Consider the following 121,896-nt stretch of genomic DNA (forward strand, 5'->3'; position numbering starts at 1 on the left):
ACAAATGTGATTCCCCCCCCCCATTTTTAACATTTTGTGCATGTGCAGACCTGTTTACGTGCAAATGCGCATGCACAAGCAAAGCAAGTGCGCGCACACAAAACTTTTGCACGCACCGAACCGGCAGTAATGCCGGAAGCAACTCTCACCCCTGAAGGCTATCAATTAGGCACCATGTGAAAGAGTCAAGGAACTGATGAAAGTTGGATGATGGATTCCTGTCAGAACCGATCCTTATATCCCACCACCTGTTGTGGCCCGCCAGTGGCCAATGGAGCGGGCATCAGAGTCAGACAGTGAGGAGGTTGGGGAGGAACAATGGCCAGTCCTGGAGGCTGGGGAAGGCTCGGATGAGGGCTCTGTGTCAGAGGCAGAGATGGGGCCAAGGCTGTCTGGCGGTTCTCAGCTGTGGTCGGAGCTAGATAGCAGTGAGGCAGAGGAACAGCTGGAGCCTGTTCCCAGTGTGCGCATGAGCAGAGCTGTCAGAAGAAAAGAACAGCTAAGACATCAGGGTCAACTTGGGAGTAAAGCCACAGGTGGATGGTGAATCTCCCCTCCAATAGGAAATAAAAGAGGAGCGAAAGGGGAGGGGACTTTTGCAAGAAACAATTTGTTTGTTCATTCATTCATTTCAGGAATATGAAGATCTGTCCGTGAATCTCAGAGACTCTGTGCCATGTCTTTCCTTGCACAGCACTGCATTTGGAAAATATTTACATGGCAGTTTCCTGAGCTAGATAAGGTCTGTGGTCATAACTTCACCTTTGAAAGACTGTTTGCTAGGCCTTTGCTGATTGTGAATGGGAGGAATTCACATTCGTCTAAGAAAAGGGGTTTTCTCGGGACCAGGAATCTGCTTCGTGCTTTTTTGGGGAAGCCTAGGTCAGAACCCCATCACAACTGATGAAGCAAAACATCTTTTTCTTCTTCCTGAAAGGAAAAAAAAAACCCCAGTCTGGTTGCCTTTTGAAAAAGCACCTTTGAGACAACGATGATTTGGATGATTGAGAATCTCCACAGACATCAGATGAAGGAGTACATCTTTAAATTCGCTGGAGAAAGATAGGGTGTGTTTTCTCTCCTGGAAACGGTTCCTTCTTTCAACTGTCATTTTTGGTTTCCTGTTGGACAAAAGCAGAAATAGAATTACACGCACACAATGCCTGCCCACAGAATTTGCAACCAAAATCTGCGCTGTACACCACTGAGTCATGTCCTCTCTCTGGAATATCCTATTTTCATTCCATTACTCCAATTTCTCCACTGACCTCTCTCCTAGGCACAGCCAATATATTGCGGACACTAAAAATATTTTAAACTTCCAGCTTTCCTTCTATCCGTTCTCTTGATTCCTCCATCTGTCCTTTTATTCTGCGAATAATATTGTTGGCTTTTCGGACTCCGTAAAGATCAGCGTTAAGACAGAGTTAGTTACAACGTATGCAGAAACATCCCTTGGAAATAAGTAAACAGAGGCTGTTTTTTTTTAAAAAAAAATTCAGATAAAAATTTGTCTACTTTTTTTCTTATTTTTGTATACATAAAAGATTGGTTGATGCTTCTTCAGAGACATGCTTGTATGATTGCAATTCTGCCTACAATGCACTATTTTTGCAACCTCGTTCCTTGATGATCCCAAAGGATCTTTTTCAAGAGGCAACTGTACTTTCTGTTTTTTTTTCTTTGAAAACGTTTCACTTCTCCTCCAAGAAGCTTCTTCACCTCTGACTGGATAATGGGGAATGGAAGGGTTTATATACCATGCAAAGGCTTGGCCATTTGCATCCTTCTAGAGAGTCTTTGAGGCCACTTGGAGGTCATTTTTTGACATAAACCACTTCTGGACAGACTTTTTTCACTATTATAGGTTTTAATTATTATTGGCAAACTGCAGGGTAGTATTTGAGAGACATGAAGAGGTCAAACACTTTTCAGCATTTTGCTTTGCAATGGTTCCAAAATCCCAAATTAGATAAGGCTGAATTCAAATTCAAACAATGCAATTTCTTCATTCTTTCTTCCTTTTTTGGATTGATGATTTGATTGATTGATTGCCATGCAGGTAGTCCTCGATCTATGACCATTGAGCCACAGTGGGGCAGTGGTTAGAGAGAAGTACTGCAGACTACTTCTGCTGCCTGCTGGCTTGCCTGCAAGTTGGCAGTTCAAATCTCACCAGGCTCAAGTTTGACTCAGTCTTCCATCCTTCCAAGGTGGGCAAAATGAGGACCCAAATTGTTGGGGGCAATAGGCTGACTCTGTAAACAGAGATGGCTATAAAGCAGTGTAAAGTGTATATAAGTCTAAGTGCTATTGCTATTGCTATTATGGTGTGTATTATAAGGATTGTAAATGATCCAATTTTAGGATAATTTCTGTTGCAGTCATTAAGCACATGTCCCAGTTGTAAAGCAAACACCACGGTCATTAAGCAAAACGATGGGTTGCGATGGGCACGATTTGGATGAAAATAAAAAAAAATGCAGGATTTTTAAAGCAAAACCATCATAAAACACAGTCAAATGATGGCAGTGATCACTCCTCTTTTATTTCCTCTGGGAGGGCCATTCATCGTCCACTTGTGGCCTTACTCCCAAGTCGACCCCTGTTCTTTAGCTGCTCCCTTCGTCTGGCAACTCTGTGCATGCGCACACTGGGAACAGGCTCCAGCTGTTCATCTGCCTCACTGATGTCTGACTCTGAAGGCAGCTGAGAACTGGCATACGGCCCTGGCCCCCTCTCTGCCTCCGACACAGAGCCCTCATCAGAGCCTTCCCCAGACTCCAGGACTGGCCCATCTTCCTCCCCAACCTCCCCACTGTCCGAATCTGCTGCCAGCTCTGCTGGCCACTGGCAGGCCACAACAATGACTTTGAATGGTCCCTAGATGAATATTTGTAATTCAAGAACCATCTGTACTAGGAAGAACTTTCAAAACGTTTGTCCCACCACCAGCGTTTTCTTGAAAAATCTAGTTTTCTTCCTAGCTGCAGGCTTGGCTCCTCCAAGAGGAATTCAGCTAAAAACTCTTTTGTTTTAAAGTGCTGTAGGTAGAAAAACAGGAGTTGTTTACAGCGAATTTCTTCCGTGTTCTTTCCCCAGGCTCTGTTTTTGTGTCCAATGATCCTCTCCTGTAGGTCAGAAACTTTCACTGTGGTAGAAATGAGTCGGTTGAATTTCCCTTCTTTGCAAAGGTCGGCCCCGCTGTAAACGGACTCCAGATTTGCTGAAGAGTTCTGGATGCCATTCACGAGCTCCTGAAAAGACAGTTCTCCTCAATGATTTTGAGAGCTATTTATTTTTAGAGGAGAGGGCACCCTTTCATCGATTTGACTATTGCCAAACAACTGTATAAAAAAGAGGGAGAAAAAAAAGTATCTTCTAGATTTAGACTTAGAATGACTTTATTGCAGAGGTGAAATCAACTTACCTTCGCTACTGGTTTGCAAAGGTGACCACGCTAACTGTGCTTGCATGCACCAGCTCCACGCATACGTAGGACCATCTGCGCATGCTCAGAGCATCCAAAACGGGATGTGAAAATGTCTGGGCTGGTGGGTGGAGCCTCCCACCGCCACAGCTACCGGTTCGCCCGAACCAGATAGAACCGGCTGAATTTCACCACTGCTTTGTCATCACTTTGAATGTGCACTAATTGACATACATCAAAATGAAATTTCTGGGTAACAGTAAGAAGCTGAGTTCAATGTAGAGATATTTTAGACTGTGATTGTCCAAAAGTTATACCATGTATGGGCTCTGGGAAGCCAGGGGGAGGGAAGGGAGGTGGGGATCTAGGGGGAGGGGGGAGGGGGGAAATATAATATGTGTTAAATTCTAAAGTATATGACTGCACCTGTATACTGTGGCTTTTTAATGTTAGTGTTAAAACAGAACAAACCGAATATATTGGAGGGTAATAGAAGTATACCGAAGGGAGGAGCTGAGTGAAAGAAGAAGGAGGGTGGAGAGGGTGAGAGAGAGGAGGAGGAGAAGGAAGGGAGGGAATGGATTAAGAGAGGGAGTGATAGGGTTAGGGTTAGATAGAGGGGGAGGGGAAGTAGGTGTAGAGGGGTATGTGAGAAGGAAGAATGAAAGTTGGAGGGGGTTGAAAGAGGGTGTATGGTGGGTCAAGGTAGTATATTGGGTTTGTATTGTAGGGGGCATTTTCTATATAAGTGAGGGCTGTGTTTATTACTCAATGTTATATGCCCCAGTTATGCACAGTAAACATGTGATTGTATAGAATGAAATGGAAATAAAAATATTATGCAGAAAAAAAATGAAATTTCGTTGCATGCAGCTCTCAAAGGGTCACCATCTGCAATATACACTTTATTAAAACAACATAAATAAATACATACAAAATTATGCATATACCCACATATATTACGTACATGGCACGGAGAAGCAACAGTCTAAGGTGCAATCAAGGATCTATAGGAGAATATGTTTTGTGGGTGACTCTGAATGGGGGGTGGTGGTATCTCTCGTTTGGTTGTTTGGTGTCATCAGAAATAGAACTGTGGGATGACGGGGCTGCCCCAAATTGGTGAGAATGTGGTTAAATATCATTTATTTATTTTGTTTTTAAAGCTACTTAGTGACCCAGCTTATAAAGAGGATAATGAACATGCTCTAGCAACAAAATGAAGAGAAATAGTAAACCACCACACTAAGGGAATGCAAAAGCTTAACATTCTTGTGGATTCTGAATAACAGAGTTGGAAGGGACTTTGGAGGTCTTCTAGTCCAACCCACTGCTCAAGCATTTGAGACAAATAGCTGCCCAATCTGTGCCTCCTTGTGATGGAGGGCCCACAACTTCTGGAGGCAAGCTGTTCCACTGGTTAATTGCTCTCACCGTTAGGAAATTCCATCTTAGTTCTAGGTTGATTCTCTCCTTGATTAGTTTCCATCCATTGTTTCTTGCCTTGCCTTGGAGAATAGGTTGACCCCCTCTTCTTTGTGGCAGCCCTTCAAATATTAGAACATTGCTATCATGTCTCCCCTAGTCCTTCTTTTCATTAAACTAGATATATCCAATTCCAGCAACTGTTCTGCATGTTTTAGCCTCCAGTCCCCTAATCATCTTTGTTGCTCTTCTCTGCACTCTTTCCAGAGTCTCCACATCTTTTTTATAATATGGTGACCAAAATTGGATGCAGTATTCCAAGCGTGATCTCACTAACTCTTTACAAAGCGGTATTACTACTTCACAAACCATCCCAGTGAAGGGTCTGCGGGAAGAGCCTTCCCCCCCTCCCCTCTCGGCAATCCCACAGACAAATCACATTGGCGGGTTTTCCTCTCTGACCAGATTTATTCTTTACAATGAGTTGAAATGTGGTTTATTTAATCCATTCCTTGACATAAATATTTGCAACCAGCTTCTTGGTTTTCAAGAGTCCATTGCTCTCTAAGAACCCTGTAAACCATATAAACAACTGGAAAGATATACACAAAAAATGGTTTAAAAATAGAGAAGCGTGATTTCAGGATAATTCATATGGGATACTTGGTGGTCCTAGCTTCGGGGTGGGAAGGGGAAAGATAGGAAAAAGAAGATGTCCATAAATTTAAGTCACAGAACTGCTAGCAAGTTTGGGTGGATGATTCCTTGTTCCTTGTGTTGGCTTAACAAGATCTACAATTCTAAGAGTGTGGTTTATATCGTAGTTCATGATTTAATGTGAGAGTCTCCAAACTTGACAATTTTAAGACTTCTGGACTGCAAGTCCCGGAATGCCACAGCTTTTCATTTCTGGAAGTTAAAATCCATTAAGTGTTAAAAGTTGCCAAGTTTGGAGAATCCTGGTTTAATGAATTGTGCAAACCCAAATCTAGTCAATTGTTTAACAAACCATGATTGAATAGATCATGATTTGACATGATAGATAACGCCTGCCTCTCTCACCCCAGCTTATTAAATAAAGCAGTACTGAAGACAGTAAGGAAAAGGGAAGGGATCTACTTCTTTCATTTTATTATTTATGGTTTCAATTTATAGGGTAACCCATCTTGGTTTCATGACTCTAGGCAGCTAACAATGTTTTAAAAAGCACAAAAGCATTTAAAGAATGAGGGGAAAACACACAAAGCCATGTAGATAAAACTCTGCCAGGGTATACAAGTCACAAGTTAATATAACTAACGCATGGTCTCATTAAGCCCAGATTGGGTGACAAAGTCAAGGCCGCGAACCGCCTGAAACCCACCCCTGGTATAGGGTCTCCTGCTTGAGCACAGGGTTGGACTAGAAGACCTTGAAGATCTTTTCCAACTTTGTTATTCTATTCTATTCTATTCTATTCTATTCTATTCTATTCTATTCTATTCTAGTCTAGTCTAGTCTAGTCTAGTCTATTCCAGTCCAGTCCAGTCCAGTCTAGTCTTTATTCTATTCTATTCTATCCCATCCCATCCCATCCCATCCTAATCTAATCCTATCCCATCCCACTCAGATTTTCTTCCAACTCTGTTATTCTGTGCTTGTTCTGGGGTAGTTGGATAATGAAATGTCTGCAAGAAAACAACCAAGATCAGATTTTAAAAAAAATGAAGACTCAATCATCCAGCCCCAAAGCATCTAAAAAGGTTAAATCACAGCAACCAAACCAAAATTTATTAAACGGAGATGTTTCGTTACCCATCCAAACATTTTAACATCTACATTTTTTTAAAAAAAATATAGATGTTTTTGGCCTGGATGATTGAGTCTTCATTTACATTTGCAATACATTTTGGGGAGAAACTTCTGCAATTGGTAGGGCAAGAGTTAGTACATTCCGATGACTCTCTGCCTAACCTATTTTATTTTTGTTTTGACGGAAGAAGTTACTTGGATGAGTAACGAAACGTCTCAGCTTAATAAAATCTGGTGCAGTCGCCCTGATTTTTACCTTTTTAAACCAAGATCAGAGAACACGAAGAACCTCACAAAAGATGCTAATCCCTTATCAAACAGCCAGAGGTTGGTTTAATGCCCTAAACACTTGGGAGCCATTTTTGCTGTGTGTGGATGTGAAACTCATCATTATATCACACGTCTATTTGTACCACACTTGAAAATTGTTGTTAGTTGCGAAGTCATGTCTAACCCATCGTGACTCCACGGACAACGTTCCTCCAGACCTCTCTGTCCTCTACCATCCTCTGGAGTCCATTTAAGCTCATGCCTACTGCTTCAGTGACTCCATCCAGCCACCTCATTCTCTGTTGTCCCCTTCTTCTTTTGCCCTCCATCATTCCCAGCATTAGGCTCTTCTCCAGGGAGTCCTTCCTTCTCATTAGGTGGCCAAAGTCTTGGAGTTTCCTCTTCAGGATCTGGCCTTCTAAAGAGCAGTCAGGGTTGATCTCCTCTAGGACTGACTGGTTTGATCGCCTTGCAATCCAAGGGACTCACAGGAGTCTTCTCCAGCACCAGAGTTCAAAGCAGAGGTGGGCTGCACTTATCTTCACTATTGGTTCGCTGATCGTGTGCATGCATTCCATTCGTGCGCACGCCTGACTCACGCTACGCATGCAATCCACCACCTCTGCGACAACCAGCTGATTGTCAGAGCTGCATGCTGTTTGCGCATGTGCAATTTGCCTTTTGCCATAAAAACAGGTATAATGCGTGGGCGGACGGATGGACCAAAAGAGCCGCCGTACCGATTTGCTCTCCGCTGCTCTGGGCCACTAATGGTTCGGCCGAACCGGCAGCAATCCACCTCTGGTTCAAAGGCCTCCATTCTTTGGCGCTCAGCCTTTCTTATGGTCCAACTTTCACAGCCGTCCATTGCAACTGGGAAAGCCATCGCCTTGACTATACGCACTTTTGTTGGCAGGGTGATGTCTCTGCTTTTTAGTATGCTGTCTGGATTTGCCATAGCTTTCCTCCCCAGGAGCATTTGCCTGGATCATAAATGATTCTCCCAGATTGAATCCACGACTACAATCACGACAGCAAGTTTTATATATGTCTGGTGAGTTGTTGTTTTTTCAAGCGTATGCTTCATTCTTAAATTGGTACGCTTCGGCAGTATTTCCTAAGGAGGCATAAATAAAATACACTCTGCCTTACGAGCCAAGACGCATCTCCTCAATGTCTCAGCTTTGAAGCATTTCTTCAGCTTGTCCTTTTTCCTCCTCCTTGCTAGGAATCACCAGTGAATCACTGGAGCCTGCAAGTCTTAACGTTGCCGTCTGCAACACAGGCACTCCTTTAAAGCTGAGGCAATTTGGTGCAATTGCTGTGAAAATCCTGTTTAATGGGATGATGACTCAAAACCCCATGACTGCTTTTGAAATGGCAAAAGTAAGGTGTGAACTAGAGTGACCTCAGCATAAGTAAGTCAAAAGCTTTTCTGCACCTACAAGGGTGGCCCCCTGGACAAAAAGTAAAGCTTACTTTATTGGAAGAAATATCCTTTTGGGTTCAGTTCCAAGTGGGGGGGGGGAAGATACTGGATTCATGGATGCTGCTTGGAAAGAAGGTTTAATGGTGGACAGGACCACATGGTTTGAGGTCCTGGGCAAAAAGGGAAGAGATGCTGAGAGTGCCCCAATTTTATGCCCTTTCTGAGCTTTTGAATTTGAGCTTGTATTCTGATTGGTTGTCAGACCCCCATGGGACCATGCAGGGGTTAACTTTGTAGGTTGGATGTGTTCAAGGTTTTGGTTGAGCCTTGCTGGGTGATGATGTACCGAAGAGGCTTTGGGCAATTCCTCCTATGGCTCTGCTTAAAGGAAGTAGGTCTTTGTTATGTAGAATAGACCAGCTGAGGCCTTAATGGTCCATTAATAAAGGTGAGGGCAGGGGCTGAGTTTCTGCCTTCTTTTAGGGGAAATATTCTGTCTTTCTAATATTTCCTAAAATCATCATCATCATCATCATCATCTTCTTCTTCTTCTTCTTCTTCTTCTTCTTCTTCTTCTTCTTCTTCTTCTTCTTCTTCCTCTTCCTCTTCCTCTTCCTCTTCCTCCTCTTCTTCTTCTTCTTCCTCTTCCTCCTCTTCTCCTCCTCCTCCTCCTCCTCCTCCTCTTTAAAACCCTTCATTGGAAATAATTTCCAGATAGCCTTCTCTATACCTCCTTTTTGAAAAAAACTGTATTTGTGATGAACTTTTGAGTTCTCTTTTTCACTCAGGCCCAAATTGGTGTGTTAAACTGTGGTTTGGCTTGCTGCCCGATGTGGTTGTGGGTAAAATTGGTGTGTTAAGTATGAGTAGCTTTTCCATAATCTCAAAAATTGCCTTGGGTTTTGTTGACTGATCCACGCTATTAAAAAATCTATTTTAAGTCTGTAAAGCACAAGACAGGGTGTAAATGTAGCTCCAACATTAACTGAGGAGTGCTTTGTTATGCTTTCTGTGATAAAAACCACAGCTACAGTTTTTCATTCAAGCTAATCTTGATTTTTGCGATGTTTCTCAATCTGGATTAGTAATTTTCAGTCAAGAGTCATGGCTGGAGAATTCTGGTCACGGAAGAAGAGCACAAAGTTGGAAAGACAGTATCTGATTCAGATCTGTTGGGAGAAATGTCCTTCTGGGTTCAGTTCCAAGTGGGGAAAGAAAGATTGGAAAACATGGAGGCTGCTTGGAAAGATGGTTTAATGGTGGACAGGATCGCAAGGCTTGAGGTCCTGAACAGAAAAGGGGGATCCCAGGATTCCAGATGTTGGGTGAAGAAGAAAAAGAGACCGAGATGCTCTGGTTTTATGCCCCCTCTGGACTTTGATCTTGATCTTGTATTCTGATTGGTTGTTCAGACTCCCATGGGGCCATGCAGGGACAACTCTCTAGGCTGCGTTTTGAGTCCAAGTTTGGTTGAGCATTGCTTCTTCCCAGGTACCCTGTGGTGAGATGGGTAAAAGGCTAATACTATCATGCCTTAATCCCATCACCCTGTAGCTGGGGATCTTTGTTATGTAGAATAGACTGGCCCAGGTATTTTTTAAAATGGCCCATTGACAAAGGTGTGGGCTATTAAGAGTGAGTCTGCTTCCTGCCTAAAAACATGTTTCTCCATTTCTGATCCAGGAAAATATAATATTCTGCCTTTTCAGTATTTCCCAGGATATTTCATTTTTCCAGGAGATGGGTGGGTGCTAACTTCCTACAGATCGATGAACACTTCTGGTGTTTTACGATAAATGACTGGACAGCCATTTCTTTCTGGAATGGTACAGGGTTTCCTGCCTGAGCAGGAAGTTGGGCTGGATGTCCTCCCAAGGTCCCTTCCAACTCTGTTAACGTTCTGTTATTCCGTTCAGGATTGCCTGTAATTGTAATCCTCCATTGGCACAACTGCATATTTCCTGAACATTTTAGCTATCTGATTTCGGAAGATGTCCTCAATTACGTAGCTATCTGAGTGAGCCTTTCAATGATTCCATTTCATTTTAGGTTCAGAGGCCCTCATTTATCCAAGCCAAGAGGGGCTCCCAAAGTTAAAGGGTTTGCACTGTGGGAAGTTATCATCCAGCCCTCTCCCAGGAAAATGAAATATCCTAGGAAATATTGAAAAGGCAAAATATTGCTCTGGATGTGAAAAGAAAGAAACATGTTTTAAAAGACAGAATAGCAGCCTGTAGCTTCCTGCCCATCCCCACTTTGTCAATGGGCCATTAAGAAGGCCAAGGTAGTCCCTTTACATAATAAAGGCTTCTCCACTTCAGCTGCAGGGGGATGGGATTAAAGCATGATAATATTGGCCCCAACTCACCACATGGCATCTGAGAACTCAACCAAACCTGGATTCAAAACACAGCCTAGAGAGTTGCCCCTGCATGGCCCCATGGGAATCTGACAACCAATCAGAATACATTTCTTACACAGGAACAGGAAACAGAGAAGTGGGACTAAACAGGTTATAAAAAGCCTAGCAAGCCCCTCCCTCAGCCCTTCTCTTCTTCTCCACCTACATTGAAGCATGTGATCACCTTTTCTGTACAGGGCTCAAGCCATGTGGTCCTGTCCAACAATAAACCATCTTTCCAAGCAGCCTCCATGTCTCCAGTGACTTTTTCCCCACTTGGAGCTGAACCCAGAAGGACATTTCTTCCAACAGTACTTCTGAAGAATCATCACCCTCACCCCAATTTTTCTTTTCTTTTCTAAACTAAATGTGAGTCCGTATGGAAGCAGGGAGCCCTTTCTTCCTATTAGTTAATTATTCCTTAAATGTCTTTAGAAAACCTACTACAAGGCCAGGTAGGTTTCTATAGCGTAGGTGGGTTTGGGAATGTCTTGAGGAACGTGAGTAGAAGCAGGTGAGCCTCTGACTCGGAGCTGGCATGCAATCACTGCCAGTACAAAGGTACTTATTTGACTTAAGCCTTTCCCACTGAACACGGAAAGTTGTGCATTGCAAACCTGCTAATATTGTTTGCCAAAAAGACAACTCATCGAGGGAATGTATGCCAACTTCCCTAAAGCAACATCTGGTTCAGAGAGTTTGCATCTAAATAGCTCTCTCTCTCGTGCACATATACCCTCTCTCTCCCCCTCCTCTCTTTTCCTCCATCTGTCTCCGCCTCTCCCTCTCTCTTTCTCTCTCCCTCCCTCTTTCTCCCTCTCTCTTTCTCTCTCCATCTTTCTTTCACTCTCCCTCTCTTTCTCTCCCTCCCTCTCTCTTTCTCTCTTCCTCTCTCTCTCTTTCTCTCTCCCTCTCTTTCTCCCTTCCACTCTCTCCCTCATGCTCTCTTTCGCTCTCCCTCTTTCTCTCCCTCCCTCTCTTTCTCTCTCCCACTCTCTCCCTCATACTCTCTTTCGCCCTCTTTCTTTCTCTCCCTCACTCTCTTTCGCTCTCACTCTTTCTCTCTCCCATTCTCTCCCTCATGCTCTCTTTCTCTCTCCCTCTTTCTCTCCCTCACTCTTTCTCTCTCCCTTGCTCTCTCTTTCTCCCCCTCTCTGCGTGTGTTTGTATACACAGAATATGTATATCTATATGTCTATATATCTATATACTATATATCTATATCTATCTATCTATCTATCTATCTATCTATCTATCTATCTATCTATCTATACACACACACATAGACAGTATATATGCAGTACACACACACACACACATTATATATGTGTGTGTGTGTGTGTGTGTGTGTGTGTGTGTGTGTGTGTTTATTATTTGTGCTGATAAATAAATAAATAATATCATACCACTTTGGGGAGAACTGGTTGTTAACTTTCTCAGCAGTTTGGCAACTGGTTGTTGGAAGAAATCATTAGGGCAGAGAACCGGTTGTTAAATTACTTGAATCCCACAACTGCATATATGTGGAAGGATGCAATACTTCTTTTATTTAATAAATTTGATACTCAGGGCTATAATAAAGAAGTCTGAATTTGAACTGAATTTCAAGCCAACAGAAGGGGAAAAAACATATTTACTCTTTGCAAATCATACAATAGGACTCTAATTCAACACTAATATGTTTGCTGCTCAAAAGATCTCACATTCAATTCCTACCCAGATGGGGGAGAAAGCCTCCCGAAGCCTTAAAGGGGATCTTTGATCAGTGACTGTGCTAAGCTTATTAACCTATAAGTTTATTAACCTGTAACCTAGAAGCTTATTAACTATAGACTTATGGTGCCCAGCAAGAAAATGTACTCCAAGTATCTTGGTAAATCAGTATAGTTTGTCTATCATGGCCTAGTTATTACTTCCGACATGTTAGGAGTAGCTGGGGAATTTTTGGAGCGTGACCCGTCAAAACCGTGCTCGACTAAGCTGCGCCCGATTAAACCATGTTGCTGATGTCATCAACAGGGCGACAACAGCCAGCGCGGAGAAAGAAGGGTGCTTTAAATAGCGCTTTGAAAGCAAGCCGATTCAACTTAAGGTAAGGGTTAGGTTTAGGGTTAGGTTTAGGGTTAGGTTTAGGGTTAGGGTTAGGTTTAGGGTTAGGTTTAGGGTTAGGTTTAGGGTTAGGGTTAGGATTAGGGTTAGGGTTAGGGTTAGGGTTAGGTTTAGGGTTAGGTTAAGGGTTAGGATTAGGGTTAGTTAGGTTTAGGGTTAGGTTAAGGGTTAGGATTAGATTTAGGGTTAGGGTTAGGTTAAGGGTTAGGTTTAGGGTTAGGGTTAGGTTTAGGGTTAGGTTAAGGGTTAGGATTATAATTAGGCTTAGGGGGGTTAGGTTTAGGTTTAGGGGTTAATTTTAGGTTTAGCGTTTACAGTGTGCTTCTGTCTCCACGCTGTTGTCGCCCTCTTGATGACATCAGCTACGCGGTTTCATCGAGCGCGGTTTAGCCGAACGCGGTTTTGTGGTGGAACCCCCCCCCCCCCGTCAAGGCCAAAGACCTCCAGCACTTGGTTTCTCACATTGGTCAAATTGATGGCCCCTGAGGTTTGTCAGAATAGAGCTGGAAGGGGCCTTGAAGGTCTTTTAGTCCAACACCCTGCTCAAGCAGAAGACCCAGAGGTGGTATTCAGCCAGTTCAGACCGGTTCAGGCGAACCGCTAGCGGAAATTTTGAGTAGTTCAGAGAACTGGCAAATATGACCTCTGGTTGGCCCCGCCCTCCTGCCCCCGGCGTTTCCTGTGCGATATTCCCTTGTTTTTTAGCTCAGCTGATTCACACGGCAGAGCCAGTGATGGGTTGCAGGCGGTACGCCCCGGTACAGGCATACCGGAGCCTACCCAGAGCACCAGATACCGTTCCGGTACATAGGTTCACCTGCATGGTTTAGTTTATAACTAAAGGAAATGTTTGCTAAGACACATGACTTTGGAAATGTGTGAGGAGTGTACATATATGTCTTGGTGGAATAAAATGGCCAATTTGCAAGCAGTAGCTTCTAGAACTTTCTATGTCCCATCACCCATCAGTCTCTAAAAACAGCAATGTATTACAGGTAGCCCTTGAGTTATGACCACAATGGAGGCCAGAACTTCTGTTGCTAAGCAAGGCGGAGGCAACAAAAGTCACACCCGACTTTATGACCTATTTGCCATGGTTCTTAATCAAATCGCTGCAGTTATTAAGTGAATCATATGGTCGTTAAGTGAATCCCTCTTCTCCTTGTGGGAAGGTCACAAATGGGAATCGCCTGGATGCTGCAGCTGTTGAAAATACCTGCTGGTTAATAAGCATCCAAATTTTGATCACATCTCTGTGGGCACGCCAGCCGTCACCCCAGCCTAGCTCTAGGGTGCATGTGCACAGCAATAGCAGTAGCAATAGCAATAGCAATAGCAGTAGACTTATATACCGCTTCATAGGGCTTTCAGGCCTCTCTAAGCGGTTTACAGAGAGTCAGCATATTGCCCCCAACAATCTGGGTCCTCATTTTACCCACCTCGGAAGGATGGAAGGCTGAGTCAACCCTGAGCCGGTGGGATTTGAACCGCTGAACTGCTGATCTAGCAGTAGCTTGCAGTGCTGCATTTAACCACTGCGCCACCTTGGCTCCACAGGCCTCTCCCTGGCCAGCTGGATTTCGGGTCTCCGCCACGCATGTGGGCGCATGTGGGGAACGTGCGCACACATGTGCAGGGTGCGCGCTCGCATGTGCAGGTGTGCTTGCATTGCATTTTGGTGGTTCAATCACATGCACACACCCCTTCATGCCCTGTTTTGAGCCTGGAAGTCCTCCTGCAGCAACCTGGAAGCCAAAATGGGGCACAGGGGTTTAGGTTTAGGTTTCATTTTATTTATATGCCACCCTATTCCCTGCGGGACTCAGGGCGGCGCACAAACCCAAGGAGGGAAAGGGAAACACAAAAACTACAAATACAAGGCATTTAAAAACAACCAACAGCCACACGAATCGAGAGGGGAAGGGAACTCATCGACCCCAGGCCTGCCGACACAGCCAGGTTTTAACGGCTTTTCGGAAGGCCTGGAGAGAGGTGAGGGTCCGAATCTCTGCGGGGAGTTCGTTCCAAAGGGCCGGAGCTGCCACAGAGAAGGCCCTCCCCCGGGTAGTAGCCAGATGGCATTGGCTGGTGGACGGAACCCGGTGGAGGTCTAATCTGTGTGATCTAATGGGTCTTTGGGAGGTAATTGGCAGCAGGCGGTCTCTCAAGTACCCAGGTCCAATACCATGAAGAGCTTTATAAGTGACGACTAGCACCTTGAAGCGTATCCGGAGACCAATCGGTAACCAGTGCAGCTCGCGGAGGATAGGTGTAACGTGGGTGTACCGAGGTGCACCCACGATCGCTCGCACGGCTGCATTCTGGACGAGCTGAAGTCTCCGAATGCTCTTCAAGGGCTGCCCCACGTAGAGCGCATTGCAGGGGGGCGCATTGCCATGCACACCCCCACGTTCCTTGTTTTGGGCTTGGAAAACCTCCTGCAGCAGCCTGGAAACCAAAAATGGGTGAAGCAGGGGTGGGGCGCAGGCAAGGGGGATGCACAGGCAGGGGGGATGCACAGGCAGTGAGGCTGGGCACATGCACGGGGGGCGTTTGCATTGCATTTTGGGGTTGCACACGGTTGCCACTTTCGACACTTGGCACCAAAAAGGTTATCCATCATTGGTTTATAAAATGCCACATAAGGTTGTTGTTTTTGTTTTTGTTTTTTAAAGAAAAAAAGCAATTACATTAAGAATACGCAGAAAGCTTCAAAATTACTTGGTCCAAGGCAGATCATACCGTCAAGATTTGGAACAATGTGACTGCTTTTAAAAAGTATTGTTGCAGCTGGGGAAATGTTTTTTTTAATGAAATGATCTCTGCAGATTATAGATAGTAACATGTTTTGCCGGACATATGAAAGGTCTTATGTAGAACACATTTGCTTAAAGTTGTCCATCATGTTTATCATTATTATTTTGAAAATTGTCTCCTTTTTTTTGTTGCTGTTGCTACTTTTTGTGGCAGAAAACTTAGAAAAGCTGACAACATAATTTATTTCAGGAAACTGTAGAGGTCAGTGAGTTTTTTTTTTTTAAATCCAACATGAAGGGGAGGAAATTTGGGGAGCTCGACAGCAACTGCCCAAGGAGGAACCGAGAAATGGGGTCTTAACAACCATAATTGATAAAATAAAATAAATATTCATGCAACGCAGCAGGCTTGAAACGAACTAGCAATTGAGGTCAAAGCTGTTAATGATTAAGGAAATATTGCATTGCAACAGACTGTCTCGAGATAGGAGATTTGAACCAGCGTTGCTCAACTTTAGCAACTTGAAGAAGTGTGGAGAACTCCCATATTTCCCCCACCTGTTATATGGGGAAAGATGGTTCTTCTAATCAAAACAAAAGGAACAAAGGTTTCCACCCAATCAAGATTAAGACGGTCTAAATTAGAGCTGGAAACTTGCCAGTAGCCAGAGCAGCTGACATAAAATTGAAGGTTGTGTGGTTGGATTTCCTGCTGGGCCACCAAGCACTACTGTATTCAGTAGCATCTGAAAAAAACCTAGTTTCTATAACCCTTACTATCTCTTGAGCTTGGAGTAAAAGCTAATTCAGCCATCTCTGAATAGGGCTGAATAGTGAAGAGTTTGTAAACAGACTCCTAATTGTATTCGTTACCTACCAGTTATGAATTCAGAAGTCTCTACAGGTTGGATAGCAATCCTTTAAAACAGGCCTTTTCCACCTTAGGAATTTCTTAAGATATGTGGACTTCAACTCCCAGAATTCCTCAGCCACCAAAGCAGTGGTGGGATTCAGTTTTTTTAAAACTAACGGTTCCATGGGCGTGGCTTGGTGGGCGTGGTGGGGGAAGGATACTGCAAAATCCCCATTCCCTCCTCACACCTGGGGGAAGAATACTGCAAAATCCCCTTTCCCTCCACACCTCACCAGCTCTGTTCTCCTATGCAGAACAACAAAAGAAGACCCAGCCGATCAGCTGGGACTTGGAACAGCGAATCGATAGGGGGCAGGGCCAGCCAGAGGTGGTATTTGCTGGTTCTCTGAACTACTCAAATTTTCTGCTACCGGTTCCCCAGAACTGGCTGAATGCCACCTCTGCACCATATGCTTTCCCTCTCTGTCTCTCTCTCGCTCATTCTCTTTTTTCTCTCTCTCTCTTATATGAGCCGAGGTGGCGCAGTGGTTAGAGTGCAGTACTGCAGCCACTTCAGCTGACTGCTAACTGCAGTTCGGTGGTTCAAATCTCACCGGCTCAGGGTTGACTCAGCCTTCCATCCTTCCGAGGTGGGTAAAATGAGGACCCGGATTGTTGTTGGGGGCAATATGTTGACTCTGTAAACCGCTTAGAGAGGGCTGAAAGCCCTATGAAGCGGTATATAAGTCTAACTGCTATTGCTATATAGCCACCCACCTTATACAAAATTCTAAGCGATATCCAATGAAGGATGGTCTTCCATGGTCACATGGCATAAAAAGCTTGGACGCTGAATAATGGGAGTTGGGACCTTAGAGGTCTTCTAGACCAACCTCCTGCCCAAGCAGGAGACTCTATCCCGGTGATGGCTAACCTTTTTGGCACAACGTGCCCAAACTGGAAGGCATGTGCACCAGTGCACCGAAAACAAGATGACCAGCTGGGCCACAGGTTCATCATCATGGGCCTATTCCAGTGTTTCTCAACCTTAGCAACTTGAAGATGTCTGGACTTCAACTCCCAGAATTCCCCAGCCAGCGAATGCTGGCTGGGGAATTCTGGGAGTTGAAGTCCGGACATCTTCAAGTTGCCAAGGTTGAGAAACACTGCTCTATTCCATTCCAAACAAATGGCTATCCGATCTCTTCTTAAAAATTTCCAGTGATGATGAACCGACAATCTTAGAGACTCTTTGGTGTTCTTCTACAATCTGGGCCTCTAGAAATATTTCTGAAATCCCATTAATTTTGATTGCCGGATGAGAATTGATGGTTAACTCATCTGTAGGGGCCCAGCTACTGAGAATGCTGCTAACCAGGATTCTGATAACTTCTTGCAAGAACATTTTGTTTTCATGTAGATTTTGGTTTTGAGATATTTTTTTCCCTCTCTCTCCCTTGACTTCAGTTTCAGTTTCTCTCTACTGTTATTGTTTTTAAGATTAAAAACAGAAAGCAGTTGGTGTTTGTTGTGGCTCCTTACAACTTCTTGTAAGGAAAGTAACCAAGTAAAATTTGAATATCTCCTATTGCATCAACATTTTGAGCTTTTCTACCGTCCATTGCCAATACTGTGGTTTGTTTGCATAGCAAAAATCTGGGCCTCTGTATAACTCCTAAGGATTATGAATCTACACCCAATTGTGGATTATGCAGAATCGCACACTAAACTCTGGCAAAAGTTTTGTGCATTTTCTTCCTCCCACTTAACGGCATTTGAAACTAGAGTTGCCAGCATTTAGTGGAGGATATTCAGAAACTTCACCCCAGCTTTTTTTGACAAATGGTGCGTTCTGCTGAAAATCAGGTAAATACGATGGAGGTCTATCTCCTCTATTCTTGCCAAAGTTTAAACAGCAATTACAGGATTTTAATGAGGGGCGTGGAGCATTAGAGTATCTCTTCTGTGTTTGCCAGTTGTGTTTTTAAAGTATTGTAGCAATATTTTTGCAACACTGATGACACCTCCCTGTAAAGAAAAGGGTGTTTGATCCTTGAAGGATGAGTTACTTGCTGAAATCCATGTATTTCAAAATGAGAAAATTTGGTTCTCAATTCTGACTTTGTCATTACCTTCTAGAATGCTTTTTTTTTTAACTTCTTGGACCAGCCTGCTGACCTGGGATCACCAAATGGCCTCCCATCCCAGGGCACACATATAATACACAGAGATTCTGATAGACATGTGTGTATATATACAGTATGTGTGTATAGAACAATATGTGTATACAGGGTGTGCGTACATATAGAAACACAAACACACAAACATATCCATATATACAAGAATACAAGAGCAGAGTTGGAAGGGACCTTGGAGGTCTTCTAGTCCAACCCCCTGCCTAGGCAGGAAACCCTATACCGTTTCAGACAAATGGCTATCCAACATCTTCTTAAAGAGTTCCAGTGTTGGGGCATTCACAACTTCTGGAGGCAAGCTGTTCCACTGATTAATTGTTTTAATTGTCAGGAAATTTCTCCTCGGTTCTAAGCTTCTTCTCTCCTTGATTAGTTTCCACCCATTGCTTCTTGTTCTACCCTCAGATACCTTGGAGAATAGCTTGACTCCCTCGTCTTTGTGGCAACCCCTGAGATATTGGAACTCTGCTGTCATGTCTCCCCTAGTCCTTCTTTCTATTAAACTAGACATACCCAGTTCCTGCAACGGTTCTTCATATGTTTTAGCCTCCAGTTCCCTAATCATCTTTGTTGCTCTTCTCTGCACTCTTTCTAGAGTCTCCATGGCAACTAAAATTGAATGCAGTATATGTCTATAAGAGACATAGAATGTATTTATGATATTTGTGTTATAGAGCAGTGTTTTTCAACCACTGTGCCGCGGCACACTAGTCTGCCGTGACATAGTGTAAGGTGTGCCGTGGGAAAATTACTTTATATATAGTCAATATAGGCACAGAGTTAATTTTTTTTAACATTTTCTAATGGTGGTGTGCCTCGTGATTTTTTTCATGAAAAAAGGGTGCCTTTGCACAAAAAAGGTTGAAAAACACTGTTATAGAGTATGCTTGTGTGTGTGTATACACACAAACACATAAACAATGTATATGTCTATCAGAATGTCTATCTATCCAATAGATGGGTGTGTATATATGGAGCATATGTTTGTGTGTACACTATACATGCAAATATATCTATATATGTCAATCAGAGATAGAAATAGATTATCTATGATAGACATGTATTTGTGTACACACACACACACACACACACACACACACACACACACACACACACGAGATGATTATCCTATATCTATCCATCCTATCCATTTATCCATTCTAACAATTATCGCCTTGTTTAGCGTTTCTGAGCCTTAAGGGAATCTTCCCCTTCATTTCCAGCCAGCCAGCCCATAATGATGGACGTTCGCCTTCCTGTATCCGGAGGGCGCTAAATGTTGGGGAAAGTCGCCAGTCCGGTAAAGCCGGCCCTGCACTGCGTTACGCCGTTTCTTGCTCCGGTCGAACAACGCTCCTTTCCCGCCCCACCGACTTTCGCCTGGCTCCCCCACTTGGCCGTCTCCCCGGGACCCAGCGCCTTCCCCTCGGGCTCCCTTTTCGGTGGGGGGGCGGGTGGGGTGGGAGGAGCCCGAATTGGGCGGGGAGCGGCGCGCGGGTGGTCCAGCCTGTTCGGCTGGGCAGAGGCGGAGGGGGGGCGTGGCCGAGGGAAACGCCCCCCTCGGAGGGCCAGGGCGTGGCCCGCCGGACCCTGCCTATAAATACTCCTCCCGCGGCGCCGGGCTGCGGAGAGGCGTGCGGGGTCGCGTGGGTCCAGGTGGTTTGTTGCGCTTCGACAGCGTCCGTTGTTCCAGACCGTTTGCGAGAACGAGGCGCTGAGGGGGTCTCCGTGCTTCAAAGCAGACTTTGCTCTCTCTCTCTTCCTTCCCAGCTCCGTGGGGTCCTCGACTCCGGGCAGCGTCTGAAAGGGCTTTTCTGTCCGCCCCGCCCCAGGTGAGAGCCGTCGCACTTTTTTACGCCCACTCCGTCGGTCTTTGAGCGAGCGGCTGCTCCCGTCGTCTGCGACCGGCTGGTGGGGAGAGGTGGGGAAAGCTCTGGGCTGGGGGGGGGGGGGAGGAAACGGGGGCGGTCGGACTGGCTGGGGAGGATGTGAAAGGGTGTCGAGCGCTGGGTCCGGTGCGCGTTTTGTTGAGTCGACCTCGCCGGGTTGTTGTGAGGGCGGGGGGGGGGAGAACCAAGTAGACGGAATTGGGGGGGGGGAGATACGAGGCCAAACAAACCTGATCCGTCCCCGCCTCCCACTCTGCCCCATTCTTTCAAAAAGAGAAGTTTGGAAAAACTTTCAAAAGTTTTGCCCCCCCCCCCCAACTCTTCTCATCTACTGGACTTGAACTTCTGACCCACTTCACTCCCCTCCCAAAGATGACTTTCTTTTGCAGTTGGGCTTTTTTTTTTTTTTGCTCCCCTCATTGTTCTGCCAATGTGGACACTTGGATACCCCGAGAAGTTTGCTTGCTTTCCTTGCTTAGCGGTTAAATTTCCCGTTCATTGGAAATTTGGCGATATAGGAAGAAATGGACTAATTCAGGCTTTCCTTTTAAAAAAAAAGAAAAGTAAATGGGGTGGGGGAGTGCCTTCTCTGGTCAGCTAGGTTTTGAGGACCACCAATTTCCCAGGATGGATTATGGGGGACCCCAGATGCTTGTTTTGATGGGCTGGCAGACTTTATACTGAATGGATTCTCTGTTCCCAAAACCTGAATTCATATCCCAGATTGCTTTGTAGTTTGAGACTCTCTCTCTCTCTCTCTTTCTCTCTCTCTCTCTCTCCCTCCCTCCCTCCCCCTCCCTCTCTCTCTCCTCTCTCTCTCTGGAGAGAGAGAGAGAGGGAGAGAGAGAGAGAGAGAGAGAGAGAGAGAGAGAGAGAGAGAGAGAGAGAGAGAGAGAGAGAGAGAGAGAGAGAGAGAGAGAGAGAGAGAGAGAGATCATCTATTTATCATCTATCATCTATCTAAAATTGTCTTTTTGAAAGACTGGCTTTCAAAAGTTCATTCTAAGTCTTAAGTCTGCTCCCCCCCCCCTCCGGAGTTGCAGAATGTTCAAGCAAATTCACCTGCTTCCGAAACAATATGATGGTTTTATTTTGGATTGTCCGATTTTTGAAATGGTGGGAGTTTAGGTCAGTGTTTGGGGCAATTTAAGATGTGGCTAAGATTCCTTAATTCTGGGAGTTGAATCCATACATCCAGGTGGAGAACCCCTGATTTTAAATGACTCTTGCCTTAACTTTGAAAAGTGCAGCTGAGCTGACTTATATCAATCTGTTCACCCTGTTGAATGACAGCATAGGAGAGGAGTAGCAACAGAAGTGAATATTTGTAGCTCAGGATTGAACTGTGGGGTCCTTGGTGCTCTCTGTGCTTGTTGGTTTTCCTGCAGACGTTTCATTACCCAACTAAATAACATCATCAGTGCTAGAAGGAAGTGGGATTTGCTCTTTGCATATATATTTAGAGAGCAAACTCCACTTCCCTTCTAGCACTGATGATGTTACTAAGTTGGGAAATGAGATGTCTGCAAGAAAACAACCTAGCACAGAGAGCACCAAGGACTCCACAAGTTGATTTTCTGAAAAATCAAAGTGAAAATTCTAGGCATTAGAGTTAAGATGACTAGGTTTTCTTGTGGTATTTGGCCATCTTTATCTGTTTAATAGGGTAGGAGATAGGGAGGGAAGGCTGAAAATATTCCCAGAAACACGCTAAACTTGAATTAGCAAAAATGTGGTAGGTTTACATGGCATTGCTATGGACTAGCTGCTTGCTGTCTTAAAACTGTGAGTCTGTTCACACAAGGCATTGTCAATGGCTGAGTCTCTAACTACCCAGCACTGTTCAAGTTTAGCATCTTCTATAAAAAGACAATTAAAAAGTCAGTAGGATTCTATTGCTTTCCAAACACCAGCATGCAAATATCAAGTTTCCCTTGAGTTTGTATTCGGTTTCGATCTCTGTAGTTTTCTTGGCAACAAATAGGGAATGATTTGCTGTTATTTTCTTCCAGAGTTTTTCATCTTCCCCATATAGCCTGTACCTGTAGCATTTCTTGGTGGTGTCCCGTCCAACTTGCATCTGTCTGGATCCTATTAGCTTTTCCAAGATCGGCTAAGACGGTGTGCACTTTCTGCCAACAATCTTTTAGCGTTTGGAGTCCGTCATGTGGAAATTCTTTTAACACGGCAGAATTTAAAAGTACACATTTGAGAGGAATAAACTGTTAACCTGTTAGGCTTTGCGGACAGAGGTTTTTGCATGGATTGTAACCCATTGCATCAGCTGAATAGAGTTTGAAGACAAAGCAGGGCAGATTCAAGGTTGAATCTCATAGCCTGGAACATGATTTTAAATATCCCGAACTTTTGTAAAAAAATCAGATTAGAAAGTCTTTCTTTCTAACTGTTTTTGTTTTTGTTTTGGTCAGAGGAAACTTTTAATTGCAGCTGAATTGATTCCTCTGGGATCTCGCTAGCTAGCCAGAGGGTGTAGTTGGATTTTTCAAACTGGTGTGGTTACAATTTATTTCCTTGAGTTGCCAGGAGGTAGCTGTTGCTTAGATAATACAGGCAAAGAATCATCAGATGAGAAGATAATCCTCAACTTATGACCACAATCGAGCCCAAAATGTATGTTGCTAAGTAAGGAATTTGTTAAGTGAGTTTTGCCTCATTTGAAGTTTTCTTGCCACAGCTGTTAAGTGAATCACTGCAATTAAGTCAGCAACCCGGTTGTTAAGTGAAACTGGCTTCCCCATTGACTCTGCTAGTCAGAATGTCACAAATGGTGATCGTGTGACTCGGGGACATTGCAACTGTCATAAATATGAGTCAGTTGTCACCAGAGGTGGGTTCCTACCAGTTCGCACCTATTCGGTAGAACCGGTTCGTCCAATCTACCGAACCGGTTAGAAGAGGTTCCACCAGTGGACCCGGAAAGCAGGCCACACCTACAGAAGAGGTTCCAACATTTTTTGAAACCCACCACTGGTCCTTGGATATGATTATTCTACACTATCATGCTCATATTTATAAAACTCAGTGCCTCTGTGAAAGGTAAGGATGACTACTGCGTTTGTGGTGCAATCAGAACATTGCGTGTGTTGAAGTTGTTTTAACGCAAACCAAAGATGCCTTTTAACAAACAAGTTTACATCATATTCTTATGCATGCCAGTGCTGTGTGTGAGGTAATTTAAGGTGGTTCTGACAAGTGTCGTCGGCATCTTCATATCCGGTCACATGGGCAACAAGCCACTCCCATCCGGTCACATGGGCCACTCCCACAAAGGAGGCCACACCCACAGAGTAGGTTCGAACAATTTTTGAAACCCACCACTGGTTGTCACGCATCCGAATGTAAATCACGTGGCTGAGGATGCATCAACAGCCCCAAGTCAGAAAAATGGTCCCTTCCCTCCCCCAGTTATGTTGGAACTTTGAATGGTCACTAAGTGATCTGTTGTAAGTCAAGGACTATCTATACAGGGTGACTATGATTGGGAGGGAAGTTAAGCTGTAGCAGAGCTCTCAAGACGAAGCATGTGGGAACTTTCAACTGCATGAATTTAAGCTGCCTGGAAACCCTCCCACCACACTATGAAAAAGATGTGGAGGCTCTGGAAAGAGTGCAGAGAAGAGCAACCCGGATGATTAGGGGACTGGAGGTTAAAACATATCAAGAACGGTTGCAGGAACTGGGCATGGCTAGTCCAGTGAAGAGAAAGACCAGGGGAGACATGATAGCAGCCTTCCAATATTTGGGGGGCTGCCACACAGAGGAAGTGGGGTCACACTATTCTCCAAGGCACCCGAAGGCCAGACAAGGAATAATGGATGGAACCTGAACAAGGAGAGATTCAACCTAGAAATAAAGAGAAATTTCCTGACAGTGATAACAATCAATCAATCAACGGAACAGAAGTTGCCTTCGGAAGTTGTGGGAGCTTCGTCACTGGAAGCTTTCAAGAAGAGACTGGACTGCCACTTGCCAGGAACGGTGTAGGGTCTCTTGCTTGGGAGTGCGGGACAGGACTAGATGACCTACAAGGTCCCTTCCAACTCTGTTAATGTGGACTTCAACTCAGGGTGATCATGGTGGATCAGGGATTCTGGGAGTTGAAGGACTTACTTCTGGAAGGTCCCCAGCTGCGTTTGCATTCCCAGGTGCAGCACTAATCCCTGCCCTTGTAGGTGGCACCGGATTCTCTTGGGGTTGCATGTTCTGAATATGCGAAGAAGAATTTGCTTTTGGGTTTGGTGAATCCTTCAAGGGAGAATTCCTGGAGAGCCATACATCCGTGTCCCTCAACCTTTGTAAGAAAAGGGTCCTGCAAAGCTCCTCACTGATTTTCTGACTTGGGAAGGATGGCCACGAGAGAGTCAGTGCTCACCATTCCCATTTCGACAGCAAAAGGTCTCCTTTGCCCTTCTTGGATAAACACATGAAACAGCTGGATTCCTCTGGCAAGTTGGGCTGGCCTTGGAAGAGGGCTAGATCTCTGTGGGAGGTTCTTCCTGCGATTGCAACAAGTTGTGGCAACGGGCTGTTCCTTGGCCCGGTTCCGTTGCTTTTGTGATGAGCTGCCTTAGGAGTTGTGCCCAGATCGTTTCTTGTTAAAACAAAAGAAACAAGTGTGCCTTAATTCCATTTCTGGAATTGGTTGAATTATCCGTGTGTTGCTCTGCTCTGCAAAAACCAGTGTGCGGAACAAAAATATTTTTATGCCTACCAAATGAGAGAAGGCGGCTTTCTATGTGCTTAAAGTTGAGCCTTTCGTATCCTGTTACTCTCAGTCCTCAAATCTCATAGATCCATGATGGCGAACCTATGGCGCAGAGCCCTGTCTGTGGGCACACGTGCCATCACCAGCTGCTCTTCCGGTTTATGGCACACATGAACGTGCCAGCCAGCTGGTCTTCACGGGTGCTGGAGCACCAGAAAATGGCCAAAACCCAGGCTGTTTCCGGGCATTTTTCGGGGCGTTTTCAGGCTGTTTTTGTGAAAAACGGCCCACAAAATGCCCCCAAAGCAGGCATGCATGTGGTGGCCAGCTGGTCTTTGTGGCTCCGGTGCATGCACATGCACATGTGTTCTGGTTTGGGCCAAAAAGATTTCCCATCGCTGCCATTGATCCTAGTTACTACATCTTGTGGACCTGAGAGTTGTAGTTCTTACAATTTTTTTTTGCTAGTCAAATGTGTAGACTACCCATATCTAGAACTGTTTTGAGTAACTTCCTAAAATTAAAACTCAGTTATATACCAAAACTAACCCACCAAATAGCACAAAACACAACTGGTGTATGGAGAGAGACCCCCCAAAAGCTCCAAACTATGTACTATGCCCACTATAAAAGGGGACCTGGCCCAGGTTTGGGTAAAGAACCAGATTTTCAAAGATCTCCAGAAGGTAGACAAGATGCAACCTTCTTGATTCCCAAGGAGACTGTTGGAAGGCAATGACCAAAGAGAAGGCCATCTCCTGGGTCTCGTAAGGTGGCATTGGGTAATTGGAGGGACCCAGGATAAGTCCCAGGAAAGCGCCTGAAGTCAGAACCAGAAGCAATGGGTGGAAACTAATCAAGGAGAGAAGCAACCTAGAACTAAGGGGAAATTTCCCAACAGAACAATTAAGCCGTGGAAAAGACTCTCCTCCAGAAGTTGTGGGATGTTTCAACACTGGAAGTTTTTCAGAAAAGATTTTGTCTGAAATGGTTAAAAGATTCCCTGCTTGACCAGAGGATTGGACTAAGAAGACCTCCAAAATCGCTTCCAGCTCTGTTCTGTTAAGTGCAGTTTGTTGGAGGGAATTGGGCGGGCAGATATTATGGGAGATAGCCCATTTCCCCGAAAATAAGACCTCCCTGGATAACAAGCCCAATCGGGCTTTTGAGCACATGCACTAAAATAAGCCCTTCCCGAAAATATTGCAACGCAGCAGCAGCAACGAAGTGACCATGCTCACCACCTCCTGCACCCCAAAAATAATAAGACCTCCCTGAAAATAAGACCAAATGCTTATTTTGGGGGGGGGTCAAAAGAAAATAAGACCCTGTCTTATTTTTGGGGAAACACGATAGGTAGTCCTCAATTATCAACACCCCCTGCCATGGAGGCCTTTATAAGTGACAGCAAGCATCTTGAATTGCACCCAGAAGCCAATATCTACCTTTGCATAAATGTATTTTTGATGACATTTCATTGGATCAGACCACTTTTAGTTTTGCTTATCCTTTGTGAAGGAATTCCAAAAGGGAAATTCCATGAGTGATAGATGGCTTGTTCCTCTTCAAAAATTAAATCTTTAGGTTTAAGCAATCTAAGTTGAGAAGCAAAAGCTGGGGATAAATAGGCACACATACGTGGTTTGATACCTTGACTATCAACTTTTCTTTTTCTTGTTAGGCTAGCAGACTAATTAAGCATTATTTTTCCAGCAAGCAAAAAGCTCTTTATTTAAGTTGTGTTGTTCATACCCATAGATGAAAAGAAAGCCAAACTATGAAGAAATTTTAGGTGGAGTAAAACAGTTCAACGAAGAGAATTCTTTGGAATAGCGCTGAATTTCTCAGGAGCTTCATATGAGCAGATATGACTTCTGGGATATGACTTCATGTTCTGTATGTAACTTGAAGAAACCTGAAGCATGACGTTTCCAGGTGTGTGATATAGATTCTGTTCCCATAATTCTTGGTCAGAAAGGAGATTCTTGGCATTGTAACAAAGGATTCTGGGAATTAGGAGAGACCAGAGAAGGAGATTGTTTTGGTGAAACAACAACAAAAGTTTCCCTTTGTGATTTCAGAAAGAAGCCTTTATTCTACATATAGGGGCCTCTCATTTCACCAGAGTGAGTCTAGAAATTGCCACAGCACATATAAAAGCAAGTTACCAAAACAGCAAAAACAATTTATAAAGATATCCCAGATGAAAAATCAATCTTCAGGAAACTCGGAACCACCACCACAAAATCATTTAACAACGATAGTATATGCAGATACACAAACATAGCTAGATATAGTAGCTACTACTGCTTTCCTTCTTACATCAACAGAACTCTTGTGTTACTTTTATGATTATTACTTAGTTTCATTTAAAACAAAGGTATGTTTTCAAAGATGTATTAATCTGCGAATAAACAGTTAACTATCTAAATCTGTGCTGTTTTGAGATCAGCCAAGGTGATCAATGTTCATTCAGAAGCATCTCCCCCAAATTTATTGAGTGCTAGAAGCTGGGTTTATTTGCACGATCAATTGCTCTTCCAAAGGGTTATGACTCCATGACAATTCAGCTCCTTGTTTTTCATTTGGGCAACGGAGGCAATAGGTTTGGTTATCTTGGGCATGGAAGTGCATGCTTGGATGTGGGACTGAGCATTAAAACGAGCACGGGTACGAAATCAAGATAAATGCCATTTGGAAAAGGAGTGAAAAAAGACGCTTGTGATGAACATGGCTGAGTATTGCTCCGCACTGTTTATCCTTAACTCCTGCCAGAATAAGAAATAGCCAGTTGATTTTGGCCATTGGGGCAGAGATGAACGGTTGTCTCACAAGGAATAAACTGTTATGAAAAGTCCGCATTCATTCAAGTCGAAAGTTTTCCTGGGTGCTTTGGAAATTCAACAGATAAAAGGACCTCTGTGCATACGAAAGGAACAAGAGATGTCAGATTATCTCTACAACACGGCTATTGTTTCCCCTGAAAAATGACAAGGGAGCATTCTCCCATCTCTGCCCAGATCCTATCAGAGAGAGCTGAGATCTGAGTTGCACAAGGGTGAAAGCTCAGGGCCGTGTTTCGATTGGCAACTGCCCTTATCTGTAGCTGCAGATATTACCAGCTTAATTGTCTTACTTAGGTGATTTTTGCTGACACCAGTGTCATTATTTTAATGTGATGGATGGGAAGGAATGTATTCCTGGGAGAAGAAAATCTGTCCCGGGGAAATGGATGGCTCTGTTTTCTCTTACCTTCTTAAGCAGAATAACATAGTTTGCTTGGTCCCCTGCCTATAGTAGTTACGCAAATGTGTCAGGTCCCTTTAGCATCAGAATTGTAAATCCTGGCTCTTGTGAAAGCTGGGCTTTTTACCCTGGTAGAAGTGAATATTTGTAGCTCAGGGTTGAACTGTGGGGGTCCTTGGTGCCCTCAGAGCTTGGGGTTTTTCTTGTAGACATTTCCAGCTAAGAAACTTCATCAGTCCTAGCCTAGCCTAGCACTGATGACGTTACCTAGTTTGGTAATGAAACGTCTGCGAGTAAAGCACCGAGACCAGAGGGCACTAAGGAAGCTGCCATACATTGTGTTGTGTTTTAATTTGGCAGCCTGTCAATGTGTATGCTCAATCCTTCTGGGTCAGGATCGTGTTGTGATCAATTTTAGTAACGAAGTAATAGCATAATTTAAATTACCAATTAACAGAGGTGGAAGGAACCTTGTAGGTCATCTAGTCCAACCCCCTGCCCAGGCAGGAGACCCTACACCATTTCTGACAAATGGCAGTCCAATCTCTTCTTGAAAGCCTCCAGTGATGAAGCTCTCACAACTTCCGAAGGCAACTTCTGTTCCATTGATTGATTATCCTCCCTGTCAGAAAATGACTCCTTGATCAGTTTCCATCCATTATTCCTTGTCCGGCCTTTGGGTGCCTTGGAAAATAGCTTGACTCCTTCCTCTCTGTGGCAGCCCCCGAGAGATTGGAAGACTGCTATCATGTCTCCCCTGGTCCTTCTCTTCACTAGACAAGCCATGCCCAGTTCCTGCAACCGTTCTTTGTATGTTTTAGCCTCCAGTTCCCTAATCATCCTGGTTGCTCTTCTCCGCACTTTTTCTAGAGTCTCAACATCTTTTTTATAGTGTGGTGACCAAAACTGGATGCAGTATTCTACGTGTGGCCTTACTAAGGCTTTATTGAGTGGTATAAGTGCCATAAGGAAGTTCAATGGTACCGAATCAGGCATTTAAAAAGATCCTATTAGGCTGAATCCAGGTGTGTGTGTGTGTCCCCGTCCGTGTCCCAGCCCATGCAGCCACTTGCTTCTTTAACAACCTGTCCCCTGATTGGCTACATCACCAATTGTAAAGCAGTTTTGTACTGAAGTTATCCTGAATCTGACCCTTTTGAAACTTTTCGGGAATGTTGAGCACCTGCAGTTTATGTAAGTCTCAGCATTTCAGCCTCAGGCCTTCCTGGTGCCTTCTTACCATTCCTTGTGGATGAAATGCAAGTTCCCAACTCTCCAGAGGGCAGCCAGGAGACCCTTGTTCTGTGTTCTCGTGCAATTTTTAATTATGGTTGAAGAGCAGCAAATGGCTTTTTTTAAAATTACAATTAACATCACGCTGCAGATCTTACCTAACTCTTGCAACTTCAACTTTGACCTGCCTGGGAAAAATTTAATCGGGTGGCCTCCTAGACTGGAACAGGCAGAACTTACTGGCGAGGTTAAAGGAGTTTGATTAATTTTGCGTTTGTTGAGCAAGAAAATTGTGAGGTTTGGATGCCGTGGCTAAAGTTGAGTTAATAAAAGAATGCATGAGTTTTATAGAATCAGATGTACAGATGTGGCATCCTATCAAAAAAAATTCATACTTTGGACATGTCTTTGCAGAACTTCATATTCTATAAATGAAGCTACCCATTTTTGGTAGCTTGAATTTTTTTTTCATACAATATTTTTCTCGTGGCTAGTCATGAATCAAAAATAAAAATTTAAACAAAGCAAAACGAGAAATTTTCCTGCTGATTTCTGTGACTTTGCTTACCAGAATGGTTCTTCCCCAACTATTTTACTACACCACGCACGGCACAATTTTTCTTGTGTTCCAACTGTGTTGGGATTGAATTCCCGAACCGTCTCCATGATGGCTGTGGGATCCCACTTGTCTAAAAGTTTTCCAGTTGAGAAAGTCTTGATTCACGATCATATCTACTATAAAAAAGATGGGAAACCAGGTGGTGCTGTAATTCCCATGTTGCGAATGTGAAAAATTGTGTCACGGCAGAGATAACATATAACAGAATTAAAATCATCCCAGGGTTAACGGCAACAGAGGAAGGTTCTGCTTCTGGGTGTTTTGGGCCAGTGTTCATTGAACTAAAATCTGGGTTAATCTGATTTGCAAATCAATGACTGGAAATAACATTCGCTGTAGGACTGGGAGCTTGGGACCCTTATCTTCCTTTCAGAAGCGTGGAATGCAGGATAAAACTATTTGCAATCTGTTAATTATGTGGGCACCTGGTGGCTTTTGCAGACTTCGGATCTCTGCTGGGTGGGATGAGATCAGATTTCTGACCCCAGTCATTGAGCAAATATCACCCAACAGAAAGTCCAGTGCTGTACTTCTAGGGCTGAGATCAAGGACATTTGGTTTCAAACCGTGGCTTGATGTATTGCCTTGATTTGAGAGTTTACGTCTGTGATGGCAAACCTATGGCACGCGTGCCCAAAGTGGCATGTGGAACCATGTTGCCTGGCATGTGCGGCATCGCCCATTCCTCTTCTGGGTTTCCTGCATGCATGAGCCGAGGTGGCGCAGTGGTTAGGGTGCAGTACTGCAGGCCAATTCAGCTGACTGTTATCTGCAGTTCAGCAGTTCTAATCTCACCGGCTCAAGGTTGACTCAGCCTTCCATCCTTCCGAGGTGGGTGAAATGAGGACCCAGACTGTGGGGGCGATATGCCGACTCTGTAAACCGCTTAGAGAGGGCTGAAAGCCCTATGAAGCGGTATATAAGTCTAACTGCTATTGCTATGTGCGCGCAACGATCATCTGATCTTCATGTGTGCAGCAGTGCTGTAAACTGGAAAAAGTGGTCTTCTGATTTCCGGCATGACCATGCATGCTGGCCAGCTGATCGTCGCGCATACATGTGCGACAGTAACTGGAAAGCTAGCTGGCAGTGCGCATGTGCATTCCAGAAAACTGTAAGTTCATTTTCCAATGCACGCATGCCCCCCCTGGGCAGTTCCTCTTCCAGGTTGTGGCTCAGACGAGCGCATTTGTGCATGCGCTCCCTTTTCGGCATTCCATCAACGTAGAGAAATCTTGCTTCATAACACAAATGCGCCGCCTTCTTAAGACACCATTTTGTATCTGGTTTTTAGAGGATCCATCTTGACTTCCTCGAAGAAGCGGGGGAGGGAAAGCTAGATTTCGCAAGCCTTAACGTCGACTCCTCTACGCTGGTTAAATATAGCGTAGACTAGAATTTCTCAACTTCGACAGAATGCTGGCTGGAGAATTCTGGAGGTTGAAGTCCACGCCTCTCAATGATTGAGAAACACTTGCGTGGTGACCACGGTTTGAGAACTGGAATTTGCCTTAATCTGGGTTTGATTGCGCGCGCTCTCTCCCTCTCTCAAGGCGAAGAGATAGCATAGTTTGACAATGCTTTTAAAGCCACTGATTTCAGTGTGTCCCGGTTTATTTAGCCGGCCTCAGGAGAGACGACCAAATCGATGTGGCTTCATTTGACTCTAGGTAGAAAGGCCTCCTTGCCCAGATGTCCACGTGACGGGCAAAGTCCTTAACTTTAACAGGGCTTTTGAACTTTGCCCAGAGAAGGAAAATGTGCTGATCAGTTTCACCCACAGCCAGAATTGTTTGGTGCAGTGGGTGCGTTCAGGCTCATTAAACCTTTGCAGCCTGCATCTAGGTCATGTTTACAAAGGTTAGAAAGTGATATTTGCTCATGTTGGCCCAAGGAGAGCTTGCACTGAGATACTCCTGCTAAGAGAATGGTTTGGTATTTTTCGCTCAACAGAGCAATGCGGAGTCTTTGTAAAGCGGTTGGGTTTTAGAGGAAACATCGAGGCTGCTAAAATGAACTCACCTTGATTAATTCAGAAAGAGAATTAGACTAGAATTGTTGGAAGAAATGTCCTTCTGGGTTCAATTGTTGAAAGAAATATCCTCCTGGGTTCGGCTCCAAGTGGCGAAAAAGACACTGGAGACATGGAGGCTGCTTGGAAAGATGGTTTTAATGATGGACAGGACCACGTGACTTGAGTCCTGAACAGAAAAGGTGATCACATGCTTCAGTGTTGGTGGAGAAGAGAAGGGAGGCTGAGATGCTGAGTCCCTGGTTTTATGCCCTCTCTGGCCTTTGATCTTGAGCTTGTATTCTGATTGGTTGTCAAACTCCCATGGGTCCATGCAGGGGCAACTCTCTAGGCTGCGTTTTGAATCCAGGTTTGGTTGAGTTCTCAGATGCCATGTGGAGAGTTGTGTAAAGGGCCAATATTATCATGCCTTAATCCCATCCCCCTGGAGCTGAAGGGGAGAACTCTTTATTATGTAAAGGGACCGGCTTGGCCACCTTAATGGCCCATTGACAAAGTGGGTGGGGGCAGGAAGCTGCAGGGAGCTACTCTGTCTTTTTAAAACATGTTTCTTCCTTTTCACGTTCAGGGAAATATAATATTCTGCCATTTCAATATTTCCTAGGATATTTCATTTTTCTGGGAGAGGACTGGTGTGATAACTTTCCACAGTTCCAAGTGGGGAAAAAGACACTGGAAACATGGAGGCTGCTTGGGAAGATGGTTTAATGGTGGACAGGATCACATGGCTTGAGGTCCTGGGAGAAAAGGGAAGAGATGCTGAGAGTGCCTGGGTTTTATGCCCTCTCTGGGCTTTTGAAGTTGAGCTTGTATTCTGATTGGTTGTCAAACTCCCATGGGACCATGCAGGGGCAATTCTGTAGGCTGTCCTGAGTCCCAAGCTTGGATGATTCTTGCTGGGTGATGATGTAATGAAAGGGCTTTGGGATTCCTATTATGGCTCTGCCTGAAGAAGGTAGACCTTTGTTATGTAGAATAGACTGGCTCAGCCCTTAATGGCCCATTGACAAAGGTGGGGATGAGTTTCCGCCTCCCTTTTTAGGGGAAATATTCTATCCTTTTAATATTTCCTAATATATCTCATTTTTCTAAGAAAGGGGTGGGTGCTAACTTCCTATAGAATAGAATGGAATTGGAATTCTTTATTGGCCAAGTGTGATTGGACACAAAAGGGTCTTTGGTGCATATCCTCTTGGTGAACATGAAAGGAAGGAAGGAAGGAAGGAAGGAAGGAAGGAAGGAAGGAAGGAAGGAAGGAAGGAGAAGAAGAAGAAGAAGAAGAAGAAGAAGAAGAAGAAGAGAAGAAAGAAAGAAGGAAAGAAGGAAAGAGAAAGAAGGAAAGAAAGAAAGAAGGAAAGAAAGAAAGAAGGAAAGAAAGAAGGAAGGAAAGAAAGAAAGAAGGAAAGAAAGAAGGAAAGAAGGAAGGAAAGAAGGAAAGAAAGAAGGGAAGAAGGAAAGAAGGAAAGAAGGGAAGAAAGAAGAAAGAAAGAAAAAGAAAAGAAAGAAAGAAAGAAAACACTTTCATCAAGAATCATAAGATGCAACACTTAGTGATAGTCATAGGTGACAAATAAGCAATCAAATCATACTAGGAAACAAACAGAGTAATATAAATTGTAAAAATACAAGCAACAATGGTTATAGCTTGTAAATAGCTTGTAAAAAATAATACTTGTAAATATCAGCGGTCTGACCAAGTGCAAGTAGTAAAGCCCCTTCTGCACATGGAGAAAGAGGCTGGTTGCTGCAGAATGTGCTCTGCATTGAGGTTGGTAAACAGAAACCAACTGCAGCTAAATTTGGCCAAAGTCTTCAGACTTATTTCTAATCCAGTGTGCTTTTTTTCTGCTTGAAATTTATTCCATTTTGTAATGATCTCTTGGTCTGCCTTCTGACATTAAAGCTGGTCAAGGCAATTGGCAATTTTTTTTAAAAAAATGGATAAATGCAGCATCGATAGCCCAGAATGTTGAGAGCATGTAACATTTCTGCTGTTTGATTGTGTTCCTAAAGTCTTAAAACTTCTGTTTACTAAATGTTGCTTGCTTTTCAGTTCCTTGATAAGACTTTTCAATCATTAAACAACTTCCTGACATCCACACACACACACCCCTCAAAAACCATAAAGCCACCAAATATTTGCCATTCTCTTTGGAGGCGAGAGTTTAACCCCCCATCCACCCCAAGAAGGTAAACTAAGAAATCTTTTGATGCATTTGAAAAATTATTAAGAGTTAAACACTTTCTGAAAATGGATTCCATCAAAGATGAATGGACTTTGTGTCAGATGCAGAAAACAATGGGAAACAATGGACTTTTGTTTATTTCCCTAGAAGTATCAGCAGTACAGAGCTTAAAAGGTGGCTGTTTTGGGAGAGTCCAAAAATTCTGCATGTATAAACTGCTATTTATTAGGTGTATGGGTAGAGGTAGAACTGTTTGTTGTTGTTTTTTTTGCATTCTTCTGCCTTCCGTATCCCTCATAAAAGGATACAGTCCTAAAGAAATATTATTTAATTGCAGAAAAAATAAATAGATTTGCACTGTAGTGTGTTAACCTGGAGGCAGATTTTTTTTAAAAAGAAATCGGATGTTTGGAAGATGTTTTATTTAGCATGCTACGAATGGGATTTTTTTTTAGTCCAGTGCTGCCTTGGGGTCCAAAAAATTATATTGCAAGCAGCAGACTTCAGCGAAACTGTAAATTGCACATTTCCTGCTTTCTTTGGTAGAGTTCCTTCCCTCAAACAATTATGGTGGGTGGCATAAAGAAACAAGTTAGGACTTTAGGTTTTTTTTTTAAACTTTCTTTTCAACCCTCTGGGTTGATTCAAGGAAACATGTTTATTATTAGACCTACCACCACTTAAACCTCTAAATAGACATGATCCTTGGCTCCATTTAGAATAGAATAGAATAGAATAGAATAACAGAGTTGGAAGGGACCTTGGAGGTCTTCTAGTCCAACCCCCTGCCTAGACAGGAAACCCTATATCATTTCAGACAAATGGTTATCCAACATCCTCTTGTTCAGAAAGGTATGGTTTTATTAAAAGTCAAGGATATTGCAGTAGTGCAGGGATGTCAAGCTTGATTTCATTGAGAGCTACATCAGGGATGTGTTTGACTTTGGGGGGGGCATGGTGTGTGTGTGACCAGGGTGGGCTTGGCCAGCTCGGCGTCACTGGTGGTCTGAGCACTTTGCCAGCAAAAGCGGGCTCCCGAGTTCCGTTTTCGGCTGCAACTGCCTCCTGCAATCTCATGCCAGCAAAAACGGATCTCCGTTTTTGCTAGCAGAGGCACTGCGGGCCAGATCTCAGCACCCCATGGGCCTTGAGCTTGAGACCCCTGCAGTAGTGCATAGCCAGAAGTGAGAATTGTGCGCCAAAATTCCCAAGTTCAGCTTTTCTCCCTCCCTTAACTGCCTCCCATCGCTGACCACCTCATGACCAATCAGGTTCAAGCAAGATGTTTTCAAAATGGTCACTTCAAGCATAGGTTGGTATGCAGCTGCCTTCTTCTCCCAGCCGGGTGACCTTGAAGCAGCACCTCGGGGAGATTCAGCCGTTACTTTTGCTTTCCTCCTTCCCATCCCTCCACCCCACCCCAGAGTCTATGGCAGACTGTCACCACGAAGCACCAGGAAGTGTGAGGTGATAGCCAATATTTATATTGTTTGACTTTACGAGTGATCTTCTGTTGCTTTAATCAAAATCAAATCCAAACAGAAATGATTTCCAATCGTATATGCAACATGGAGAATATTAATAAGCGACCTCCTCAGAAGCATCTTATAACAACTGCTCTAATAACTAAATTTTTGACTGATCTTCTAAACTGACTGAATCAACCGAATCTTATGAACCAACAACTAATGAAGGAGAGGTGCAACCTAGAACTAAGAAATTTCCTAACCATGGGAAAAATTAATCGATGGGAATGGCTTGCCTCCAGAAGTTTTGGGTGCTCCATCACTGGAGGATTTAAGAAGAGACTGGACAGCCATTTGTCTGGAATAGTATAGGGACATCTGCTTGGGCAAAGGGTTGGACTAGAAGACCTCCAAAGTCCCTTTCCAACTCTGTTATTCTATTATCATAGGGAGCATTGCCAGAGCATACTTGCTTCCAAATACCCTCGCACTAACCCTGTATTGTGGGAATTCTTAAGGGAAAGGACATTTATTCAAGTTCAGTGGAGTCTGGGGAGCATGCCATAAAAGCAAATAGAAACATTAAGCCAAAGAGAGAGCCCAGCTGAACTAACCTTGTTCTTGTTGTTAGTTGCAAAGTCGTGTCTGACCTATTGCAACCCCATAACAACGTTCTTCCAGGCCTTCCTGTCCTCTACCATCCTCTGGAGTTCATTTAAACTCATACCGGCTGCTTCAGTGACTCAATCCAGCCACCCCCTTCTCTGTCATCCCCTTCTTCTTTTGCCCTCAATCGTTCCCAGCATGAGGCTCTTCTCCAGTGAGTCCTTCCTTCTCATTAGGTGGCCAAACTACTTGAGTTTCATCTCCAGGATCTGGCCTTCTAAAGAGCAGTCAGGGTTGATCTCCTCTAGGACTGACCAGTTGGATCGCCTTGACGTCCAAGGGACTTGCATGAGTCTTCTCAGCACCAGAGTTCAAAGGCCTCCATTCTTTGGCGCTCAGCCTTCCTTATGGTCCAGCTTTCACAGCCATCCATTGCAACTGGGAAAACCACAGCCTTGACTATACACACTTTTGTTGGCAGGGGGATGTCTCTGCTTTTTCGTATGCTGTCTAGATTTGCCATAGCTTTCCTCCCCAGGAGCAGGCGTGTTTTTAATTTCTTGGCTACAGTCCCCATCTGCGGTGATCTTGGAGCCCGGGAAAATAAAATCTGTCACTACCTCCATTTCTTCCCCATCTGCCAGGAATTGAGAGGGCCAGATGCCATGACTAATCTTACATAAAGCAAAAATTAAACAAGATAGGGACCTACACCAACCATAATACGTACATCACCTCCGCCTGGGAGCAAAGATACAGTCCTTGTTAGAGTAAGCAGCCCTATAGGTAATTCTGTCCTCAAGTCATCTACGGCCATATTAAGTTGTTACTACAATTTGAGTGGCACCTAGACACAAACTGATACCCAGTTTAAATAAACATATTCAAATATATATTAAACACTATCTGATAATCTGGTGCTGCCTGCCCAGGTATTTATCCCAACCCTCCTTCCATGAACGTCGCTGCAATTTCTAATGTTGGATTTCCCCGCATTACCAGAGGGAGCCCCCTTGTGGAGTACTGTGAAGCCATTACCATGGCAATTCCACAGCGCTGGACAATAGAAGCCATTTTAAGGCTGTACGGTAGAAGTCATTTTAAGGCACAACAGGCTGTATCTTAACAGAACACACACCCTGAGGGGTGTTAGGGATTTCTTACCCCCACAGTATTTGTTTCCAGAGAGTAAGTACTGTTCGGTCATTAAATGAACTGTTAAGTTGAGGACTACCTGCATTCATTAGCTCTGCAAAACAAAAATGAGGTAGAACCTTCTTGACTCAGATTTTAAGGGAATTTAACAGTAGAAAATGAGTGTCTACCTTTGTGCTTCCCAACCTTGACAACTTTTAAGAGGTGTGGACTTCAACTCCCAGAATTCCCCAACCAACCAGGGGGATTCTGGGAGTTGAAGTCCACACCTCTTAAAATTGCCTTCTCTACTATTTTGTCCAGATCTCTCATTTTGAAAGCAGCTCATTAAGCCCACATTTTTTGTCACTCTCCTTGTAACCCCTTTGAAAAATGCCCAGAAAACCCACCCAGAAGGATGTTCAACAGGTCAGGAGGGGGTGACCTCGCTGCCGAAGGCTTTGCTTTAGCCTTGCCGTTCTCCTTGCCCTGCGGGAAAACAATTGCGGCATAATTAATGCCCATTCTCCGTAAGGAGCGTGACAGAGTCAAGCGTTAATCCTTAACGAAACAGGGCAAGAATTGTTATTTAATGAGATTGAAGCCGAGGGAAGCTTGCTAAGGCTGTGGGAAACATGATTATGCTACAAGGCTTTTTTGGGGCCCTTGTGAGATGGCTGAAGGGAGAGGAAATGGGTCTCAACATTTCACGTTGTGATATTTTAGACAAAGGAGAGCCGCTTGGGCTGTATATAAATGTAGCGCATCGGCTGATCTTTAGCAATTTAGGATTTACATACCGCTTCACGGTGCTTTTCCAGCCCTCTCTAAGCGGTTTATAGAGTCAGCCTGTTGCCCCCAACAATCTGGGTCCTCCTTTTATCCACCCCAGAAGAATGAAGGCTGGGTCAACCTTGAGCCCGGTGAGATTTGAACTACCGGCAGTCAGCAGAAGTATAGCCTGCAGTCCTGCACTCTGAACACGTGGCTCATGAACAAATACAATTTAAAAACAAATACAATGACAATGTTGGAGCAAGTTTATAACTGGATAGGAGACCACCAGGCCATCACAGAGTTGGGAAGTTGTTGTTTTTTTTAAAAAAAAGTACAGGTAATCCTTGAGCCCAAGATTTCTGTGGTTAAGCAAGACAGTTAAATGAGTTTTACCACCTTTCTTGCCGCAGTTGTTAAGCAAATTGCTGCCATTGTTAAAAGTTAGTAACACCGTTGTTAAGTGAAGTCAAGTTAGTAACTGGATGGGAGACCACCAGGCCATCATCACAAAGTTGGGAACTTTTAAATATATACATGTGTGTTTGTGTATGTGTATGTATGCATGTGTATATATATAACTGGTAGGTAGTCCTTGACTTACAACCACAATTGAGCCCAAAATTTCTGTGGCTAAGCAAGATGGTTGTTAAGTGAGTTTTGCCCCATTTTATGTCCTTTCTTGCCAGTGGTTAAGCAGATCATGGTAATATGGTTGTTAAGTGAGCCTGGCTTCCGCATTGACTTTGCTTGTCCGAAGGTCTCAAAAGGGGAAATCACGTAACTCTGGGACACTGCAACTGTCATAAATATGAGTCAGTTGCCAAGGGATTGGATTTGAATCACGTGAGCAGGGGAATTCTGCTATGATCGTCAGTGGGAAAAACGGTCGTAAGTCCCCGTTATGTGCCTTTATTTTTCTCAATACTGTTGGTAATTTTGAACGATCACTGTTGTAACTCGAGGACTACCTGTAGAAGGAAAGCATTGACAGGTCACTTCTATACACTGTTGACAAAACGTCATATATTGATCTGTCGAGGGTGTTTTTAATCCCGCTTAAGCCGTGCTTCGACACGTTTGTGTTGGGCACAGTTTACATTTTACACATTAGGGGAGGATGAGTCATTTTGGGCAAGGATCCAATGTGGTTGCCCTGCGTGTGGAAAAAGCCAGGATTTTTTTAAAAAAAATTCTTTCTTCATAGCGGGAAGTTTGTTTTGCATTTTCTTTTTTTAAAGGACAAAAAGAACATTGCATGTTCTTTACTGGACTTTTTGCATTAAAATGGTGGGAAATGGTGCAGCAGTTGTGTTGGGAGGCCAAAGGCCGAAGCTGGCAGCCACTCCCGAATATACTGCATTGCAAACAATCAGCTTTGCAGCCGTGAGAGAGAAAAAAGATCTGTAGTATATAATTCAAGTGATTTCTTTCCTAGAAATGAATGGCGAAATCTCCTGATCCTTGGGTGGATCCAGAATAGAATGGGAATGGGAATAGGAATAAGAATAGAATTTTATTATCTCTTGAAATGTACTCTAACCAGCATGCATTAAAATGAAATTTCGTTGCATTCCACTCTCAAAAGATAACCATTATGCATGTACACACACTTGTGACATAGAGAGACATCACATATATATGGCGGGGGGGGAGGGGGGAAGTATTGAATTGCTTAAGAAATGGATCATTTTGAGCTTGCCCAGCTGGGCTATTCTCTTGGCCCTCTGTGGTATATCATCTCCCCCTTTGCTCAGGAATCACTGTATTTTTTGGAGTATAAGACGCACTGGAGTATAAGACGCACCAAGATTTTGAAGAGGCAAATTTTAAAAAAAACGTTTTTGTACTCTGCAGACCGCCTAATTTTTTGGGGGGAAAACAGGTCCTTTTTTCAAAAAAAAGGGCAAGTATAACCTGTAGGAGGCTTGTAGAGTGCTCTTGGGGGCTGCCCCCCCCCAAAATGAACAAAAGCCATTTTAAAAAAAAAGGGGCCTTTTTTTTGTCAAAAAGAGGGCATGCATAGCCTTTAGGGGGCTTGTAGAGTGCTGCTGGGTGGCAAAAACGGCCCGGTTTTTGCTCATTTCTGCCCTCCCCAGCCCCCAGGAGCACTCTGAAAGCCTCCTAAAGGCTATGCACAGCCATTTTGGTGAAGGGGCGGGGTGTCGGGAGGCGAAAAATGTTGTATTCAGTGTATAAGACGCACCCAGATTTTCAGCCTCTTTTTTTGAGGGAAAAAGTTGCGTCTTACACTCTGAAAAATACGGTAAATAAGCAAGCCTTGCTTGCTTATTTAATTCCATTCCCCAAATGTTTTAGGGGAGTTCCCTCATGATGCAGCTGCAAACTGTAAAGGCACCCTCAAAGTGTGGGACATGGTGTGGGTGGAGGTCCATCTGCCTGGGCTGACTACCCAGATTCATGCAGGATAGCAAGTCATCTTTTGCTTGAGCAAGGTTTGTTAATCAAGCCACCACTAGTTGGATTCATGCACTGTTGTCAGCAGTTGGCACATCACTGGGGCTGCTTGCACCACAGAAGCAGAATCAAGAAGCCACCATTCTCTTTGTGCAAAACATGGATCCTGTTCCGAAGCGCAAAGCTTGTGTTTATGTGATGGCTGTGGGCTGTTCAGCTCAACGCTGAACGTTGTTCGGCATGGAAAGCTGCTTAAGCGAACAGGTCTGGCACATAATTCTGAGTGTTGCACCCACCTGTATTATCCAGCATGGACACCTCCACTCTGTTAGCTGGGATTCTGGAGGAAGGAAGTGGTGGGCACATAGGCTGTAACCTCCTGCATCCTGCAGATGCCTAGACTTGGACATTCAGCTTCCAAATCTGCAGGTCAGGTTACATGGAGGGCAGAGGGAATGGCCATGAAGGCAGGAAGAAGAGCTATTACTAAACCAGATAAGAGAAGCTAGAGCCCAATCCAAGAAAGTAACTTCAGAAAACATATCGGACAAGCCCCTCCCTAATTCACACAAAGATAAAGAGAGGAAGGAGGGAAGCACATTCAGAATAACAGAGTTGGAAGGGACCCTGGAGGTCTTCTAGTCCAACCCGCTGCTCAAGCAGGAGGCCCTATACCATTTCAGACAAATCGCTGTCCAATCTCTTCTTTAAAACCATCAGTGATGGAGGCACCCACAGCTTCTGGAGGCAACTTCTGTTCCACTGATTGATTGTTCTCACCCGCAGGAAATTTATCCTTAGTTCTAAGTTGTTTCTCTCCTTGACTAGTTTCCACCCTTTGCTTGCAAGGTTCAGCTGCTATATCTCTTTCAATCAATAAAGGGATGCCTGGTCCACATTGGCAGCTATGCCTTTTCATGCTTTCTTGAGAATCGTCCCCAGTTGAAAGGGCTAAACTGAGCTAAAGATGTGCCTGTCTCCCTGAGATGCAGAAGGTAGCAAATGACTTTTGCCCAAAGTGACATGCTCCATGTGTGTGCGCGCGCGCATGCGTGTGCGTGTGCGTGTGTGTACCAGTGGTGGGATTCAAATAATTTAACAACCGGTTCTCTGCCCTAATGATTTCTTCCAACAGCCAGTTCACCAAACTGATTTGATTTGATTTGATTTGATTATATTTATATGCCGTCCTTTTCCCCTGAAGGGGACTCAGGGCGGCTCACAATTCAAATCAGGGAAGGGGGGTACAGACAGAAAATAAAAGACAAAACATAACAATACATAATTTAAAAACACACAACAGTCATACCATTCGAGACGGGGGCAACAGCTCTTTAGCCCCAGGCCTGTCGGAACAGCCAGGTTTTAAGGGCTTTGCGGAAGGCCTGGAGGGTGGTGAAAGGCAAACAGGAGAGAACAAGTTGCATGTGGATTTTTTAAAATAAAAAACCTATTTCTTATTTTATGAGGTATTCTTATGTGGAGGAGTGGGGGGTAGGAGTTTTATCTTGTGTACGTGCTCTCCATATTAGTCACAAGCTGGATTTACAAGGCATGCATGTGATTTATATTGCCGGAAACAGCCGTGAGGGAACTCTGCCCTTGGGTTCTTTGAAGGTGCCTGAGCTCTGGGTCGTTTCTCGGTGTGGCCTGAACTCCCTCTGGAGGCAAGAGATAAGTCGGCAGATGGGAGCCATCCATGCGGTCAATTCTTCACTCTCTTCCCCCCCCCCCGCCCCCGGTCGTTTTATGATGAGACGGAGGTTTTTAAGAAGAGACTGGACAGCCGTTTATCTGAAACGCTATACAGGGTTGGACTAGAAGACCTCCAAGGAGGTTGGACTAGAAGACCTCCAAGGTCCCTTCCTATTCTGTTATGACCAGGGTTTCATCCCCCGCCCCCCTCTTTAGGAAGGAAAGAAGGCAGGCTAGATAGCTTGGCTAAGTTTAACAAAGCATAAACATTATTTTTTTTTGTCGAAGAAGAAACCCTTATCAATATTTCTAAGCATGCTTAATTGACGGGATCCTGTTTTGGATGCCTGAATCAGGATGGAAAGGTTACTTTGACTGTTTGAAGGACAACTAATGAGAGAACCTGTCAGTTGACCTCAAGCTGGCTGCGGCCGGATGTTCATTATGTGTTTTGCAAGTCGACCAACTTGTTCTGTGAGGCTTCCAGACCCCCTGCTGTAAAACAGTAGGAGTACAGTCCCTCCTCTGGTTTCGTTCCTTCATTTTATGTGACTTACTTGGAGGAATTGACATGCTCAGCTCAAGATTTAAGATAGATTGACAGAGTTGGAAGATACCTTATAGGTCATCTAATCCAGTGGTCTCCAACCTTGGCAACTTTAAGACTTGTGGACTTCAACTCCTAGAGTTCCTCAGCCAGCTTTGCTGGCTGAGGAACTCTGGGAGTTGAAGTCCACAGGTCTTAAAGTTGCCAAGGTTGGAGACCACTGATCTAATCCAACCCCCTCCTCCATGCCCACTCAAGCAGGAGATTCTACACCATTTCTGACAAAGAGCAGTCCAGTCTCTTCTTGAAAGTCTCAAGTGATGAAGCTCCCACAACTTCTGAAGGCAACTTCTGTTCCATGGGTTGATTGTTCTCACTGTCAGAAAGCTCCTCCTTATTTCCAGGTTGAATCTCTCCTGTTCAATTTCCATCCGTGGTTCCTTGTCTGGCCTTCAGGTGCTTTGGAAAATAGCTTGACCCCCTTCCCCTCTGTGGCAGCCCCTGAGATATTGGAAGACTGCTATCATGTCTCCCCTGGTCCTTCTCTTCACTAGACTAGCCATGCCCAGTCTCTGCAACCGTTCATTGTATGTTTTAGCCCCCAGTCCCCTAATCATCCTGGTTGCTCTTCTCTGCCCTCTTTCTAGAGTCTCAACATCTTTTTTTTTATAGTGTGGTGACCAAAACTGGACGCAGTACTCTAGCTGTGGTCTTACTAAGGCTTTATAGGGTGATTTTAGTACCTTATTATCCCTCTGTTAATGCAGTTTAGAATTGCATTGGCTTTTTTTGGCCGCTGCTGGCTCATAGACCTCCATGGAGTTCTTCTAATACTCAATCCTCATCCGGATTCTCTTTAAATTGGGGAAGTGAAATCAAAACTCCGGCATGACTTGGCTTTATGGTTTGAGTAATGTCCCTTGATAATGGTAACCTCTAATCATCTGTCCTCCTCTTAGAATGTCGATGGGGAAACTCTCGATAGCCTGGAGAACTTGAGCCTAACCTTGGGTGACCACCAAGCTGCTTCCTCTCTGCGTTTGTTTTATTTTAGATTATTTAAATCAAAATAAATACAGTGGAGGCCTCTCCTGCTGTGATACAGCCTCACTGATTGCAGTTTGTTTACAAGGACGTCTCTTGAGGCTTACAGAAGGCAGCCCTGGCATTTTTAGAAGCCAAAATGTTGGGTTTCCTCTACTCCGGGAGGCCTTGTTCAGAAATGTGTCCAAGGTTTTTGGAGGAGAGGAAGTAAACACCATGATAAAATTGGACTGAAACATGCAGGAGGGCGGACAAGCCGTGACCCGTCAAAAGCGCGGACGACAAAAGCGCGATCGACAAAATCGCGCCTTTGACGTCATCACAGCGCGACGAAAAAGATCGAAAAATTCAAATAAAAATTAATAAAAATTAAATTAAAGCAAGCCGATTCACATAAAGGTAAGGGTTAGGGTTAGGGTTAGGGTTAGGGTTAGGGTAAGGGTAAGGGTTAGGGTTAGCTTTAGAGCGTTAGCGTTAGGGTTAGGATAAGGGTTAGCGTTACGTTTTTCGTTACTTTAACGGTTAGGTTTAGGGTTAGGTTTAGGGTTAGGTTAAGAGTTAGGGTTAGGGTTAGGTTTAGGGTTAGGTTTGGGGGGGTTAGGGGAAGGTTTTAGCTTTATTTTTACATTTTTTCGATCTTTTTCGTCGCGCTGTGATGACGTCACAGCGCGCTTTTGTCGAGCGCGCTTTTGTCCTACGCGCTTTTGTGGTGGAACCGGACAAGCTATCCAGCCATTTGCCTTCGACGTGTGTTTTGTGACTGGTCAAGTCACTTCTGACCATCACACGGTGAAAACACCAGCATATAAACTGAAAATGTCAGATATTCCAATGGATTCCTCAAAGTTACCCACCTAGACCAGGGGTCAGCAAATGGCAGCTCTGTAGCCGCATGTGGCTCTTTCCTCCCTCTGCTGTGGCTCCATCACTGGTTGGCGCCACAATTTTGAGAGGAGCTTCTGGTGGGGGGAGGGGAGAAGCACAGTGCGCCAGGAGAAGACTCTATGGCAAGGGGAGGGTTTTCCAGTTGTCTCCACAATTGATAGGGCTTTTGGTTATGATGGTTAGAGGAAAAAGTTTGCCGCGCTAGGAGGAGACTCTATGGTGGGGGAACTGAACTTCCGGTCAGCCCCAGAATTGAACAGGGGGCTTCCGGTTAGGACCTTTGCGGCTCCCGGTGTTTTCTTTTCTGTGGGAAACGGGTCCAAATGGCTCTTTGAGTGTTCAAGTTTGCCACCTCCTGACCTAGACCATTCTTTCAATATATTTCCTTCAGAAGGTCTGGTTTCCGGTCATTAAGAAGGTCCTATTATGGTAACTAGCTGCTGAGTTGCAATATTGGTGCAGTTTAATTATTTGTACTTTGAACGTCAGTTAGAATTGTTGATTATTAACCCATTGGGCCCTTGGCTCAGTGCCATCTACTTTGTTACAACTTCTACCCTCAAAACGACGCTACAGGGCATTGCACACCAGAACAAGGTGGCGCAGTGGTTAGGGTGCAAGTACTGCAGGCCACTTCAGCTGACTGTTATCTGCAGTTCGGCTGTTCAAATCTCACCGGCTCAAGGTTGACTCAGCCTTCCATCCTTCCGAGGTGGGTGAAATGAGGACCCAGACTGTGGGGGTGATATGCTGACTCTGTAAACCGCTTAGAGGCGGCTGAAAGCCTTATGAAGCGGTATATAAGTCTAACTGCTATTGCTATTGCTAACAACTAGACACAAGGACAGTTTTTCCCCGAATGCCATCACTCTGCTAAACAACACTGTCAAATTATCTACTAAGACTGCACTACTATTATTATTCTCTTCCCTCCTAGTACCTACCTCTTTGCACTTATGACTATAACTATGTTGCTTGTATCTTTCAATTGATATTATTTTTATTTGTTTCCTAGTATAATTTGATTGCTTATTAGTAACCTTGACTATCACTAAGTGTTGCATCTTTTTATTCTTGATGAATGTATTTTATTCTGCTTATGTACACTTGAGACAGGGGTGGGTTTCAACCGGTTCGTGGCGGTCCCTGCGAACCGGTTGGTCACTGAACCCGGAAGTAAGTAACTTCCGGGAACGGCGAAGGGCGTGCCCGCCCGCCCACGGTCCTTACCCGGTTTTGACGAGTTCTGTGCTTCCACGCATGTGCAGGACGCATACAGCGCCTGCGCGATCGTCCAGGAGCAGTTGGAGCGTCGCGCAGACGCTAGTACGCATGCGTGCACCGTGCGCGTGCACGAGGATGCCGCTGGCCCCGTTCCAACCGAACCGGTTGGAACGGGGCGAGAAACCCACCCCTGACTTGAGAGCATTTTCACCAAAGACAAATTCCTTGTGTCTCCAATCACACTTGGCCAATAAAGAATTCTATATTCGATTCTATTCTATTTTGGTCATCTGCCAATTATCACAGGCCCCGGAGCAGAATAATGAGAGTCAACCCTGTCCTAAGATATGTCGCTTACTTTTATCTATAACGTTGCTGTCTAATTCTAACCACCAAGATAAGTTCTGTCATTATGTAAATCTTATGATTTGATTCAGAAGTTAACCAAGTCAACCATTGGGAAGGTCTTTTCTGCATGGTCAGAAATCCCTTGCTTAACGTGGTGAGGAAAATTCGAACCTCTGCCTTTTCGAAGACAATCACAAATAATAGTCTGTAGAAATTATTCTCAGTCATCCCAAGTCATGTTTGTCCCAAAGGTGCATTTTTTCAGAAGGTAACTGGACTTTTTTGTCTTCAAAAGGAAAAAACAAACAAAGTCCAGTTGCCTCCTGAAAAAGCACCTTTGGGAAAATCACAAATGATGTGTTTATTCTCATTATACTATAATATTGACTCTGGTTATTGACTGACAATTTCCTTTCCCTCTGGAAACAAGCAATTGATCACAAGCTGGGCTCTTATGGGCTCTCACCATTATTCTTAATGTCCCTAGGCTTTGAGCAAGTAAAGCAAGTAGTAATTATCAGAATGAGGGACATGGGAGTTCCAAGAAGAGCTAAATAGGTTGCCTCTCCACAGTAGGGACAGAATCAAACAGGGTGTGTGGGAATCGGCAAGATATCTAAATGACCTGATCTCCCCCAAACAAAGTATAGCTTTCTTCAGAGCCAGATTTAACATTCTTCCTTCAACACTCCTCCAGGGCAGGTATAAGAGAACACCTATAGCCGAACGGGTTTGTATATGTGGTAAAGGAGAAGTGGAAGATAATTCACGTGTTCTATTACACTGCGAGCTACACAGAGCTTGTAGGTCTGCACATATTCTCCCCTTATTAGAGAGATTGCCAGGGAGGGCAGACCATTTTTATCTAGGCTTTCTCCTCCAGGACACTAACCCGGTTACCACGTATGCAGTGGCAAAGTTCTGTGCTGCTGCAATGTCCATAAGGAAAAAAAATTGGCTACAGAAGTATAGTACCATCTTGTACTAATTATCTGGACATACCTCTTAACAATCTTTGGACCATTATGTTATTATCCACTTTTAATGTCAATGCTTTTTAATTACATTGTAATGTTAGTATTTTTTAATATAGTGTAAAAGCTAATGTGTATTGCTGGTCTTTGACCGTAATAAAGATTTTACTTACTTACTTAACTCTGGTTATTTTAAATGCTTTTTCGCTGATAGTTCCCCATGCTTTATCTTGCCAGTGTGGCCCTGTCCAAAGGGTTTGGTCTGCCCAGTCACCCTTTCCGGCTGACTTTTGAAAGGGAAAAGAAATGCTCCTTGTCCCTTACTTTTGTCTAACCATCCCAGCTTCATCAGCTTATAAGAAGGGAAATATCAGCAAGGCTAGCAGGAAACACACCGAGCCTCCTTCATCAGCTTATTCCGCCTCTCCTGCTTTACTCCCATCTAACTAAGGGAATGGATTTGCAGGGTTGAAAAGCACAACTGGCACTGTGGCTATTGTTCAGGATCTGAAACCCTGCTGATTTTGCAAAAGTGAGACAGAGGCAACGGTCAGCTTTGGCTGCTGAGCGTTCAGTCAGGAGAATTCTGGAAGGCAGGCCTTCTGCTGCCTGAAACATCTCATGGCATCATCGATCCATGTTCTGTCGGGCGCCTCTGGAGAGGCCTATTCAGCATTCTGACCAAGGCTTCCCCACCAGCATGGAGCCGTGTCCTTGTCCTGATAAACCCCTTTTATTTAATTTACAGTGAATTCCTCTCCAGTCAAGTTTTCTCTCCCACAGTCTTTCAAGATAGTTCACAATTACTGACCTTTTTCAGGCTTGGAGAGCGGCCAGGCCGATATCTTTCAGACGCCGCAATACTTGGCAAGAATGCAGGAATGAACTAATTGTCTCCTGCAAACTCCACTCCCCTTTCGCTCCTCTTTTATTTCCTCTGGGAGGGGACATTTACCATCCACCTGTGGCCTTACTCCCAAGTCAACCCCTGTTCCTTAGCTGTTCCCGTTATCTGGCAACTCTACGCATGCACACACTGGGAACAGGCTCCAGCTGTTCGTCTGCCTCCCTGATGTCTGACTCCGAAGGCAGCTGATAACTGTCAGACAGCCATGGCCCCCTCTCTGCCTCCAACACAGAGCCCTTGTCAGATCCTTCCCCAGAGTCCAGGACTGGCCTATGTTCCTCCCCAACCTCCTCACTGCTGCCAGCTCTGCTGGCCACTGGTGGGCCACAACTCTCAGCTTTATGCTTTTGGCTTTGAAAAAAAATCTCAATTTTGCAGAAGCACAGATATCTGTGAGGTCCTTGGTGCTTCCTGAGCATGGTGGTTTTCTAGCAGACGTTTCTTTCCCAAACTAGGTAACATCAGCACTGATGAAATTACCTAGTTGGGTAGTGAAATGTCTGCAAGAAAGCCACCAACCTCAGAGAGCACCAGGGACCCCACAGTTCAACCTAGGGCTTCAAATATTCTCTTCTTGTGGTAGATACGTGTGTAGTACATTCTGACCCTAAGGAACATTGAACATTTCTGCATTTTTCTTAGGTACCAACTGCTGACCATGTCGTCAGATGGTCCGGATTCCCGTGTGGCAGAGCAGAAACCTTTAGTAGACAAAGAAGAGGTAAGTTGTGCTCTCTGTGAGCCTGGTTGTTCTCCTGCAGACGTTTCGTTACCCAACTAAGTAACATCGTCAGTGCCAGAAGGAAGCGGGGTTTGCTGTCAGCTTAAGAGATAAGTTTGCATAACCGCACCAGAAAGACTGCCAAATCTTCCAGACTCTCAAATCACAGATCCTCCCCAGTACTCGCTCGGGATCTGCAAATGATAAGAATCATAAGATTTCCACTTATGGGAGTGTTGTTGGAAGAAATGTCCTTCTGGGTTCAGTTCCAAGTGGGGGAAAAGACACTGGAAACATGGAGGCTGCTTGGAAAGATGATTTAATGGTGGACTGTCTCCCAGGCTTGCTTAACTTGCTGGGTGATGTAATTTTCCCAGGTGCCTTGTGGTGAGTTTCTGTTTGCTAGAGGAAGGGGGGGTAGATCTTTGTTATGTAAAATAGATTGGCTCAGGCCTTAATGGCCCATTGACAAAGATGGGGGAGGGGAGCTGAGTTTCTTCATCCCATTTAGAGGAAATATTCTGCCCTTTAATATTTCCCAAAATATTTCATTTCTCTCGGAGAGGGGTGGGTTTTAACTTCCAACAGGAGGAACGATGACGTGAATAGCGTCTGCATTCACCAGGGCAGTCCTTAAGTTATTTCTGGATCGGATCCAGGCTGTTTTTATTTAGGGTCACTCAATGGGCTTTCCGATGACCCCTGCAACTTCTGCCCCATTGGTTTGGCGAGATCCTCTCTAAACCTGACAACATCGCAGAAATCCTGTTTCATTAAACTTACATAAAGGGGGCAAAGCTAATAAATCTCCACAGCGTTTATTTCAGAAATGAAAATCTTTGGCGCTTTCGATCTTGTAACCCTCTTGTAACTTTTCTTTTCTAGGCCATCACTCGTCTCCTTCCTGATATCGATGTTGACATTCAAGTAAGTGTGGTAGAACAGACTTTACCTTGGTTAAATATTGCCATAGGCATCTAAGGAAATATAGTCGATTCTCTTCAGGTGGTCCAGTGGGAACAGCCGCTAGCTATAATATCAGTTATAACATGAATGATTCACAGAAGCACTTAAGAGAAAAGGGGTTTTTGGAAAAGCAAATTTCTGATTAAAGTTGGCAGCTGAAGAAGTTACCAAGTTTGTCGTGTGCTTTTTCAAATGTTTGTATTTACTCTGGCTTCAGTGTTGTTTTCCGAAGCCTTCAAATCCTCAGAAATAGCGATAGATAGATACACTATATTGCCAAAAGGATTCGCTCACAACTGAGTCTGATTATGTGGATGGGTGAGCGAATACATTTGGCAATATAGTGTAGGTAGATAGATGATAGATAGATAGATGATAGATAGATAGATAGATAGATAGATAGATAGATAGATAGATAGATAGATAGATAAATAGATAAATAGATAAATAGATAGATAGATGAAAAAAGGAAGGAAGAGAGAGAGAAAAAAGAGAGATAGAGAAAAAGAGAGAGAGAGAGAAAGAAACAAAGAAAAAGAAAGAAAGAAAGAGAGAAAAAGAAAGAGAAAGAAAAAGAAAGAAAGAAATCAGGGATCTTCCCACATGAATTAGAAATATTGGGGGGGGGGGAGTTTGACCAGCAAGTAAGCATCTCCGGATTAATTTAAACCAGAGACCGCTGGCTGGGGAATTCTGGGAGTTGAAGTCCATAAGTCTTAAAATGGCCAAGGTTGGAGCCCCCCCTGATTTAAACCAAAAGTTGAAGAAGGCTTTCTAAATCATTCTGAAAGGCCGGCTTAGTAATTTCCTCCACTTCACCAATACCACAAGACTGTTTGTCAGGGTCCTTGCAAAATGTAAGATCTCCCTCTGAGCTGGGTGGAGACCCTGGTCTACTAGCAAAGGATGCTAAAACTGTTCTCAGTGAAGAGAGAGAAACATCTACAGCTAACCTAGGATCGAACTCTTAACCTTCCGAGCGGGAGGTGAGAGTCTTCGCCGCTAGGCAACCTCCCGCCGATCTGAATTTGCAGTAAGAATCTCAAAACGCAGCCCAGCTGCCTGGGCTGGAACACGCTCTGCTTTCGCGGAGCTGAGATAGAAAAACGCCTCTCTCTCTTAAGGCAGAGGATTGACAGCACAGCTGTTCACTGCTGGATTCCAGGGAAGGGTGACCTCTTTCCTTGGACGTGTGTCTCCCCTTGGCCACGTGCATCCGTAGAGCCGACTCTGCAGCCCACCCACCCCCCAGTGTGTTCTGCAAGGCGCCAGATGGCAGGTTGATCTTCAGCCTCCAATCGGATTAGCGCGTGTACCTGGGATATATTTCTATGGCCAAGGGGAGGGTTGCAAGGCCAGGGTTGTCACCAAAGAAACTCTTAGCGGTAAAACGTGATGTTCATTAGGATGAGACGCCATCTGTTTTTTTTTCTTGGGGGAAGCCTACTGCAACCCCCACAGATTTCACCCAGAGATGACCGGCCAGCGTGGAGATAGCCGAGCGGCGGAGTCGTGTGCCGAAGGGCTTAGAGAAGTGTTTCTCAACCTTGGCAACTTGAAGATGTCCGGACTTCAACTCCCAGAATTCCCCAGCCAGCATTCGCTGGCTGGGGAATTCTGAGAGTTGAAGTCCAGACATCTTCAAGTTGCTAAGGTTGCGAAACACTGGCTTAGAGTAAGGATTGGGGCCACATCAGTGTGGACCATTTATTAAATTTGATCCAAATCCCTTGTCTAGTAGTGGTTATCGTGGCATGGATAATCTCCCAAGCTTCTATGCAGCCTGAAAGTTTACTGGTCTCATAGACCAGTGTTTTTCAACCACTGTGCCGCGGCACACTAGTGTGCCGTGACATAGTGTAAGGTGTGCCGTGGGAGAATTACTTTATATATAGTCAATATAGGCACAGTTAATTTTTTTTTAACATTTTCTAATGGTGGTGTGCCTTGTGATTTTTTTCATGAAAAAAGTGTGCCTTTGCACAAAAAAGGTTGAAAAACACTGTATAGAGAACAACCTGTATGTTTGGGGAAGGTAGATTTTTCTATGGGATGTTGATATTAAAATCTGGAAGAAAAGGTTATATCTGAGTCCCTTTCCCAAGGGAGCGTCCTCCATCAGGGACCACAGAAAAGGACTTTCTTAGTTGCCATCCCTTCTTTGGGAATTCAGATGAGCCTTTACTGAGTTTCTTCCAAGGTAGCCAAAATTTTTTTCCAGCGTGCCTTCCGCGCCTTTGAATCCTCCAGCAGGAAAGAGTGTTTTACGGAAGAGGTCCTTAGAAGTGCCTTTTGATAAATATTTCAATTTCAATTCAGACCAGAGCTGGAAGGGATCTTGGAGGTCATCTAGTCCAACCCCCTGCTCAAGCAGGAGATCCTGTAGCATTTCAGACAAGTGACTGTCCGGTCTCTTCTTAAAAACCTCCAGTGATGGAGCTTCCACTGGTTAATTGTCCTCCCTGTTAGGAAGTTTCTCCTTAATTTCAGGTTGCTTCTCTCCTTGATTAGTTTCCATCCATGGTTTCTTGTCTTGCCCTTCTGGTGCTTTGGAAAATAAGTTAACCCTCTCTTCTTTGTGGCAGTCCCTCAAGGACTGGAGTACTGCTCTCATGTCACCCCCCTGGTTCTTTTCTTCTCTATACTGGCCATATATAGTTCCTGCAACTGTCCAGGCCTTTTATTATCTTACCGTATTTCTCAGAGTATAAGAAGCACCTTCTTCCCTCAAAAAAAGAGGATGAAAATCTGAGTGCATCTTATACACTGAATACAGCATTTTTTTCCCTCCTGAAACCCCGCCCCCTTCACCAAAATGGCTGTGCATAGTCTTTTGGAGGCTTCCAGGGTGCTCCTGGGGCCTGTGGAGGGCAGAAATGAGTGAACAACTGGCCGTTTTTTGCTTGTTTTGGGGGGGGGGGCACCCGCCAGGAGGACTCTTAAAGGCTATTGATGGCCTTTTGGGGGGATAAAAACAGGCACGTTTTTGCGAAAAATGGGCCATTTTTGGGAGATCTGCAGAGTGGAAAAACTTTTTAAATTTGCCTCTTCAAAATCTTGGTGCGTCTTATACTCAGGTGCGTCTTATACTCCAAAAATATAGTAGTTGCTCTTCTCTGAACTTTTTCCAAAGTCCTATGTATATTGTTTTAATTTCATCCCTCTATTGGGTACATAGACTGCACCAGTGGTGGGTTCCGGATCCTGTTGTAACTGGTATGGCTGCAACAGGGTCCGGCTTCCACCACGTGAATGCGCGCAGCGTCCTTACCTCTTGTGACGCCTCCGCGACACTCCAGCTGCTCGGTGGGGTGTCACGCAGGTGCCGTGCGCTCCGTGCATGTGTGTGGAAGCGCCGAAGAGCTCAAATACAGATGATGAGCTCGGGCGAACGGGTGGGCCCTCCGGAGCATCGTACAGGAAACAGTACCCGGTGCTCCAGGGAGGCACCGGTACGCCCGTACCGGGGCGTACCGCCCGCAACCCACCACTGCTGCACTTCCTGGACAACCGCCGACACCCTCAGATGAACCATGGATTTATTTTAACTCTTTTAACGATGAGGTTAAAAGTGAGACATGAAAAATACTTATTGATAGAAGAGAACATCTGTAACTCGTGGTTGAACCTACGAAGAATAGGTTGAGACCTTTTCTCCAAAGCACCTGAGGGCAGGACAAGGAAATAATGGATGGAAACTAATCAAGGAGAGATGCAACTTAGAACTAAGGAGAAATTGGCCGACAGTGAGAAGCTGTTTAAAGCTTCATCATTGCATTTGCATTGGAGGCACCTCATTATTCTGGGACCCGGATTGTTGGGGGCAATATGCTGACTCTGTAAAACCGCTTAGAGAGGGCTGAAAGCCCTATAAAGCGGTATATAAGTCTAACTTATATTAGAGAGCCGAGGTAGCGCAGTGGTTAGAGTGCTGTACTGCAGGCACTTCAGCTGACTGTTATCTGCAGTTCGGCGGTTCTAATCTCACCGGCTCAGGGTTGACTCAGCCTTCCATCCTTCCGAGGTGGGTGAAATGAGGACCCAGACTGTGGGGGCGATATGCTGACTCTGTAAACCACTTAGAGAGGGCTGAAAGCCCTATGAAGCGGTATATAAGTCTAACTGCTATATAAGTCTAACTGCTATTGCTATTGCTTAAGCTACTATGAGTCTGTAGCCTAAATTTACTTACTTGCTTAACACATATGGTTGCCCATCTCACAAGAAGCGACTCTGGCAGCGTACAACAATCAAGAAAACAACAAGTATAACACAATCGTTATAAAAATATTTTTAAAAACCCTGATGAAATTAAAAACACTACAAAGATTAAAATACGCAAAGCACCCTGCTGTACTTGTGAGATGGGCTTGTCTGGACAATGATTATCATCCTTTGCAACACGCACGTGCGCACAGTGTTTGCTGGATGGCAGGACCCAGATCCCTAGTGTTAAGCCGACTTTAAGTCCGATTTAAGGATGATGTGGCACAACAGTTTCCTTGCTGGGATTCAGGGCTTAGACAGGGCAGCCACTCTGCTATAAAAACCCGTTTGCTGCCCGGATCCCAAACCAAAGCTGATAATTTATTTTTCTCGCTGGACTCGTTGCGATTAACTTCAAACTGTACTTCCTAAAAATGGTGCTCAATGTGGAAGACACGGCCTATTTGTTGCGCAATGCTGTAAGTATTTTGGGAAGGAAAAGGAATATAGAAAGCCAGAAACAAAAGGAAACAAAATTGTTGTTACTACTGCTTGGAGTTTCAAAGTTGGTGGGGTGGTGGTGGTAAATTTTGGAAGCTTATTTTTTTCTTTGATTCCTGGTGACAGTATCTACATTTATGACTGACAGGAAACATTTAGGATAGATTTTTTTGCATAAGAGAGAAAAATGCATGACGTGGCTTTGATGATTGGGAAAAAATGGATATTAGGAAAAAATGAGCTTCTTTGTAATTCTTTATATGAGGATCACTTTGTAATCATACAATAGATAATCATACATAATAGTATGTATTTTTATATATACTATTATGTATATATAACATAATAGTATATAATCATACAAAATAGTTACAATAGTTAATCATACATCACTGTCAAATTATCTACTAAAAGTGTATTATTATTATTATCATTATTATTATTATTCTCTTCCTGCCTAGTACCTATCTCTTTCCACTTATGATTAAACCATGTTGCTTGTAACTTTAAAATTTATATTGTTTTATTTGTTTCCTAGTATAATTTGATTGCTTATTAAATAACCTATGAATATCACGAAGTGTTGTATCTTACAATTCTTGATGAATGTATTCTATTTTCTTTTTCTTTTTGTACGCTGAGAGCATATGCACCAAAGACAATTACACTTGGACAATAAAGAATTCTATTCTATTCTATTCTATTCTATTCTATTCCTTTCTATTCTATTCTATTCTATTCTAGTTATATTTGCAGCAAAGCAAATTAGAAACTGCTTCTTTTTATTTCTTTTTATCCTTTTTTTCTGCATGTTGACCCCCCCCCCCCTCCTGTCCTTTCTCTTTCTTTGTTGTGAATTAGTTCTTGGAAGTTTTTGTGTTCATTTTAAAACTTTTAATTACACACTCACAGAGTAAACAACTGTGACTGTTGTTCATGTATATTCTCTAATTCTCTAGTACCCAAGCAATTCTAGCAAGTTTTAACAGCCAGCATTCATGTAGCTAATCATATGAATTCTGCAAGGGAGCAAAATGATGGGCAAATATTTCCATTGTGTTTTTTTTTTAGCCCTCTGCATTTCTTCAGATATTGATAACATCCCTGCGCTGATCAAATGTACTGAGGCCATTTTGCTTCAGCAAAGTTGTTGGCTCATAATGCTTTCATTCAGGCATTACAATTTCAGCCTGTTGATATGACCAAAGACAGATACTATGGAACACATAGTTTTCCAAACATCTGGCAAAGATTGGGTTGCGTCTCCCCGATATTTTCTAGATGGTGGGAAAGAGAGAATTGGTCGATTTTCTCTTGATAGAAGTTGGCAATCTTATGAAATCATGCAGTAAACTTGCAGAGGATCGTAGTAATAAAGGAGAATATTTGTAGCTCAGGGCATCAAAAGTTCCAACTAACGAACCCAACCAAGCAAGGCAACTGTTGAGATGTTCCGATTGCTGAATGCAAAACTTTATTGAGCGCATCATATCGGCACAGATTGAAAGCAAAACCAACTCTACCTAATTCCCGTGGCTTTCACATAATTAAAGAATAGACTCTCCCTTCCCCTATGAGTGCAGGTCGCATTGTCCAATTAGACGGCCAAGTATAATGGAAACTGGCTAAGTCTTTGTTGAACATCTGGTTAGGTGACCTTAGTTCCCACAGGAGAACCGCCGCCTGGAACTGCCATGCCAAAGGTGGCTCGCCCTCCCTCCTATTGTTGTGGCAAGCTGAAAAGTGGCAATGGCTGCAACAGCAAAACCACACTTTGAAGTTGACACAGGGTTGAAATGCTGGTTATTTGGTGCTCTCCAAATTTGGTTGTTTTCTTGCAGACATTTCAATACCCAAACTAGGTAACATCATCAGGGCTAGAAGGGCCCTAGTCTCCTGTGCAAAGTCCCTAGTCTCCTGTGGACTTTCCTGTGGAAAGTCCAAGCATGGGTTAAACTTAGCCCATCTGCCCGGGATTGAATTGGAAATCTGATGATGTTACCTAGTTGGGTAATGGGACGTCTTCAAGAAAACAACCAAACTCGGAGAACACCAAGGAAGAAATGGTGGTCATCTCAACTCCCAGTTTGATCCTCTCTTTAATTTTTACTCTTCTTTATTCTAACCAAATGGCTCATTATCAAGGACTTCTTTTGCCCTTGTAAGTGCAAATTGATAATTTGTCATTTTTTGAACGATAACGCTTGCAGATTTTGCGAATAGAATCCGGCAGAACTACTAAAAGTAGCTTTGACTGGGGCTACCAGTTGTTGAATGTTAAATACTTGGTGGGGTTCAGAAGCCTTTTTGTTGAGGTGCAGAGGGCTAATGCTGCCTTTCTCCCACAGGAACAAGACATTGAGACGGTCCATGGGTCAGTCCATGTGACCATGTGTGGAACACCCCGAGGAAACAGACCTGCTATTCTAACATACCATGACATTGGGTTGAATCGTAAGTGTGTCCTCTTGCGTTGTCTTTCCCATTCTCATATCTACCCTGCAGTGGAGAATTTCTTCTTTCTGGCTTAGTTACTCTTGTTTTGTGCCTTATGATCTAATGTAGTTTTTCCGAATGAGGTATCCATCCTGTGTGATGGGGTTGCAGTTCCCAGGATTCTCCCCCCCCCCCAAAAAGTTTTATTTGTTTCATTTATATAACATCCATTTTTCATCAAATAGTGTGTGTTCTGGGTACAGTTGTGCTTAAGTAATCATATTATACATTTTTGTTGTTATAATTCCTCTCCACCATATTAATAATATAATAACATAATAATATCATAACATTAATATTTCTTAATATAATTAATATTATAATTTCAACCTAAGACTGTCTACTGTTGATATCACCCCATTCCTAAGAGGTCTGTAAGGGGCATGCATAAGCGCACCAGCGTGCCTACCATCCCTGTCCTACTATCTCCATTTATTCCTACCCATTTACTATGTTCATATGTTTACACTTATACCTGTTATCTTTTGCACGTTTGACAAACTAAATAAAATAAATAAATCTTCTTTAACAACTCTCCTCTTTACCATTTCCTCCAGTTGTATCTCCTCCTTTCCAACTTCTATTATTTAACCATTGATAAAATACGTCCCACATCAAAAAGCATTCCGTTTCTTCTTCATCCTTATTAGAAAGAGTTAATCTATCCATTTCTGCGCAGTCTAAAATTTTCTTGATCACGTTCCCCTCAGACGGGATCTCCTCCCCTTTCCACTGTTGCACAAATACAATTCTAGTTGCGGTTAAGGTATGCGAGGTCAAGTATTTATGTGGTCTTTTTATCATACGTCTCGAGTTGAATGACCAACAAAAATATATCTGGTTTCAAATCTATATGACTGCAATTCCCAGGATTCTCACCCACTTTCCAAGCTGCCTGTGAATTCTGGGTAATGCGGTCCTGACATACCTGAAGAGTAAAAATTTAGAACGGCTGGTGTTAATGCAACATTGGCTGAGTTCACATATGCTAAACTGTTGTGGCCCAGCAGGAGCCGTCGGAGCTGCAAACAGACTCCGACAGCGAGGGGCCCTATGAGTCTGCTCTGGAAGATGTGGAGGACCCTAGACAGGGTTCCGACTCTGAGCAGGGATCAGAGAGGCTGGTTGGCCACCAGGAGGCGCTTGAGTCATGGAGCAGCAGTGAAAGCCAAAGGGAGTGTGCTCCTGACGTCAGGCCTTGGAGCAGTGGGGAGGAGACAAGGGAGTTGGTCCTGGATGCCCGGCAGCGGTGGACAGATAGACGTAGAGAACAACTACGCAGATACAGAAGATAATTGGACCCAGGGGGTTGTAATTAGGCTCCTCTCAAGACAGTATATAAGGAGGGACTTTGGGAGGAGGCTGTTTGCAGGATTCAACTTAATTATCAACGCTGGAGAAGCTGTTATCTGTATCTCTCGGAGTCTGGGTTGCTGCCAAGGTTCTTTATCTGTTCGTTCGTGTTTGGGCTTTCATCCACCAAGATTTATATTCCTGCTAATAAAGTGTTGTGGCATTCCAGCTATTTGTCTTGGCATTTGTTACTGGACGGAGGAGGGGGTCAGAACACTAAACTATGTCTTGTTTCAATTGTTGAAGAAGCTACAGTGGCATGGCAAAAAAAGGGTTTGAAAATCAATATGCTCACTTCATTATAGCTTGGACAACACAGTAGGAAGCCCATTCAACAAATGTTTTTATTAATTTTTGTGAGTCGCTCAATAATTCACGACGGGCGGAAATTCCTTGTTGAACCAGAACGATTGTGAATTTGTCATGCTAAACGTGCAGGACTTAAAATTTGAGGAATCCCTCATTAAATCTTCGCTATAGCAAAGTCCATTTTGCATGTGGCTGCACATTAGCAGAGGGCCAAATGTTGCTTGTAAATAGACACTGCATTTTTGTACAGCGAAACAGATCTGTTAGAAAGACTACAAGAAAATGGTTTTGAGATTTATTTTTTTTCCTTTTCATCCAGCCAAGGGTCTCTTCAACCAGAAATGAGCGTTCTGCAAATTGCAGACCCAAATGGATGAAAAATTGATGAAAAGCTTGACTTGGGATAGTAGTCCATATATTCACACTCTGAAGAAAAGCACTTTTTCAGATCTGAGTTGCAAAAAAAAAATGCAGAGAAATAAAGCAGGCATCTGTACGGGCTCACTCTCCTGTGAAATACTGCCTTTCCTAAATGGGTCCCATCAAGCCAAGGCTGACTTTTTCTAGAATGTAAATGTCTCTCTTTTCCTAATGTGCTCAGATCAGAGGTTCCCAAACTTGGCAACTTTAAGACTTGTGGACTTCAACTCCCAGAATTCTCCAGCCAGTTCTGCTGGGAGTTGAAGTCCACAAGTCTTAAAGTTGCCAAGTTTGGGAACCACTGGCTTAGATGGTCACAATCGGACCTACAATGCCTGCCTCTTTCGCTGTGCGATAAAGTTGCAAGGGCTCTGTTGTGCAGTTAGAATGTCTGTTTTCCCCCAAGTTTTGCCTGTTTTAATAACGTGGCACCTTCTCCTTTGCTTCCCTCCAAAGACAAGACGTGTTTCAACCCCCTCTTCAATAATGAGGACATGCAGGAAATCACACAACATTTTGCAGTCTGCCATGTGGATGCCCCCGGACAGCAAGACGGAGCGCCTTCCTTTCCTCCTGGGTTAGTGGCCCCTACTAACTCTGTGGATTTTAATTGGGAGGTTTTAGCCTCAGTTCCGAAACGATTCATATGGGAAAGCGGGGGGGGGGGGGAGAATTCTACTGGCCAGGTTTTGTTGTTGTGGTTTCTGAAGCATAATTTTTAATTTCCCAAGTCTTATTTTTGGGGTAAAACTTACTTAACAATTTTTTCACTTAACAACATAAATTTTGGACTCTATTGTCATAAAAAGGAGGACTACCTGTTGTGTGTGTGTGTGTTTGTATCAGAGGTGGGTTGCTCCCAGTTCGGCCCGGATCGGGCGAACCGGTAGTGGAGGCAGCGGGAGGCTCCGCCCACCTGCCCGGACACTTCTGCGCATGCACAGAAGTGTTGTGTGCATGCGGGCGCAGATGCAAACAGGTAGTAAAAAAAATAGAAACCCACCGCTGGGGTGTGTATGTATGTGTGTGCCAGAGGTGGGTTCCTACCAGTTCGCACCAGTTCGGTAGAACCGGTGCGTCAAATCTACCAAACCGGTTAGAAGAGGTTCCACCAGTGGACCCGGAAAGCAGGCCACACCTACAGAAGAGGTTCCAAAAAATTTTGAAACCCACCACTGACACACACACACACACACACACACACACACAGACTCACACAGAGAGAGAAAGAGAAAAAGAAAGAGAAAGAAAGGAAGAAAGAAAGAGAAAGAAAGAAAAAGTGAGAGAGAGATGAAAGAAAAAAGGAAAAAGGGACAGAGAGACAAAAGGAAGGAAAGAGAGAGAGAGAGAGAGAGAGAGAGAAAGAAAGAAAGAAAGAAAGAAAGAAAGAAAGAAAGAAAGAAAGAAAGAAAGAAAGAAAAAGAAAGAAAGAAAGAAAGAAAGAAAACACATGGCCGGCAAGCCACTCCCACCAGGTCACGTGGCCGGCAAGCCACTCCCACAAAGGAGGCCACACCCACAGAGTAGGTTCAAAAAAATTTTGAAACCCACCACTGGTGTGTGCATATATGTGTGTGCATATATGTGTGTGTGCATAAACTCTCTTTATTGATATGAATTTATACCGCTTAGTTTGTTGTTGCCTTCCTTTCAGGTTTGAGGTGATCAACCCAGAATGAAGTAGAACAACTACTTCTCATGTTTTGCAAAACGAGTTACATCTTTCTAACCTTTGTTTTATAGGTACATGTATCCTTCTATGGATCAGCTGTCTGAGACGCTTCCCGGAGTTCTAAAACAATTTGGGTGAGTAGAATAGAATATCTCAAGTGTTGTTTTTTTTCCCATTCAGGCTTTAGAAGAAACCATTTTCCTGTTCCCTCACAGCATCCCCCAAACATCTTAGAAAACGGTGACATATCTGTCTTGTTTTCTCTGGTGGTTATTAGAACTGAAGAGGTGTTAGAATCCATTGTATTTTGGAGCACTAGTGGTTAAAGGACTCCACATCTCTCTCATCGGCCTGGTTAATTGGGAAAATAAAACATTCACATCTGAGGGCCGTAATAGCAGTAGATGGCTTGAACCTTCTTCTTTCAGAAGCTGCCACCATCCCCAAAATATATTTTATTCTGATACAATTCCACTGGCGGAGAAATTAAATAACACATCCCTCTGGAATGTGTGGTAGGTTTCTGAATTTAAAAGTGTTGACTGGTTATTGAGCAATATGTTTATTTTAAATTCCAAGGCCACACTTGGAATACGGCATCCAGTTTTGGTCGCCACGGTGTAAAAAAGATGTGGAGACTCTAGAAAGAGTGCAGAGAAGAGCAACAAAGATGATTAGGGGACTGGAGGCTAAAACATATGAAGAACAGTTGCAGGAACTGGATATGTCTAATGAAAAAAAAGGACTATGGGAGACCTGATAGCAGTGTTCCAATATCTCAGGGGCTGCCACAAAGAAGAGGGAGTCAAGCTGTTCTCCAAAGCACCTGAGGGCAGGACAAGAAGCAATGGATGGAAACTAATCAAGGAGATAAGCAACCTAGAACTAAGGAGAAATTCCCTGATAGTGAAAACAATTAACCAGTGGAACAACTTGCCTCCAGAAGTTGTGAATGCTCCAACATTGAAAGTTTTTAAGAAGATGTTCGATAACCATTTGTCTGAAGTGGTGCAGGGTTTCCTGCCTAAGCAGGGGGTTGGACTAGAAGACCTCCAAGGTCCCTTCCAACTCTGTTATTCTATATTCTATAGTCTAAATTTCAATATAAGCAAAAGTCAGTATTATTTAACTGTTTGCTTTCCTGCCCAGCAGCCTCTTTCAGCTTCTAGCAGAAAGCAATCTTCTTTCTAGCTGAGTTGTGTAGAATCTGTTCTTTTATGAAGAAGTCTAAAACTCGAAGAGCTGATCTTTCAACTAGTCAATATGATTGAAGCAAATATTTGTGTACAGGGAGCTAAGACTGAACTATTTACCCTGACATATCTAGAACACAAGGTCAACTCTTAAATCTTCATGCCATTTTTAAGGCCTTGTTCTGCAACTATTTCTGTTTGCTTCTTTGTCGAGGGAGTGGGAAATAGTTGGGATGGAGATGCTTTGTCCAAATGACCTCCATTCTGTTTCTCTATGGACATGGAACAATATGCTGAATGCATATTGAATGTGAAATAGAATATCCAGAAGTGGAAAGAAACCAATACACAACTTCACATTCCTTTCTCCCTAGCGGTGGAGGCAGCATTCCAGACCGGGTTAACCTTCATCCACTCATCGCGAGGACTGGGTCTGATAACGTTGTTAAACCACGCCCCTGTTGCTCGGTAGACCCAGCTTTAGACTCAGTCCCTCGATGAGGGCGGCTGCGTCATTACTTTCTCCGGTCATAAAAGAGCGTTGGATGTGGATTGAAAAGCATTGGAGGTTAAATTAGGGCGTTTGTGGGTAAATAATGAGTGCCGGAAAGTGACCCCAGTATCAAAGCCCCTCGTGGGACAGTGATTTTGGAGGGGTCTGAGCCTCTAAACCCAGTCAGGTTGTGTAGGCTGTAGAGCTTAGGGCTATTGCGACTCAAACGGCGATAAACAGCTTTTTAAATATGTACGTATGTATGTATGTTTATTTCTAACTTGCTGGTTTTTTTTTTTCTTTTTAGATTGAAAAGTGTGATCGGAATGGGAACTGGAGCTGGGGCCTACATTTTAACCCGATTTGCTGTAAGTTGGGAACGGGGGTGGCTGCACACTTTGTATAGCTACTATAAACTTTAAGTACAATACACTGTTTTCAGTTTCGCATCTTCTACTCCGCTTAACCTTAATTGAATAGCAGGCATCCAGTATCAAAACAAACAAAAATCAAAAGGTGACCTGACTTCTTCCTCAGCAAAGAATAGCAATAGCAATATCAGTTAGACTTATATACCGCTTCATACGGCTTTCAGCCCTCTCTAAGCGGTTTACAGAGTCAGCATATCACCCCCAACAACAATCCGGGTCCTCATTATACCCACCTCGGAAGGATGGAAGGCTGAGTCAATCTCGAGCCGGTGAGATTTGAACAGCCGAACTGCAGAACTGCAGTCAGCTGAAGTAGCCTGCAGTGCTCCACTCTAACTACTGCGCCACAAAGAATGGCTGAGATGTGAGCAGCCAAAGTACAGAGGGAAAATATTTCACAATATTTCTGTCAGAGGTGACCAGGCTGAGCCTGAGGAAGGGGTCAAATGTGTCATTAGTCTTGAGTCCCTTCGTGCCCATCAGAAGTCTAAGTCCAGCCCACCTTGAATTCCATTGACTGTTATCTACCTCCCATTGGCTTTGACTGTTAGTCGTTCAGATTCTTGTAGAGACCTTTAGCATACGATAAACCCACACGTTCATCTGAACTGCCTGGACTCCTGATTTTTCTGCCCGTGGCAATTTCTCATATATTCCCAACTACAACTGAAGAACACAATTTGTGGGTGACAATACCCCTCTGACGTGCATGATTCCCGAAACAGACCTCCGCATGACACGGTTTTTGCCCTGGAAGACAGTAAAATTATCTTTAAATAAGATGGTCATTGAGTATGAACTGGGCGGCCATGTCTATTTAATAATAATAAAAATAGTTAAGTTTAAGTTTTAAGTTTAAGTTTTATTTTATTTATATGCCGCCCTATTCCCTAAAAGGGACTCAGGGCGGCAAACAACTTAAACGGGAAGGGGAAACATACAAGTACAAAATAAACATATTAAAATGACCAACAAACACACCTGTCGAGAGGGGAGGGGAGCTCATCAACCCCAGGCCTGCCGACACAGCCAGGTTTTAACGGCTTTTCGGAAAGCAGGGAGAGAGGTGAGGGTCCGAATCTCCGCGGGGAGTTCGTTCCAAAGGGCCGGAGCTGCAACAGAGAAGGCCCTCCCCCGGGTCGTAGCCAGATGGCATTGGCTGGTGGATGGAACCCGGAGGAGGCCGGCCCTGTGCGATCTAATGGGTCTTTGGGAGGTAATTGGTAGCAGGCGGTCTCTCAAGTACCCAGGTCCAATACCATGAAGGGCTTTATAAGTGATAGCTAGCACCTTGAAGCGTATCCGGAGACCGATTGGAAGCCAGTGCAGCTCGCGGAGGATAGGTGTAACGTGGGTGTATCGAGGTACACCCACAATCGCTCGCGCGGCTGCATTCTGGACGAGTTGAAGTCTCTGAATGCTCTTCAAGGGCTGCCCCATGTAGAGCGCAAATATCCACTTCCAACAGATTTTCAGAATGATGATATAGGGAGGGCTGTATTTTCTTTTCCCAAATGATGGGGAAAACTCCTCAAAAAAAAGTCCCCAATTTTTTTTTACCTCAGCCCCCCCCCCCCCCAATCATATCTGGCTTGTTTACTCATGTGCCTCTTAAATCCACAGCTTAACTACCCTGATATGGTGGAAGGACTCGTTCTTATCAATGTCAATCCATGCGCCGAAGGGTGGATGGACTGGGCCGCGACCAAGGTAAGAGACATCATTTGTGTAAACTTACCTTAAAACAGACCAAGGTGTGTTTAGAAGTGCAGGGATTACAGAGATAAACATTTGGCTTTATCTGGGACTTCGAAGCCAAGCTATTGTTCGTAATGTCTCTTCATCCTTTGAAACTATAGAGCCAGGATGGCAAATCTATGGCATGCGTGCCAGAGGTAGCACGCAGAGCCCTCATTGTAGATGCACACACTGTCGCCAGCTGCTTTTCGGGTTTCCAGTGTGCGCATGTGCACCAGCTGGCTGGCACGTACATGCCACTTGGTCTTTGGATCTTTGACATGCTAGCTGGTCTTCTCGCTTGCTGGAGCACTGGAAACCTGAAGACCAGCTGGCATACATGAAAACCAGCTTTCAGGCGCATGTGTGTGTGCAAAAAATCAAAGACCAAGTGGTATGTGTGCACCGGCCAGCTGGTCTTTGGGTTTCCCGCACTCCGGAGTGCCAAAAATCCAAAAACCAAGTGGTATGTGTGCACCGGCCAGCTGGTCTTTGGGTTTCCTGCACTCCAAGTGCCAAAAATCCAAAGAACAAGTGGTATGTGTGCACCGGCCAGCTGGTCTTTGGGTTTCCCGCACTTGGGAATGCCAAAAATCCAAAGACCAAGTGGTATGTGTGCACTGGCCAGCTGGTCTTTGGGTTTCCCTCACTCCGGAGTGCCAAAAATCCAAGACCAAGTGGTATGTGTGCACCAGCCAGCTGGTCTTTGGGTTTCCCGCACTCCGGAGTGCCAAAAATCCAAAGAACAAGTGGTATGAGTGCACCAGCCAGCTGGTCTTTGGGTTTCCCGCACTCCGAGTGCCAAAAATCCAAAGACCAAGTGGTATGTATGCACCTGCCAGCTGGTCTTGGGTTTGCCGCACTCCGGAGTGCCAGAAACCCAAAGTCCAAGTGGTATGTGTGCACCGGCCAGCTGGTCTTTGGGTTTCCCGCACTCTGGAGTGCCAAAAATCCAAAGACCAAGTGGTATGTGTGCACTGGCCAGCTGGTCTTTGAGTTTCCCGCACTTCGGAGTGCCAGAAACCCAAAGACCAGCTGGCTGGTGCTCTGGCACACATCCATGCTCACATTCTGGTTTGAGCACTCAGTGCCAAAAAGCTTCGCCATCACTGCTATAGAGCGAAGGAACTCGTAAAATGTAAGAGTTCAGTGTATCCTTTCAGGGCCATACATTTAATGGGGGAAGAAAACGCACCTCTTGATGTGCAGGTAGTCCTCGATTTACGACCACAGTTGAGCCCCAAATGACTGTTGCTAAGTGCTCATTGGTTAAGTGAGCTTTGTCCTGTATTACGACCTTTCCTGCCACCGTTGTTAAGTCAATCTCCGCAGCGGATAAGTTAGGAAACTGGTTGTTAAGTGAATCTGGCTTCCCTGTTGACTTTGTTGGTCAGAAGGTCGCAAAAGGGGATCCCGTGACCTCAGGACACTGCAACCGTCATAAATATGAACCGCTTCCAAGCATCTGAATTCTGATCCCCTGAGCATGGAGATGCTGCATAGGTCATAACTAAGAAAAACGGTCATAAGTTCACATTTTTTCAGTGCCGTTGTAACTTTGAACAGTCACTAAACAAACTGCTGTTAAGAAAAGGGCTCCCTGTATATAATTGGTTGTGTTCGTTGTATTACAATTTTGTAATTTCGTTGTATTTATTTTGTACAATGACAATAAAGGCTATACTTAAGACTATATTGAATGCCAAAGTGTTAACGTGACTGAGGTAATGGTACATGATCCCTGCAGTATTTGAATTAACATACTTTTTTTTTTTAATGTCTAGATTTCTGGATGGGCTCATGCTTTACCAGACATGGTCATTTCACATCTTTTTGGCAAGGTAAGCCTTCTTCTTCAACCATCATCAGTTAAAATATAAAGCTCAACCTTCATCTCACTCCTCTCTGCTCAGGATGCTAAGAATTGATTGTAGCCAAGGGATGCCCTCCATACAATTGATGATCTCTATTTCATGGAAAGGATGCAGTGGCTCAGTGGCTAAGACTCTGAGCTTGTCAAATCAGAAAGGTCGGCAGCTCAGCAGTTCGAATCTCTAGCACCGCCTAACGGAGTGAGCTCCCGTTATTCCTCCCAGCTTCTGTGAACCTAGCAGTTCGAAAGCACGTAAAAATGCGAGTAGAAAAATAGAGACCACCTTTGGTGAGAAGGTAACAGCGTTCCGTGCGCCTTCGGTGTTTAGTCATGCCGGCCACATGACCACGGAGACGTCTTTTGACAGTGCTGGCTCTTTGGCTTTGTAACAGAGATGAGCACCGCCCCCTAGAATCGGGAACGACTAGCACATATGTGCAAGGGGAACTTTTACCTCTATCTATCTATCTATCTATCTATCTATCTATCTATCTATCTATCTATCTATCTATCTATCTATCTATCTATCTATCTATCTACCTACCTACCTACCTACCTACCTACCTACCTACCTACCTACCTACCTACCTACCTATCTATCTAAAAAGCTTGTGGGCTTTTCAGGATGAAATGAGGGAAAGACAATCTTTGTATACTGCTGTAAACTGGGAAATATTGAAATAGTTATGTGTTGGGATTGTTTTCATGTTTTGAACATCTGCATATTCACAAATGAGCCATCCTAAGTATGTAAAGTTACAATTACTGAAGAATAAGGTTCCTTGGAGATCATCTAGTCCAATCCCCTGCTCAAGCAGGAACCCCATACCATCTCAGACAAATGGTAGATACGATAAAAGAGAATATTTGCAGCTTAGGGTTGAACTGTGGGGTCCTGGATGCTCTCTGAACTTAGTTGTTTGCTTCCAGCATTTCATTACCTAACTAGCTAACATCATCAGTGCTAGAAGGGAGCAGGGTTTGCTGTCTGTTTATATACACAAACAGCTTGCCATGCCAGTATTGGTGGGAGTGTGCATTGTAGTTCCTCAATTAGGCTTTTGTTGCAAGTTCATCTCTAACCTTGTACACGGGGATGGGATTCAGAAATTTTTTACTACTGGGTGGGTGTGGCTTGGTGGGCGTGGCAGGGGAAAAATACTGTAAAATCTCCATTCTCTCCCCACTCCAGGGGAAGGTTACTGCAAAATCCCCGTTCCCTCCCGATCAGCTGGGACTCAGGAGGCAGAGAATAGATGGGGTCAGGCCCAATCAGAGATGGTATTTACTGGTTCTCCGAACTATTCAAAATTTCCGCTACTGGTTCTCCAGAACCGGTCAGAACCTGCTGAATCCCACCTCTGTCATGCGTATGTGAACGTCTAATATGACATAGTTAGCACTTTCCATTCATAAATAAATTGGCAAGCTCTCCTATTTAAGCTTGCAAAAACATCCTGCTGAGTCATCGTTGCTCTTTCCAGATGTTCTCCAGTGGTGGGTTTCATATTTTCTTACCACCAGTTCACCTTCCACGCATGAGCCCAACCTCAAAAACGTGCCTAAACAGGACCGCATAGAGCCGGGAGTAGGTGGACAGGCCCAACCATGATTTCCACTACCAGTTCGGGTGAACCGATCCAAACCGGCTGAATGCCACCTTTGATGTTCTCCCTTTCCTGGTCTTAACTGATATTTGATGAGAATGTTTCTTAAACCTAGGAGGAGATTCACAGCAGCCACGATTTGATCCATACTTACCGCCAGCACATCATCAATGACATGAACCAAAGCAACCTCCACCTGTTTGTCAACTCTTACAACAGGTAATAACGCCACTGAGCTTTTCAGAACGTTTAGGAAAACATTTGCTTCTGCTATTCAGGGGGCGAATCAGTAAGAGGATCTGAGATTGTTTTGGAGATCTTGCTACCCAGCTCTGATGAGTACCGTATTTTTCGGAGTATAAGACACACCTTTTTCCCTCAAAAAAGAGGCTGAATATCTGGGTGCGTCTTATACACCGAATACAGCATTTTTTTCCCTCCCGAAACCCCGCCTCCGTCACCAAAATGGCCGTGCATACCTTGTAGGAAGCTTTCAGAGAGCTCCTGGGGGCTGGGGAGGCTGAAATGAGCAAGAAATGGCCCATTTATTGCTCATTTGTACCCCCCCCCAGCCCCCAGGAGAACTCCATAAGCTTCTTAAAGGCTAGCCATGCCCCCCTTTTTTTTACAAAAAAGGGCCCGTTTTTGCAAAAACGGGGTGTTTTTTGCTCGTTTTTGCCCCCCTCCCCCGCAGGAGCACTCTGCAAGCTCCCTAAAGGCTATTCATGCCTTTTTTGGGGGGGAGGGCCCGTTTTTGGGAGGATTGCAGAGTGCAAAAACTTTTTTATTTTCTTCTTCAAAACCTTGCTGCGTCTTATACTCAGATGCATCTTATACTCCGAAAGAGAGAGAGAGAGACAGAGAGAGACACTTCTTCCCACCTTTTGGGGGGAAATGGGCTTTAAAAATTGCATATGTGATAACTCCTCACCATTGCTTCCTGTTTGTTTTGCAGCCGAAGAGATCTAGACATCGAGCGTCCAGTTCCAGGAGTAAATGTGATTACTCTACAGTGAGTTTTGGTCACAATCATCCTTTTAATGTTGAGTTGGAAAAGGGGACCTAAGCGTTTCCTTCTTCCTGCAAATGGTAAAGATCCTGGTGATATCAACCCATTGCAAAACACACAAAGGGAATGCTGGCTTACTAAAACATGTTTTAACAGCCCCTAGCTAAGGTAGGCTTCATCAGCAGCATTTAGTTGATCTTCCCAAAAGTGAGCTTTAGTGGATAAGGCCAATGATAAGAGCAGGTACTGTATTTTTCAGAGTATAAGACACATCTTTTTCCCTCCCCAAAGAGGGTGAAAATCTGGGTGTGTCTTATACACTGAATACAGCATTTTTGGCCTGCTGAAACCGAAAAAAGGCCATGTATAGCCTTTAGGAGGCTTTCAGAGAGCTCCTGGGGCTGGAGAGGACAAAAATGAGCAAAAAACGGACCGTTTTTGCTCATTCCCCCTATCCCCCCAGCCACCAGGAACAATATAAGCCTCCTAAAGGCTATGCATGCCCCCCCCTTTTTTTTCTTAAAAAAACGAGGCATACAGAGGGTTTGGGATGCCTGCAGAGTGCAAAAACCTTTTTTTTTTCATTTACCTCTTCAAAATCATGGTGCATCTTATACTCCGGTGAGTCTTATAGTTTGAAAATGACGGTAACTAGCAATAGCACTTAGACTTATACACTGCTTTATAAGTGCTTTACAGGCCTTTCTAACCAGTTTACAGAGTCAGCCTATTTCCCCCCCAATATTCTTGGTCCTCATTTTACCCAGCTGGGAAGGATGGAAGGCTGAGTCAACCTTGAGCCTGGTGAGATTTGAACTGTCAAATTGCAGGCAGCCGGCAGGCAGGTAGCAGAAGTAGCCTGCAGTACCTCACTCTAACCACCGTGGCACCGTGGCTCAAAGGGGAGTCTACAATGTAGAAAGATTGCCTGACTCCTTATTGGGGGTCCCGTCTGCAGTCTGCGTTGTGGCCTTACTGAAGCTTTGATGAAGATTATAAAGCTACCTTCTCAGTTTCTACTGAAATTTTGGAGTGTACGAATTTTAAGAAATGAATTGTGTTCTACCTTATCATAAGGTGCTCCTGGGTCAGTCATTGTCTTTCGGCCCTAGGAAGGAAGCTTGGTTTGCAATGACAAACCACTCCTGAAAAGCTTTGCCCAGAAAACTGCAGGGACTTGTTCAAGCATTCACCAGGAGTTAACACTGACTCTAATCATCATCTTCATTTTAAATGATCCCATAACCCGGTGGTTCCCAAACTTGGCAACTTTAAGACTTGTGGACTTCAACTCCCAGAATTCTCCAGCCAGCTCTGCTGGCTGGAGAATTCTGGGAGTTGAAGTCCACAAGTCTTAAAGTTGCCAAGTTTGGGAACCACTGCCATAACCCAGTGGTGAGTTGCAGACGGTATGGCCTGGTACGGGCATACCGGAGCCTGCCTGGAGCACCGCCCGAGCTCCTTACCTGTCCTTTAAGCCTTTGGCACTTCCACGCACGCGCATGGTGCGTACAGCGCCTGCGCAACGCTCCGCCAAGCAGCTGGCTTGCGGAGGCGTCATAGGCAGGTACGACGCATGCACACACTGCGCGTGTCCATGAGAGTGAAGCCGGAACCCACCACTGCCATAATCCCTTGCAGAGTGGAGTCTGGGAAACTGAATGGAGCTAGCAGAATGTTTACTGGCCAGATGCCCTTCCTGTCACCAATGCGGAATCCAGCAGATAAATCCTCAGTGCGCCCAGAGAGAGAAATCGCCGCCTCTACCTAGGATCGAACTCCCAGCCTCCTGATTGTGAGGCGGGAGCTCCCCCTCTAGGACACTGCACCAATCCTGTTAACACTGACTCTAAAACACCCATAGAAGCCAAGAATGAGTGATAGTAGAAGAAAACTCATTCTTAAATAGAAATGAGATCGGTGAGCCCAACCACGTGGTCCCTGAGGCTAAATTAGATTTCCAACCATACTTCCAGTTCTGCTGCGGTGCAAAATGAAAAGATTCAGCCCGTCATGGCAGCAACGAAGGAGGAAGGCGGTGAGAGCTGCTCCAGTGATCCAAGCATTCATTTTATGTTATAGATTTATATCCTTTGAGCAAAAAGGGCAGCTATTAAAGCCAGCATAATCATCGCTTTTGCAATCCCCTTTATGTATTCAGGGGCAGGGGAAAAAAAACCCGAGCATGACTCAAATTGTCCTAAGTAAACTTTGATCCTACTTAAGGATGACCGTAATAATTCAGCTGTATTAGAAAAGGAAAGGAGGAGAGTAGAAGAGAGGGAAGGGGAGGGAAAGAGGAAAGGAAGGATAGAAGGGATAGAAAGAGAAGGAGAGAGGGTAGGAGGGGGAGAGGAACAGAGGAGTAGGGGAGAAGCAAGGGAAGAAGGAAAGGGAAAGGAGAGGAGGAAGAAGGAAAGGAGAGAAGGGAGGGAGGGTGAAAAGAAAAGAAAAAATAGGGTGGTGATAATACAAAATAGATGTATGGGATGGTCAGCCAAGCAACCCAGAATGTATATCTTAACCTTTTTATATGGAAAAACAAATACGTAAAAGTGATAAAGATAAATAAGAATAATAACTATGTGAAAGTATTTCTGTAACTGCGTGTAAGACAATAATTTTTTAAAAATTAATTTAAAAAATTGGCTGTATTTAGGTTTTTTTGAAATTGATTCATTTTTCTCAACAAGTCAACACCTTGAGTTTGAACTGGTGGAGCAACGACCTCGGCCTGTCTCTGATAACAGTTTAACGAAGTGCAAAGCCACTAAATCTTTCTTCAATTGTTTGCTTTCAGGTGCCCTTCTCTGTTGGTGGTTGGAGACAGCTCTCCTGCCGTTGACGCTGTGGTAAGTACATAATAGCAAAGGGAGGAAGTTACATACATAGGTAGGTACGTACCCTGTTTCCCCCGAAAATACGACCTCCCCGGAATATGGACTTGGCCTTATTTTCGGGGAGGTCTTATTATTTTTGAGGTGTAAGAGGCGGCGAGCGTGGTCATCTCGTGCCTTCTGCTGTCTTGCCAAGGTGGCGCAGTGGTTAAATGCAGCACTGCAGGCTACTGCTAGATCAGCAGTTCAGCGGTTCAAATCTCACCGGCTCAGGGTTGACTCAGCCTTCCATCCTTCCGAGGTGGGTAAAATGAGGACCCAGATTGTTGGGGGCAATATGCTGACTCTCTGTAAACCGCTTAGAGAGGGCTGAAAGCCCTATGAAGCGGTATATAAGTCTACTGCTATTGCTATTGCTTGCAATATTTTCAGGGAGGGCTTATTTTTGGGGGAGGGCTTATTTTAGTGCATGCGCTCAAAAGCCCGATTGGGCTTATTATCCAGGGAGGTCTTATTTTTGGGGAAAACAGGGCAATGTCCCTAACAGTTCATTGGAGTTACTTGAAGATTGGAGGGAAAAACTAAGATTGGGAAATGGCAGTTTATCGAGGCCTAATAGCCCAACCCTAATATTGTACCAGTTTCTCAGGCTTACATATTAAAATATTAAATAGAGCTCACCTGGAATTCTGGATCCTGGGTCAAGATAATTCAGTCCTATGAGTTTATTGCCATCGTATCTTTCTAACTTTCGGAGATAAGGTAGACTAGCCATCACAGGCGGGTACCTTGGAAATAATACCAACCATTGTATTCCTGACCCGTTTTGGGTCAAATCAGATATAAGATTGAAGAGTAATGATTTAGTTGAAGTTACTCATTAAGCTTCGTAGATAAATGAGGGAGTGAACCGGTTTGTCTGTTCCTGGACTAAGGTGGCAGCCACTAGGTATGAGCTGTGAGAAGTAAGAGCTGCTTACAACAACGTTGGGGATGTTGTGATGAAGTAGCCAAAGCGTGGGAAGGGGTATACAAGAAATAGATCTCGGGGGACAAGCTACACGAAAAGTATTTTATGTCGTTTCAAATGGAGGACTCAAAAAAAATAAATAGATCCAGTTCATTACCAGAATCGTTAACACACTTAATCACAGCCTTATCTTCTTGCCTGCATTTTCGGTGAAAAGTTCTTACTAGGCAATTTAGTTCTTACAGGAATTAAAAGCAGTACTTATAATCAACAATGAGAGTTTCTCCCACCATCTAAATAATAGGCTAGGTTTGGAAGCTGGTCCTTGGGATATTAGTTCCAGCCTTCTGTTCAAGCAGGAATCAAGATGAAAGCATCCTGACAGCTGTTGGAGAGCCAAGGAGAGGGATTAAATTCCTTCCATAGCTGACAGTCTAGAAACCTGGGGTAAATAAATAACTTGTGGTCTTTGGGCTACTTGGAAGTTTAAGGCATAATTTCAGAAGTCCCGTTTTTGGAATATCAGCAAAAGGAGAAAATGGGGAGAGGAAAGGAGAATGATTGGGTGCTGCTGCGAACTTTGAACTTTTGCACCCCCAAGATAGATTTGTGAAAAGGGGAAAACAGAATTCACGTTCCTGCCTGTTACGGAGCAGTCGGGCATCAGAAAAAAAATAATGGAATATCAAGCGGTGCTTTTTAGCATCCAGAATTTCGCTAGCAACTTCCTGAAATCCTCTACAGGGAGTTCTTGACCTACGACCATAATAGAGATCGGAAAATTCATTATTAAGTGGTGCGGTCATTAAGTGAGACACCACAGGATCACAAATTGCTACCTCCTCCTGGCTTCCCCTTTGGTTTTGCTTGTTGGAAGCTGGCTGAGAAAGCCACAAGCTGTCACCACGTAACCTCAGGACGTTGCAACTGTGGTAAATGTGTGTTGGTTGACAAGGATCCAAAGCACAGTTGTCACCGTGGGGACACTGCAACAGTCATCAATGCAAGGATGTGTTGTGGCCCTCCAGTGGAGCTGATGGCAGACTCAGACAGAGAGGAGGTTGGGGAGGAACATGGACCAGTCCTGGAGTCTGGCGAAGGCTCTGATGAGGGCTCTGCATCGGAGGCAGAGATGGGGCCAGGGCCGTATAACAGTCATCAGCTGCTTTCAGAGTCAGACATCAGTGGGGCAGAAGAACATCTGGAGCCTGTTTCCGATGTGCGCATGCTCAGGGCTGCCAGGAGAAGGGAACAGTTAAGGAACAAGGGCTGACTCGGAAGTAAAGGCACAGGTGGATGGTGAATGACCCCTCCCATAGGGAATAAAGAGGAGCAAAAGGGGAATGGAGTTTGCAGGAGACAACTTGTTCGTTTAATTAGTGTGAAGATTTGTTTGCGACTCTCAGAGACTCCTTGCCTAAGTATTTTCTTGTACAGCGTTGTGTTTGGAAGATATCGACCTGGCAGCTCTCCAAGCCTGATAAGGTCTGTGGTTGTCAATTCACTCTTGAAAGACACTTTGCAGGATGTGAATGAGAGGAATTCACATGAGCTTAATAAAAAGGGGTTTTATCAGGACAAAGAATCTGCTTCGTGATTTGGTGATGCCTAGGTCAGAACAGGGTGGCTGTAAATCACTTTTTCCAATACCACTGTAACATCAAATGACCCCAAAAGAATGGCTGTAAGTTGGAGTCTGCTTGTAATGGAATCCCTTCACTAGGTGACAGATAAGTATGGGACTTATCCTTAAAGCAAGTAGGCCTCCACCCTCTAAATACAATTGGATTTTCTGAAAATGTGATGTGATGTCAGCTTTTCTTTCCTTCTGTCTCTTCCCTTTCCTCACAGGTGGACTGCAATGCTAAACTTGACCCAACAAAGACCACGCTTTTAAAGGTAACCCACCTCTGGCCCAAAGCGGAGTTCTTGGGGTTGGTGTGAAGAGTTCAGATTTTTGTGAAAAGGACTAGAGCAGGAGTGTCCAGCTTTGGCCACTTCAAGACCTGTGGACGTCAACTCTCAGAATTCATGACTGGCTAGAGAATTCCGAGAGTTGAAGTAGCCAAGGTTGGACACCCCTGGACTACAGAGTGTTTTGATCCAGGTGTTAGTAGTTAGAGCAGTGCAACTGGCTGAGAGATACGCTACATTAAGCAAATAGTAGTGAAATCAGAGAGAGGTAGGAAGCTGAAGGCTACAAGTATGGAAGTCACTCTTCCTTCTTGACTGACAAAAATCACTGACCTATATTTTTGGCCAAGCATTAGGGTTCTTAAATGTAATTAGGGGTCAGTAGATAGTACTACTATGTTTAGAAATTCATCCCATAATAGATTTTAATCCTGCTCGGAGGGAAGTGTGCAGGCTCAAGTGGTAAACATGCCCCATTTCATTGACCCATGTCAAGCTTAATACAGTAAACACTTAAGAAGATTCTGGGGTTGAGAAGTTTATCCAGGCATTATGAGTGCTGCCAGACTTTTCTGGAACTCAAAGCCTTTGTTCCCATCCCTCATTCTATAGTTAGTCTTGGGGGGGGGGGGGTTTGTCATGTCATACTGTTGATGGAAGGTACAGTTTGAACTACTTTATAAGAGAGACCGCCTCCTGACATTTACCTCCCAGAGACCTATAAGATCTCACAGATTAGGTCTCCTCCGGATTCCATCTGCCGGCCAATGTCGGCTGGCGACTCCCTGAGGGAGGGCCTTCTCTGTAGCAGCTCCGGCCCTATGGAATGATCTCCCCGTGGAGATCCGGACCCTTACTACTCTTCCGGCCTTCCGCAAAGCGATTAAGACCTGGCTGTTCCAGCAGGCCTGGGGCTGTTGATTTCATCCAGCCCCATCCTAAGCTACATGAATGTTGTGCAATTTTAATGTTTGTTCTTTTTTAATTTTTACATGTTCCCCCTCCCTGTTTATCTGTAACACGCCCTGAGTCTCTCGAGAGTGGGCGGCATACAAATCCTAATAAACAGTAAACAGTAAACAATAAGGCCCTGGTGAGGCCACACTTGGAATACTGCATCCAGTTTTGGTCTCCACGATGTAGAAAAGATGTGGAGACTCTAGAAAGAGTGCAGAGAAGAGCAATAAAGATGATTAGGGGACTGGAGGCTAAAACATATGAAGAACACTTGAAGGAACTGGGAATGTCTAGTTTAATAGAAAGAAGGATTAGGGGAGACATGATAGCAGTCTTCCAATATCTCAGGGGTTGCCACAAAGAAGAGGGAGTCAAACTATTCTCCAAAGCACCTGAGGGCAGGACAAGAAGCAATGGGTGGAAACTAATCAAGGAGAGAAGCAACTTAGAACTAAGGAGAAATTTCCTGACAGAACAATTAACCAGTGGAACAACTTGCCTCCAGAAGTTGTGAATGCTGAAAGTTTTAAAGATGATGTTGGATATCCATTTGTCTGAAGTGGTGTAGGGTTTCCTGCCTAAGCAGGGGATTGGACTAGAAGACCTCCAAGGTCCCTTCCTACTATATTCTAGAATTACAATTTTTCCTTCATTCCTGATCTGGCAAGGTGGACAGAACAACAAACCATTGGTGGGTGGAAGGCTCTTCCAAATTTTTTCCTGCCCATGCACATGGTAGAAAGAGGATTCTCTCTGTCTAGTTCAGGCATTGGGCCATGAGTCAAAAAAAGGCTGAGCGATTCGAAGGATTGTAGAACCTGAGATTCAGTTCTGTTTTGGACATTTGATAACAGCAAAATCAACAACTGGTTGTCCTGAATTTCCTCTCAAACCGTAAATGGTGTAATTCCAAACAAGAATTGCATTTCAAATCCAGTTGTCGTTAATTTAGTTAGTCTATGCCAGTGATGGCAAACCTTTTCGGCACTGAGTGCTCAAACCAGGACATGCACACCAGGGAACTGGAAACCCAAAGGCCAGTTGGGCCAGTGCACACATTTCTGGTACTCCAGCGCACACAAAGACCAGCTGGCTGGCATGCATGCACACACCAAACACCAGAAGAGCAGCTGGCAACGGTGCCCGTGCCCGCAGAGAGGGCTCTGCGTGCCATCTCTGGCACATGTGCCGTCACGGGTATATATGCCTTTTTTCAGCTAGTAACTTGCCCATCCTCACAAAGAGATGGCGACTAAATCAAAAAAAGAGATATTCATTCAGCAGAATTGTGGTAGAGAGTAGCCTTCCTAATTTAGTGTCCACCCATTCAGATGTATTTGCCTATGAATTCCCAAGCAGCTGAGTGGAATTCTGGGAGTTGAAGGCCAACGTATCTGAAGGACTGATATGATGGGTCAACTTTTGGACATTCAGAGCTAGTGGTCACCATGAAAAAAAACATGGGTTTTAAAACGACCTAACTTTCACTACTTATTCCATTTAGCAAATAAGTGTCTTCCCTACCCTTTTATCAGCAAACATTAGGAATCTGCAGCTGAAATGGAATATTACTTTTTTTTAAAAAAAAACCTCCCTTAAAATTCTTCTGAACAGACTTCTAAGTGAGCATTATATCCAGAAATCTTTTGTGCTTCTCACAGTCCAATGATAAAATCCATTTTTTCTGTGTATATGGTTGTAGACTCAAGTTTTGAATTGCGAGTCAGGGCAAGTAAGATGGTATTGTTGTTGAGTGAGTAGGATTTTTTTCCCCTTAAATTAAAGCATTACTGACTATTTTTTCTTCTTTTGCAGATGGCTGATTGTGGTGGTCTTCCTCAGGTTTCCCAGGTGAGAATTGATTTGGGGCAGCAACAGATAATGAGTCTTGAGGAGAATTTCACAAAATGTTGGCCTATTGCAAACCAAATCCATTTATTTGTATTCACCATCTGAGATGGAAAGCCAAATTCCCTAGGTAGAATTGAGAGCCTTTTTGGTGTAGTGGTTAAGGGACCTGGCTAGAAAGCAGGAGGCCGAGTTCAAATCCTGCCTTAGCCATGAAAGCTGACTACATGACTTTGAGCCAATCACCAGGAGACTTTGAATTCTAGTCCCACCATAACCATGAAAACCAGCTGGGGGGACAGAACAGCCAACTAATTAACCAGACTCAGTAATGCGTAAACCATACCAAGAAGACCACCTCAAAGGTTTTAGGGTTGAGTTGCAGAGATAATTAAGCTGGCAGTTCTTCCACAGCTCTAAACATATTGAATAGATCTGAGATCTTTTGTTTTGTCTGCTCTTTGTCCAATCTCCTTTTTGGGGGAACATTTAATAACAGGTAATTACCACATTCACATGCTGCGTTTCTTTTTTACAGCCTGCCAAACTTGCTGAAGCTTTCAAATACTTCATCCAGGGAATGGGATACAGTAAGTAGTTGTTGGCTTTAAAAAATAATAATTGGCTAAGTTTCTGTAGCCAGGTGGATGTTTGCTTTTGTTCTAGAAGTCCCGTTTGATCCGCCTGATAGTCTGCTTTGGTCGTTATTGTCTCTAGAGGTTTTGTGGCCCTCTTTTCCCCCTGTCGTCTTTCTAAATTATTTCCTTAATTGCAAAACACTTCTAATCGGTAGATTTTTTTTTTGTCTTGGGGGTGGGGTTCTATTGTGGTTGTCGGGTAGAAAAACTGCATCAGAGGGCACACAAATAAATCCTATTCTTTGGAGCCTTGGCTGTGGTCTCCAGAGCCTCTCCGTATATCATTTTTAACACGATAAAAGTTGGCCATCATAAACAAGGGAAATAATTCTGTTAACTATGTAAGAGTTTTAAATCGTGGTCCTTGCAAATGAGTGTGCCTCTCGTAACCCCGAGTTTTGCCTTGGCAGTGCCTTCCGCCAGCATGACCAGACTCATGCGGTCCCGCACAGCTTCCGGTTCCAGCGTCACCTCCATGGAAGGCAACAGGAGCAGAGCCCACACTGGGGAAGGGGCCCGCAGTCGGTCCCATACAGGCGAAGGGCCCAGAAGCAGAGCCCCAACTGGGGATGCTCCCCGGAACCGTGCTGCCACGGACATCGAGCTGAGTTCTAATTCTGCCAAGACGACCAGTGGACAGCCGAGCCCCAAGTCGATGGAAGTGTCCTGTTAAAACGGCGGCGCCCTCGTCCAAAACCCAAGAACAAGCAGAAGCTTGCACATTGCAATAATTAACCTAATAACAAATGGATCTCTGCCCCTCCCTTCCCCAAATCCACAGGGACCAATTCAAAAAAAAAACCCCTCATCTCAGTTCCTCTCTTTCCCTAATCAAATGGCTGATCTTTCCAGCTATTCCTAGATGGCTTTAACACTCATCCAGTTATTGATCTAATACAGTGTTTCTCAACGTTGGCAACTTGAAGATGTCCGGACTTCAACTCCCAGAATTCCCCAGCCAGCGAATGCTGGCTGGGGAATTCTGGGAGTTGAAGTCCGGACATCTTCAAGTTGCCAACGTTGAGAAACACTGATCTAATATATATATATATATATTTTTAAAGATCCAAGATTTCAACCTGTCTGTCTTTTTTTGGAAAGCGATTGCCTGAAGCTTGTGGGTCATCTCTATGCTTCCCTTTTACCCGGTTCTAAAAACAAAGTATCCCCCCTTCCCATCTGATTTTAAGGCTTCATTATGGAAAGGGGGGGGGAGATGGGGAAGGATGAAAAGAAAACAATGGGAGATTTTTAAAACTCTTCACCCTCAGCTCTGACCCATACTTATTCGTCCAAAGGGAATTGGGTGACTGGCCTCACAGATAGCATCTTACTTGCTACACCACAACATTAAAAAGGGGGCATTTGATACAACCTGGAGGCAATTAAAAAAAAGAAAACCCCACTGAAATCTCTTTCAGGCAGACCTGAGAACTTGGCTGCGGTCTTTCCATGCTGCTTAATTAAACCAGAGTAAGGATTCAGGATTCTTAGAAATGCACCACATTTGGTCTTAAATTTTGCATTTCTGCAAGTGGCCTTTTTAAGAAGCCGCAGCAACGGATAAGTAAAGCTGTTCTCTTTATTGTAATTAAACCACTTTTGGTGTTGCAGGTTTTCCTACAGGGATACCCTCCCCCCACCAACCCACCCACCCACCCACTCACTCACTCACCTCCCCAATATTTTGTTTCCCCGATAATTTGGGGGCAGAAGTAACAAGCATCTCATTCTTGAATTGACACTAGCAGTAAATTAAGACAGTGGAAATCGTGTGTAGTGATTACTGAAAACTATAAATATTTGCAAAATGTTGGAGGCAGAGGCAAGGCTGTACTAGAGATTTAGTCTGATGATTGTAAAAGTAGATTATATTGATTCTACAATTGAAAAGCCACTTTGCCAATGTCTGCAGCGCTACAAGGAGGGAAGCAGTGAGCAGGACAGCTCAACAGGTTTCTAGCATAGACGAGAATTCTTAGTTTTTATTGGAACATAATTATATCTATTTTTCCACTGGCTTGATCTGTTTGCTACTTCACAAAACTTTAATATAGCTAATAAATTTTGGATAATGAGCATTTGCATCATTTAGCATCTCCGGAGCTGAATATCTGAGTTATTTCACGAGAACTGATTTCTTTTACCCTAGGTTAATTACCTGGGTTTGCTCTTGTTTTTTTTTTTCTTCAAATGACAACTTCAAAAGTTTCCTGGAAAGTTTATTAATGAAGAATAGCAGATTGTAATAGAGAGGCTCCACTTGCCTATTATTTTTTTTTGGGGGGGGGAGTTTATTAATGAATTATTTGTATTTATTTCAAACAAAATAAATTTGTAACTTTGCAGTGTTTGCTGGTTTTATTTCTGTGTCCAGACTAGTGATAAGAACGTTAGGGAGAGGGGTAGAGAGGATTGGAGGGAGGGTGAGAAGGAAGGGAGGGAGTGTACCGGGAGAGAGGACTGGTAGAGGGGGAGGGGAAGTAGGGTAGAGGGGAATGATGGAGGGAAGATGGAAAGTTGGAGGGGGGCGAAAGAAAGGGTGTATGGAGGGTCGAAGAGGTATATTGGGTTTCTATTCTTGGGGGTATTGTTGACAAGAGGAATGGCTGTGTTTATTGTTTAATGTTTTATGGCCCCGGTTATGCACAGTATATATGTGACTGTACGAAAATGAAAATGTAAAATAAAAACACATTTACACGGGGGGGGAAAAAAGAATGTTAGGGAGAGGGGAAGAATAATTCTTTTTATTTAGAATAACTGAATGAGCATAAAAAAGTTTTTAAAGTTTTTAAAAAACTTTAAAAACCTGTTTGTCTTCCTCCCTCCCTCCCTTTCTTTCTTTCTTTCTTTCTTTCTTTCTTTCTTTCTTTCTTTCTTTCTTTCTTTCTTTCTTTCTAGGAAAGAAAGAAAGGTGCTAGGAAAGGTGTGTCAGGATTACAACTAAGCTAATTTCCAATCAATATCCTCTCATCTGGAGGATGACAGCTTACTGAAGGGCGTCTAATTAAGGCCTGTTATGAAAGGATAAAAAGGAGCTTAGGTAGCTATAAATTGGCCTCTGAACAACTTGGGGCACGTTAAACTTGAGCATCAATTGGTGACTTGCCAATTCCAAGCATGTGAGGTTAGTAGCCTTAAAGACATGGTCACCCTGTCCCCCGATTCTTCTTTGCCACTCGAAAATACGGCCGTTCTGGGGGGAAACCAGTTGGTTGTTGACTTTAAAGGCTTCGACAACGGCAGTCTCAAAGCCCAGCGCCGCAGATTGGTACTGGTCCATGCCCTGTTAGGAACCGGGCCACACAGCTGCGGGTGAGCAAGTGAATGAAATTTCATCTGCCCATGTACGGGATCTTGGTTGCGTGCAAAACTATCTTCTCCCTGCCCGCCTGGTCTGTGGAGAAATTCCCATTCACGAAACGTCCCCGGTGGGGGGGGGGAAAGGTTGGGGAAACCGGTGTTCCCAGAATTCCCAAGGAATCCTTGCCATCTTCAAGTTGAACGAGACCGTTTCTTAGCTGTTCAGCAGGGGTATCAAACTTGATTTCATTGTGTTTGACCTTGGGGAGGGATGGGGGATGGCCAGGGGTGTGTGAACAGCTCAATGTCACTCTTGGGCTTCTGTGGTGACTTGAGCATTCTGCCAGCGAAAATGTGCTCCTGAGCTCCGTTTTCAGCTGCGACAATCTCCTGCAATCCTCTGCCAAGGAAAACGGAGCTGGGGAGGGCTGCATGCAGAAGAATGCAGGAGGCTGTCGCAGCCAAAAACAGAGCTCGGGAGCCCATTTTCGCCAACAGAGGCACCATTGACCAGTCTCTTGCTGTTTCTAGATCTAGGCCCCATAGGCCAGATCTAAGCATCTCGTGGGCCAAATCTGGCCCCCGGGCTTTGAATTTGACACCCCTGCTGTTCAGGGAAGCCCTAGCATCACTCCCTCCTTTATGCACGGCTCAGAAATGCAGGTTGGAGTTTTGCAGGGGTAGAAAATCCCTGCTTTTCTCCGTAATTTCTCACCTGTCTCAGCCCTCACCTGGTTAGCCCAAACAACAGGCTGGTAGCTTTTGGTGAGCTTATTTTTACAAAGCGAAGTGCCACTATTAACCGAACTATCTGAAATTGGTAGGAGAAAGGAAAGACAAATGGATTCAACCGTTAAATATCCCATTCGTTTCTTTGCAAATGCTCAGCGCCGGCTTTCTTTATTACAACTTTGTGCCTCATAGATCGGAAACTGGATATTAAAAACTGATGTGTCAGGCCTGCAACCATATTCCTTTTAGGATCTTTGGCCTGCCCCACTCTCTCTCTCTCTCTCTACTATGCTGCTTCATTAGTGGGGTAATTGGGAGGGGAAATAGTAAGGAGTAGAATTGTAGAAAGTGTTGTCAAAATAAAACATTCCTTTCTAGAAGCCCAAGGTCATTCTTTGTCTCCGCATCTCTGCACCTGGCCAGAACTAGATGGGTGGAAATGCCAGCGTGGCGGAGGAAGATTGGACCATGTAATGGACTTGTGGGTGTGGGGACAAGATCATGAACTTTCAACTGGGTGGGAAACCCCGGAAGCTTTCAGATTCGGGATTCCCACAGATGTACCAACATGTCTCTCTTATTAAATTGGAACTTTGAGGAAAGTTCTGCCTTGAACTCTGATTTAATTCTGGATGATATTTGGAACCCTGACATGATGTCTCTTTCACGCAGCTGTGGACAACGTGTGAAGACAGCTGATAACCCTGCATTGCCCAGGTGTTTTTTTTAATCCGAATCCTGTAATAGACAGGAAAAGCCCTCATCTCAGTGACAATTAAATTAGTTCCAAATGTTTTCCCTGTGCCCCCAGAAATGTCAAGAAAAATGATACCACCTTAATTTCTAATGTTGGGTTTTCCCCCTTACCAGAGGGAGTACTGTGAAGCCGTTAGCATGGTGACTGCGCTGCACAGTAGAAGCCATTTTACGGTAGTACAGTAGAAGCCATTGTAAGGCCCAACAGGCTGTATCTTAGCAGAACACCCCCCCAAGAGGTGTTAGGGGTGTCTTACCCCCACAGTATTAGTTTCCAGAGGGTAAGTAAGCTGTCTACCAAGTATGGTTGAAATTGCTTGAGGCATTGCACAGTTATGCTGGAACATACACAGACAGATCAACAAGGCCTGCTGGGAGCTTCCTTCTCACCTGCCCCAGGTGAAACAACTGCAATGACAACAACAACAACTACCTTTTATTAATTTTTAACCCTCTGTAAAATCAGAGTAGTAATACATTGTAGGCCACTGTATCTCCGTTTCCCTCTTGATCTTCTCCTCTCCCTCCCTCCCATCAACTCCTATCAAGTTAATTAGCAATTTCGGAGTAATCGTGAAAATGAGCTAAGTCAGCAAAGATGTCATTGGGGTTCTTGCAACTCAGGTTGCAGAAACAGGCATTGATCCACATGATTTTCCTGGAAAAGTCAGTCCCATCCGGACAGTGGAAGTTGACTTCAATGGTCTTTGATTTGTACGGGCTGCAGCAACGCTCATCCAGACACAGGCCGCAGTACTTGGGCCTGTAGCGGATCTTACTTGTGCACCCAGAGAGCGTATAGTTCATGGGAGCCTCCTCTCTGTACACTGCCAAGCATTTCTTCCCAGGCTACAAGAAGGGGAGAAAGAGACACAAAGAGAATTGATCAGACATGGTGCAAATTTGATCAAGTTGACCAAAACGGACCAAGCTTTTCTAAAAGGGAATAGAATAGCATAGCATAGCATAGAGGAGAGGAGAGGGAATGGAATAGAATAGAGGAGAGGAGAATAGAATAGCAATAGCAATAGCAATAGCAGTTAGACTTATATACCGCTTCATAGGGCTTTCAGCCCTCTCTAAGCGATTTACAGAGTCAGCATATTGCCCCCACAGTCTGGGTCCTCATTTCACCCACCTCAGAAGGATGGGAGGCTGAGTCAACCTTGAGCCGGTGAGATTAGAACCGCTGAACTGCAGATAACAGTCAGCTGAAGTGGCCTGCAGTACTGCACCCTAACCACTGCGCCACCTCGGCTCTTTCCAGAATAGAATAGAATAGAATAGAATAGAATAGAATAGAATAGAATAGAATAGAGGAACGGAACAGAATGGAACAAAACAGAACACAGAACAGAAAAGGAAAGGAAAAGGAATAGAAGAAAAGAAAAGAGAACAACAGAAAAGAAAAGAAGAAAGAATAGAGCAGAACAGAAGAGAATAGAACATAGAATAGAATAGAAGAATAGAATAGAATAGAATAGAATAAAATATAGAAGACAAGAGAAGAGAGTACAATACAATACAATACAATACAATACAATACAATACAATACAATACAATACAATAACAGAGTTGGAAGGGACCTGGAGGTCTTCTAGTCTAACCCCCTTCTTAGGCAGGAAACCCTACACCACTTGAGACAAATAGTTATCCAATCTCTTCTTTTAAACTTCCGGTGTTAAAAAAGAAAACATAAAGACAGTCTTCGGCCACAACTGAGCTCCACATTTATGTTGCAGCAATTGAGTATCTCTAGTCTAGAGAAAAGAAGCATTGGGGGTGATATTGATAGCAGCGTTCTGATATCTAAGGGGCTGCCACAAAAAGGAAAAAGGGGTCAAGCTATTCTCCGAAGCACCTGAGGGCAGGACAAGAAGCCATGGGTGGAAACTAATCAAGGAGAGAAGCAACCTACAACTAAGGAGAAATTTCCCGACAGTGAGAACAATTAATCAGTGGAACAACTTGACTCCAGAAGTTCCCAACACTGGAGGTTTTGAAGGCAAGATTGGACAACCGTTTGAGGTTGACTCAGCCTTCCATCCTTCAGAGGTCCATAAAATGAGGATCCAGATTGTTGGGGGCAATGTGTTGACCGTTCAGAGTGTTCTGTCAAGCAGTGCCCCCCCCAACCTTTTGGGCACCAGAGACCAGTTCCATGGAGAGAGGTTCTTCCACAGAGCGGAGGGGGCCTGGTTTCATGTGCTCCCTGCATCCCACAGATGGGGCTTTACTTGTTTGCAGGGAGTGATTTCTGGCATGCCGTGGACCAGTGCCAGTCCACGGATCAGGGGTTGTGGACCACAGCTGTAAAGCACCATGGAGCAGTGTTGTGGCTTGGCAGGACCCTTTGGAGCTGCTATCAGACTCTGACAGCGAGGGGCCCTATGAGTCAGGCTTGGAAGAGGCGGAGGGCCCTGGACAGGGTTCTGACTCTGAGCAGGGCTCAGAGAGACTAGTTGGTCCCCAGTAATGACTGAGCCTTGGATCAGTGAGATGGGCTGACACAGAAACCTCCTGTGAGTTGTTTCGGGATGCACGCAGGAGAAGACCTGACCGACGTAAGGAACAATTGAGGACTCACAGGAGATGATAACGAGCAGCTGTGGCTCGTTAGGATCTCCTCCTGTGGATAAAAGACTGATGGTGCCACACCCTGGTTGCAGAAGTCAACGTTCAGTTTCTGTTCTAGTCAACATTCTCCGTTCGTGTGCAACCCTCGAGAAAAGCACTTGGATAAGTGACTTGATTTATATAATCCTGTTTTGTAGCAGTTTATGAGTTAGGACTTTTGCCAGAGCATTTATCTGTGTTTATTTTGGGCTCGCAGCCAGCAAGAGCCGGGACTGATAAAAACATTCCTTTGAACGTTCTGTTTGGCTTTCGTTTTTGAACGGACAACATGGGGATCAGAACAGAGCAGTATATAAGTTTTATCACTATTGCTATTTGTCTGAAATGGTATAGGGCTGTGATGGCGAACCTATGGCATGCATGCCACAGCTGGCACACAGAGCACATGAGCCATCTCCCTAGCTCAACTCCACTGCGCTACTGATTTTTGGGTCCCTGCTGCGTATGCATGGCGGGGTGCATGCAGGAGACATGTGCACATGCTTGAGGAAAGGGGTCACATGTGCATGCATGGGGATGGGGCCATGCATTCATGCACAGGGGTGGGGGTCAAGCATGCATGCGGGGGGCATGCCCCCTTTGGCCCCCTTTTCCTCCCAGGAGGCTGCAAGGAGGCCTACTAGGCCCAAAATGGGGTGCGGGGGTTCATGCATGCATGTGTGGAGGGCATGGGGAACGTGGGGGGGAAGGTTCACACACATGCGCAGAGGGGTGCAAGGGAGTTGCAGCATGCATTGCATTATGGGTGCAGACACGCATTCGCGTTGTCGCACGCATGCATCCGTTTAGCAAGCAATGCGAAAAAGGTTAGCCATTACTGGTATAGAGTTTCCTGCTTGAGCTGGGGGTTGGACTGGAAGACCTCCAGGGTCCCTTCAGATTCCTCCACCTTTCCCATGGGGTTGGGTGGGTTTCCCAACCCTGATCAAACTCCCACTGCAGCCCTGACCTCTCCTCTCCAAAAGTCGCATGTGATTCCCCCAGTTGACCTAGTCTTACATTGGAGGTACCTTAATGTGCCTGGTGAGGTCCACCTCGCATGGGCGCAGATTGCAGAGCCGGCTCTCTTTCATAAACTGGCACTGGGCATTATCATTTGAGATCCTTGTGGAAATGCCCATTCCACAAGTCTTGGAGCAAGGGCTCCAGGAAGATGTTTGCAGGATACAGTTCTTCTGCCATGTGTCAATTTCTCCTCCATAAACTGAGAAGCGAAGGCATTGATGAGATTAGTTGAAGTTTTGTTACCGGTCTTATGACGAGAAGGTCTACAAGAGGTCTACAAAGCCCTACATGGTATCGGACCTGGCTACCTGAGAGACCACCTCCTGCCAGTTACCTCCCAGATTGCACAGACTAGGCCTCCTCCAGATTCCATCTGCCAGTCAATGTCGGCTGGTGACCCCCTGGGGGAGGGCCTTCTCTGTAGCTGCTCTGGCCCTATGGAACGATCTTCCCGTTGAGATCCGGACCCTTACTACCCTTCCGGCCTTCCGCAAAGCGACCAAGACCTGGCTGTCTGGACTACTGCAACGTGGTCTCCGGATACGCTTCAAGGCGCTAGTCGTCACTTATAAAGCCCTTCATGGTATTGGACCTGGGTACTTGAGAGACCGCCTGCTGCCAATTACCTCCACCAGACCGATTAGATCCCACAGACTAGGCCTCCTCCGAATTCCATCCGCCGGCCAGTGTCGACTGGCGACTACTCGGAAGAGAGCCTTCTCTGTGGCTGCTCCGACCCTCTGGAACGAACTCCCCGTGGAGATTCGTACCCTCACCACCCTCCAGGCCTTCCGCATAGCCCTTAAAACCTGGCTGTTCCGACAGGCCTGGGGCTAAAGATTCACTGCCCCTATCTCGAATGGTATGATTGTTGTGCTTTTTAATTATGTATTGTTCTGTGTTGTTGTCAAATTGTCTGTATCCCCCTTTCCCTTGTTCAAGTTGTGAGCCGCCCTGAGTCCCCTTAGGGAAAAGGGCGGCATACAAATGAAATAAAACTCTAAACTCTAAACTCTAAACTCTGTTCCGGCAGGCCTGGGGCTGTTGATTTATCCAGCCTCATCCTAAGTTATGAATGTTGTGAAATTTTAATGTTTTTTTTGTATGTCCCCCCCTCCCTTTTTACCTGTAAGCCACCCTGAGTCTCTTTGAGAGTGGGCGGCATACAAACTAATTAAATAATAAAAATAAATAAATAAGAACCTCAGTCATCCAGGGCATGGTTGCCCCAAAGGTGCTTTTTTCAGGAGGCAACTGGACTTCCTTTTTGCGTGCGGACCTTTCGCTTCTCATCCAAAATGGGGTGAACTCATTTGTCCCCCCCACCCCGAGCCCCAGGAGCATTCTACAAGCCTCCCAAAACCTCTGCATGCCCCCCCTTTTTTGAAAAAAATGGCCCGTTTTTGCAGAAAATGAGCCATTTTTTGCTCGCTTTTGCCACCCCCTCCCTCAGCCCTCAGGAGCACTCTACAAGCACCCCAAAGCTCTGCGTGGTGTTTTTTTGGGGGGGGGAACAAGGCGTGCAGTGGGTTTGTGAGGCCTGCAGAGTGCAAAAACGTTTTTTTTAAATTTACCTCTTCAAAATCATGGTGCGTCTTATACTCCAGTGCGTCTTATAGTCCGAAAAATACAGTAAGTCTAAGTGCTATTGCTGTGGCTGTTACAAAGGCTTAATGGCATCATCTGGTTCGCTAAAGGTGCTGCTACAACAAGGTCTGAGTTCTCACAATGTGATGAATTACAACCAACCCATTCTCACTCTTTATGCCGCCTACAGTTCTATCCTTTGGGACAGTATTTCTCAACCCTGGCGACGTGAAGATGGGTGGAATTCTGGGAGTTGAAGTCCACCCCTCTTCATGTTGCCATGGTCAACAAACACATCCAAACTTCAAGCCAGTTTGCTCGTTGCTTGGCTTCCCTCACCCCACCTTACCTGCCGAAGAGATATGTCGTGCCGATGTCTTCCTGGGTTTCTTTGAATAGTCGCAGGCCCATTCTTCACAGCATTCGCCCTTGACCTTAATCTGCTTTGGGTTTGGGCACCAAACGAGGGGTGGCTTGGAGTCAGTACACAGGGGGATGCAACCCACATCCCCGTTGATGCAGGTGCAGTTATACTTGCAATTGGGCTGGAAGCTCTCCCCGTTGTTGTACCTGATTCCATTGAGAAGACAGCCCACGCCGCTTATTTCTACAAGGACAACAAGGAGCATCAGCAAAAGGTTGGTGAGAAGGACGATGCTTTGGCTTGCTTGGAAACGCACTCGGTCTAGAAAGCTTTGTGCTTTAGGTGTTAATATATTTCATTCATAAAAACCATTGTCGTCTTCTTTGTTGTTTAATGACCCTTTAATCCCTTGCGGGGTGGATTAAAGAGCAACTATATGGAGGCGAGTATTTACTGGCCAGATGCCCTTCCTGTTGCCAATGCGGAGTTTTGTTCAGCAGATATAATCTCATTGTGCCCAGAGAGAGAAATATCTGCCTCTACCTAGGATCGAACTCACAGTCTCCTGATTGTGAGGTAAGAGCTCCACCTCCAGGCCACCACACCTCTCGCGTTCATGATCGCCCCAATGAAGCATAATATATTATTGAAGTAAACATAATTCAGATGTAGTTTGGGGCTGGCACATAACGGGCACAATACCTGCATTTGAATCTGGAAAAAGCTGCAGCTGTTTTAAAAAGTCTCATTAAAACAGCCCAGCTTTCATGGTTTAGTTCATTAACGCAGCTGCATCTTTGTGCAGGCTCCTGAAAAAGGCTGAATTATGATGTGGCAGTTTTAATGAATGGCAGGGAGATGCTTTATCCATGGAAGGACTATAATATTATTTATTTACTAAAGTTATATGCCACCCATCCAGAGGTGGGATTCACTTACCTTCCCTACCAGTTCGCAATTTTGAGCACGCTCCCATTAACATCTCATGCTTGAGCAGGAGGTTGGACTAGATCATGGGTCAGCAACCTTAAACACTCAGAGAGGCATTTGGAACCATTTCCCACAGAAAAGAAAACACACAGAGCTACAAAACCCTTCCCCATGTCTGACTATTTCCTGAGTGGGCACAAAACTAGCATATGTAGTTGAATTAAACATTCTGTTTTCTTCTGAAAATGTCCTTTTCTTGCGTTTATCCATGGTTGACCTACCGGGGTTCGAAAAGCTCCATAAATTGTGTGCCAGCAGGTATCGCACTTTGGTGGTTGTGACACATATAGGGAGCCGCAGCAGAGGGATGAAAGAGCCATATGCGGCTCCAGAGCCGCGGGTTGCTGACATCTGAACTAGATTAACTATTAATTATTAAATTAATTATTGAAATTAAATAAACTGGGCATAGTATTGCAAGTATGGTCTTTTTTTTAATGAGAATTTTGAAAAACACACTTTTACAAATATATACTTCCCTCCCCCCACCCTCCCCCCCAACCCCCCCAACCCCCCCCAACCTCCCCCCCCCGACTTCCCAGAACCAATACAGGGTATAAATCTTTAACAAAAACAATCTAAAATATACTTAAAAAGAAAAAAAAGATAGTATTGCAAGTATGGTCTTACCAGTGTAGTATAAATTACCATATTTTTCAGAGTATAAGACGCACCCTTTTCCCTCAAAAAAGAGGGTGAAAATCTGGGTGCATCTTATACACTGAATACAGCATTTTGGGCCTCCTGAAACCCCGCCCCCTTCACCAAAGTGACCATGCATAGGCTTTAGGAGGTTTCCAGAGTGCTCCTGGGGGCTGAGGAGGGTAAAAATGAGTGGAAAATGGGTTGTTTTTTGCTTGTTTCTGCGCCCCCCCCCCCAAGTCTCCAGGGGCACTCTATAAGCCTCCTAAAGGCTATGCATGCCCTTTTTTTGACAAAAAAAATGGACCCGTTTTCATTAAAAATGGGCTGTTTTGGGGAGGTGTGCAGAGTGCCAAGACTTTTTTTTTTAATTTGCCTCTTCAAAATCTTGGTGCGTCTTATACTCTGAAAAATACGGTAAGTGCTAATACTTTATGTGATCTTGATACTGCTCCCTTTGTTGATAGCAATAGCAATAGCAGTTAGACTTATATACCACTTCATAGGGCTTTCAGCCCTCTCTAAGCGGTTTACAGAGTCAGCATATCGCCCCCACAGTCTGGGTCCTCATTTCACCCACCTCGGAAGGATGGAAGGCTGAGTCAACCTTGAGCCGGTGAGATTAGAACCGCTGAACTGCAGATAACAGTCAGCTGAAGTGGCCTGCAGTACTGCACCCTAACCACTGCGCCACCTCGGCTCTTATGTAGCTCTTGATGTAGCTTAGGAGTTTAGAAGAACAAAACAAGAGCAGAAAAGGAGGCGATAGATGAGCTATAGCACAGAGTCACTCCCCAAAAGATGGAGTAGCAGAACTGGATTAGTATGTGAGCCAACACTTTGCCCTTTCGAAACAAAACGAAGATATTTACTTCACTTACGTGCACACACTCCTATTTCGTACCTAGGTGCATCTCTGCTGTAGTCACAGTACAGCCCCCTGTGAGTATCACAGATGTCCACCTCGGTGCAATTCTCCCCGATTTGCTTGGCACACATCTTACAACACTCACATCCATCTGTGAGCAGACTGACGCCAGAGGGACACAGAGGTGTTGTCGCTGGACATTCGCATGGCCATTTACAGTACTGTGTTCGTGTGTAGACTTCGGTCACTGAAGAGATGACAGGTGGTGATGTGGTAGTAACAGTGGTGATGGCATTCTGGGGAAAGACCTATGCAGCAAAGAGACAAAGACACACCTCTTAAAGTTGCCAGGTTGAGAAAGATTGAAAAACACTGAATTGTCAGACCCCCAAAAAGCCAAGAATGACACATGGAGTTATTTCTGAGGAGTTGTTCACCTACAGACAGAATCTTGCCAGATTAAAGCATTTACCTACATAACTGTTAGATATATTCTGTGAACTCTTTGTCCTTTCACCTACAGACAGAATCTTGCCAGATTAAAGCATTTACCTACATAACTGTTAGATATATTCTGTGAACTCTTTGTCCTCTGGGGGGAAAAGGCCCTCCCTCCTACACTTCCAGATTATGTCCCACCACATCTTCACGGTGTAAAAAAAAAAATGATAGCATAAATCCATGAAGGATCAGTTACCTAAATTACAATATAGGTTAGTTAAAGGCCAGCTGATGGGAAGGAAAAATTGAAAAACAGGAATTTCTACACAGAGTCAGTTACCATGTAGGCAAGGGGGGGGGGGCTGCTGGGCTATGTGAGATGTCCAAACCATCCATGATGACTGAAACTCTGCTCCTTTTTAGCATAGATACTTTTTTGTGGAGTCTTTGATGCTTTCTGAATGTGTTTGTTTTCTTGCAGACATTTGATTGCCCAACTATGCAACATCATCAATTGTCAAGATGTTATCCTAGTTGGGTAATGAAACTCCCTTCCTTCCTTCCTTCCTTCCTTCCTTCCTTCCTTCCTTCCTTCCTTCCTTCCTTCCTTCCTTCCTTCCTTCCTTCCCTCCCCTTCCCTTCCCTCCTTCCCTCCCTCTCTCCCTCTCTCACTTCCCTCCTTCCTCCTTCACTTCCTCCCTCGCTCTCTCTCCCTTCCTCCCTCCCTCCCTTCTTTCCTTCCTCCCTCCCTTCCCAACAGCTGACCTTAGAACACCATTTGTCGGCTGTGACCAGGGGGGCATTTGCCCAGGTTCGCCTGGTGCACCAGTTGTGTCCCTACCTGAACCGGGAGGCGCTCGCAACAGTCACTCATGCCCTCGTGACCTCAAGACTGGACTACTGCAATGCGCTCTACATGGGGCAGCCCTTGAAGAGTATTCGGAGACTTCAACTTGTCCAGAACGCAGCTGCGCGAGCGATTGTGGGTGCACCTCGGTACACCCACGTTACACCTATCCTCCGCGAGCTGCACTGGCTACCGATTAGTTTCCGGATACGCTTCAAAGTGCTAGTCGTAACTTATAAAACCCTTCATGGTATTGGATCTGGGTACTTGAGAGACCGCCTGCTGCCAATTACCTCCCAAAGACCCATTAGATCACACAGGGTTGGCCTCCTCCGGGTTCCGTCTACCAGCCAATGCCACCTGGCTACTACCCGGGGGAGGGCCTTCTCTGTGGCAGCTCCGGCCCTCTGGAACAAACTCCCCGCAGAGATTCGGACTCTCACCTCTCTCCAGGCCTTCCGAAAAGCCGTCAAAACCTGGCTTTGCCGGCAGGCCTGGGGTTGATGAGTTCCCCTCCCCTCTCAACTTGTGTGATTGTGTGATTCTTGGCTATTTTAATTACTTGTATTCTGTTCTATGTTCCCCTTTTCCCCTTTTGAGTTGTTCGCCGCCCTGAGTCCCTCCCAGAGAAGGGCGGCATACAAATAATAAAATTCAATTCAATTCAATTCAATTCATTAGTTGGGCAATGAAATAACCAAGGTTTGTTGCTTCATATATCAAAATCTCCACAGTTCAGCCCAGCGATGGGATTCACTTACTTTCCCTAACCATTTGCAAATGTGAGCGTGCTTATGCATGCACTCGCTTCACTCGTATGTGCTGTGTCTGCCCATGCACACCACCTTCTGCACATGTGCAGTCCTTGTGCATTACGTCGGGGTGGGTTGGCCGAGCCTCCTGCAGTCACGCTACCAGTTCACCCGAACCGGAGAAAAACAGCTGAAACCACCTCTGGTTCAGCCCTAAGCTACTTATAGTTTCTTCTATTAGATCATTTTCTTACAAGGATATTTCTTACAAAATATCTAAAGAGGGGGCAAGTTCTTCCAGCATCTAACTGCACCCAAAACCTTGAACCGGAGGAGAATAATTCTTCATTGAATTCATTGAACGTGAATTCTGCATGTCCTGCATTCATGCTGCAAGTTAACAAGTCACGAAACAATTTCTGATCCAAAGAAAAAAATACAAATATAACAATGTGACTGCATTATAAAGCCTTAGTAAGGTTACACCTGGAATGCTGCATCCAGTTTTGGTCACCACGTTACAAAAAAGATGTTGAGACTTTGGGAAAAGTGCAAAGAAGAGGAACTAAGATGATTAAAGGCCTGGAGACATGATTAAAAGATTTGAAGGATGGTGGCAGGATTTGGGTATGGCCAGTCTAGAGCAAAGATGGACTAAGGAGGGCATTATAGCAGTGTTCCATTATTTGAGGGGCTGCCACATAGAAGAGGAAATGAACTTATTTTCCAAAGCATCAGAAGGCAAGACCAGAAACAATGGAAGGAAACTAATCAAGGGGAGAAGCAATCTGGAATTAAGGAGAAACTTCCTAACATTAAGGATAATTAGCCAGTGGAACAGCTTGCCTCCAGAAATTGTATAATGCATCATCACTGGAGGCTTTTAAGAAAAGACTCGACTGCCACCTATCTGTAATGGTATAGGGTCCATTGCTTGAGCAGGGGGTTGGACTAGAAGACCTCCAAGGTCCCTTCCAGCTGTATTCTGGTTGATTGCATCATTGTGGCAATCCAAACAATGTCAAGTTTCACAAACAGAAGATCAGATTTTTGCCAAAATGAGCCAACCATCTTGAATATTTCAACCCGGTAAATGCCTGTCATATAACTTTTCTGCATTTATTTCATTACAAATCTTTGCTAGCTCTTCTAAGCTTTACAATAATACGTCCATTGGGGCGATTAGGGAAATATATATAAATATATTTTAATCTAAACATATGTATTAATAGTAGAATTATATGGATTGAAGAACTGTAAAGAATATGAATATGAACCCTAACTGTATAAATGATAGCGATTGATACTAAAACTGTATAAGGAGATAGTGAATAATGGAAGAAGAATGAAGGATGGAACTAAGGAAATATGAACAACAAAATAGGTGGAATTAAACATCTTTGAATATTATAGTGATATGAAAAGGGGGAGCCGAGGTGGCGCAGTGGTTAAATGCAGCACTGCAGGCTACTTCAGCTGACTGCAGTTCTGCAGTTCGGCTGTTCAAATCTCACCGGCTCAGGGTTGACTCAGCCTTCCATCCTTCCGAGGTGGGTAAAATGAGGACCCGGATTGGTGTTGGGGGCAATATGCTGACTCTGTAAACCGCTTAGAGAGGGCTGAAAGCCCTATGAATCAGTATATGTCTAACTGCTATTGCTAACTGCTAAGTTAAAATAGGTATAGAAAATAGTGTGTGGGGGGGGAATAATAATTATATATTAATATGTTAATATATAATAACATATTAACTATATATTAACATAATATGTATCCAAAAAGGATAGAAAGACGGTTCAGAATGGAAGGATGATAATAAAAGGCATGTATAAATAATATGAAATAATGGAAATGAAATGTAACATTTAGGAATAATAAGACTATGTTTATGTATATCGAAATGTACGTTACCCAGTTACTGCACCATTCACACACTGATGTGTATAAAGAATATAAAAAATAAAAATTTGATTGGAAAATAATAATAATAATGCGTCCATTGAAACGTTCATGAAATTTCAACCTAGCCTGAACAACAAGAACTTTTGCTGCTTTGAGTTAAAATGCCCCTTCTTCAAGGCCCTACAGAAGAGACTTTGTCTGTCCCTTTCTCATTTTCTCATCCTCCTTTTTGAAAAGGGGGTCAACAACTGGCTTTTTCTTCCTCAAAATGTCCCGGCTACCTACAATGCCGTAATTACTTTACCGGTTTCCATTTCAAGCAGGAATGGAAGTTAATTGGTTTACTTTCAAATGGCAAAGAAAAGAAGTTTTTATTCTTCTGTTTTAGGAGGCCAAACTTCCCACTGCCTGGTCAGCCCATTCTCTTTGTCCGTGGCATTTAAAACCAATTTGCCATAGTCCCTGGATTTTATCAAAGCTTTGAAAGCCCTAAGTGAAGCTAAGGTCAAGCAAAAAAAGGTTTAAAAAAAAAACCACACCACCACCGTGCAATTCGATTCCGTTTCTTTTGATCAGTCCCATATTTTGGGCTAATCATTAGCCTTTCCTTTGGCTTGAATAAAAGCAAGGTGGCCGACCTTCCCTTCAAGAGGAATGGGGTGATTTGAGGATAAAACATTAGATAATATCCTGAGCGCTGGATTAAAAGGAAGACAGCATTTTGTCCCAAACAGACTCTGTAGTCTTAACATTTATTTATTCTTTCCAGAGCAGGGACGTGTGTGTGTGTGTGTGTGTGTGTGTGTGTGTGTGTGTGTGTGTGTGTCAAAAAAGTCAAGATGGCAGCTTTGGATACACTGTCATGACCGCCATCTTGACTTTTGACACAGTGTTGAGCCATAGCTATTTCTGGGATCCAATGATTCTCTCAAAACCATGAACGTAGTGTCAACATCATCCCAATATTCGCTCCATCCCAATCTCATATTCATGTATGTGAGATTCATCAGAACCAGTTTGGTCCAGTTGTTAAGACTCCAGGCTAGAAAGCAGGAGATTGGGAGTTCTAGTTCCCCCTTAGGTGGAATGGGTGGTTTTGGGCCCATCACTCTAACTTTCTATCTTCCCTCCGTCATCCCCCTCTACCCTACTTCCCCTCCCCCTCTAATATATAGCAGTAGACTTATATACCGCTTCATAGGCCTTTCAGGCCTCTCTAAGCGGTTTACAGAGAGTCAGCATATTGCCCCCAACAATCTGGGTCCTCATTTTACCCACCTCGGAAGGATGGAAGGCTGAGTCAACCCTGAGCCGGTGAGATTTGAACCGCTGACCTGCTGATCTAGCAGTAGCCTGCAGTGCTGCATTTAACCACTGCGCCACCTTGGCTCTACCACTCCTCTCTCCCGATCCACTCCCTCCCTTCCTTCTCACCCTCCCTTCCATCCTCTCTCCCGCCCTCTCTACCCATCTTTCTTCTATCCCGCTACTCCTCCCTTCGGTGTATTTCCACTATATGTCAACGTACTTAACTTATCCTATTTTTACAGAGAAATTAAAGAAAAACAGTATACATGTGAAGTCGCATCACATTGAAATCTAACACATCGTCTCTAACCTAGTATATATCCCTCCCTCCCCCCACCCTCCCCCCAACACCCCACCTCCCCCCCCCCGACTTCCCAGAGCCGTAAACGGTATAGATTTTTAACAAACACAGTCTAAAATATATTGAGAAAAAAGTAGTTTAAAAAAAGGGTTAATAACATCTCTACATTGATCTTAGCTTCTTCTTGCTACACTCTTCAACTTGATGATGTGCAGACATGCGGGTGGAGGGAGCTGGAACTGGATCTAAACGGCACTGTAGATTTGTGGAACCTCTTCTATAGAAGAGGTTAGAACTGGCAGGAACCCACCCCTGCTCTTCACATAGGAGACGATGCCCAGTGCAAGCCCACTATAATAACATTGTAATAACATTGTTATTGCCCACTGTAATAACATTGCCAAAAAAGGCAACAAGAGTTGTTAACCTAATCTTGTGTCGCTTCTTCTCTGCTAATATTGTACAGCTAACATAATATTTAATATTGTAAATATTGTAATCTGGTGATATTGTACTGCATACAAAACCTTTGCCAGACCAATTCTCGAATACAGCTCGTCTGCCTGGAACCCGCACTTCATATCGGACCTTAACACAAGCGAGTCCAGAGATAATTCACGAGAAGTGTCCTCTGCTCCTCTGTTATGCAACAGAATCCCTTATGCCACCAGGCTTGAAATTTTGGGCTTAGACAACTTAAAACTATGCCGCCTTCGGTTTGACCTAAGCGTAGTACGTAAAATTATCCGCTACAACAATGTCCTATCTGTCAATGACTACTTCAGCTTCAACCACAACTACACACAATGGATACACACTCGAGGTAAACCGCTCCAAACTCGATTGCAGAAAGTACGACTTCAGCATCAGAGATGTCAATGCCTGGAATGCCCTACCTGACTCTGTGGTTTCTTCCCCAAACCCTCCAAACTTTAACCTTAAGATTGTCTACTGTCAACCTCACCCCATTCCTAAGAGTTCTTTAAGCGGCGTGCATAAGCGCATTAGCGTGCCTACCATCCCTGTCCTAATATTCCCTTGTATTCAAATTCATTTCATGAATTCATAATCATGTTTAGACTTATGTATGTTATCTAATACATGCTTGACGAAATAAATAAAATAAAATAAAATAAATATATCACATCTGTTATCCTGTCATTCTGGCAGGGGAATTCTGGCAGTTGAAGTCCAGACATCTTAAAGATGCCAATATTGGGGGGGGGGGGGGAAACCCAGCTCTACATCCTTGTATGCATAGAAATGTTGCTGTGTAGCGATCTTATATTGCGCCCTCCATGAATTCCCAAATAGTAATTCCTTTCAACTTGTTTTTCAGACTGTAAAATGTGTGTGTGTGGGGGGCGCCTTCAGAAGACCAGCAGAACAATTTTCTGTTGCCCAAGCATCTGCCGAGTGCAAGTGTTAAAATGAATGGAATAGAGCTGGAAGGGACCTTGGAGGTCTTCTAGTCCAGCCCACATTCTGCTGCCTCCCAAGCTCAACCCACTCTCCCCAAAAGTAGTTTGAAAGCCAATTTCAAGCAGTTCGGGAAGAAGAGCAGGAAACTATTTCCCAGGGTGAGATGAAAGAATTGCAGTTAAGAGTGGAAGAGGAGGGAGGAAGAGAAAGAAAGAGAAGGAGAGAAGGTAGGAAGGAGAAGAAAAAGGGTAGGAGTAGGGAAGAGGTAAGGGAAGGAAGAAGGGGATGGAGAGGAGGAAGGGAGGAAGTAGAGAAGGAAGGGAGGGAGAAAAGAAAAGAAAGAGAAAACAAGGTGGTGTCTTAGCAGGTGCGAAGGATGGTAAACAAAGCATTCTAAACTATACCTTATAACCTTCCAAATGGGATAATAATAATATAAGAATGGCAAAGAAAAAGAATAATTATGTGAATGTATATCTATAACTGTATGTAAGAGAATAAATGACAGTAAAAATATAAAGCATAATATAGGTAAATAATATTTGGTCATAAGTAGCTAAGTTTAAATAAATAAAGAAATGTACATACAAATGGATAACGAATAAGGAGATTATGAATGAAAGATAGAAATGTATAGTAGGGAAAACACTAACTGCAAAGAAACCGATTCGGAACTGCGGTATGATATACGATGGAACTTATTGTTCCTATGTTGTTTTTAAGTTATGTGGGTTTTTTTGTTGATGTGTTTATGTGATTAAAATAAAAAAAATCATTATATATATATGTGTGTGTGTGTGTGTGTGTGTATGCATATATGTATATATGTATATATGTATATATGTATATAAGTATATATGTATATATGTATATATGTATATATGTATATAAGTATATATGTATATATGTATATATGTATATATGTATATAAGTATATATGTATATATGTATATATGTATATAAGTATATATGTATATATGTATATATGTATATATGTATATATGTATATATGTATATATGCATATATGCATATATGCATATATGCATATATGCATATATGTATATATGTATATATGTATATATGTATATATGCATATATGCATATATGCATATATGCATATATGCATATATGTATATATGTATATATGTATATATGTATATATGTATATATGTATATATGTATATATGTATATATGTATATATGTATATATGTATATATGTATATATGTATATATGTATATATGTATATATGTATATATGTATATATGTATATATGTATATTTTAAAAAGCTAAAAGACAGTACTGTACATATTTTCCACCTTCCTATGCAGCCACCTAGTGGGTGAAAAGTTGAGTGCCATTTTCATTTCAACTGCAGCCCTCTTTTTTGAATATGGGGAATCAAAGTCATCACGGGAATGGAAAATGACTCTGCATAATTTCCTAATCGAAGTCATAATATCGATGGAAGATTACTCTGCATAATTTCCAGTTTAGTTGACATCGACCATAGTCCCTTGCCCAGGATCACTTTAACTTTAATAAAATTTGTATGCCGCCCACTCCCATTGGGACTCTGGGCGGCTCACAGCAAAATAAAAGCATTTAAAAATTTAAGAAAAGATACAATATTTAAAATTAATACATCATCCATTCAATCAAGTGGGGCTGGATATTAATCAACAGCCCCAGGCCTGCCAGAACAGCCAGGACCTGGTCGCTTTACGGAAGGCCAGGAGAGTGGTAAGGGTCCGGATCTCCGCGGGTAGATCATTCCACAGGGCCGGTGCAGCTACAGAGAAGGCCCTCCCTCGGGGAGTCGCCAGCCGGCATTGTCCGGTCGACGGCACCCGGAGGAGGCCCAACCTGTGTGATCTTATTGGTCGTTGGGAGGTGAATGGCAGGAGGCGGTCTCTGAGGTAGCCAGAGCACCCTATTGCACCCTTCTGATGATGCTAGAACAAATGTAGCTTGGTTTTTATTTATTAAACATCAGGAAACATTTTTAAAAGTTAAGTAGCAAAATGGGGAAAAGAAGACAAATGGAGAGAGAGAGACAGAGAGACAGAGACAGAGACAGAGACACAGAGACACAGAGAGGGACTACCAGACCTGAAATGCACTACCTGACTCTGTGGTTTCTTCTCCAAACCCCCAAAACTTTAATCTCAAACTGTCTACTGTTGACCTCCCCCCATTCCAAAGAGGTCTTTAAGGGGGCGTGCATAAGCCCACCAACGTGCCTACCGTCCCCACTTATTCGTATCTATTTCATGTATTCATAATCATGATTATACTTATATCTGTTGTCTTATGCATGCATGGAGGCTCCAACACTGGAGGATTTTAGAAGAGATTGGATAACCATTTGTCTGAAGTAGTGCAGGGCAGTGATGGCGAACCTTTTTTGGCTCCCGTGCCAAAAGCGGGGGGCGTGCAGAGGGGTCGTGCATGGGCGTGCCACACCCATAATCAATGTGCACAACACCAGCACACCTGCACGCATGACCAGCACTCCCCCCCCCCCATTTTTGGCACACTTTTTTCACCCTCACCAGGCTCAAGAGGCTTTATAGGAGCCTGGGGAGGGCAAAAACAGCTTCCCCCGCCCCCGCCAGAGACCCTCCGGAGGCTTCAGGAGTTTCCCTGAAGCCTCTGGAGCACGAAAAACTGGGCCTATGGAAAAAACGGAAGTTCGGGAATGGACTTCCGGATTGCTTGTGGGGCTGGTTTTAGCCTTCCAGAGCCTTCAGGGGCCTTCCAGAGGCTTCCCTGAAGGCTCTGGAGGATGAAAAACGACCCTACGAGCAAACCGGAAGTCACTCCTGTTTGTCCATAGGGCCGTTTTTAGTCCTCCGGAGCCTTCAGGGACCTTCAGGAGGCTTCCCTGAAGGCTCCAGAGAGACAAAACAAAATTCAGGTTTGCTTGTAGGGTCGGTTTTTCACACTCCGGAGGCTCCCGGAGGGCGAAAAATGGCCTCAAAAGAAGGCCGAAGTCAGTATGCACGCTGGCCAGCTGACAGAGCAATGCGTCTCCTGCCCTGACAAATGGCTCCATGTGGCACATGTCATGTGCCATAGGTTTGCAATAACGAGTATAAGGTTTCCTGCCTGATCAGAAGGTTGGACTAGAAGCTCTCCAAGGTCCCTTCCAACTCTGTTATTCTGTTATCATAAAAAAATATATCGTTGTGGTCACTAGAAGTCAAATAACTTGAGTTTAGATTAATATCACATTTGGCATTATCAAATCTAATCAAACTTCTGATTTCAATAAATAAGCAAATCATATTATAACCGGTGTTAATATCTTCATTAAGAATTGTTGAAAAATGAAGGAATAAGATTTCCGTTTGAAGGTCTGAGGTACAAGGATAACAATGAACATAAGCATACCCGATAGTGGATTGGTGGAATTATGTATAAAGGAAAATAGTGATATATAAATATAAATGGTTGGTAAAAGAAGGGGGGGGGGGAAGAAATCCTTTTTTTTTCTTCCACATGGGGATAATATAAAGATATACTGTTATTAAATAGATAATTAAGAATGTAAGGGAACTATGATTTCTTGGAAAAAAAATAATACTTCGTAATTGAATGTATACTGTACAATGAAAGTGAGGTATTTAGTTATACTAGATGAAAAATCTGTGATGGTAAATGTTATTTGAGAATATGGATGTTAAAAAACCTATAACCAAACAACATGTTGTATGTGATGATGCTTTATGTGTATGTGTGTGTGTGTGTGTGTGTGTGTGTGTGTATTTTGTTTTTTTTGTTTTTTATTGTTGTCTATATGTATTATTTGTGTAATAAAAATAAAAAATTATCAAAAAAAAGAATTTATATAGATTTTCCTTTATAAAATACACATGTATTTTCATTTTGTTCCTTATACTCAAATAGGGATGCTAACCGTCTTTGAGGAATTTAGCTCATTTAAACTTCTCCGCCAATTTCTTGAGAATGCCAAAATGAATTAAAATTAAAATCCTGACGGTTAGAACAATTGATCAGCATCGTAACTTTCCTCCAGAAGTTGTGGGTGCTCCAATACTGGAGGTTTTTAAGAACAGATGTCCAATCCCTTCTTAAAAACCTCCAGTATCGTTGCACCCAAAACCATTTGTCTGAAATGGTTTAGGTCTCCTGGTGGAATAGGGGTTGGACTAGAAGACCTCTAAGGTTCCTTCCAACTCCAGCTATAAGAGGGATGTGTGAGAAGATCGACTAAGGGTTTATCAACAGCTGAATTTCACAATTAAAATCCACTTGTTGGTAACACAGTCTCTCAGCCTATTTGTAATCTAAAATCAGAGCATCAGGGGGCAGCATTGAAACAGGAATCACACCAATTTTACTTGTGAGATCCAAAAGGATATGATTTAAATATGTACTCTTGGCCACCTTTCATCTTGCAACCAGGGTCTGTAAAGTTCTCAAAAGTACATAGTCGATGCACACTATCTCCAGTCCTCAGAATTATAATGCAATAGTTCTATTCTGAACATTATACTGTAGAAAAATATAAAATTTTGAAGGCTTAGTCTATGGAGATTCTCAGTCATCCAAGTCATGGTTTTCTCAAAGGTGCTTTTTCAACAGACTTGCTATTTTTACTTTGAAGACTTCGCATCCAAGAAACTTCTTCAGGTCGGACTGGATAGTGGGGAATGGAAGGATTTCTACTCCTTGCAGACACCTGGTCATTTGCATTCTTTTCATAAACTTCATAACTGCATGCAATAAAGCCATAAGGACTAGATTCAGCAGCCCATCTGCATTTAAAAGACAAAACCCACTATTTTGAAGATGCAAAGTCCACATTTTGGACAGAGAGGATTGCTGGTTTGCAGTGGTGGGTTTCAATTTTTTTTAGAACCTCTTCTGTAGGTGTGGCCTGCTTTGTGGGAGTGGCTTGCTGGCCATGTAACTGGGTGGGAGTGGCTTGCCAGCCATGTGACTGAGTGGGAGTGGCTTGGAAGTCATGGGACTGAGTGGGCGTGGTCAACTTGTAAAATGTGGTGAAACTCACTTAACAATGCTCTTGCTTAGCAACAAAAACATTGGCTCAGAAACTCTGGCATTTGAAGCACGCAAGTCTTAAATCTGTCAAGTTACAAGATCCCTGCACCCCTAACCCTTTAGAAAAAAAAACCCCAGGGGTGTTCAAACTTGACAGCTTTAAGACTTGTGGACTTCAATTCCCAGAATTCCCCCTCTTACTCTTCATCTTTTAGTGAGTTCTAGTCCTGCTTTAGATACAAAACCAGCAGGGTGACCTCGGGCTAGTCACTCTTTCCCAGCCCTAGGAAGCAGGCAAGAACAAACCACTTCTGAAAAACCTTGTCCATGGCACTTGTCCAGAGAGTCTCAGAATTGGTCATGACTGTATTCTCATGCTCAGAAGGAATGGCACGAAATGGAACATCAGACATTGACTGTGGTCTAGTTCCCTTGGTAGAGGTTCAGACATCGCCCACACCCAGCCTAATTATCTGCCCCTACAGAGACATGCATTGAATCACTCTATCTTCATTTGCATTGTTCTCATTCCTGATCAATCATCCCACCACAGTCTAAGAGCTGAGGCTTTTTTTCCCTTTGAAGTCTCTGTCTGGGGAAGATCACAGTCCTGTCAAGAGTTGAGGATGCGAAACTAGACTTGGTTAAGGCCTTTGTTTGCCCCTACAAAAGTGCCTGTCCCAATGGTGCTTTTTCAAAAGACAGCCAGACTTGGTTTTCCCTCAAAGATGTTTCACTTCTCATCCAAGAAGGGGTTTTTTCCCCAATTCTAACAGAATGGTGGAGGATGGAAGAATTCCTCAGGGTCATGGTGGGGACATAAGTCATTGTGAGGACAATTAACTGGTGGAACAGCTTGCCTTCAGAACCTGTGGGTCAGTGGGGGTTTCAAATTTTTTTCGAACCTACTCTGTGGGTGTGGCCTCCTTTGTGGGAGTGGCTTGCCGGCCATGTGACCTGGTGGGAGTGGCTTGCCGGCCATGTGTTCTCTCTCTCTCTCTCTCTCTCTCTCTCTCTCTCTCTCTCTCTCTCTCTCTCTCTCTCTCCTTCCTTTTGTCCCTTTTTGTCTCTGTCCCTTTTTCCTTTTTTTCTTTCATCTCTCTCTCACTTTTTCTTTCTTTTTTCTTTTTTTATTTCTTTCTTCCTTTCTTTCTCTTTCTCTCTCTGTGTGAGTCTGTGTGTGTGGGGGGGGGGTTTCAAAAATTTTTGGAACCTCTTCTGTAGGTGTGGCCTGCTTTCCGGGTCCACTGGTAGAACCTCTTCCAACAGGTTCGGTAGATTTGACGAACCAGTTCTATCGTTCCTACCAGTTCGAACCCACCTCTGCTGTGGGTGCTCCATCACTGGAGGGTTTTAAGAAGAGACTGGACAAACCTTTGTCTGAAATGGTATAAGGCTTCCTGCCTGAGCAGAAGATGAGACTAGAAGATTTCCAAGGCTTCTTCAAAAAAGCCAATGCAATCCTAAATTGCATTAACAGAAGCAGTGGTGGGTTTCAAAAATTTTTGGAACCTCTTCTGTAGGTGTGGCCTGCTTTCTGGGTCTACTGGTGGAACCTCTTCTAACCGGTTTGGTAGATTTGATGAACCGGTTCTACCGAATAGGTGCGAACTGGTAGGAACCCACCTCTGAACAGAGGGATACAATCAAGATCAAGTGAGGTACTAATACCACTCTATAAAGCCCTAGTAAGACTACAGCTAAAGTACTGCATCCAGTTTTGATCACCACACTATACAAAAAGATGTGGAGACTCTAGAAAAAGTGCAGAGAAGAGCAACCAGGATGATTAGGAGACTGGAGATTAAAATATATGAAGAACGGTTACAGAAACTGGGCATGGCTAGTCTAGTGAAGAGAAGGACCAGGAGAGACATGATAGCAGTCTTCCAATATTTGAAGGGCTGCCACGAAGGATAGAGGGGGTCAAGCTATTTTCCAAAGCACCTGAAGGCCAGACAAGGAATAATGGATGGCAACTGAACAAGGAGAGATTCAACCTGGAAATAAGGAGAAATTTTCTGACAGTGAGAACAATTAACCAATGGAACAGAAGTTGCCTTCAGAAGTTGTGGGAGCTTCATCACTGGAAGCTTTCAAGAAGAGACTGGACTGCCACCTGTCAGAAACGGTGTGAGGTGTCTTTCTTGAGCAAGGAATGGACAGATGACCTTTAAGGTCCCTTCCAACTCTGTTAACCTGTTATCTGTCCCTTCCAGCTCTATTCTGATTGATTGCATTCTATTCTGATTCTGACTATTAGTGTTTATTATTATAAAATAAACTATGTGTTTATTATTATTTATTATTATTATTATTATTATTATTATTATTATTATTATTATTATTATCATCCTCATCATCATCTCTGATAATAGTTCAGTTTTATTTTTGTAAACTAAGACTAAAAAGATGATGATTCCTGTATTCCATATAGATAAAAGATAGGCTTGTAACTTTACAAGAGAGCAAAAATTTTCTATATTAGCTCATAATTGCAATGATGAAAGAGAGAGACCCTTTCTTCAGTATTACCTTGTTGCCTTCTACTTTTCTCTTTTTCCCCCTTAACTTTCTGTACTTTTCTTTTTCCTTTTTTAGTTTGTATCCATCTTTTTTTACCAAACTTATTAAGAACTTTAATAATAATAATTTTAATTAATAATTAAAAAAACAGAATAGCAATAGCAGTTAGACTTATATACCGCTTCATAGGGCTTTCAGCCCTCTCTAAGCGGTTTACAGAGTCAGCATATCGCCCCCAACAATCCAGGTCCTCATTTTACCCACCTCGGAAGGATGGAAGGCTGAGTCAACCTTGAGCCGGTGAGATTTGAACAGCTGAACTGCAGAACTGCAGTCAGCTGAAGTAGCCTGCAGTGCTGCATTTAACCACTATGCCACCTCGGCTTATAGTCTTCTCAATTCTGGCAGAAGCCATAGCTGCAACTTAATAACAGAGTTTTACATTTACAAGCTCACATGTTCCAGCCAAACTTTGCCACTAACAAAGAGAACAATTTTGGGAGAAAATAAAAGTCTTAATGTTTAACCAAATAACATAATAACCGAATTGGAAGGGACCTTGGAAGTCTTCTAGTCCAACCTCCTGATCAGGCGGGAAATCTTAAGACAAATTGTTATCCAATCTCCTCTTTAAATCTTCCAGTGTTGGAGCATTCACAACTTCTGGAGGCAAGTTGTTCCACTGATTAATTATTCTAACTGTCAGGAAATTTCTCCTCAGTTCTAAGTTGCTTCTCTCCTTGATTAGTTTCCACCCGTTGCTTCTTGTCCTACCTTCAGGTGCTTTGGAGAACAGCTTGACTCCCTCTTCTTTGTGGCAGCCCCTGAGATATTGGAACACTGCTATCATGTCTCCCCTGATCCTTCTTTTCATTAAACTAGACATAGCCAGTTCCTGCAACTGTTCTTCATATGTTTTAGTCTCCAGTCCTCTAATCGTCTTTGTTGCTCTTTTCTGCACTCTTTCTAGAGTCTCCACATCTTTTTTCACATTAGAGAGAGGGACTTTTTTGCAAGTTTTTCTTTTGACTCATCCATGCTATTTCCTCCTTCCTCTTTGCCATCTCCATCATCAACAACAAAACAATTACACATACCGGCAATCCTAAACTTACTTATCACAATTGGGACCGGAATTTCCATTTTAAACTGTTGCCCTCATAAGTGGAATCATCTTGTGCTCAGACCCAATTTTACCACCATTTTTTACAATGGTCCTAAAGTCCTCACAGTCGTTCAGCGAATCACGCAGTTATTAAATGAATCCAGCTTCATCAATGGTGGATTTTGGCCACCACTACACCACCAAGAATCATGGTGGCACAGTGGTTAGAATGCAGTGTTGCAGGTTAAACTTTGCCCACTGCCAGCAGTTCAATCCTGACCATCTCAAGGGTGACTCAGCCTTCCATCCTTCCGAGGTGGGTAAAATGAGGACCCAGATTGTTGGGGACAATTGGCTGACTCTGTAAACTGCTTAGAGAGGGCTGTAAAGCACTGTGAAGCGGTATATAAGTCTAAATGCTATTGCTATTATTATTTTTTTGCTGGAAAATGGCAAAAAAAACCCTCACAAATCACAATTGTGTGATTGCAGGATGACCACTGCAACTGGTCATAAATTTTGGAGTTGGTTTGAAGGACCTGAATTGCGAACGTGTAACCAGGAGGTTGATGGCACAGTTTGTGACAGTTATAAGTGCAAATACGGGTTGCGAGTGACATTTTCTGAGGCCTTTATAACTTTGAATTGTCCTTAAGAGGCCTGGTGGTGCAGTGATTAGAACACAGTATTGTAGGCTGACTCTGCTCACTGCCAGCAGTTCGATCCTGACCAACTTAAGGTTGACTCAGCCTTCCATCCTTCCGAGGTGGGTAAAATGGGGACCCAGATTGTTGGAGGTAATAGGCTGACTCTGTAAACTTAGAGAAGGCTGTAAAGGACTGTGAAGCGGCATACAAGTCTAAGTGCTGTTGCTATTAAATGAACGGTTGTGAATCTGTTCAGGTTGTAAGGACTACCTGTTTTGGCGTGTGCACAATTGGGTGTGGGTGCTCAAGACTGCACTTAACCCTTAAAATCTTTAGGTGAAAGATTTGGGGCCTTGGTTAATTTATGTCTCAGCCTGGTTTTACTGAGTTCCCACCCTTTGCATATTTTCGGTTGGAATTGTTTAGTTTGCTTAAATCACCGGGGTCCTGCAGGCTGGGAGCAACTTCATCTGGGAATTTTGTTTTTATTTTTGCAAGAATAAGCCTGCTCGCTCAGTTGACTAAACTGTAAATTGTTAACAAATCATAAATCTTGGGTATGAAATCACATTCCACATTTTATATTCCTGGCTAGAACTTGGAACCTCTTTTCCCATTGTAGCTTCTTATAACATATTGTTTTTAATGCTCTTTTTTTTCCTGTTTTATGGTTGGTCTAATTCAAAAATTAGGAAAAGTTTCCTGAAAGGAAGAACAGTTCAATACTACAGATAATCTATACGGAAAGAGGTAGATGTCTGTCTGTCTGTCTGTCTGTCTGTCTGTCTGTCTGTGTGTCTATCTATCTATCTATCTATCTATCTATCTATCTATCTATCTATCTATCTATCTATCGTCTATCATCTATCTTCTATCTTCTATCATCTTTGTCATCTGTCTTCTGTCATCTATCTATCTATCTATCTATCTATCTATCTATCTATCTATCTATCTATCTATCTATCTATCGTCTATCTTCTATCATCTTTGTCGTCTGTCTTCTGTCATCTATCTATCTATCTATCTATCTATCTATCTATCTATCTATCTATCTATCTATCTATCTATCTATCTATCTATCGTCTATCTTCTATCATCTTTGTCGTCTGTCTTCTGTCATCTATCTATCTATCTATCTATCTATCTATCTATCTATCTATCTATCTATCTATCTATCTATCGTCTATCCTCTACCTTCTATCATCTATCATCTATCATCTATTTGTCATCTGTCTTCTGTCATCTATCATCTATCTATCTATCTATCTATCTATCTATCTATCTATCTATCTATCATCTATCTCTATCTATCTATCTATCTATCTATCTATCTATCTATCTATCTATCTATCTATCTATCTATCTATCTCATCTACCTAGCATCTATCTATCCATTTATCTATCAATCATATATCATCATCTGTCATCTATCCATATATCCATTCTTCTACCTATCATCTATCAATGTAACATCTGTCATTTATCAATCTATCATCTATCTATCTATTATTTGTCTGTCTGTCTGTCTATCTATCTATCTATCATCTATCTTCTATCTCTTTATCATCTATCTATCTATCTATCTATCTATCTATCTATCTATCTATCATCTATCTCTCAGGGATGCTGTAATCCAAATTTCTGCAATGAGCAGAGGGTTGGACATAATAATCTCAAAGGTTCTTTCCAGTTTTATATTTCTGTTCATGCAACAACCCTATCCAGGGTACTGAGTAATTCATTCTCAAGACTGGCAGGAATCTTTGAACTATCACTGATCAAATGGACCGTCCTTGTACCACAAGCTAAAGCAGGTGCACCATGAAGACAATCAAACCAAAAAGACCAGGAGAATCACAGCGTCACACGCATTTGTCGAACAAGAGCACAATTGTGCATTTCCCCAGAACAGTGATACTGTTGATCATGGAAGGTCCACCTTCACCCTTGAGTGGAAAAGAAACTGACCCTTCCTAACAGGAGGTGCAAGTCGATGGTGCCTCTTTTCTAGAAGTACTTTGCAGACGTCCAAAGGGGTCATAAAAATCACAGACCACGTTATAACCAGAGAGTGTAAACACAGAGTGAGAAAGCCCCGGGTTGAGCCCATTTTAAACACACAAATCATCGCCTTGCTCAGGAATTCAAAGCTAAACAATTATAGCCATGCAGACAAGAGGCGAAAAGAATCCAGGCATTTTATCTCTCTAATATATGTTTTTCTTTATACCATCAACCGGTGATTTTCCTCTGTGTGAGTGCAAGGATGAGGAGAGCAGGCCAACGGTTGAGGATGTGAGCTGGAAAAACAGATCCCAGCCTTTGCAGAAACCTAGAAGCTGGCTGGATAACTTTGAGTAGCTCATTTTCTTTCTCAAATGGAAAAATGGAACAACATCAATAGACCAAATTCCCAGGGGTGGGTTTCGGCTGCTGCTACTGCCAGTTCGCTCAAGGATGTGCCCTGCACGCTCGATGCATGCTGCGCGTGCATGTGCAGTGCAATAAAAATTGCTCTGTGCATGTGCAGAAGGGAAAAACAAGATGGCGGCACCATAGGCACTGCCGAGAGAACCGGTTTGGGGGGCGTGGCAGGCCTGGGTCACTGCCGGTTCCAGCGATCCAGGCTGCCAAGTTACTACCGGTTCGGCCGAACTGGTTCGAACTCGTAGAAACCCATCTCTGCAAATTGCACTGGGTCACGGTGGTCATAATAGTATGTGGAAATAACCTTGGGAAACAGGAGGAAGAGTTGGAGAATAGACAACCTTCAGAGAAAAGGTATCTGAGCCCACAGAAGGAAAAGGGGTGTGGGAAGCATCTTGGAATTGACCCCCCCCCCTAATTTTCTGGAAGGGGTGCAGTGACTCAAGGGTTAAAGACTGGGAGCTTATCAGATGGAGAGCTGACAGCCCGGGTTTGAAATTCTGAGCTCCGTGCAATGGAGTGAACTCCTGTTCTTTCCTTGCCCCAGCTCCTGCTCATCTGGCAGTTCGAAAACACGGAAATGAGAGTAGATGAATAGGTACCACTTTAGTGGGAAGGTAACAGCATCCTGTGTGCCTTTGGTGTATGGCCATGCTGGCCACGTGACCATGGAAAACGTCTTTGGACAATGCTAACTCCCTTGGTCAAGAAATGGAGATGAGGGATGAGATGAGATGGTGTCCCTAGAGTCGGACACAACTGGACAGGGAAACTTTTACCTTCACCTTTCATTTTCTGGAAAGTGAAGGTGAGGATGGGGAGAAACGCATTCAGACTGGCAAGATGCTGTTATTGTAACTTTATCATAAAGATAGAGGTGGAACTCATGGTTGGTACACCTTGTCTGGTCTCACAAGGTTGATCAGTACCTTGAATTAATTCTGCAGTGAATTGATTCAGATTGATCCTTCCTTCCTTCCTCCCTCTTTCCTTCCTTCCTCCCTCCCTCTTTCCTTCCTTCCTTCTTTCTTTCCTCCCTCCCTCCTTCCTTTCTCCCTCTCTTTCTCCTTCCCTCCTCCTTCCTTCCTTCCTCCCTCCCTCCCTCCCTCTTTCCTTCCTTCCTTCCTTCCGTCATCCTTCCTTCTTTCTTTCCTTCTTCCTCATTCCTTCCTTCCTTCTTCCTTCCTCCCTCCCTTCCTCCTCCCTTCCTCCTTCCTTTCTTCCCTTCTTCCTTCATTCCTTCCACCTTCCCTTCCGCTTTCCCTCCCGCCCACCCTCCTTCCTTCCTTTTTTCCTTCCTTCCACACTCCCTCCCCCTCCCTCCCCCTCCCTCCTTCCTTCCTCCTTCCTTCCTTCCTTCCTTCCTTCCTTCCTTCCTTCCTTCCTTCCTTCCTTCCTTCCTTATTTTATAATTTGAACCTTCCATGTAGGCTGATCTGTACAAATGGCTGATAGCCACCTAGAGTCATTGGCCACCCTCTCTTCCTGCCAATGACATCTAAACTGCAGTCACGAAATCTTATCTTCTTTACCTACTCAGCTTCCAAATGAGGCAACTCCTGATTTAAAAGCCTCGGCTTAAAATTTTCTGCTGAATTTTTTTCCTTAACTTTTATTTCCTTTATGCAAGCTTTCCAACCAGCCCCCTTTCAATGGGTCACTTTCTGAGCTGAGTTCTGGGACCCTGCTGGGATCAGCCTACAGAAAATCAGGAAGCCCATACATTTTATGGCCCTGATTGTTTTGCCACGTGGAAAAGCAGTCTTTCTTTTGGGCACCTCCAGCTTTGCAGCAGAATCTTTCTCCCAAGTTTGCATTTTCCAGGGCGCCTCATCCCGACAGTTACGGCTGCATGTGACTTCTCCTAAATTACTGATTCATTCCCTCAGCAGTCATAGAATATCATGACTCCCCTCGTCTTTGAGATGCTGATCTCTCTCTCTGTAAATATCTCAATATCTGTAAATATTCCAATATCTCAGGTGTTGCCACAAAGAAGAGGGAGTCAAGCTATTCTCCACAGCACTGGAAGGAAGGACAAGAAGCAATGGATGGAAACTAATCAAGGAGAGAAGCAACCTAGAACTAGGGAGGAATTTCCTGACAGTGAGAACAATCAATCAGTGGAACAGCTTGCCTCCAGAAGTTATGAATGCTCCAACGGTGGAAGTTTTTAAGAAGAGATTGGACAACCATTTGTGGTGAAATGATATAGGGTTTCCTGCTTGGACTAGAAGACCTTCAAGGTCCCTTCCAACTCTGTTATTCTATTCTAAATATCTCTTCTTGCCTTGGTCCCCCAGCCTCTTCTCTTTCTTGGTTCCCTCAGCCAATCCGCCCCACATTTATTTTCAAGACCAGAAGTTCTACCTGGGGTAATCAAGATGAAGTGGTTACTTATGTCTAGCCTCATTCTCTTCTCCAGATTCTTTCTGCCCCCGCCCCTCACCCCCACCATCCAGCCCATTACTCAAATCTGCAATTGTCCCACTGGGTCAAAGAGTTGGATAACTTCCATATGGACACTGTACTTCAAGGTCTCCAGCCCTCACCTGATCACCTTGTCATTAATTCAAATAACAGAGTTGGAAGGGACCTTGGAGGTCTTCTACTCCAAACCTCCTGCTCAAGCGGGAGACCCTGTATCACTTCAAGCAAATGGTTGTCCGATCTTCTCTTTAAAATCCTCCAGTGATGGAGCACCCATAACTTCTGAAGGCAAGTCATTTCCACTGGTTATTTGTTCTCGATCTCATCGTCAGAAGTCTCCTTAGTTCTAGATGAGCTTTCTTCTTGATTAGTTTCCTTCCCTTCTTTTGTCTCCTGCCTTCAGGTGCTTTGGAGAATGGGTTGACCCCTTCTTCTTGGTGGAAGCCCCTCAAATATTGGAACATTGCTATTATCTCCTCCTCATCCTTCTTTTCACTTAGACAAGACAAACCCAATTCCTGCCACAGTTCTTCGTACATTTTAGCCTCCAGCCCTGTCTTCATCTTTGTCACTCTTCTCTGCACTCTTTCCAGAGTCTCGACATATTTTTAGTACTCTGGTAGTAACCAAAACTGGATGCAATATCCCACATTGTGTCTTACCAAGGCATTACAAAGCGGGAATGTCTTTTCCTCCGTTGTAATATCCCTCCGTCTTGCAGTTAGCTAAATGCCTGGAGAAAGTTCTGTTTTTTTTCCTCCTTCACTCCTCCCCTCTTCAAACTTTTGCAATGAGCTTTCTTCTCTCGCTTTCTCCCGAGTTGCCAAACCGAACCGAACCAAGGTCGGGTGCTTACCTGCAAACCACTGCTGATTACGAAAAGCCAAGGCAAAATCCACCTCATCACTGGGAGCCAGGGCGAAAGGCATGGATTGAACGCAGCTCTTGGAGGAAGGCAGCATCCAACTCCCTTTGCGGAGTCCAGCTACCAGCTGCTGAGTTGACAGGAGATGGGAGTTGATTCTCTTTGACTCCGGGGAAGCTTTATTAAAGACATCTGACGTCAGGTTGGACGGCTGCATATTTTCTTCGGGAATAACTTTTCCTGCCTCCTCTCTTTTCCCCCCCCCCTCTCTCTCTTCCCCTTTCATTTGGGTGACTCATCCCCACCTCCAGCTCTCTCGCTGGATTGCCTTCTCCTGCCAGGAATCTCTTAAAGGAAAATCCACCACATATCATCAGAGCAAAAGACACTGTAATTTTAATAACCCCACTCCTGCCGCTCAGGGTTCGCCTATAATTATATTTATTTATGGCTTTGCCCCTGAAGACTAGGTGGGCTGGATGGGAGGGGAAATGAAAGAATTTTATCAGGAAGGAGTGAGTGCAAAACTAAAGGGGGGGCATCTTTTCCAAGGTGCCGCCCCCCCCCCAAGAGGAACAGATCCCTGTCCTTCTCTGGCCAAAACGTCTAAACACCTGACTTAAAATTGGTTTAAAGGTGAGTCCAGCTTCCCTGTGGCTTCAAGGAATGTTTTTGGCATCATACCTAAGCGGTTTGCCACCGCCTTTTTCTGCAATGTTTCTTTTCAAAGACTTCCAATAAAACTTGTATGTACACATCAACATACATAAAAAACAGGAGTTTTGATTGCATCATCGACCCCTATCAGGGATGGTTTGCTGCTAACGTTACTGCCGATTGGCTTTGCTTGTGCTTTGCATGCGTGCGTGGGTGCGTGCGCAGTTGCCTGCAAATTGTTTTGCGCATGAGCAGAACGTTATAAAAAGACTAAAAAAACATGCCAGCAATGGCATGGGTGACCAGGGAACTGGTTCAGGGGCGTGGCCAGCCTGTTGTCCCTACCGGTTCTGCAACCCAGTTCCAATTTCCACCACTGGTTCGCTTGAACCAGTGCGAACTGGTAGCAACCCACTTGTGACCCCCATCTTGAAATGTTTTATCATATCCTATGGATATCCTTCACTTAGAACGTAGAATCATAGGGCTGGAAGGGATCTTAAAGAGCTCCCAGTCCAACCTTTTTCTCATGGCTGGAGACATGGCTTATACCACCCCAGTCAAATGATTGTCCCATCTGTTTTTGAAAACCTCCAGTGATGGAGCACCCACAATTCCATTAATTTAGCATTCCACAATTTAGTATTCCACAATTCCATTAATTTAGATTAATGGAATTAATCTATTCCATTGATTAATTGTTAATCAATACCAATTGGAGAAGCTAGTAGGAATGTTGAAAAGGTAAACATGAGAAGATGAGAAGGATGAGAAGGGTAATATTAATACAGTCCTACTACATGATTAGATATCCTTAGGTGTAAGACAGTGGTGGGTTTCAAAATTTTTTAGAACCTCTTCTGGAGGTGCGGCCTGCTTTGTGGGAGTGGCTTGCCGGCCATGTGACCTGGTGGGAGTGGCTTGCCAGCCATGTGACCTGGTGGGAGTGGCTTGCCAGCCATGTGACTGGGTGGGCATGGCCCAACTTGTAAAATGTGGTGAAACTCACTTAACAAAGCTCTTGCTTAGCAACCAAAATGTTGGCTCAGAAACTCTGGCATTTGAAGCACGCAAGTCTTAAAGCTGTCAAGTTACAAGACCCTTGCACCCCTAACCCTTTAGAAAAAAACCCCCAGAGGTGTTCAAACTTGACAGCTTTAAGACTTGTGGACTTCAACTCCCAGAATTCCTCCTCTCGCCTTTCAGCTTGATGATATGCAGACAGGCGGGGGGAGGGAGCTGAAACCAATTCTGAAACGGAACTGTAGATTTGTGAAACCTCTTCTCTAGAAGAGGTTAGAACTGGCAGGAACCCACCTCTGGTGTAAGACCTAATGCTGGGAAAGATTGAGGGCAAAAGAAGAAGGGGACGACAGAGAATGAATTGGCTGGATGGAGTCACCGAAGCAGTCAACGTGAGCTTAAATGGACTCCAGAGGACGATAGAGGACAGGAAGTTCTGGAGGAACATTGTCCATGGGGTTGCGATGGGTTGGACACAACTTGGCAACTAGCAACAACAACAAGGTGTAAGACAGTGCTGTGGGAATTAGGTTTTCAGCAGAGTGATGACACGGGGACGGGAGGGGAGGACTCATTGTGTCTAGTGTTTTGGCATGCATTGCCTTATAGCAGTGTCCTGAGAAGAGAAGTTGAAACAGTTTATGCCCAGGATGGGAAAAGTCTGTAGATATTTTCTCAGCCCTCTTTCTTGTCCGTGCAGTACACAAGTCCTCAGTGGAAGGCAGGCTGGTTGCAATTGTATTTTCTCCAGTCTTAACTATTTGCATAAGTCTATGCCTGTCCTGTTTGGCTGCTGTACCAAAGCAGACAGATATAGAACAGAGCTGGGTTCCTACCAGTTCGCACCTATTCGGTAGAACCAGTTCGTCAAATCTACTGAACCAGTTAGAAGAGGTTCCACCAGTGGACCCGGAAAGCAGGCCACACCTACAGAAGAGATTCCAAAAATGTTTGAAACCCACCACTGGTCCTTGGATATGATTATTCTACACTATCAAGCTCATATTTATAAAACTCAGTGACTCTGTGAAAGGTAAGGATGACTACTGCGTTTGTGGTGCAATCAGAACATTGCATGTGTTGAAGTTGTTTTAACGCAAACCAAAGATGCCTTTTAAAAAACAAGTTTACATCCTATTCTTATGCATGCCAGTGCTGTGTATGAGGTAATTTAAGGTGGTTCTGACAAGTGTCATCGGCATCTTCATATCCGGTCACATGGGCGGCAAGCCACTCCTATCCGGTCACATGGGCAGCAAGCCACTCCCACAAAGGAGGCCACACCCACAGAGTAGGTTTGAACAATTTTTGAAACCCACCACTGATATAGAGGTACAAATGATAGACTCGATAATCCCGCCGTAGAACTGAATCGGCAGATCCTCGGGCAATCTAAGCCTTGGGAAATCTGAGTTCCCAGAAGTAGCCATTTTGGGATTGTACCTCAATGGGGTTACTATTTCATTCCATTGTGTTACTTTCTGTTCTTGGCTGCTGATTTACTTCTGAATTATTTCTTTTAAATTATAAGTTTGCCTTCTGTGTGGAAAGCTTTGTCCTGGGGTTTCCATTTGGACATTGTCCAGAGTTGCTGGGTGGCCAGATAAATTTAAGTAAATAAATGTGTCCAAGCAAGTTATGATGCTTAGCTGCCTTCTCCTAAAATGTGAGGCTAATTCTTCCTCGCCATGTTCACCCGATCCGATCCTGAAGCCTATCTAAGGAGAGACAGATTTCAAGGTTAATGGTGGAGGCGATTGGCATTTTCCATGTCTCGCCTTTCAGATTCATAACCAGCCTGGACAATACTGGCTGAGCATGATGGAAGTCAGTGGTAGGTTTCAAAAATTGTTCGAACCTACTCTGTGGGTGTGGCCTCCTTTGTGGGAGTGGCTTGCCACCCATGTGACTGGATGGGAGTGGCTTGCCGCCCATGTGACCGGATATGAAGATGCTGACGACACTTGTCAGAACCACCTTAAATTACCTCACACACAGCACTGGCATGCATAAGAATATGACGTAAACTTGTTTTTTAAAAGGCATCTTTGGTTTGCGTTAAAACAACTTCAACACACGCAATGTTCTGATTGCACCACAAACGCAGTAGTCATCCTTACCTTTCACAGAGGCACTGAGTTTTATAAATATGAGCTTGATAGTGTAGAATAATCATATCCAAGGACCAGTGGTGGGTTTCAAAGAATTTTGGAACCTCTTCTGTAGGTGTGGCCTGCTTTCCGGGTCCACTGGTGGAACCTCTTCTAACCGGTTCGGTAGATTTGACGAACCGGTTCTACCGAATAGGTGCGAACTGGTAGGAAACCACCTCTGATGGAAGTGTTAGTCTTCCCCATCCGGTCAATGGGAGATTGGGGAAATAACAGAATAACAGAGCTGGAAGGGGCCTCGGAGGTCTTCTAGTCCACCCCTTTGCACAAGCAGGAGACCCTATACCCGTGATGGCGAACCTATGGCACGTGTGCCACAGGTGGCATGAGGAGCCATTTGTCAAGGCACATGAGGCGTTGCCATGTCAGCTGGTCAGCACACATGCGCGCGCTGGCCAGCTGACTTCGCCCTTCTTTTGAGGCTGTTTTCCTCCCTCCAGAGGCTGAAGCCTCTGGAGCGCGAAGAACTGGCCCTATGGGCAAACCGGAAGTTCGGGAACAGACTTCCAGTTTGCTTGTAGGGCTGTTTTTTGCCCTCCGGAGCCTTCAGGCACCTTCAGGAGGCTTCCCTGAAGGCTCCAGAGGGCGAAAATTGGCCCTATGGACAAACCAGAAGTCACAATTTCCGAACTTCCCTTTTCACTCCCTGGAGGCTTTTTATCCAGACAGACCGAATTTTATTTTGTTAGATAGAGCCCTGTTCTGACCCCCCATTGTTCCATACCAAGGCACACTCCAAGCCAGAGATAAATTACGGCATTTAATTAACAGACAAACAGGTCCTTGGCAGCAACCCAGCACAGACAAGCTTGGGCAGCAATTAACACAGATAAGGCTTGGCAGCAATCCAGCCTGCCAAGCTCATAACAAAGTTCTCCGACATTTGATTCTGTGTTGACTTCTGCAAAGAGGGGCGTGTGCACAAGTAGCTTTTTATAGTCTGGAGAGGAGCCTAATGACCACCAGCTGAGTGCAATCACCTCCTGTAATTGTGTAATTGTTCTGACGCCTATTAGCTCTTTGATGGGTGCATCCAGGAACAACTCACTACTCGCTTCCGGCTCACTCTCCCTTGTCTCCTCCCCACTGGTCCAAGGCTCAAGTGCCTCCTGGTGGCCAACCAGCTTCTCTGCGCCCTGCTCAGAGTCGGAACCCTCCACATCCTCCAGAGCCGACTCATAGGGCCCCTCGCTGTCGGAGTCTGGTGGCGGCTCCAATGACTCCTGCTGGGTCACAACAGAGCCCATTGTTCAAGTTTATTGAGATCCATCTGGATTTTGAGCCTTTCTTTTTTGCATGAAGAATCCTGCAATGCTAAGCAAAAACTTTGATCCCTACAGTATTTGTTGAGTTTATGCAGGTGGAAAGCTCTTCTTTGCACTTATGACGTCTCCAATGACACAATCCCGATAGCAGCCAACTTTCCCTTGTGAAAGGAAAGCCACAGTCTCAACCAGAAGCTGATGTGCGGATAAGAGCACAGCCATGTGATCCAGTTTATCTTCTTGGAAATGAAAACTCAGCAGAACATGGCAAATGTAAAATTGTGGGATCAGAAAACTTCAAATCTGAACAGGATGAGTCAGCCAGCCACAGCAGTCTTGCTTTCTGCCTGGGAAACCAAGTTCCGTCAAATAACTCTCAAGCATGACCTCAGCACTTTAAGTCCTGCTGTACTGTATATCTCTCGCTCTTCTGCAAACGCAGGAAAGATAACAACAATCGGTGATCTATGCTTGGTCAACCGTCAGCTGTGGAGGCAAGAACCACAGAATGTTTCCTCTTTCTAATAGAGTGGAAAGATTTATTTTGAGCTGAAGGCTGAAAAAACGTTTTCGGCTGAGAGCCACGCTGGAAAAATTCAGCCTGACTGCTCATACAAACAGCCATTTATATACTACCGTTAGAATCAAACAGCTTTGCAGGCAGTCTGGGCTAAATTTCATTTCCATTGTTGTTCATTTCCTAGCGATAAACGTAATTCGGTCCAAGCTGCCACGTCAATCAAGCAAACAACACCACCTAAAAATCTTGATCAAGACTTTGTCACTTTCTTCAAAGTCTTAAGAGGACTTCTCTGAGAAGGAGGTTCTGCTGAAAAGACCCTCCAAAAATCATCCTAGGATAATTTAGGAAAGGAGAATTCAGAAGGGCAAAAGACATCTTCAGGGCTCAGGAAACAGGAACCCAATTGTGGGAATAACAGGAGTGGAAAAACTTAAATATTCCCTTCCTTTAATATTGAAAGCCACCCAAAATTACCTTGTGGTAGGATGGGCAGCTAATAATTTATAAATAAATAATAAAATAAATAAATAATAAAATATTAAACAATAAATAATAAAATAATAAATAATAAAAATGAAATGAAATAAAAAAATATAAAATAAAATATAAAATATAAAATGAAATTAAATAGAATAAATAAATAAATAATAAAATAAAATAACAATAAAATAAAATATAATATAAAATAATAATAAAATAAAATAATAAAACAAAACAATAAAATAAAATAAAATAAAATAAAATAAATAAAATAATAAAATAAAATAAAATAAAATAAAATAAAATAATAAAATAATAAAATAAAATAAAATAAAATAAAATAAAATAAAATAAAATAAAATAAAATAAAATAATAAAATAAAATAAAATAAAATAAAATAAAATAAAATAAAATAAAATAAATAAAATAAAATAATAAAATAAAATAAAATAAAATAAAATAAATAAACACTTGCTGTCTCAATCCAATGCATGATCATACTCTAAACCCAGGTGGGAAATGGGCTCCTATCTGGAGTCAAATCTAACTTCAGGATTTAACTTAATGAATGGAATCAGGTCAAGAGGAAGCACTTATAACAATAGGTTCAGCAATAAGATCTCATTACATTCTGTTCCTTTCTGATGATGAGAACCAGAATGTCTCACATTTTTAACCTTACATTAAAAAGGGTGAGATTCATATTTTCACTTTTTAACCTTAACCATTTGCTAGCAATACCCTATCATGAGATTTCTTTTTTGTAGAGATGTGTTGGAGGTATTCATTACCTTGGGTAATTTGTAACAATAATAATGGAAAGAAAGAAGGGAGGGAGGGAGGGAGGGAGGGAGGGAGGGAGGGAGGGAGGAAGGAAGGAAAGAAGGAAGGAAGGAAGGAAGGAAAGGTAGGTAGGTAGGTAGGTAGGTAGGTAGGTAGGTAGGTAGGTAGGTAGATAGATAGAAAGAAAGAAAGAAAGAAAGAAAGAAAGAAAGAAAGAAAGAAAGAAAGAAAGAAAGAAAGAAAGAAAGAAAGAAAGAAAAGTATTTCCTATCTCAAAATTGCCAAGGCTGGGAGACCTACTATTCTAAGTAATGAGGAAAATGGGTAAACTTTTTCATACCCAGAAAGCAAATCATTTAAGGACAAAAAGATCTCTTTTTATTCATAATCGTTGTAGAGAAATGATTTTTAAAAGGACAGTAAATTGAACCTGCCAATGTAAGCAACATTATCTTCAAACATTGTAAGAGAAAAGCAATTTTAGTCTGCATGGGTGCAAAAAAAAAGAACACAGATACACAAACAAATCGAACAACCAAGAGCTCATGAAAACTAATGCCTTTTAATAAAACACTGCATGTCTTTTAGCCAAAAAATTAGTGAGTTGTTTGGCTAAAATGACAGGAAGATTATGGAGGTCCCTCCTCCCCAAATAATTAACCATTTATATCTAAAATAGACGGATTGACATAGATTCACTGAGCATCTAGTAATGAGACAGACAAGATTTTTTAAGGTTTATTTTTCTTGGAGTATAGGAAGCATTTTAAAGCTAGGCTCACATTCTTTTTGAGCAAATACAACATACTGTACTTTAAGTGTATTTTTATTTTTTTATTAGTCTTAAGGACACTATGTACTCAGTAGGCTGGGATAAACAATGTCTTTCTAGATAAACATGCTAGGAGAAACTTGCTATAAAGTTTTATTTCTAGAATTCGACCACTGTCTGGTGACATTTAAAACTGGGGGTGTTGTAGCTATTCACGTAGCATTGTTTGTCTGAGATCGTGAAGAGACTGGAGTGGAATGCCCTTCCGAAGTTGTGGGTGGTTCATCACTGGAGGTTTTTAAGAAGAGACTAAACAGACACTTGTCTCAAATGGTATAGGGTCTCCTGCTTGAGCAGGGGGCTGGACTAGAAGACCTCCAAGGTCTCTTCCAGCTCTATTTTAATTCTAGATTCTAGATTTGTTTGACACAGGGGTGTCAAACAAACTCATGTCGTCACGTTGTCGTCACGTGATGTATCAAGACTTCCCCCCCCCTTTGTTAAAACGCGGGTGGGGGTGGCCAGCAGATGACACATTCGGCCCGTGGGCCACAGGTTTGACAAC

At 43.8% G+C, this 121,896-nt stretch overlaps 2 protein-coding genes across 2 annotated transcripts; one reads left to right on the plus strand and one right to left on the minus strand.

Moving 5' to 3' along the window:
• The first annotated feature begins 20,358 nt into the window (after positions 1–20,358).
• NDRG1 (N-myc downstream regulated 1) lies at positions 20,359–81,114 on the plus strand. Its single transcript, XM_087706663.1, has 16 exons — positions 20,359–20,491; positions 49,255–49,333; positions 50,219–50,260; positions 57,355–57,460; positions 60,041–60,161; positions 61,328–61,390; positions 63,250–63,310; positions 64,997–65,083; positions 66,895–66,951; positions 68,706–68,809; positions 69,546–69,602; positions 72,400–72,451; positions 75,258–75,305; positions 78,093–78,128; positions 78,664–78,715; positions 79,174–81,114. Exons 2-16 carry the CDS (start codon positions 49,271–49,273, stop codon positions 79,434–79,436), a joined length of 1,212 nt encoding a protein of 403 aa, XP_087562789.1. The 5' UTR covers positions 20,359–20,491; positions 49,255–49,270; the 3' UTR covers positions 79,437–81,114.
• A 2,736-nt stretch (positions 81,115–83,850) lies between these two features.
• On the minus strand, positions 83,851–113,802 carry CCN4 (cellular communication network factor 4). Its single transcript, XM_087703843.1, has 5 exons — positions 113,648–113,802; positions 91,665–91,959; positions 89,137–89,394; positions 87,206–87,399; positions 83,851–84,406 (listed from the first exon to the last, which is right to left on the minus strand). The coding sequence occupies exons 1-5, from the start codon at positions 113,693–113,695 to the stop codon at positions 84,107–84,109; spliced, it is 1,095 nt and encodes a 364-aa protein (XP_087559969.1). The 5' UTR covers positions 113,696–113,802; the 3' UTR covers positions 83,851–84,106.
• Positions 113,803–121,896: the final 8,094 nt, after the last annotated feature.

Source organism: Thamnophis sirtalis, unplaced genomic scaffold (genome assembly GCF_051295495.1).
Source record: "Thamnophis sirtalis isolate CommonGarterSnake01/CBP01778 unplaced genomic scaffold, rThaSir2_p1.2 scaffold_2, whole genome shotgun sequence".
NCBI lineage: Eukaryota > Metazoa > Chordata > Lepidosauria > Squamata > Natricidae > Thamnophis > Thamnophis sirtalis.

What these genes read in the sequence shown, in the direction of transcription:
- NDRG1 (XM_087706663.1), top strand. Translation starts at nt 49,271, where the DNA reads ATGTCGTCAGATGGTCCGGATTCCCGTGTGGCAGAGCAGAAACCTTTA. An exon ending in TTTCACATCTTTTTGGCAAG is followed by an intron (nt 66,952 to 68,705) that starts GTAAGCCTTCTT and finishes TCTTAAACCTAG; the next exon opens with GAGGAGATTCACAGCAGCCA. An exon ending in CAAAGACCACGCTTTTAAAG is followed by an intron (nt 75,306 to 78,092) that starts GTAACCCACCTC and finishes CTTCTTTTGCAG; the next exon opens with ATGGCTGATTGTGGTGGTCT.
- CCN4 (XM_087703843.1), bottom strand. Translation starts at nt 113,695, where the DNA reads ATGAGGTGGATTTTGCCTTGGCTTTTCGTAATCAGCAGTGGTTTGCAG. An exon ending in TAATCAGCAGTGGTTTGCAG is followed by an intron (nt 91,960 to 113,647) that starts GTAAGCACCCGA and finishes TTTGCTGCATAG; the next exon opens with GTCTTTCCCCAGAATGCCAT. An exon ending in ACGACATATCTCTTCGGCAG is followed by an intron (nt 87,400 to 89,136) that starts GTAAGGTGGGGT and finishes TTCGCTTCTCAG; the next exon opens with TTTATGGAGGAGAAATTGAC.